Source organism: Eptatretus burgeri, chromosome 9, assembly GCF_056783735.1.
Source record: "Eptatretus burgeri isolate ZD-2024b chromosome 9, Ebu_testis_v1, whole genome shotgun sequence".
In the NCBI taxonomy this organism is placed as follows: domain Eukaryota; kingdom Metazoa; phylum Chordata; class Myxini; order Myxiniformes; family Myxinidae; genus Eptatretus; species Eptatretus burgeri.
In genome coordinates, this window is record NC_140969.1 from 54,352,090 (window position 1) to 54,496,268 (window position 144,179).

Sequence of the window (144,179 nt, forward strand, 5' to 3'; positions counted from 1 at the left end):
TGAGGTCAGAAAGATATTCTGTTAATCTCACTTCTGATGTGTGCTTGATGGATCAAAGCAGAAAGCAATTCATCCAGAAAAAGTATCAAATATGGCTTTTGGAGATGTATAGCACAGAATTAGACATTTAAATGCATTACTGTAGTAGACACTGGAAGTGGTCTCTTTTTAAAGTTTGCCATAACAAAGTCTGCCTGTGAATCTTCACTATTTTACACACTACATCTACATCAATTTGCTGTAAATGTGAACATGTAGCATGCCACAAACACATTTTACCTTATTGGAGATTTTAGAGGTAATCGTTATCAATACTAAGTCTTTCTTTATCCCTGTACTGAAGCCAAACAGACTTTTAATCTTCCTTCTGTTGCGTGGTCGACGCATCAGTGCAGAAAGAAGTTCTGAATACATTACTGTAGTACACACACAGTTCAGTCGGTGTATTTTGCACGATGAAGACATAATGAATGTTTACTATATCTACATTTTAAAAAGTATTTCTCTGCTGTTTAAGGCGTAGATCTGTGATTTATTTTAAATGTAGCAGTTTCCAGTGAAGAATCCATCCATCGGAACCATACTCTGCACAGAGCATCGGTGCTGCCAAAGCAGTGTCCTGTGCTATTTCGGCACAATCCTGGACAGGTCACCACTCCAAACACAGGATATGCAAATGGCTAAATCATCCCATCAAGCTGGTATTCATTCTGCTAACCACAGAAGGATCACAGGCTCAATCAACCCCACGTGGTATTAATTTAACAGCGGAGCAGGATTTGAACTTAGGACCCTAGGATCACAAGCTTGCCACCATAACAAATTAAGCCATCACCAGGCATAGTGAAGAATGGGTAAGGAATTAGTGGGCTATATCCTGTGGCAAATGGGACAGGAGTTCCATATCAGGTAAAATGTGACTTCAGGACCTCAACTCTGCCCCCTCCCCCTCAAACTCCCCCATGCTTATCCTCTCTCCTGCCACCCCCACTCTCCCCTCCTCTCTCCTCCTTCCCCTTTCTCTTCCCATGCACCCCACTCTCTCCTTTCCCCCTTCCACCCCCTTCCACCTTATCCTCTCTCCTCTCCCCTCTCCTTCCCCCACAGTCTGCCACTCTTCCTCCCGATCACTCTGTCCTTCTCCCTCCCGCTCACTTTGTCCCCTCTCCCTCCCCTAACTCTGACCCTTCTCCCTCCCCTCACTCTGTCCTCACTCCCTCCACTCACTCTGTCCCCTCTCACTCCCCTCACTCTGTCCTCACTCCCTCTCCTCACTCTGTCCTCACTCCCTCTCCTCACTCTGTCCCCTCTCACTCCCCTCACTCTGTCCTCACTCCCTCCCCTCACTCTGTCCTCACTCCCTCTCCTCACTCTGTCCTCACTCCCTCCCCTCACTCTGTCCCCTCTCACTCCTTGAACTCTGTCCCCTCTCACTCCCTGAACTCTGTCCCCTCTCACTCCCTGAACTCTGTCTCCTCTCACTCCCTGAACTCTGTACCCCTCACTTCCCTTCACTGTGTCTCTCCCTCTTCTCAGTCTGTGCCCCTTCCTCCTGCCCACTCTGTCCCCAAGCCTGGTATTAGCTTAATGGTTAAGGCAGCTGTCTTAAGATCTTAGGGTTTTGAGTTTGAACCCCTGGTGTGCTGTTGACATAACACCAGGTAGGTTAACTCTGCCTGTCATCCTTCTGAGATCTGCAAAATGAGGACCAGCTTACTGGTAACATGGGTATTGCATCTGCGGAACAGCTGTACTTCCAGAAAATTATGCAACTAGCAGCCAGGCTGCATACGAAACAACCTCTGTCCCCCCTCCCGCTCTCACTCTATTCCCCCTTCTTCTCTTCACTCTGTCCCCCCCTCCTTCCGTTCACTCTGCCCCCCCATCCCTCTCTTCACTCTGTTCCCCCCCTCACCTCCCTCCCTCCCTCCCCCAACCCCACCACTCCCTCTCACCCTCTTCCCCTCCCTGCATCGTGCCTGACCAGAAACATATTTAGATGCGTTTGCCTTTTGAAAATCCATGCGATTTTCTTCCCGCTTTTTTTTGCAACCGAGTGTTAACCCATCTTAGCTACGATGAAAATGAAATTAGATATTGAATTTGAGTTTATATAAAGCCATGAGAGAGTCAGAAAGTGTGAGCCTTACAAAAGAGGCCTATGAAACCTCAGGCCTACACGGAGTATCGAAATATAGCAGCGGTAGGATAGAAATTGTAAGTTCTGAGGGAGCCGGCATCATCCAAGAAATATGCGCTATATCAAATGGTCATGTAACATGTGGTAAACTTTCCCTTTTCTCTGTTAAACAGTTTTCGATGTGCGCTCTTAACACTGGAACTGCCACTTTATAACTGCTGGCAGTGATGACCGGGTACCAAGATGTCCCGCCTTGGATGCAACCCCACTTCGATCGGACACCTGACTCATTGTGTCCTTTTTATTCAGTTGAATTCAGAATGGGATTTGAAAAAATTAAATTAAAATCAAATGGAAGACCAAATAAAATAGTTACTGCATTGGAGTCATCAGAAGGAACACAAACAAGCAAAAAGCCAGGATGTAGTCATCAGGAGGAACCTTGTAGGACTTGGGTTTCAACTGCGACTCCTTGACCTTTACGAGGTCCTCCATCTATCTACACGACACTTGTGACTATCTTCGGTTGTATCTCAGCTATTTCAACGCTTTTACTTTTTCAGACAGAACTAACAAGTTCCGAAATTTTCTCTTGTGGGATTTCTGCCCAGGCTTCCTGCAAAATGTTTAGCAATTCTGCTCATGATGTTGGTTTTCTGAAATTTTTTCCACACAGCTCAATCCAATATGGCTCAGAGGCGCTCAATGGGATTCATGTCAGGAGACTGACTTGGCCATGGAAATCGCTTGATCCCATTTCTGTCCTGCAATTCTTTGGTATTTTTTGCACGATGGCATAGAGCTCCATCTTCAATGAACAGAATTGTTTTTGACCATCTGACCAGTGGAGAAGACAAAGAGAAGTCCATCCTCAAGGATAGAAATGTATATAGTCGAGTTGATGTTGCAAACACACTCCACAAGCTCTGACCAACCAGCGCTCCAGATTCCTCCCTACACCATCACTGAAAAACCGCCGTGTTTGACAGGTGGCTGCAATCAGTTCAAAGAAAACTTTTGACTGGGAAGTCTCCAGACCCAAACGCGTCCACTGTCAGAAAATTGAGTAAATTGGGACTCATCTGAAAAAATTACAGTTTGCCAAAACTCCAAGGATCTGTTGGCCATCTCATCAGCCCACTTCTTTCTCCTTTGAATGTCAGCTGGTCTAAGAAGAGGTTTTCTCCGAGCTGCTCTCCCATTGGAGCCCAGTTGATGAAGGTACCACACGGCAATTCTAGAGCTAACCTCGACCTCCTCTGCAACATCTGCTGCCTTGCAACGGGGAGTTTTCTCAATGGACTACTTGACTCCTCGAAGACATCTTTCTGAGGGCCCAGATCGACCAGAATGGGAAGCTGTGGATTCCTTGCCTTCGCTGGTGAATTGCACAATTACAAGATTGACCGTAGAAAGCGGAATGCCAAGGTTCTGAGCTCACTGATGCTGGCTGACTACACCCTCCGAATGGCCAACAATTCGTCCTCTTTGAAAATCAGAAAGTTTGTGTGCTCCCTGGGATCGAGTGATAGTTAATTGCCATACAAGACCCAGGAACTTGTTTCTGCAAATAAATAGTTGAATATTCGTATAAATCACTGAGTAAAACTGTGTCATACAGATGAAATGAACAAATTTAAGGTGTCTATTTACTTGTCATGTCTCTGTAGGTGCAGCCAAATGAGCCTTATTCAACAAAATAAAATTAAAAGAAACCCAGATTCAAAATATTAAATAATTTTGACTGCCAGATGATGTATTCGATCAGGTTGAAATTTAAAACATATATTCCCCATCACTATCAGATCATAATTATATAATTTAAATAATTTTATAATTTTTAAATCATAATTTTAAAATTTCACATCGATTGATGCAGTGGGCGGTTCAAGAGAGAATTTTTTTTTAATATTTTCCTTCAATCCAATATGGCTGCCAAACCATGTGACCTATCAATTATTTATGTATCCCCAAAGCTTTGGGAACATATTTATGAAGTTTTGCCTCGATCTGTCCAGCCGCTCTGGAGAAGAAGATTTTAAAAGGTTTTTTGGTAAATACAATATGGCTGCCAAACCATGTAGAATGTAGAATGCAGGACCTATGATGTCATAGGTGGGGAACTTTTTGTTCTTCATGGATAGGCTATGAGTGCCAGCATGGTTATATACTGTGTCGGAGTGGCGACCCATCCAGGATTGTGTCCAATAGCCAAGGAGACTGCTAAGGCAGCACCAACGCTCTGCACAGAGTATGGTCCCAAAAGATGGATGGATAGGTGGTCATATCTGTAAAGTTTCACCTCGATGTTCAGCTGTTTTGGAGGAGGCTTTTGAAGGTTTTTTGTCAGTGTTGTTTTTTTTTTTTTTAATATAGCTGTCGAACCACGTGACCGATGACATCATCAATTTTTTTTCTGCTGACTAAATTATCCCAAGATGACCCTCAACAATTTTCATACTGATCGGATGTAGCGTTCTTCGTGTGTGATTATGATGTCATAACGAAGGCAACTATGACATCATAAAAAATTACACTTATTCCTCATGGAACAGGAGCCAAGTTTCAATCTATGGCGGAAATTTTGTGTCAATCTGACCGGTTGCAGAGAAAAGGGAATAACAAAATGCAGACACGTACATTCCACGTACGAACACGACCGATTGCTTCACCCTGCTTTTCGTTTCACAAACATGGGCTAATAAATGAATTTCGAGAAGTTGTCACAAGACGATCGAGTAAAACTGAAAATGACGGCCCAAACACTATTTGGTCGAGCACCACGATCGCATTGTTTACTTGGAAATCGCCATGTTGTTAAGCAGTGATGAGCACTCCGTTCTGTTGAAATGCTTGCTTGAGCGCTTTGAAAGCCACTTGGCAAGTGATTGCAAGTTCCTTGCTGAGGGAACACACCCCTGCTGTCACTCAAGCAAACATTAAGCATGTTGACCAGATCCTTTTTGAAGAACGCCATATTACTCTTTGTGAAATAGCAGAATTGAATATCAGTGTTGGAAGTGTGTAAATGATCATTTATTCTCTGCAAGTTGGGTACAAACTCAAATCAACAGAGATAGGTTGGGAAGTTCCAAAAACCTCCCCCAAAGAGTTCACGGTTGTCACCTTAATTGTCATTTTCATATTTTTGGACCATTCGATGAGCAGTCTATGAATGATCAAGACAGCAAAGCACTTGTCCTGAAATGGCTGTGTAATGATCCCAAAGAGTTATACACAGATGGCATCAAGGCACTGCCACATTGGTGGGACAACTGTGCAGTGCATGTATCAGGGAAAGGCTGGTTTCCAACTTTCCTCTCAATTGATTTTCTGGAATACAAAATTCCACATCAATCTTTAACGACCCCCTGCTTGCTTTGTTTGATTGCCAGTGTAATGTGGAGCTCAAACAGCGGATTCTCAGAGATTTAGATAATTCTTAAGTCCTTCTCCGCATTAAAAGTCCTTTTCTGTTCGGCCACGATGCCTGGGACAAATGCACTGGGACATGGGTAAACGAGTAAATAATAAATGTGAAGTAGCGAGTACGCAGTCAAGAATTGGATATTGTATCCTGGAGGGCACTTTTTTTATCCCCACACTTAACAAAAAAAAATGGAGGGATATTGCAATCGGTTCTGTCTCTCTGTGTATGAGTCTGTCCTTCACACTGTCACCTCCTTAGCGGTTGTACAGAAATTCACCAAACTTGATAGTTATGATCACCTCATGGCAATAATTTTTGTCTCCATCCCTGGGGTCCTGGGGCAGGGTCAGAAGGAAAATACCAAAAAATTCAATTTCGAGCACATTTTAAAATATTTTTTTGAAATGAAACTTTGTATATGCAATCAACAATAGGGGACGCATGAAATATTTGACAATTTTTGGGATTTGACCCCCTGTTCATGTCCCAGGGGGTGCGGACTTTGGATCACAGGGGTTAAAACTGAAGATTTTATTATGAACTCAAAATTTGATTTTGGGTCATTACGGTGGAGCTTCTTGCCATCTTTCTCTCCCTCTATCGAGTGCAGCCTGTGGCTGCTGGTTGCATCATTGGTTGGGACGCAGCTATGCCGCTGATGCAGTGCCCCCCTTACCAGTACACTGGTGCTCATTTTGCCGACCTCGGAAGGATGACAGGCTGAGTCAACCTCCTGGTGTATTTTAATTCAGCGGCTAACGGGGCGTGAACTCAGGATCCTAGGATCCCAAGCCACCACCCTGACCACAAAGCCAACACCAGGCTTTGCTATCTTTCAACCTTGCTTTTTGTGGGAAGCATTGGTATTTGCGATGGCACGCCTTCGACTTCACACGAGTTTTTCTGTTTGCACATACAGAAATCGAGGCTCATGGAGGAGCAAAAAGATTGAGGGCAGCAGGTTGATGAAGATCGCAAAGTTTTTTTTTCACTTTGAGCCAATGCTTGTTCTGTATTATGAATACTTATGTTGAAAGGTTAGAGATATTGATGCCAATGGAAAGGAAATATTCCTCCACAAAAAGCCAGCTGTAAAGCAGATTCATGAGGAAATGGGACAATTCCTCCCACCCCCACCCACACCCCCATTTTTTCATCCAGCAAATGGCAAACAAAAAAAAATCCTATGAAAGGCATAAATCGAACTTGGCTGAGGCATACTATTTTCTAGCACACAGGAACACACACAATGCAAGTACACTTGATGTGCTGACAGCAGGTATATGGAAGAATGATCAATAGGTTAGACAAAGAACCATGGATGTGGCAATTCTGATGGCGTCAAAGCGCCAGCTTGAGTTAAGATTCTCTACGTTGTGACAGGCACGGTAATTGTACGTGCAGCAGGCGGTTATTATTCTGGTTGAAGCCGAGTGTTGATAAATGGCTTCTGTGCATGTCGTGCTGCCTTTGAGCTTCAAAGAAGTGAGCCAGTTCCCCCATGCACTTGGGCACGAGAGTGAAGTGTGGAATGGAACAGCCCCCATTTTCATGTCAGAATTGCACATCTGTGATGTGTGAGGCATTGTTTGGGTGGTACGACGTGAAGCAAAACGTTCGGACGCTTTGAATACGGTTTTCCGATGTTGTGACCAAGTGTAGTGCGCCTTTACAATTGACGTAAACCTCGGGAAATTGACGTTAAATATGCTGTGCAATTATTTTGTTAGTTGAGTGCATGCTTTGCATACGATCAAACCTTCCACCCAAGCTGTCTGTTTAACCCCGTTTATGAATATTGAGCACGTGAGGTGAAAGCCTTATTAACATTTTGATTCTACACCATAAAGGTTTTCTACGTAAACAGAGGAGGATTATGAAAATATCACGTATTGTATCAGCTGCACTGGTGGGATAACTCAGAGGTAAAGAGTGCTCTCCTTTTTAGCTCGCCTGTTCGAAGAACAGAGAGCTATAGCAATACCCCCGGCATAAGCGTGAGCGTGAAAATGTTAAAGTTTTTGGTGCAAGTTATTTCCTTTCTAATGTTTTTATCCACCACACTATTTTTTATTGATTACAATATACAAATACATATATTACTTTAAAATTATTTGGATCAGACTTCACTGCAATGCTTTATAAAAAATATATTATTAGACTAGTCTAGCGTCAGCGTGAGTGTGAATATGTTAAAGTTTTTGTTGCAAGTTATTTCCTTTCTCATGTTTTTATCTACCACACTATTTTTACTGATTACAATTAAATATACAAATACATATATTGCTTAAAATTATTTGGATCAGATTCACTGCAATGCTTTATTAAAAAAATATTATTAGACTAGTCTAGCGTCAGCGTGAGCGTGAAAATGTTAAAGTTTTTGGTGCAAGTTATTTCCTTTCTCATGTTTTTATCCACCACACTATTTTTTACTGATTACAATATGCAAATACATATATTGCTTTAAAATTATTTGGATCAGACTTCACTGCAATGCTTTATAAAAAATACTATTACACTAGTCTTTTAACCAGAGAGTTGGTGTCAAAGCCACCCAATGCTCGCCTGTTTATTCATTTATCGTTTTTGAAAGACTAGTCTAATAATATTTTTTATAAAGCATTGCAGTGAAGTCTGATCCAAATAATTTTAAAGCAATATATGTATTTGTATATTGTAATCAGTAAAAAAAATAGTGTGGTCGATTAAAACATTAGAAAGGAAATAACTTGCACCAAAAACTTTAAGATTTTCACGCTCACGCTGACACTCATGCTCACGCTCACGCCGGGGATATCGCGATAGCTCTCTGTTCTTCGAACAGGTGAGCTAAAAACGATAAATGCACAGATGCCAACCCTCCCGATTTCATCGGGAGGCTTCCGAAAATTCACCCAAACTCCCGCCCTTACGATCACTATCCTTATCCTCCCGAAATTTTGATATTTTTGCACTGTTCACTAATCAGAATGTACTAGTATGAGAATTGAATGAAAAGCATCGTCTGCTACGTATAGCATGTGGTAACTCCATAACGTTCGCTGCTACCAAATTGGACGTAAAAAATTGCAAATTCAAATGAGGAGCAGCGAAACATTGGGTCTGGATCTCGCTTATGCGATCATGCACTGAGATTTAGTGCATGCGGTATGTGTGCAATACAGTGCATGCGGTATGTATGCACAGTGTATATGCATGCGATACGCTCACTGCATGCAGCTGGGCCCCGTACCAGCCCGGCGGTCGCGACCACCGTGCGGTGTTTAACAGCCGCTAGAGTTCTACGAGTCGCGCTGCAGCTGTGGAACATCGACTTCGAAGTTACCGATGCTTCAAGCCCTGGATGTTGATTACGAAATGGCAGAAAAGAAGCTTACGAAGACCAAGAAATGGTCTCAGAAGTACAAGACCGAATACAGTCTCCAATACCCGTGTATTCGAAAGTCTGAAAGAGGAATTCATCATGCGTATTGTACAGTATGCAGCGTTGATATTTCAGTTGAGCACGGAGGTCGCGATGATATTCGGAAGCACGTTGGAAGCAAACGGCACACAGACATTGCAAAGGAGAGATCTTCGAGCACGAGTACCGGTACACTTCTGAATTATTTCACCAAACAAGGGACAAGCGAGGAAGAGGATGTTACCCGAGCGGAACTTCTCTTTAGTGGATTTATTGTGGAACATAACTTGCCCATATCAGTCTCAGATCATGCTGGACCTCTATTTCAAAAGATGTTTCCAGATTCAAAAGTTGCTTCAAAGTATGGATGTGCAAGAACAAAAACTTCAGCAATAATTGGTGAGTTGTCAAATGTTACTGCTTCATCTATTGCCGATATTGCTAGACTAGCTCCATTTAGCCTAGCTACAGACGGTAGCAATGACAGTGGTGAGGCCCAGCTATATCCTGTCCTGATTTCGTACTATGACAACAGTGCTGGGATTGTGAAGCAAGGTTTGCTAAGTTTGCCTGCGTGCAAACAAGATTCCACTGGAGAAAACATTTTCAAACTGCTTGATCATGAGTTCAGTGACAGGAAAATTCCGTGGGGAAATTGTGTTTCCTTTTGTGCTGATAATGCCTCTGTCATGGTGGGCAAGCACAAAGGAGTCGCTGCTTATATCCACAAACAAAATCCAGAATGCTACATCATGGGATGCCCTTGCCATATGATGCACAATACGGCCAAGAAGGCGGCTCAGGCCTTACCCATTGAATTAGATGACTTTCTCATCGATATTTACTACTACTTGGACAAAAGTAGTAAACGCGTCAAAGGAGTGAAAGCACTGCAAGAACTCTGTGATGCCCCGACACACAAGATTCTGAAGCATGTCGCAACAAGGTGGCTGTCCCTTGGTCAGTGCCTAGACAGGCTGATTGAACAGTGGGAGCCACTTCGCCTCTTCTTCAAAGAAGTACGAAGAAAAATGCAACCAACTGTAGCCAAGACTCTAACAACGAGCAAGAAGGACGGCACTGTATCTACTGCCAGTACTGGCACTGCAGGATCAAGCACTAGTGGAGCAGCATTCACCACTACCACTGCAGTATCTGCTGCGAAGAAGACAGCAGGGACAGCACCAAAACCAATGCTGAGAGCAGGTAGCATCACCGGCCCTTCATCACGTTCATCTACAAAGCAGATCCCTTCAGAGTCGAGAAAGACTGTGATAGTCCCATCTACAGGCAAAGAAGGACCCAAGTTAAGTTCTGCTTTTGCCAAATCACTTGATAGAAGCTCAGCAAAACCTTCGAATCAGAGGTCTTCTTCCTTGGCTGCACCTACCTCAAGCTCTCTCCTCAAACGTAAAATTGGATCTGGTACTACGAGTCTGACCTCTTCTGCTGGCAGTAAACGCAAGTGTGATCGCCCTGCGGCTAAGTGTACTACGAGTTCTACAACTAAAAGCGCATCTTCCTCAAACACTGTGCAGGAATCTAGAGAAAAACGTGTCAACAGGATGTTCTTGTCTCCACAAACAAAACTCTATTGTTTCTTCCTTCGATATGCTAACAAGCTTTTTGAGAAGGGGAATCTTCTGCTCCAAAGAGACGAACCCTGTATTCATCTCCTGCACGGAGAATTGAATGGTCTTCTGAAAGATATCTTCGTACGGTTTTTGAAACCATCGGTGTCATCGGTTGCTCTGGTAAATGTACCCTTCTCTGACAGAAATCATCAGAAGAATGATGAGGACCTCATGATTGGGAACGATGCCAAACTGTATATAAGGGAACAAAGGAGTCTCAAGAAATCCACCTTCACTCTGAGTGAGTCAGACATCCAAGGTTTCTTCAGTGCAGTTCGCTCATATTATGTGAAAGCCTGCAATTACATCTTCAAAACCTGGCCGCTAGATGATGAATTAGCCAAGCATGCTCAGGTGCTGGATGTTAAGCTACACCAAGAAGTGGGGTTTGACTGTGTGGAGTTTTTCATCAAGAAATTCCCCTGTCTGTTCAGTGGCGGTGATAGTGACATAGACAGTCTTGAGAGTGAATTCGCTCACTGCCAGGCAGACGCCTCCATAGCTACAATTGCTACTGAGACAGTGAGAGTGGATGAGCAGTGGCATCGGATTTCACAGCTCACAGATCCCTGCACTGGTGCCAAGAAGTATCCTAATTTGAGCAAAGTGATGAAGGGAATCTTGGTCATTCCTCATTCGAACGCATCATGTGAGCGGGCACTCAGTCTTGTACGGAAGAATCATACTGAATTTCGTCCCAATTTGAGTGTCAAAACCCTGGAAGCTCTCTTAATTGAAACACTAGCTCATAGCACCCCTTGCTACCAGAGAGAATACAGCAAAGACATAATCAGAAGGGCTAAAAGAGCCACACAGCTGTCACTCAGCAAAGCTGCCATGGAAAAAGCAAGCAGCAGTAGTACCAGCCAGTAAGGTAAGAAAAATATTGCTTCTTTTGTGCTTTTTGTTAATCTTTGATTGTCCCCTAACTTACTAATATTAACATACATGTAACATTAAAAAGTGCACAATTTTCCCCTTTTTTGTTCAAAAAGTGGGAATTCTTAACATGTTAAATGCTCCAAAATAGGGCTCAGAGGGCACTAGAGAGCGTCTAGAACCCCAGAGCTTCCAGGGCCCTAAGGCGGGCCCTGGATCCCGCCGCAAGGGTCGAGCGCTCCGCGCTCGAGATGTGCGCTGCGCGCACATTATTTGGTGTCGGTTGCAAATCCTCCCTAATTTTGATTTCCATAAGTTGGCATCTCTGTAGAAACAGAAGCTCCTGCAGCTGGTCTTCTGCTGCAGAATAGGTTCAGTGTGTTCGCTGAAAAGGGAGGAGACGTTTCCGTTCATTCCTCTCACGAACAAGGACCGAGCGCAACGCCCCAAGATGTGGTGGTCACCACCCCGGTCACTGACATTAAAATCAAGAACCACGAACATGCTCTCGTCACGCGCCCTGCTGAGGACGAAGTGTCTGAGGTGATGGAGGAGGAAGAAGTAACAGCCCCAGAGGGAGAGTGCGAAGCCTCCGATACAAAAACGGTAATCCCTGTTACGGTCTTTAAAACTCCCGCTGTGGAAACAGTTTCACCTTTAGCAGAAGACGATTTTCCCGTTGTGAGAGCATCGACTTCAGTGTGTGAAGAGAAAAATAAAAACCATTCGGATTACGACTCAGATGGGGCCTTGTTTGCCTCTTATGCTGGTAGCGAGGTCTGGAACGACCCAGCAATAGCCAAGGAACTGGAGGGTGATGATGATTTATCACCCATGGAAATTCTCCAGTTTCTTCAGGACACTTTTCGAAAGAAAAACGTTAAGATTATAACCTTCCCGAACCTGTCTGGCTTTATAACCTCTTCAAGACGTCTCCTTCTCAAGGCTGAACAACTTGGTGTGACTGAGTCACAAGTATTTTGCCTTAAGGCCCGGTCACACCTTGACGTTTCAGCCAATGTATGCCGATTTTTGAATTTTTTTTCTAAACGCTGGCACACGTTGAATACGTTATGGGTAAGTTTTGATAACATTGAGAGCACGCTGAAAAACACTGCCATACGTCGTTGTATGCTGGCTTTAAACGTTGTACTTTTCGGTTGTCCTCAAATTTTTTCATGCTTGAAATTTCACGACGTATGCCGGCGTATGACTCACACGTTCCGCTACGCTGGCCACAAGTTGTATGCACGGTCTGCGATCGTTGACAGACGTCAACACATGCTACTTGTAAGTTAATCATAAGTTGAGACATGCCGAGGTAATGTTTAGCGTACCCGAAACTTATTTCTAACCTATGATTAACGTGTTGTTGGCACGTTACGCGATCGTTGCCACACGTCGACAGACGTTACTTTTAAGTTACTCATAGGCTGAAAGACATCGGTATAATGGATCGTCCTTGCGTCAGCGTCCACGGCCAGGGCCAGGACACTTATTTGCAGCATTCTTCAAACTTTTCTTCGGCATGACGAGGATGTTCACACTTCGATGTCTAGCTTGGCTATGATTCCAATTGTCCATCGGCAGCGTCTATTTAAAATAGTCGAGTTTGAGCGTTTTAACACGTTCAGAAGAAACGCTTCAAATTTCCAAACCCCAGCGTCAAAAAACAAAGGCGAGTGACAGCAATTTAAATCGTTCATTGTAAACAATGAAAATTGTTGAGTGGTACCGTTTAAAAGTCGTTGAGTGTAAAAAAAATCCAATTGTTGAGCGCAAGCGTCTACTTTCAATAGTGGAGATGCAGCCATTTAAATCGTTGAGTGGCAGCCTATGAACCTACCCGTGGACACGCGGACGCAAGGACGATCCATCATAACCCACACCCTCCCCCTCACACTCACCTACTACTGCCAACATGAACAAACTACTACTGATACTGATACTGATACTGTTACTGCTGACATGGACATCGACTCAAAAAGGACTCGAAAACACTGTTGGGTTCCCCTTTTATGAACAGCATTTTTATATACCAATTCCCAAAACCGCTGGGAACACGTCTTTATATGGCAGTTGTAACCGAGAAACACGTTAATTTTTTTTTTTTTGTCGACCGGAAGACGTCATTGGAATACGTCTACATACGTCGATGTGTGTTGGGACTACGTAAAGAATTGGTTCAAAGCACGTCAGACATAAGTTAGAAATAAGTTTCGCGTAAAAAAGACATTACCACGACGTGTTTCGACTTATGAGTAGCTTATAAGTAGCCTTTGTGGACGTGTGTAAGCGTCCACATATCGTGTGTACAACCTATCCCCATCGCATGCGGAACGTGTGTCATACGCCGAGTATGTCGTAAAATTTTGAACATGTTTAAAATTTATTGACGTACTCTACTTACTACGACGTATGATAGCGTACTTTAGCGTTCTACTCACGTATACCAAACTTACTCATACCGTATTTGACGTGCCCCAACGTTTTAGACACATTTTTCTTAGGTCGGCATACGCTGGCAAGATCGCCAAGGTGTGACCGCGATGTTGACACTTCCATTTCTACGGCAGTTATGATTCGAATCGTTGTGCGTCAGCCTTTTAATAGGCTACGTCACGACATCGTCGGCGATGCGTGCAACGCGCTATGCCGAAGTTAGACTATCGTTGGGCATCGGTTGTGTAGGCCGACAACAGGTTCAGCATTCGTTGGTATAAGTTATCTATAACACAACGAAACGTTCTGTGTCCATTACTAATATGTTATGCATACGACCAACTCGTTATGAATACGTCCGAATCTTAAAAAAAAACATCAAAAGTTCAACGTAAACCAGCGTTTTACATACATTTTAATACGTTGCCATCGCTGGCTAAAACGTCAAGGTGTGACCGGGCCTTTAGGAAGTGTGTATTGAAAGCTCGGAAAGAGCTACAAGCACAACCCAACTTCCTTTTACCTGACAAACCCTCCCTACCTACACCATGACCTTCTCTATTGTAACCTTAAATATAAATGGGGGACATTCACCCCTGTGCAAAGCTCAGGTAAAGTTGCTTGTCGAGCAAAAACATTTTGATGTTCTTTTGCAAGAGACAAGATGTAGCTCTTCGTGCTCGAGCGAATGGACTCGCATCATGAAAGGACAGTGGTCTTTAGTCGCTTGACCTGTCCTCGTGCTGGAGTGGCTATTTATTTAAATCCCTCTTTCTGTCCTGAAAATGTCACTTTTAAGGAGATTATTAAAGGGCATTTAGTTTCAGTTAATTTCCTTTATAATGGTTGCGTCAGGAAGGGAATCCGGCGTAAAACATGTGCCAAATCACTATGCGGATCATATGGATGATCCGCTGTGGCGACCCCGAACAGGAGCAGCCAAAAGAAGAAGAAGAAGAAGAAGAAGAATTTCCTTTATAATGGTTATCAACACACTTTAATAAATGTATATTCACCCAGTACGAGCACTGAAAGACTAGTTTTCTTTACACAGTTAGAAATGTCCCTCACACACCTTGTTTTTGATGGTCTTGTTTGTCTGTGTGGGGACTTTGATTGCACATTGTATCCCACCCTTGATCGTAATGGAGAAGAGCCCCACCCACCAAGTACGGCACCTTAAAGAGGGCTTTGTCCAAATTCTCCCTTATGGATGTATGGAGACTCCAGAACCCATCTGCACGACAATACACGTGGTGCCGATGTGCAAATGGCCGGCTATCTCTTGCAAGGATAGACAGATTTTACATCAATAATGACTTTAAATGTTATCGACCATGTTGACATCACCCCAAGTGGCTTTTCGGACCATCACATGGTTGTTCTTCATATACTTTCCCCAGTTCGAAATCGTGGCACTGCCCATTGGACCTTCAATGCGAGTCTTCTGCAAGATGACGCTTTTCCTGTCGCCTTCCGAGCCTTTTGGGAAGTTTTACGACTACGGAAACCTTCCTACTCCTGCCTCGCACAATGGTGGGACAATGCGAAAACCCATATCAAGACCTTTTGCCAGCAATATAGCTCCTTTTGTACCAAGAATGAATCTGCGCTGCAATCTCTAATTGTTAAAGAAATATTGTCTCTCCAGTCAAGCCTTCAAACTCCCGGTGCTGAAAGGACTAGTTCTCTACTAACAACGAAGAAAGCCCTCCTCGCTCAACTCTGTACAAAACAAGCCAGAGGGGCTCTAATAAGGCTGCGAATGGAGAACTACAGCTTTATCGATACTCCTTCCAAGTTTTTTTTTGCGTTAGAAGCGCAAAAAAAGAGAAACCAGCAAATAACCTCGCTGCGGGCACCAGGAGGCCGAGCAATACACGATCCAAAAGGCATTAGGAGCTTGACCAAACAATACTTTTCTGACTTGTATTGTGCCAGAAACACTAAGGAAGACATGATTCGTTCCTTAACCACCTCTTTGCCCACCTTGTCTGAATCTGCATGTCAAAAACTTGACAAGGAAGTGCCTCTTGATGAACTTTCTATTGCTTTGCAAACTTTGCCCACAGGTAAAGCTTCTGGACTTGATGGAATCCCTGCAGAGTTTTACAAAGCCTTCCGGCATTTGTTGGGACCTGAGCTGCTTGACCTCCTGGCCTACGGTCAGGCTTGTTACCACTTAGCTGTCGCAGGGCCACACTCGCTCTCATACCTAAGAAAGGAGACCTCCGGCAACTTAAAAATTGGCGTCCCATTTCGCTCCTCTGCACGCACTACAAGATTTTCTCGAAAGTTCTTGCCAACCGCCTCAAACCTTTGATTGAGGAGATTGTACACCCCGATCAATCTTATTGCATTCCTAAAAGGGCAATACACGATAGTATTTTTATTGTCCGTGACATGATCGATATTTGTATTGCTGAACAGAGAAATGTTGGTCTGGTGTTTTTAGACCAAGAAAAAGCTTTTGACACAATTGATCATTCTTATCTCTTTGCTGTTTTATGGGGGTTTTATTGGTTTTAAGGAAAATTTTACTTGCTATATCAAACTATTGTATAATAATATTTTTAGTGTGCTCAAAGTAAATAACATCTTAAGCCAGCCCTCCCCTGTAACCAGAGATATCTGTCAAGGATGCCCCCTGTCTGGCCTTCTATACTCCCTATCAATTGAACCTTTACTACATCGTTTACGCACATGGCTACAAGGGTTTTATCCTCTACCGTTAGAAAATCCCGTAAAAGCCATTGCTTATGCGAATGATCTCTGTGCAATTGTGCACTCAGATGACAATGTTCGTGCTTTGGTTGAGTCTGTCAAGGAATTTAGCCTGGCGAGCTCGACTAAAGTTAATATTTAGAAGAGCAAAGGTTTTTATTTAGGTCCACAGAATGAGACTCCCCCTCCAACCCTGCCAGGGCAGCTTGAATGGACCAATGAAGGAATACACTACCTCGGTGTCTTTCTTGGAATTCCAGTTTTTATTTCAAAAAACTGGGAATCGCTGATTACCAAAACTTAGCAGTGGTTAACAAAATGGAGGGGACTATTGAAGCAGCTTTCCTACCGGGGTCGTACTCTAGTCATTAATAATGTTGCGGCATCAATGCTATGGCATGTTTTTAAGGCACTGCAGGCCCCAGCTTTTATCCGAAGAAAACTTCAAAGTCTTTTTGTGGACTTTTTCTGGGGGGGAAAGCACTGGCTCCGGCCAGGAATACTTAGCCTACCGACTCCAGAGGGTGGACAGGGGCTAATAGAGGTAACGAGCAAAGTGATGGCTTTCCGCCTCCTCTCAGCACGAAGGCTTCTATACTCCGACGTCCCATGAAAAGCCTTTGCCCATTGCTTGCTTAAGCAAGCTGGGAAACTTGGCTATGGTGACGAGCTCTTTCTTCTCAACACGAAGCACGTGCATATGACATCGGTCCCCCTTTTTACCGAAGCACGTGCATATGACATCGGTCCCCCTTTTTTACCGAAGCATGCTGGAAGCATGGCAGGCGTTTTCTTTTCGCCGTGATACCAGTGCTTACTCCCTTCAGATGTTTTTAAAGGAACCAATATTTTTAAATCCTTTTTTTAATGGGGTCTGTAGTGACAGATCTTTTATGCAAAAGTTTATTGATGTTGGCGTTACCAGAGTTGAACACCTCAGGAACCCCCTTGTACATATATGGAAGCCAGCTGCTGACATTGCCGTGGCCACCAGTGTGAGGTCCATCAGAGTTATTGGCAGAATTTTCTCTGTGATCCTACGGACCTTTAAGCAAACCTGGTTAAAATGGGACCCAGACATTGAAGATGCCCTCCATCTTTCCCAATGTCCTTTCCCAAATCTGTTAATTTTATTTCAAAGTTTTATGCCCTTTAACCAGATGGAGAAATCCTCAGTGTACAATCTATGTGTTCTCACCCTTTTTCCTGACAAACCTGCAGAGCCACAAGCTCATTGGCGAGCGCTGCTTCAAGCTAACCATTCCACTGCAATAAAATGGCAGGTGATGTACAGATAACCTATTGTCAAGCGCTCGGGCGATCTGCAGTGGCGGCTGGCGCACAGCATCCTGCCTTGCAACGTCCTGTCCCACCATATATGTCTTGAAAACTCGGAATTGTGCCCCTTTTGCGACACCCCGGAGACCATTTTTCACATTTTCATTGAATATTCAAGGATGGCCTCGCTTTTTGGAATCATGTCACGTGTGACCCGGGGGCTCGGTTTGTCTTTTACACATTGTGTTTTTAGGTCATCTCTACCGATATGACCCAATAAAGCCGGACCAAATGTCCGTACGTCCGTCAACAATTTTTCTTTCCGATCTTGATGAAACTTAGTATGTGGGTCGAGGTCGATGAGTGTTGCACAACAATTTAACTTTTGTTCGGGTTCAAGGTCAGGGTCAAGGTCACGAGGTCACGTAAGTTATAAAAATCGCCATTTTCAAAACCTATCTCGTCTGACATTCTACAAGATATTTGGCAACTGTTTATTGATTATGATAGTAAAAAATATTATCTTGTATCTAACCAGACAGATTTTTGAATTTCCTTCCCGTTTGATCGTCACGTGATCTGGAAGATGGCCAAAAACGCCGATGCGATTTGCAAAGAAGGAAGGAAGGAGAAATGAAATATAAATAATATGGAATAGGCAAAGCTGAGAAGCGAACGTAGAATTCTTCTTATATTCGCTTCTGACTTTACATAAAACTTGTTCACCACTGTATACTTGCCAACTATACCGTGGTACATGTAAGCGCCGCACAGCTGATGTTTTTGACGCAATTTCCGGTTACTTCGGCCTGGATTCGGGATCAGCGAACAAATAATCTAAATCACGATTAAAAAATATTTTTTGATGATGCGGGAGATATCCTTATTAAAATTAACTTTGGGGGAAAAACAATTGAATAAATAAATATACGATCACTTCTGGTCAAGAATAAAATAAATTTAAAGTTCCGGAAAGAGTTTCAAAATCACTCCCGGTAATGTTAAATACTAAATAAACACTTCCTGTCATGAAAAAATCACCTTCGGAAGTATCTATATATAATTCCAGCAGTGTGTGTGTGTGTGTGTGTGTGTGTGTGTGTGTGTGTGTGTGTGTGTGTGTGTGTGTGTGTGTGTGTGTGTGTGTGTGTGTGTGTGTGTGTGTGTGACCGCTGTTTCTCGACAACCTCTGGTCCGATCTAATTGAAACTTGCCAGATATATTGCTGGGACCTGAGGATGTGCCTTTTCAAGGTTTGATATTAATCGGACAAGTGCTTCCCAAGTTATGGCCATTTATTTCCCAAACCAATGGGAAGACGCGTTGCTGCGTGGGCGTGGCCAATAGGGAAGGTAAGCTCAGCCACGCTCCCCATTACAGGTTACAACGTACAGGCTTCCGGAGAGTGATGACTTCGTGTATTCTAATAATTTCTCGATTTCATATGCGCATTTATAGATAAACACAATGGCCCAAGTTATGATCGTTTTCAGATTAGACGGTGTATAAATTTTGGGAACATCAGAGTGCTGGTATGCTCCGAACCAGGAAGTATATTTTTTCTCTCTCTTCTCTTCTCTTTTTGTTTTTCCTTGCCACGACATTGCGAAAAGGTAAAATACGTTGGCGCTAATTGAATAATTGGATATTCAAAATAAATTGCGAATAATCGTAACTGCGAATAATATCGAACTTAAGGGTCACGCACGTACGGGCACGTGAGAGCGAAGAAACGGCCTGTGTGGTTTATTTATTTATTATTATTATTATTATTATTATTATTATTATATATATTTTTTTACGGACACGTACTAGTAAAATTAACTTTGGGAAAAAATAATTGAATAAATAAATAAACACTTCCGGTCATGATCTCCCAGCATGCATCATTCCCCATGAAAAAAAACCGGAAACAAAAAAAACCAGCAACAAAACAAAAAACGGAAACAAAATGGTCATTGCCAATGACATGGATTCAGAATTGCCAAGGTATTGTGTTGTTTTTGTTGTTTCCTATTCTCTCATGTGGACGCGTGAAGTAATATTCACAAGATAGAAATAAAACCCAATCGTGTTTATACACCGCACAGCGTTTAACAATAACCGGAAGCAAAAAGTCATAGCTCATGACATGGATTCAAAATAGCCAGGGCTATTGTGTTGTTGTTGTTGTTGTTGTTGTTGTTGTTGTTGTTGTTATTTCCTATTCTCTCACGTGCACGCGTTAAGTATTAAGTTCACTTTGTTCGCTATAAAACACATTTTTAGCCTTTTATATTTATACATTTTCCACCGAAGGTGCAAAAGTTTCAAAACCCGAAATGTAAACGTCGGCATTTATTTTCAAAATATAATTTTGTGCGCGTGTACCAAAATGCCGAGTCATCTTTAACCAAACTGCTCAGTTCGAGCTTCACAGTAGAACTGCGCAGTAGTCTTCGGTCATAACTGAACATTGAGAACTTGTGGTATTATAGAGATGACCGTCACCCCCACACGGGGGTAATTTTTATATTTGGTTTTATATTAATGTCTTGTATCAATGTAAAAATGAAAGTCTTTCAGCAAACTTTTTGTATTCTGAAGCAAAACTTGCCATTTATTTATCGAGGAAGCGAAAATTGCAGAACACTGATGTTTTAGCTGATGACGTCTTAACTATTTTAAAAGCATTGGTTACGTCGCGTGTTCTTATTGAGTTTGAAACTCAAGATCCTGCTTTATTTAAAAACCGGTGGTGTGTGAAACAATCCTTATGTAGCATGGTTGGTGGTGCTCCAAGAATCAATTTATAAATTTAATATTACCTCTTTGTTACCCCATCCTTTCCTGGTTATTTATTTTGATGCTTGTACTAACAACTTGAATTTTCTCGTAACAAAGGGGAGAAGTTGCTCTCTCTCTTGCTCTCGCTCTCTCTCGCTTGGCACGCACGTGCAAACGCAAGGGGCTGTTGCTCAGTCTCCGGCGGTACGTGTGGAGCCTGTGTTGCTTTCTCTCTTCTTATCATCTTCTTCTCCACTCTCTAATGTATTTTTGGGGGTGTTCCTTGTGTATAAACTGTTTCAATGCTTTATTGATTACTTGAAAATTGAATTGGTTTCTTCTCTTCTTTTTTTCCACTCTTGTATATAATCGTTTGCATTGTTTTATTGAATTTTTATCCTTTATACCTTTTTTAAAAAAAGGACATGAAAATGAAAGTCAAAGTCAGTCTCTCTCTCTCTCTCTCTCTCTCTCTCTCTCTCTCTCTCTCTCTCTCTCTCTCTCTCTCTCTCTCTCTCTCTCTCTCTCTCTCTCTCTCTCTTTTTCTCTATATCTCTCTCTTTTTTTCTCTTTTTTTCTCTCTCTCTTTTTCTCTTTTTCTCTTTCTCTTTTTCTCTTTTTCTCTTTCTCTTTTTCTCTTTCTCTTTTTCTCTTTCTCTTTTTCTCTTTCTCTTTCTCTTTCTCTTTCTCTTTCTCTCTTTTTCTCTTTCTCTCTTTTTCTCTTTTTCTCTTTCTCTTTTTCTCTTTCTCTTTTTCTCTTTTTCTCTTTCTCTTTCTCTTTCTCTTTCTCTTTCTCTCTCCTCATCAGGTGACAAAACCAATTTGATCTCTTCTTGGCTAGTTTCTTTGATGCTTCCACAACTTTCACTGACCCCTGATATACTGGTCCTTCATCTTGTCATTTATTGTCACTCCACATATCCTCTTCTCTGTGTCTCCACATATCATAGCATCCCCATCTCATTTGTATCCAGTTTCTATTCCTCTTTCTTTGCTGTTGCTCAAGTTTCCATACGATACTCTATAACAAAGCCAGTCTCACAGTGGTCTTGTAAATTCTTCTGTTCAGTTTCAGCAGTATTGTTTGTCAGGTCAAGTCATATTAGATCTTTGACTTGCTTTCGGTATCATGTAAACCTGTACTAACCTGTTTCATGGTTGGGTTGTCAACGACTAAACCATCTCCCCCAACAGGTTTTCTGGTGAGGAGGGTGTATAGATCTTGACACCTTGCAGGATGAAAAATAAACCTGTCAAAGGGTGGAGGAGCTCCTTGTGAGCCAATAGCCTTCCATTTCTCGTGCCCACCTGTCTGCGGACATCCTCCTGCAGTTGGGTTACCTTTTTTTTCGGAGGTTGGTGGCAGGATTTGCACTCTGGCCACCGAAAAACACTTCATTCTGCAAAACCCACAAATTAAAAGAAAACTGAAACCCCACTCTGTGGGAGTACCTTCTGTACTGCTGCCCTCTGCACCTTGATTTCATCCTCTTTCAAGAGAGCTACAGCATTTACATCTTTAATTGTATGGACACTGCCCACATCTTTTGTTCATTGATCCCTAGTAGCTGCTATTCTGAAGATGTCTTTTTGTCTCTCTTTAGGATGAAGACTTGTAGATATTTCTTCAAAGACACTCTCTCCTGACAAATCTCACACTCTTATACTCTCGATGTCTCTCTGAAAGGACCGTCTGGAACCCCCCCTCCCTCATCTACTTTCCCAACAATCCTCTTGAAGAAGTCCTTTCATTCATGCTTCTGGGTCTCACTATCTGCCATGATCATTCCTGGGAAAACCCCATTTCCAAGCTGGCCTCCAAGGCCAGTTGCCGACTGGGCATCCTCGGTCATGCAAAGTCCTTCCTTGGCACACCTGAGCTCCTGACCACATACAAAGCTTTCGTCTGCAGCCTGAGGAAGTACTACTCTCCCCTCTGGGCTGGTGCTCCCGCTTCTCACCTTTCTCAGCTTCATGTTATAGAAACCAAGGCATTTAGGATCATGAGTATCTCGTGTGATGAGGCTGTCTTTGGGTCTGTCCGCAGGGTCTTTGGGTCTTTCTCTCACTCTCCCTCTGCAGGCAGGTCAGTGCTCTTTCTGTCTTCTACCGTCTCCTCTCTGGCCTCACTCCCCTGCTCTGTCTGCATTATGTCCCCCTGATATTTCTGCAGGGTTCTCAAGGTCTACCAGCAACCCCCTTTTGGTAAAACTTCCAAAATCAAGAATCACTGCTTACCTTCACTCTTTCATTCCTCTTTTTTTCTGTCTTTGGAGCAAGCTCCCACACTCTCTTCAATCCCACTCTTACCTTAAGGTCTTCAAAACAGCCGTTCACCACCATCTTTTATCTTCCCCCATCCAAAACCATGATTTTTTTTAACCCCTGTTAATCCACCCCAAACCCACCTCCTTCAAATTCCCTGCTTTCCTTCCTGAAAGTCCTTGTGCTGTCCCATCTTATTTACCCTGTGCACAGATCTCATGTCTCTGTTCCCCACTGTTTTTTCCTTCCATCTGCTGCTCCTCTTGTCTCCTCCCCTTGTTGGACATTCTGTGTGTTAGCTGTCACACGAACCTCGACATTGAATTAAAAAATATGAAAAGGCCAGGGATCTTTCTCCAACAATCACTTTCTTCACATTCCTTTTTCCTTTTTGTTCTGTTCTTTATCATCTTCAAGCCCTGAAACTGAGGAATAGCATCATGTTAACTGGTACGAATGAACTTTGAGTATGAAAGGAACTTTATATGTTTGTGCTTTGTTATTTAACTCGATTATAGAGAACCATACTGATTCTTTATGTTGACCGTTGCAAAACAAACTTTCTTCAGCAATCATAAAATACATTTTGCACAAGATAAAACTTTATTGACAATCCAATTAATGTGTAAAATGTATTGTTTGTGAAATATTAAAGTAAGAAATAACTTGTTTTAATTGAACTCAGCAGTTTATTGTGGAGTCAAGGAGAGGTGTGCCTTTCTGGGATGAATCACCAACTGCATGAAGATGTTTGAAACTTTATATGGTGCAACAAGCTTCTTGTCGAGACAGACAAAAGGTAATGTTGTGGTTGTCGACGAGTTATCTCGTCTGGATTTTGTTCGCAAACTGACTCTTTGTAGATAATGTAATCCTCATGTTTCACAGCGAAGTGTTCGATGAATCTGCTCATGGATGTTCCCTGTCTGGAGTAGACCTGTCTATAAAATTGAGAATTTAATTCTCTTCCTGGCATTGGCTGCAGTACAATCCCATGGAGATGTATGGAGATAGAGCTCTGTTTGCTCATGTCCAATAAGTGGAGACTATGCAACTGGTTAAGGCCTCAGTCACATTTGCTCTACGGTGAGGATAAGGTGGCCGTACGCCCTCTGAACTGACAGAAACGTGCGGCAGCCGCAGAGAAACTGAGGTGGCCTCAGGGTGGCCCTACGCCATTTGGCTATATTTTACAGGCCGTAGGGTCGCCGTGGAATGAAATCGCGGAGTTATAACTTTTTTTCATTTCGACGCTCGCCATAGCAATTCGACAAGCCAAGCTACGACGTAGATGTGTTCCACGTCGACCGTACGTGGGGCGTACGGTGGGCTTGCGTTTTCCGTGCGGCTGCCGTAAGCTCTTCTCAATGAAAAATGAATTTTCCCAACCCCCAAAAAATTACGGCGGCCGCACTATTTCCACGGTCGCCGTATGGTGGCCTTGCGGTCTGTGTGACTACCTGTGGGCAACGCAAGGTCGACGCACGGTTCCCCTACGCCCGCCGTGCACCTACGTGCGGCCTCCGTGGCAGTCTGCGTCGACCGTGCGTCCACCGTGCGCTACCGCTAGAGATCGGAGTATAGGTGTTTGCCTATACAGCGGTGCCCCCAGAATCCCAATTTAATTCGTTCCAGGAGGCTGTTCGGATTGCAAAAACTTCGGATTCAAAAAATATTTTCCCAATAAGAAATAATGGAAAGTGAATTAATCCATTCGTGGACCCAAAGAAAACCCACTTTCAAGACACTTTAAACTGAAATTCCCCATGTTTAAGGTAAAATAGGATGAGTAAATGACCTTCGGTGGTGGTGGATTGTATGTTAACTGGTACAATCGCCACATCCAAAGGCCCACACAGGCTCGAGCTCCGGCCTGGGTTTCGATCGCTCGTGCACTCTGTGAGAACGCTGCCCCCAGGGCAGCTCATCAAACATGATGCCCCCAGAACCACAATCACTTTCATCAAACACATCGGGCTGACGTAATCATGGATATTAAAAATTACAACCGGTTTTGCTGTGAAATTCAATCCCTGCCCAACAGTCCGTCACACCACGTGATCGGATTGCTTTTTTTGTTAATTAAAACACACGATGATTAAAAGAAAAAATGAAGGTGAAAACATGAGGTAAGGCCTAAGTCACATTTGCTCGGCGCCCGGAGGGTCTACAAAATGTACGGACACTCACAATTATAAAGCGGCCGCAGTATTTCCACGGTCACACAATGTAGCAGTCACACATGTTTTTATTTTTCGGGTAGCCGCATGGCGTGTTTATAAATTGTGGAGACCGAAAACGTGGGGGTGCCGTTATTTTTTGGGGGTTGGGAAAATTCATTTTTCATTTAGAAGAGCTTACGGCAGCCGCACGGAAAACGCAAGCCCACCGTACGCCCTACATACGGTCAACGTGGAACACATCTACGTCATAGCTTGGCTTTGTCGAATTGCTACGGGGAGCGCATAAATGAAAAAAGTTATAACTCCGCAGTTATGATTCCACAGCGCCCCTCCGGCCTGTAAAATATAGCCAAACGGCGTAGGGCCACCCTAAGGCCACCTCATTTTCTCTGCGGCCACTGCACGTTTCTGTCAATTCAGAGGCCGTACGGCCGCCTTATCCTCGCCGTAGAGCAAATGTGACTGAGTACTTCCACCGACGAACTGAATGAACAAAGCGCGAAGATGTGGGTCGAACAGGTGGGGGAGACACGTGAACAAACATGAACGCCACGTTGTGTTCGGTTGTAAAAAATGTATTGGGTTTTTAGGGCCAAACTTTCTCGAAAAAATTGTTCGGATTCCAATTTGTTCAAACAGCTTGGCCGTTCGGATTCTGGGGGACCACGGTATATTATAGTTATAGTATATTCAGTTATATATATATATATATATATATATATATATATATAAATATATATATATATATATATATATATATATATATATATATATATATATATATATATATATATATATATACATATATATATATATATATATATATATATATATATATATATATATACATATATACATATATATATATATATATATATATATATATATATATATATATATATATATATATATATATATATATATATATATATATATACTGGTAGATTTTTATTTCAATAAAAAAGGACTAGTATATATACCCACTCGTTACCGTCCGTCTGGCCGCACGTTCGCATTTGGGTCGCCTTGCGGGCACCTTGAGGTCTCCTTGCATCTGCCTTGAAAATTATATTGCCGCCGTAGGGATGCCCTAAGGTCACCGTGCGACATCAAATCAAAGACCGTACGGCACCCCACGTTTTCGGTCTCCACAATTTATAAACATGCCTTGCGGCTACCCGAAAAATAAAAACATATGTGACTGCTACATTGTGTGACCGCGGAAATACTGCGGCCGCCGTAGAATTGCTAGTGGCTGCAGATTTTGGAGACCCCACGGCAAATGTGACCTAGGCCTAACCAGCAGAGCCTTGTATTTGGTGATGCTGATAAGCCATCCAGTCAGCACCACTGAAACTTTGAGAAAGGAAACTGGTTTGAGAGTTCAGTGTGTGTGTGTGTGTGTGTGTGTGTGTGTGTGTGTGTGTGTGTGTGTGTGTGTGTGTGTGTGTGTGTGTGTGTGTGTGTGTGTGTGTGTGTGTGTGTGTGTGTGTGTGTGTGTGTACACATATGTATTACAGTGTAAATCTCGAAAGTCTACACCCCCTTTCAACATTTTCACCTTTTGTTGCCTTATCGCCTGGAATTAAATTACATTAAATCAGACTTTTTTCCACCTTTATTTACACATTGTAACCCACAACTTCCAAGTGAAAAACAAATTCGACAAATTTCAGAAAATTAATTAAAAACACAAAACGAGAATATCTTTCGTTTTGGTTGGATAAGTGTCCACCCTCCCCCCCCGCCCCCAAGGGTAATACTTGGTGGAAGCACCTTTGACTGCAATTTGAGCTGTGATTCTGGTGAGATTGGTCTCTACTATCTTTTCACACCTTACCTGGGCAATATTTGCCCATTCTTCTTGACAAAACTGTTCAAGCTCAGTCAAGTTGTGTTGGGAGTGTTGATGGACAGCAATCTTCAAGTCAAGCCACAGATTTTTGATTAGATTTTTGTCGGGGCTCTGGTTTGGCCACTCAAGGACATTTATCTTTTTGTTCCTTAGCCACTCCAGTGTAACTTTGGCTGTGTGCTTCGGGTCATTGTCATGCTGAAAGGTGAACTTCGGTCCAAATTTCAACTTTCTTGCAAAGGGCAGCAGGTTTTCCTCTTGGATATTTCTGTAATTCGCTCCATTTTCCCCTCTATCCTGATGAAGAGAAACATCCCTGTAATGTGATGCAGCCACCACCATGCTTCACAGTAGGGATGGTGTTCTTTAGGTAATGTACTGTGTTGTATTTGTGCCAAACGTAACGTTTTGCATTTCAGGATTTTTTGAGTAATGGCTTCCTTCTTGCCAACCTACCATGTAGGCCAGCCTTGTGGAGTACTTAGGATATTGTTGTCCCATGCACACAGTGACCAGTCTTTGCCATAAAGGCTTGAAGCTCTTTCAAAGTTGCTATTGGCCTCTTGGTGGTCTCTCTGATCAGTCTCCTCCTTGCTTGGTCATCCAGTTTGGAGGGACGGCCTGATCTAGGCAGGGTCTTAGTGGTATCATATGCCTTCCACTTATTAATGATTGCCTTGACTATGCTCCAAGGGATATTCAATGCCTTTGAAATATTTTATACCCATCCACTGATCTGTGCCTTTCCACAACTTTATCCCCGAGCTCTTTTGAAAGCTCGTTGGGGCTCAGTGTTGAGTCTTTTCTGTGAAATGCTCTACCCAGCAGAGGAAACCTATAGGCGCAGCTGATTTTATTCTGAAAGAATCAGAATCGCTTCATTTTAACACAGGTGGAGGCCAATTAACTTGGTGTGTGATTTTCAAGGTGATTGATTCCACCTGCGCTAATTTATTAGAAGGGTGGAGACTTATCCAACCAAGATGTTCGAGTTTTGTATTATTCGTTAATTTTCTGAAATTTGTATAATTTGTTTTTCACTTGGTAGTTGTGGGTTACGATGTGTAAATACAGGTGGAAAAAGTGTGATTTAATTCCGGCTATAAGGTAAGAAAAGGTGAGAAATTTTTAAAGGGGGTGTGGACTGTATATATCTACACTGTACAGTATATGTCTGTATAAAGGGTGCAAAATTTAGGCTTATTGAAACTCGTGAAGACTCAGGGTAAAATGCCAACATACTGATTGATAGGCAAAGAAAATGAACGGAAAAAGACGATGGAAAGAAGCACAGCAACCTATATTTAACGGGGTTGTGTTCGGTGTGGTCATAGGGGTAGAAAAGATATTGGGTGGGAATGGGGGATGACATGAAGAGGTAGTGCACCACTTACTTGAAGTATTGGAGGTAAAAGTGAAATTGAACCATCTCTTAAATACAATGCCATATACAGATGAAACGAGGAAAAAAAGGCCTATATTTAGGTGTAAAGGCTAGATTTTTGGGAGGTTACCAGAAGAACGTGTCCATCCTGCTGGAGGAGCTTGGGAGGGTTGAAGGGATGAGAGAGCATAAGGAGCTGGACCAGTGGAGAGGCAGTAAAAAACAGAGAGGCTATTTCTGACAGCAAGAGGCCTTAGGCTTTGGCTCCGTCATGAGAAATTCCAGTGATATCAATTGAGAGCCGAGTTGAGTGCTTCTGCTCTGACTCAGGCAGAGTTGGAGGTAAGGCTGTTTGAAGTGAATGAGGGGATGGAGGGGGAGTAAACACCTGACGAGGCACTCCCAAGACTTTGAGAAAGGAGACTGGTTGGATCGTTCACACTTGAGATTAGCAAGCTAATGTTTTCTGGCTTTGTAATCACGTGACCTGTCTCTCTCACAGCAGTGTGCTGCAAGATGTGGTGGGTTTGATAGCTCCGGTAATCTGATTGCTGTGTTGAAGGGTGAGGCCCTGATTGATTGCTTTGCAGGTATGCTTTTTTTATTCTCAACAAAGCATAAATGAGGTGTTATCCAAAACCCCTCATGTATTCTATTGCATCTATCACTGCTGTACTTGGCTCTAAAATTTGCAGGAGTGTTTGACACAACGAGTTGTTGGATCACAGTTTAAAACTTGAGGTCACAATTTGAGATAACCTACAATGGAGTGGAGTGGACCGTACAGGCCACTGCAGTAAATTAAGAGGCCGACTGTAAACGAGTAACGAATATGTCTCGTGTGACAATAGGAATGAAAAACAGAAGAGGTCAGTGTTGTTTCAGCAGTGTTGATCACCATGCTGTTGAATAACAAGCAAAGAGCATGTTAAGTGTGGTGGTATAACCAGATCAGAGTGGTGCAATGTGCCACTCTCGTGTATTTTGATTTTGACATTTTTTCCAGGTGTGACATATCCCTCAGCCTGACCGCTGATTAAATATCACCAACCACCACTTGGTAATCTGCTTGTATATGAGAGGCATTAGAACAAGTGGCTTGGCCCATAAAAATGTATTCCGCCTGTGAGCGAAGAGATAAACAAGCGGGTTTAAAAGGGCTGTCTGGAATTGTTTTATAACTTTTTTTTCTCTCAACACCGGCACTTCTTGCCTCCTCAAGGTGTTGATTCAGACCTCAAACGATGTCTCGATGAGGCTTAAGTCTCTTGAGTCTTAGTTGGAGGAACATTCTCTTCATGAGTAAATTCTTTGTGCAAGCAGCTTTAAGTCCCAAAGCCATCAGTTAGCAAGTCTCAGGACGTCCTCAGCCATTTATTGTCATAAAACACATTCCAAGCACCATCCTTACAAAAGCAATGCAGTGGTTTGCTCGACGCGACAAGGGAGCCGAGGTTCTTTAATATATCAGTTTCGCAAAGCGTAACCATGCATATGGCTGTTGGAAGCATTATGTAGAACGCCGTGGCGTGAAACACTGGTGAAATAAATTTGATTCCATTGTGCAACCTTTGGACAGAAATAGCTTTTCAAGCAGTCCCTTTGTGTCGCAAACAGACTTTGGAATCAATCACACCTTCCACATCATTTGTGCTCAAGTGTTTTTCTTTTCTTTTCTAACTTTTATTGTTGTCAGACAAAGCAGGAAATGAAACCTTTTTGGTGTGACGTTCTAAAGGATGTCCACTTGTCCTTCAAATGCTGTTCGTCCTGCATGTTCTCCACAAATGAAAGGTTATTCGGCAGACTGGTGTGACTTTCAAACTGGTAATGGCACTACCTGAAGTTAGTGACTCATGCGCACTGTCTTACGTTAAGCCAATCATGTTGCTCATATTTGTGAATTTTTTTTTTTTTCTTGCTGGACTTCGGAAGAGTATTTGGTTTTCAGAATGGCAGCTTAAGGTTAAGGAAGATCATGCTTAGATCACTTAAAACCTTGGCCACTTGGCTTTCATTATTGGCAAATTCAGACTTGTAATGTATTATCTCTGCCACCAAAGGTGAAGGAAGTTATGTTTTCACCTGTTTGTGTCTGTCTTGTTGGCTTAATGGTTTGGGTGGTGGGCTTGGAATCTGAGGATCCTGAGCTCAAATCCCACTTGGCTGTTGAATAATACCAGGTGGGGTTGATTTTGCCTGTAATCCTGCTGAGGTCAGCAAAATGAGTGCCAGCTTGGTGGAATCCAGTGTTGGAGGGCTTTCCTTTTAGTTTGTCTGTTACTTGCAAAATCGAAGATTTTTCAAGTGTATTGGTCAGTCGATTTTGTTATTCTGTCTGTTTGTCGCCTCCAGGTCACAATTTTAAACCGATCTTCACGGAACTTCACCACATCGTAGAGTTTTTCATAAGGAAGAAACCTGTTGTTTTTGAGGTCAAAAGGTCAACATAGGCCAGAGGTCAACAACTTAGATGAGATTTCAAAAATCCTCAATTTTCATCTGATTGACTTGAAATTTGAAGATTATATATAGTTCACGTCACTGAATTCAACCAACCAATTATTTTTGAGGTCAACATTGACAAAAAGGTCAACATATGCCCAAGGTCAACAACTAAGGTGGTATTTCTAATATCCTCAATTTTCATTTGATTGACTTGGACGGATCTGGATGAAATTTCGTGGGCAGGTTGTGTGTGTGACAAGGCCGAACTGATTAGATTTTCGTGACGATCCGGATCCGAATTGGGCTACGAGAATTTTTAAAGTGATTCTTAACCATGAAGAGATCGGGCCAAAAATTATATATATCACGATATCTCAAAAAGTTGTGTACTGATTCAGACGAAACTTCGTGGACATGTTGGGTCTGTGACAAGGAAGACTTGATTGAACTTGTGTGAAGTTCCAAATCCGGATCCGGATCCGATAATTTTTTAAGCGATTCTTCACCGTTGAGAGATCGGGATAAACTGATATATAACACGATATCTCAAAAAGTTGTGTACGGATTCGGATTAAACTTGGTGGACAGGCTGTGTGTGTGACCATGACAAATTGATTCGATTTTGGTGAAGATCCGAATCCAGATCTGGATACGAGAATTATTTAATTTTTAACTTAATTATTCACCATTGAGAGATATCTTATCATATCGCCAAAAACGATGTCATACTGTATGATATTTCAAAAATGTGTTGGGCCTGATATGTTCTTGTGGATCAGGCATTACGTGGTGGAGGTATGCGCACCTCCGAGTGCCCTTCTCGTTTGTTAGAATTTATTTTCCTTTCTCAGAATTGCTCTCTCTCCCTTTTTTTTCTGTACACAGTGGCCTTGATGCATTTCATTTGTCAGTAGATTTGCAAGTTGTAGAAAAGAAAAAATCTGAATAATACAATTTCATTCCCAGAGGTTATTTTAATGGCTACTTATGTTTTATATGCCATGCTGTTTGATACCTGAAAGTTTCCACTTGATTGAATTCCTTATTTTACCTTTTAAGTTTCCTTATTTAAGAGCCTCACCCATTCCAAAAGGGACCAGGGAGGCAATTGTGATCGGTCTGCATCAGTGTGTATCTGCACATAGATCTACCTTCATACGGATCGTTCGTTCTCACATCTAATGTGATATACTGTATACACACAACAGAGGCACACTGCAGTTAAAAGCTCGTTCTACTTTTTTTTTCAATAATGAAAATGGAACAAAGCTGTCCAATTTAACCATTACAAGTGAATAAGGCACAGATTTCGTGCAGCATCTGCTGCCCCAGCAAATTGTATTTGCAAGACAACATTCTCAGCCTTCTCTCAGGTCTTACAGTGCACTTCAGGCCATGCACTTGATTAGCATGTCCAGGGGGTTTTTGCATTCAAGGTCAAGGCTCATGGAATAGCTACAACACAAAATGAACAAAGTTGAAAGCGGGGGAACACTTCGGCAGCAGGGTAGAGGATTCGAGACACTCGGAGGAAGAATGTGTGAGGAGAGGGATGGGGGCACAGGATGGTGACCAGTTTGGATACAAGCTCAAATACAGCAAGAAGGAGGCTGGAAGAAGAGGAATGGAAAACAAGAGGTGAAACGGTATTGGAATAAAAACAGAAAGGAAGGTAGAGGGAGAGGGTAGAAAACGCACCGAAAAGTATACATAAATGGAGGCTCGTGGAAGAGCTAGAACAGAATGGAAGGGAGCAAAATGGAAAAGAGCAAACACCGACAGCAGGGTCGAAGTGAAAGAGATCAAGGGGAGGATAGCAGTGGTATAATGGTGAAATATTATGTGGGTAAACGATACAAATGTCAGTTGAGGCTAGAAAGCAGCCAAACTTTAAGGCTGTCATTTTGAAGCATCTGTGGGTCGCAAGACCCAAGATGCGCAGTGCATGGGGAGGGGGTAGAGAAGGGTATCCATCTCTCTTTCTCGACATCTTTGCTTCTGTCTAAAGCTGTGTGGTCTTGGCTCGACACGGGTGGAAGTGTGGCGCCTCCATTGTGGGGGATCTTTGGAACTCTCCTGCAGGATCAATTGGCTGTCTCCATGCTGTGGGCAAGTTTGCGCAGAACTGACCGTGGTTATGATTCAACAACCACAACAACAACAACAACAACAACATTATGGAAGACTGTGTGGGCGTGTAGGCAAAAGCACAACATCGAAGATATGAGGGATCTCTGGGTCGCTCCTGCGAGATTGATCGGCTATCTCCGTGACACTTGTCTTTTCGAACAGAACTGATCAGGGGCAAAACAACAACAGTAACTCAATTAGGATACCAACAGTTATAATATTTTCCAAAGCGCTTCCTTGCCTTTCTGTTTGGAAACTACATGGCATGAATGTGTGCATGTGTGCATGTGTCTGTGGCTCCTCTGTGCTTATCAGCCAAGATTGGACATACTCATTGGGATCCCATTTCTGCAAAGGAGGACCATTAAGATTGACAAACATCAGGGATGATACGTTCGCTTGTGTTCGACTGCTCCTCAAGGGATTTATGATGCAGTTCGTCAGGTTTAATCCCCATTCACATTCAGCAAAACTCACAGGAATAATGTTCAGCATGTGAACAAGAGGCAGTCAGCCATGTGGTTCAACTCTATTATTTTCTTTATCACCCCTGAACCCCCCAGTTGCACTCCTAGAATGGAGGTAAAACTGTTGAGTAAGCGGATTGATTTAGCTTTTGCCATAGCACTCACCCATTCTTTCAGGCCAGTTAGCTGGATCAAGAATTGAAAACTTTTGAAGCAAGTCAGAATAATGGGCTGTGTTCTTAACTGCTGCTCCTTGGTTTCTGGTGGTAGTGGTGGTGGTGGTGGTGGTGGTGGTGGTGGATGTTGTTGTAAACGGTCTGCGCTCCATGTTTGCAAGAATGCTTGCAGGAAACTGTTCAACCTTGATGTGTTGAATTTTTGGGTTTGATTGCAATGGAATGAAATTGAAATCCAGTTCCTCTGCAGCATTCAGGGCTTCTTCCAACTTGTCTCCTGGCTGTCCTTCATGTCAGAGAGCTGTCAGATGGTACAGTTGGAATAAAAGTATAAAATAAAATGGGTAGGCCAAAAACTATCCAAGCCTGAGATGCACAATCAAAATATATAGGATGAGCTCAAAAATACACAGGAGTGAGCACTCAATACGAATAACAATCGACACACATTGAGGACATAAAATCGACAGCAGCACAGATGAATCCCAAATGATTACTTAGTTTTTTGGAAGCTGATCATTTGGAGGACTAAGAGAAACAACCATGACCCCAGGAAAACCCAATAATCTGGAAAGGAATGCATGGGCTTGAGAGGGTTATTGAGGGTAGAAAATATCAGAAGTATGGATTGAGCGGGTGTGGGAGGGGTGACCTGAGGTGGAGGTGAACCGTCATCTTTAAGCTTTGGAGGGAAGAATGAGATTGAACAGATGAAAAGGATGGTTGTTCCACAGAGAAACAAATGAGTGAAGGTAAGCAGTGGGCCTGTTTTTTGGGAGTTTCACTGGAAGTGGATTTACTTGCAGACTCTAGAAAAATGTGGTGGGGGGGGGGAGGGAGGGTGTAGAAGACACAGCACAAAAACGGCAGAGGGTGCAAGATCAGAATGGATGTTGTAGAAGACAGAGAGGCCATCAACCCCTCTGTAATTCTGGAGTAATTGGCCCAGAGATTCAGCTTAACCTTGGGAGATTTAAATTATTTTAAGGGCCTTTGTCAATGACATCAAAATGTGAAAGATGTGAGGCAGTGGCACTCGTCCAAAGAGGATAGCAGCACTCCATTGAGCTCTGAGTGAAGACCTTGCAAGTTGAAAAAAGTTTAAATTTGCAAAGGGAAGATTTTGCATCATAGGGATGAGAGGATGCCTAGTTGGTGGCTGGCTTTAGAGGCCAACCTGGACACATAGTTTACCCAAGAGGGATCGTGGCTGATGGTGTGTCCCAAACGTTTGAATGACAGCATCTTCAAAAAGTATGTGAAGTCGTAGCAGCATGTCTCATGTAAATGACCGGGTCTGAAGCTGAACTGTTGGTCTGAAATCAGGCCATTGGAGAAAGGGAATGATTTCATGTCAATTGCGATGATGGATTCTATGACTGCTGATAATTGTAAGTGAGTTAAAAGGCTTGGCATGAAGAGGATCTGTTTTTCTAACCTTTTAATGTAATGCACTGACCTCTGACTTCCGAGCAGACGGGCAGCAGCAAAAGGATGGCAGGCTTAGGCTGAAGTCACATTTGCTCTACGGTGAGGATACGGCGGCCGTACGCCCTCTGAATTGACAAACGTGCGGCGGCTGCAGAGTTTCTGCGGTGGCCTCAGGGTGGCCCAACGCCGTTTGGCTATATTTTACAGGTCGTAAGGTCGCCGTGGAATTATAACGCGGAGTTATAACTTTTTTCATTTCTACGTTCACCGTAGCAATTCGACAAGCCGAAACAAACAAACTGGTAAAAAAATAAAATAAAATTAACCCACTCGTTACCGTCCGTCTGGCTGCACGTTCGCCTTAGGGCCCCCCTGCGGTCCCCTTGCAGGCACCTTGAGGCTACCTTGCATCTGTCTTGAAAATTCTATGGCCGCCGCAGGGCCCCCTTCAGGTCACCGTGCGACATCAAATCAAAGACCGTACGGCAACCCCACGTTTTCGGTCTCTACAATCTCTAAGACCTAAGGCCCATGTCACATTTGCTCTTCGGCGAGGATACGGCGGCCGTATGCCCTCTGAATTGACAGAAAGGTGCGGCGGCCGCAGGGTTTCTGCGGTGGCCTCAGGGTGGCCCTACGCCGTTTCACTATATTTTACAGGTCGTCAGGTCGCCGTGGAATTATAACTCGGAGTTATAACTTTTTTCATTTCTACGCTTGCCGTAGCAATTCGACAAGCCGAAAAAAAAAAAAAAAACTGGTAAAATTTTTTTTTTAAAACCCACTCGTTACCGTCCGTCTGGCCGCACATTCGCCTTAGGGCCCCCCTGCGGTCGCCTTGGGGGCACCTTGTGGCTGCCTTGAAAATTCGATGGCCGCCGCAGGGACGCCCTAAGGTCACCGTGCGACATCAAATCAAAGACCGTACGGCACCCCCACTTTTTCGGTCTCCACAATTTATAAATATGCCGTGCGGCTCCCCGAAAAATAAAAACATATGTGACTGCTACATTGTGTGACCACGGAAATACTGCGGCGCCATATAATTGCTAGTGGCCGTAGATTTTGAAGACCCCATGGCCTCCGTGACAAATGTGACTTCGGCCTTAACACGGCAGACAGTGGAAAAGCAAGAGCAGAGCAGGATTTGAGAATATGGGCACTGAGGCTATCTGGCCCTATTACCAAAGATGGGTTAAGGCTGAAAGTTTTTTTTTTTAACCTTTTTAAGTGAAAATGATGCAGGATCCAGTGTGTCTTGAAGGAGACTGGTTGAAGAGGTCAGTATTGAAATGTCAAAGGTGACTTTTTCTGGCTTGTCCCATGATGGACATACACTTGTTATGAGCAAGACCTACAGTTGAGTTTGATCTCCATTTATAAAATGCAAGTTGCTTGACCGTAACTGCCTCCCCACAAAATTCAGTGCACTCGGACCGAGAGTATATATACTATAGCCGCAGGCGTCAGGGGATAAGCCGGTGCACGAGAGAAAGTATCCTTTTGTGAAAGTACTCCCTGGATAATTTTTTTATTTTTATTTTAGATCCTATAGAGATGGTAGCCCAATAATTTTGTGAGAGGGCAGATTGCAGTACTTTCCAGTTGCTTTGTGCAAACAGTCCTATTCCTGCTTTGTTGAGGTAAATGTCTCATTATAGCCAGAGAGATATGGTCTTTGGCAACGACATCTTCAGAGAAGGCAAGAGGGAAGAGCAGAGCAGGAACGGAAGAAATTGGATGGAATGTTAGTTATTACCAAGTCCACGAGAGAGGATGTACCAGTTGCATAAATCTGGGTTGGGTAGTTTACAGTTTTGGTCAGACCCACAGAGTTGCAAAAGGCCTTCGTTCAAATGCCATGGCTGGCTTGTTGCGGAAGTGACACCCAGTCAGCTGGCATGGCAGCATCACCACAGCAGAGTAATTGAGAGGTGGCATGGATTTTTATGAGTTGGTCCACTATCGAGGAACGATATACCACACAGACAAAAAATAGGTGGGTGTGGAGAGATATGCAGTCAGAGATATTGCAGAGGGGCTTGAAGGGGTTAGTGAGGACAATTGACAATGAGGAATGGAAGTCATTCATATTCCTTAGCCGTTTGCTTTACTTTTTCTTCAACACATGTAACAAATTGATTGTTAGTTTTCTGTAGAATTACATCCCTTTCCATCCTTACAATGTTTCCTTACAATGCTGCCTCCCCTCCCATTTTATTTCCTCGATCTCTCGTTCCACTTACATAATCTGTGCTTTTGTAATTCGCCTCAGGAAGAGCTTCAAAATAAACCATTGAATGAAAGTTTCAGTGTTATACATGAAAAAAAAAAACTAGAAAGAGCAATCAGAGATTGCAGAATCTCACCAAGATTTGTTTTGTGTGGTTATTTTGTGGCAAATAAATGAAAGGTTACGCCGATACAAAATGAAAGGTCGTTGATTACAAATGAACGGCCTAAATAGTCCAGTTGTAAATGTATAACTTAAAAACAAAGGTCTGAAAAGTTGTGAAGGCCAAATGGTCTGAAGGTCAAAGGGTCAAAATGGTCTCGTGTCTAAAGGGTCTCAAGGCTCCAAATAGTCTTAAAAGGTCAAATGAGTCTAAAGCGTGTAATTTAAGGTCGAAAGGGTCCGAATTGTCTGAAGGGGTCGAAAGGGTCTTAAAACATCCAGAAAGGGTCTCAAAACATCTAGAAAGGGTCTCAAGGTCAAAGGGGTCGACTGGCTATTAAAAGGTCTGAAAGGTGTAAAGGTCTCAATGTCGAAAATGGTCTAAAGGGTCGTAAGGATTCTAAGGGTCTTTGGAGCTCCACAAGGTCGAAGAGGATCTAAAGGGTCTTAGAGTTCTAAAGGATCTTTGGGGTATTAAAGGGTCTTCAGGTTCTAAAGGGTACTAAAGGGTCTAAAATATATTTGTGGTATTAAAGGGTCTAAGGGGTCTTAAGGGTCTTAAAAGGTGTAAGGGGTATTATAGTGTCATAATGGTATTAAAGGGTCTAAAAGGGTGTTGTTGGTCTTAAGTGTCTTTGGTTATGGGGGGTATTAGGGGTCTCAAAGGCTCTTTGGGTTAAAGGGTATAAAGGTGATTAGGGGTATTATGTAATTGATACACATACTCATGTTCTGTGTGGACAGACAGACATACAAACAGGTCAGGTCAGGTATGGGAGCATGTGCCAGAACAGCGCGTCGCTGCGTCCACTTTCCTCCGGTACTCGAGGGGCCTCCGTCTGGCCATCCCCCAGGCAGATGCCAGGCCCATCCCCATCTCCTTGAGATGATGGTCAACCTGCTGCAACCATGAGGCACGTGGTCGGCCCACTGGCCTCCTCCACTCATGAGACTCCCTCGCTGAGAGAATCTGGTGAGCAGGATCAGCGTCAGGAAAACGAGCCACATGTCCATACAGCCGCAGCTGACGCTCACGGACTATGCAGGTAACAAATCTCATCCGAGTCTCTCTCAGCAACCGCTCGTTGGACACAAAATCCGACCAGCGATAGCCAAGGATTCTCCGAAGAGACCTGGTACCAAAGGAATTAAGTCTCCGTCTCAGATCCTTGGTCAAAGTCCAAGTCTCGCACCCATAGAGCAAGACTGGAAGTACCAAGGACCTGAAGACTCGGACTTTCATCCTCCTGCACAGGTACCGGCAGCGCCACACCCCATGATCCAGTGAATCCATGACTCCCCAGGCCCGACCCAGACGTCTATTGACCTCCGGCTCACAACCTGCAGAGACATGAATATCACTGCCAAGGTAAGTGAATCTATCCATGACCTCAACATCCTCACCACAAACAGACACAGACAGGACAGCTGCATCCAAGATGTCACCGAAAGCCTGGATCTTAGTTTTGACCCAAGAAATCCGTAATCCCAACGGCTCCGACTCCTCATTCAGCACCTCGAGGGCCCCCAAGAGGATGTCTAAAGTCTCCGCAAAGATGACTGTATCATCTGCAAAATCAAGGTCCGAGATCTTGACATTGCCAAACGATGCACCGCAACTTGATCTCTCCGACATCCTCCCAAAAATCCAGTCCATACAAGTGCTGAAAAGTGTGGGGGCAAGTACACATCCCTGACGAACTCCAGTAACAACTGGAAATAAGTCAGAGATGGTACCACCACACTTCACAGCACTCTCAGTACCAGAGTAGAGTTCAGACATCAGATCGATCAGTTTCGGTGGCACCCCACGAAGACCAAGAATCCTCCAGAGGACATCCCGATTCACTGAATCGAACGCTTTACAGAGATCAACATAGGCTGCAAGCAGCCCCTGCCGAAACTCTCGACTGCGTTCGGTGAGGACACGAAGTGCAAGGATACGGTCAATCGTTGACCTCTTTGGTGTAAAGCCTGACTGCTCTGGACGCTGGTGCTCAAGCAGATGGTGGCGAACCCTATCGAGAATTATCCGAGCAAAGACCTTGCCCGGCACTGAGAGCAGCGTCACCCCTCGGTAGTTGTTGCAGTCTTGGCGATCACCCTTCCCTTTCCAGAGAGGAACAAGGCCCCTCTTCCAGTCAGTTGGGATGATGCCTGTGTTCCAGGCAGAGCACAAAACTGCATGCAACGACACGAGTGCAGCATTTCCACCAGCCTTGAGAAGTTCAGCATGGATGCCACAGATCCCTGGAGCTTTGCCCCGTTTCAACTGGTTCACCGCAGCCCGTGTTTCCACAAGCGATGGTGGACCACAGTTGATTCGAGGGTCAGCAACAGGGATTGTAACACCCTTGACGTCCAACTCGACAGTTGGGGGATCAGCCTGGTACAACCGCTCAAAGTAACCGGCCCAGCGGGCCTTCACTTCAGACTCCTCTGTCAAGAGCCTACCACTCTCTGCTCGAACTGCAGTGCTCCGAGGGATGGGCTTGGATGAACGTAATGCGCGAATTCCCCTGTAAGCGGGACGAGAATCACCTGTCCACAGGTGATGCTCTACCCCCTCACAGATTCCTCGCACATAGGCCTCCTTGTCCACCCTCAGTGCACGTACAGTTTTACGCCTCAGCTCCCTGAACAGCTCAGCTCTGCCATTCAGCCTGGCCCTGCGACTCTGGTCAATGGTATCCAGTGTCCCTTGAGAGACAAAATTCTTCTTTGCCCTGCGGTGAGCTCCAAGGCATCCACCGGCAACATCAAGGACGGTGGTCTTGAAGGTGCTCCACAACTCTTCAGGACCCCCAAAGCACCCAGCCCCCCAAGTGTCCACTCAGCCTGTTCGCAAACTCCTCAGCTACTCTCTCATCCCTGAGCTTGGCAACATCCAGCCTAGGCTGGGATGGTACCATTCTCCAGGATTTAAGGTGCAGCTTTAGAGTTGCTACAACAAGCCTGTGGTCAGTATTGAGGAACTGAGCACTCCGGTAGACCCTGCAGTTCTGGATCATCCTCCAACGACCGTCAATGAGGACATGGTCAATCTCCTTTGCCACACCGCCAGCGTTGGAATACCAAGTTCAGCGATGAGCTTGTGGGCGCTGAAACCATGAACCAGCCACCCTAAGTCCATGACTTCTTGCAAAGTCAAGGAACTTAGTGCTATTCTGGTTCATAGTTCCTGACCCATGGGGACCAACACACACCTCATAACCATCCCTATCAGTTCCAGTCGATGCATTGAAATCCCCCAAGACTAGAAGTGTATCTCGTCTGGGGCACTGATCAACCACAGACTCGAGTGTGGCGTAGAATGCATCCTTCACGGTGAGATCACTCGCCTCAGTCGGAGCATAAATAGAGATCAGGGAAATGACACCTAAGGAGTGACGAATCCTTAATCTCATAATACGCTCGTTGACCGGTGTTACCTCAATTATCATTGGGGTCAGCTTATTGGACACAGCTACAGCAACTCCTTGGGTATGGTAACCATCAGAACGACCAGACCAATAGTAGGTGTAACCACCCACCATTATCTCGCCGCAATCCGGTCTCCGAACCTCAGAGAGAGCTGCAATCCCGATGTCCAAACGCTTGAGCTCAGATGATAACAGAGACAGGTGATCATCCTCTCTTAGGGAGAGGACATTCCAGGCACCCACCCGAAGGGACCGCCTCAGGTTAACCCAAGGAGACCGCCGTCTGGTGGACGACACCTCAGCACCACTCCGACACACTCTCCCGCAATCTGACCCAGGGATGTTACCCCGTGGTTTCCCTCCTATCAAAGATTGGGGGTCCCGAAGGCTTTGCCCCAATCCTGTCATCCGGTGAGCTGCCCTGCGAAGGGAAGCTGCACAGGAGGTACTCCCACGGAGTGGGTTTTCAGATTTTTTTGCGTTTTTGCGTTTTGCGGAATGAAGCGTTTTACGGTGGCCGGAGTGCAAATCCTGCCACCAACCTCCTAATAAGAAGTAGCCCAACTGCAGGAGGACGTCCGCAGACACAGTTGGGCACTAGATATGGATGGCCGTTGGCTCACAAGGAGCTCCTCCGCCCTTTGACAGGTTTTGTTTTTAATCCTGCTGGGTGTCTATATCCAAACACCCTCCTCACCAGAAAACCTGGTGGGGGAGATGGTTTAGTCGCCGACAACCCGACATGTGTGGACAGACAGACATACAAACAAACAGATCCAAATGCAATACACTCTCCTCTGGCGAGGGTAATCATCAAATTTTTATGAAGACCTGTCAACTTTAGCTTGAGAAGCATGACCGTAAAAGGCAGGTTTATTATTTTCAGTTTTTTGTTTACATAGTCGAGGCTCGTAGAACAGCTAGTACACCTTTTATATGTTCTATTTTTAAAAATACAATGTCAAGGCTCGTATGAGAGCCAATACAGAACATATAACAACGGGAGCAGGAGGCAAGAGGGGTGGGAGAGGGAAGCACAAAACAGTGCAGAACAGAGACTTTAGGAGATGTGTGGAAGGGAGAGGGTTGGGGCAGGGTACACGGGGTAAACAAGATGGACAGTCCAGGGACTTTCAGGAAGGAAAGCAGGGAATTTGAAGGAGGTGCGTTTGGGGTGGATTAACGGGGGTAGAAAAGATCATGGTTTTGGATGGGGAAGGTAAGAGATGGTGGTGAACAGCTGTTTTGAAGACCTAGGGGGAGAGTGGGATTGTAGAGAGTGTGGGAGTTACCTCCAGAGGTGGGGAAAAAGAGGAATGAAAGAGTGAAGGTGAGCAGTGATTCTTGATTTTGGTAGTTTTACCAGAAGGGGGTTGCTGGTGGACCTTAAGCTCCCTGTAGAAATAATGGTTGGGACAGATAGCAGACAGAGAAGGGGAGGGGGGGTAGTGGCCAGTGAGGAGACGGTAGAAAACAAAGACAACCAACTTGCCTGCGGTGAGAGAGTGAGAAACCCATAGACTCAGCTTCATCATGGGAGATGCCAATGATCCCAAATGCCTTGGTTTCCACAGCGTGAAGCCAAGAAAGGTGAGAGGCGGGAGCACCAATCCAGAGGGAAGAGCAGTACTCCATCAGGCTGTGGATGAAAGCTTTGTACATGGTCAGGGGCTCAGGTGTGTCAAGGAAGGACTTTGCACGATGGAGGATACCCAGTCAGCAATTGGCTTTGGAGGCCAACCTGTAAATGTGGCTTTCCAAGGAAAGAGAGTGTGAGATTTGTCAGCATTGAAAGACATGCTCCAAATGTTGGACCATCTTGTGATTTTATCTGGATCTGCAGAAAGTGAAGAGGCTGCTGCTTGCCAATCTGAGGGATGACAGATAGTATGGCAGAGGGTAGAGTCATCAGCAAAGAGATAAAGAGGATTTTCCAGAGAGTCAGAGTGATCATTGCTAAAAATGAGAAATAGCACAGGGCCCAGAATGCTGCCTTGAGGAACTCCAGCCTGGACAGGAAGAAGGGATGAGACAATTCCATTGAGGGCCACACATTGACTGCGACAGGAGAGGAAGTCTGCAAGCCATGAGTGGAGATTGCCTTGGATACCATAATAAGATAGTTTGGTGAGCAGGGCAGGGTGCCAGACTGTATTGAAAGCACGCGATATGTCGAGAGGGATAGCTCTGATCTCATGTCTGGTATTGAGAACCTCCATCCATTGTTGGGAAAGCAGGAGCAGCAAGTCCAGGGTAGAGTGACCTGGTCTGAATCTCAATTGATGATCGGAAATCAGGTTATTGGAGAAGAGGAAGGATTTAATGTCAGAAGCAATTGTGGATTCCATAACCCTGCTGATGATTGGGAGAAGGCCGATTGGTCTGAAGTTGCAAGGATCTGTTTTTGCACCTTTTTTAATACAGAGTGGCGATGTTTGCTGATTTCCAAGCAGATGGCAGATGACCTTGAGCAAATGAGAGGGTAAATAGTTCTGTGACAGGATGAGCAAGGCTGCAGATCAGTTTTTTAGGACACGTGGGCTGATGCCGTTGCAGAATCAGAGTCGAGGTTTGACAACAAAATATCCACCTTGTCAGTAGAAAAGGACACATAGTCGAGGAACAGCTGGGTGCAACTGGGTAAGGTGGGTACAGAAAGCGATGGGTTTAGGACTCAAGATTTCGAAGCAAACATGGAGTTTAGGTATTCAGCCTTTTCACGTGCAGTGTCAGCTTTGTGACATTTAGGGAAGGGAGAGGATGGAGGGGGAACATACACGAGAAAGACGTAACTCGACGTCACCAGTATTTGGAGGAGGGAGACAGGTTTCAGAGTTCATACTTGAGTTTATAAAGATGTTTTTTTCCAAGCTCCTCAAGGAAAACACACACTTGTTCCAAGGTTTGTGGAAGGAACTGAGATTTCCTTCAGGAAGGATTTGCCCTCCATGAGGTGAAGGTAAGTTGTTTCAGGACAACTGCTTCACCACAAGCTTCAGTGTTCCATGGGTGGGAGGAAGGGCAGGACAACTGAAGACGAGATGGGATAAATCTGTGTATGAGGGAGAGCAAGTTTCTTTTCAAGAATTCCCAGGATGAGTTGATGTTGGATAACATGTAGATGGGAGACCAGTCTGGAAATTTGATGGCTGCTTGAAGTCCTTGCCAGTCAGCCTGAGTGAAATGCCAGACTCAACGAAGCTGAGGTGCTTCTCTAATAACAGCTAGAGAGATGTTTACTTTGATAAGCATGTGGTCAGATGAACCGACTGGAGCAGAGGAAGAACAGCAGATATTGTTAGGGGAATTTATCAAATTCGGATTCAGAAGAGATGGAGTAACATTGGTTGAGATCCGGGTCGGGAAGTTGACTGATTGTTTCAGTCCCAATGAGTCGCAGAAATATTTTGCAGACGAGCCATGTCAGGTGAGGGATGTACCCACACCCAGCCAACTGGCATGATGACAATGGAAGTCACCACATAGGAGGAAGAGAGAGTTCAGATGAGAGTATAGAAGTTGGTCCATGTTTTTGGCGAGCGAGGTGAAAATGGAGTCATCACTGTATGGTGGACGGTACAGTACACATGTAAACATGAGGTGGGAGTGGAGGGGAAGCCAGAGCCAGAGGTATTCCTGGGGGTGTGGGGGTGTGGGGGAGTGAGGGCAGTGCATGGAGAGTGAGGAACAGAGTCTTTGATGAAGAGAGCAACACCTCCACCAGGACGAGGCTCAGGTCCGTCATACCGGAGGAGGGAGTAACCAGGGAGAGATACTTTGGAGACAGAGATGTCTTGAGGGAGGAAAGTTTCTGTTCGGCAGATTATGTCTGGTTTGTCAGTGGCAATTTGTTTGGTAAGATAATATGTCAGATTTCAACAAAGGTCTCAGATGTTTGAGGTCCACACTTTTAAGGATGCGGGAGGGGAGGAGGTTTTGGGGGGAGGGGAGGGTATGATGAGGGAGGAAGTTGTTGACACTGTGTGGAGGATGGAAGAAGAGTTTGGGGAGAGGGCTGGATGAGAAGGAGAAAAGGTTAGTGGTGATGGGATGAGGCACAGTGGGAACTAATAAGAGAGGGGGAAGATGGAAGCTGAAGATTGGAGGAGGTGGAGGGATGAGATGAAAAAGAGAGGGCAGGGGAAGGAGGCAGATTTGTGGATGTGAGGGGGAGGGGCAACTTTTGTGAGGGGGAAGAATGGAAGGAGAAGGGTGAGAGGGGAGAGTTGAGGGAGAAGGGTGAGGGGGGAGTTTTGTGAGAGGTGAAAGGAAAGCTTGGAATAGGAAGAGTGTGAAGGTTGTTTTTAGAGGGAGGGTAGATGATGAGAGCAGGCGTGGCCAAGGGACAGGAGGGTGATGCGAGAGGAGGTTGAGAGGGGAAGCATGAGACTTGGTATTGGTATGGTGAAAAAGGGAGCGGGCAGGGGGAGGTACAATATTTGAGGGTTTGGGGGGGGGGAGGTGAGAGGAAAGAAACAGCATGTTTGAGATGTTGAGGAGTCTACTGATTGAGAGAGTGAGATATCTGTTCAGTTAGAAAGGAGCCCACAGATGTTGGAACACCGCACAGTTTGGGACACCAGAGGAGGAGCTGCTACTAAAACAGAAGACAGTGAAGAGGTGCTAAGAGTGGAGGTAGGATGATGAGGATTATGGGAGGTGTAAGGAGGTGTATAACAGGTGAGTGGTTTTTGAGGATGTAGATGTAACGAGGTGGGGTGAATTTGCACTGAAGTTGCACCAAAAGGACGATTGATGGAACACGAGCATGCATTGCAAACTGGGATTTAAATATATATTTTTTAACTCAGAGATGTGATTAAAGACACTGCATGAGGGATGCAATAAGTAGAATTCAGAGAATGGAGTAAAGAAATGTAACAGTTGGAATTTTTAGACACGGGATGAAGGAAAGGTTGAATTGAAAGAGTCGTGAATTGTGATGCAATGCAGAGAGTGTCACATGTAAAAGAGGAAGTTTAAACATTTTGAGAGACTTGTGGAAGGTGAGAAATGAAAAGAAGAAAGATAATTTTTTTATGTTTGTTTTTTTAAGATGAGGTAAAGTTGAAGAAGGAATCGTGAAGGTGTATGGTGAATGTGGGTCAGCAAATATAGAAGGGAGGTGGTAGGTCTGCAGAAGGTGAAGGAGGAAGAAGAGTCGGTACAGGAAGTCATGTGGTTGTTTGGTGTAGGAGGAAAAAGGTGGTTTTTTTTGGTTATGTTTTTGTATTTTAAGTCGTGAAACAGACTGGGTAGTTGGGAGGGATAGCAGGGAGGTGGAGGGAAAGGTGGAGAAAATAAAAACTGATGGTAATAATGAGAAAATACAAATCAACATGATCACAGACATAGAAGGGAAGACGGGTAGGCCTCAGGGAAACCCAATGTGACAAACAGATGAATACACACTAAATTAGCGCAAGTTTTGAAACGAAACCGAACGAAGAACACACAGTAAATATGGGGGCAACAAAATGTCGAGTAAACACGCGACAAACAATGACCGGAAACTTATCTTTGAGAAAGTCGGCAGAGGTCCCTGGAAAGAACCAACCGTCGCTCAAAAGCTGGAACCGGAAGCCGACTATCACTCAAAAACCGGAGCACAGCAGATCAACACGAAATAGTACAAAATGAACATCAGAGAGAGAGATAGAGAGAGACTGAGATTGAGACACAGACACAGACACAGAGACACTAACAGCAGGGTTGAAGGCCAAGATGGTGGGACACTTAGACAAACAATGGGGATGTGGGGAGGAATGGTGGGGGGGGGCAGGAAAAGACAAGATGGATGCAGAAGCAACTCTGAGGAGGGAAAAACTGGAAAATTGGAAGGAGAATGACAGAGGAACGAAGGAGTAGAGTGATCCTAGATTTAGGTAGTTTCACCAGAAGTTGGTTGATGCTGGACCGTGTGCATGTGCACCCAGCATAAACCTGGGGGTGGGGGAGGGGGGGTAATAATCACAGAAAGAGCAGAGGGTTTCAAACCAAACCAGTACAATGTTTAACTCAATGTCATGAAATATTTTTCATTCATGGAAGAGTGAAGTTATAGAGGGTGGAAGGGTCACGTCCTGACAGATATGCAGTTAACCAGAGGGACAATGGCTTGAGAATGGGACTGCGATAATGTTGACCACACAAACCATGAACAAAATAGTTATCCACTGCAAATTGCGAAAATCCAGCGGAAAGAGAGGGGGAATGGTGGGGGGGGGGTATTTTAGCTCTTTTCTCACACAGCTGCAACTGCTACCATTATTTAGTTGTTGAACCAGGACTGTTTGATGTCAACTATTTGGCCAGCTCTTCTACAGTTCAGCTATGTTGGCAGGCCAGGGCCTGGCAGCTTGGCCGAGAGATATGCACACTCACCTCGAAGCTGTCTAGTCTGGGTTTGACTCCCTACCCAGCTATAAACTGTCATCCTGGGGTTTCGCAGGCAGGTTGAATCATCAATGTGTGTGTGCCATCCTTCGGATGTACATTAAACTGGGTGTCCCATCTACCAGCATTAGTTGGTGGATGTTAAAGATCTCATGGTGTCCTTCCCAAAGGGTCAGTGAGTTATCGTCAGCACCATGAACAAATTCCAACTCCAACCTACAGAGGGCATCGCGTCAACAGCACAGCCACGCCATCAGCAAATGATCCAACCCCGCAGCATCATGCTGCATATGAAAGAAGAAGTTTTTCCAGGAAAGGTCATGAGTAATGGTCGTGAGGCGTACAATTAACTCTTCTGGTGTTTGATAATGGAAATCTAGGTAGGTTTGTTTGATGATCTTTCAAGAGAGATAGTGTGAGAATGTGACATGTACCAGTGTTGAAGCAAGTGTAAGACTACCATCTGATAATTTTGAGGTTAACACAGAGGGAAGGATGGACTGGCAGGGTGAATCACCAGTGTTTAACTGGTCTGTCTGTGTGATGTGGTATATCGTGTCATGCGACTTGGTGTGATAAGTTAATTGCTGCAGCTTGGTGCAAAAGTACTGGCAATTATTTCTCAAGCCAGTGACGCCGAGGGTTATTAAAGGACCTTTTCACACCGTGCTGACAAAATCAAATTTGCAGTGTTCTCTGGGGTTTTTGGTGAAAAGATGAGAAAATCTTGCACGCAGTTCTGCTTCAAAAATGTCTATCTATCCATTGAGATGCGATATGCAAAAACATACAAAACAGGTTCAGAAAACACTTAATTTTGGAAGAAAACAATGCTGAAGTTGTTGAAAATTTGACTGGGACTTTTGTTTGTACTCGGCCGGCCACCGTCGCTTGCTGACGGATTAAATCAAAGGACAGCATTTTGTACTTCACAAACATGTTTCAATGACTGTATCTGTGAATCCCAAGGAGTGTGTGAAATTAAGTGAAACGCACGAAAATGGATCTTTCATAACGCGTAGTAGTTTTTGCCGCGACAGTGCTTCTCAGGTGTACTGATAAAGGGATGCTGCTCTGTCGATGTTACCGTTGGAACCACCACATTAAAGCTGAAGGCCCCGCTCCTTCTTCGTCATTACCAGAACAGGCTTTTAAAACAGGCATCCTGATGGTTGAACGGACACAAATTTTTGTTCCAAGTCAATTGATTATTATCAACGTTCCAATGGTACTTGTTTAATAGGAACTCTTAGGAATGAAGCATCACACACATTGATACTTTGAGACCTGGTAGGTCTCTGTTACAAATCCTGAAACCCACCCAAGTGTGGAGATAGCAGCCAACAAGAGCGACTTTCACACATATGTCCGTCTGTCCGTCCGTCCATCGCGTTGTTGCTGCCGAAGCAGACTCCTTGGTTAATGGGCACAATCCTGGACGGGTCTCCACTCCGACACCGTGTACCAGCATGCTGGTACTCATTTTGCCGACCAGCGACCACGGAAGGATGACAGGCAGAGTCAACCCCACCTGGTATGAATTCAACAGTGAGTGGGGTTTTAACTCAGGATTACAAGATCCCAAGCGCACCACGTTAACCATTGAGCCAACCCCAGGCATACGTGTATAACACACACACACACACACACACACACACACACACACACACACACACACACACACACACACACACACACACACACACACACACACACACACACACTGGATTATTTGATTACAACCAGTGGTTGGCGAGAAACAGCGGTCACACACACACACACACACACACACACACACACACACACACACACACACACACACACACACACACACACACACACACACACACACACACACACACACACACACACACACCTTACAGCTTATGTCTAAATCAACCATTTTTTTTGGGGGGGGGGGAATTGGAAGGTTGGAGTCAGTGTGATAACCGGCGACAGTACGTACTGCACACAAACCAAAAACCTTGTGCAGCTTTCACCGAAAACCAACAGTAAATTTATGTCGACGTTTCAGTGAGCTGTTCACAAACATTAATCTTTATAAACAGCTGCATGTGACAGGTGGAAAAACAAAAAAATGGACTCAGTAATTTAGAAAACATGTAAATATGGCAAATGGCTTGGAAATTGGGTGTTATTTCACAGCAACTCACTCAGAATGACAGAGCACGAACCACTCGTTAAGGATGACAGGGCATGAACCACTCACTCAGGACAATGGGGCACAAACCACTCGCTCAGGAGCACGGGGCACAAACCACTCACTCATGATGATGGAGCACGAACCACTCGCTCAGTGCCAAAATGATATATACCACGATATCTCAAAAAGTTATGGACGGATTCGGACAAAACTTTGCGGACACGTTGCGTCTGTGGCAAGGACTAATTTAATCGATTTTGGTGAAGATCTGAATCTGGATATGAGAATTACTTTATTTTTAAAGTGATTTTTCACCATCAAGAGATTGGGCCAAAAACGATATATAGCATGGTATTTCAAAAATGTGTTTGGCCTGATATGCTCTCATAGATCAGGTATCGCGTGGCGAAGGTATGCGCTCCACTGAGTGCCCCTCTCGTCCGCACCATGCAGTAAAGTCGGAAACTAGTGATTCGGGTTATTTCTTACCAACAATAAAAATACAAATACCATCGAATTCTCCTTTAATCACCAAAAGTAAAAGTCACTTTTGGACCACCCTCGGATAACCTTTACATGTTATAACTTAAAAGAGCAATCAGATTGCAGACCCTGATCAGAACTTGTTTTGTGTGGAAAATAAATGGAAGGATGTACTAAATGAAAGGTCATTGCAAATTAAAGTTTGAAATGGTCAAGTTGTAAAGATAAAAGTTCTGAAAAGTTGTGAAGGTCAAATGGTCTCAAGGTACAAAGTTCTAAATGGGTGTTGTGGGTTGAAATGGTCCAACCTCTGAAGTGTCCTAAATGGTTGAAGGGGCTAAAAAGTGTAATTTAAAGTCTAAAGGGTTGTCTAAAATGAAGGTCTAAAGGGTAGAAAGGACTATTGGGGGTGTTGAGGGGGTTTGGGGTTTAAATGGTCTGAAGGAGTCTCATGGTTCTAAAGGGTTTTAATGGTCTTAAGGGGTCTAAAGGTGTATAGGGGTCTCATGTAATTAATATACATACTTGCGCTTTTTGTGGACAAACAACAAACAAACAAACAGACAGACAAATGGACTCAAATGCAATACCCTCTCCTCTGGTGAGGGGAATGAATGCTTCAGGTACAAATCATGCCGAGAGCTCTCTGATAATTCACTGTTTGGCATTGCTGGGCTGCGGGTGCAGAGTGCCCCCTGTAGGTTAGGACAGGTATTTGTAATTTGTTTGGGATGCTGGCAATAACTCCGACTCTTCACAACAAACACCGTGGTAGACCACCAACTAATACTAGCAGACCGTCCCCAGTTTTACTTTATATTTCACGGACAAAATATAACTGTTTTTTTTTAATCTCATCGATCTCACCATTCATCGAGTCCCACATGGCCAATTCTACTACAGTTATTAACCAGGAATGATGTGAATGGGGCATTGGGGCTTAATTGCATGCTTGATCCATATATAGTTTAAAAAGTTGGCCAAAGTACTGGTCCAAAAGTTCAGTTTTTTGAAATATACAATGAGATATCATTGTTTGTGTATGTCATACGACCTGCTTGTAATCACCCAATATAACAGGCTTCCATGATGTAGTTAGTGTCAGAAGAAGGACAAAGCAGGTGCATTCAAAGAAGTCACATTTTCTGTCCACATTAATTTGTTGTGGTCTTCATTATCAAAAGTACAAAGTTCCTGGTGATTTTTTGGCTGAGGCCTGAACTTCTCTATTGATGGAGACATCAGCAAAAATCCATTACATCAATCAATTATATGCAGTTCAGAATCCACTCCTGTTTTTTCCCCTGGTGGGCTGAACCACAAGATGAATTTGCCATTGTGGGAAGCAGCAGGAACCCAATCAGACTGTCAATCGAAGCTGCCAAAGCCTAATTTGAAAAAGACAAGGTCAACCAATGGTGTTCACAAAGGGATAACCCTGTGTGCTAACAAATTCAGATACAATTCACAAGGCAGATTTAGATCGAATACATAGCTGAACATAAATATGCTTAACAGAAAGATGCTGAATGTACAAAATGCCAATGCTGTCTTTCACATCGCGAAAGCAAGGGCAAAGTCTTTGGCTTGCTTTAACTCTCAATATATGCATGGCATGAAGCCTCAGCATAACTGCAGGCAACACCCAACATAATGATTCGAGCACATTCGGAATGTTTCTGTGGTGTCTTGCAAGAGCTTCAGTGAAGCTCCTTAAATAAAACCTTTTGTACCTAGAGCGTCACTCCGTAGAGCGCAAACCTCCACCAGGCTGAACAGTTTACATTTTGTATCCCACTGATAGGCCAGATCCCAATCCAGATCTTCACCTAAATTGAATCAATTTGTCCTTGTCACACAGCCAGTGTCCACCAGGTTTTGTCTGAATCAGTCCACAACGTTTTGAAGTATCATGCTATATCTCGTTTTTAGCCCTATCTCTCAATGGTGAATAATCACTTCTCCTTCTCCTTCTCCTTCTCCTTCTCTTTATAAGGGATGATGTCCAATGGTACCAAGCTTCTGTCCTTCCTCGACTACAACACTCCTCCACTTCCCCCTGTCCTCAACCAACTCTTTCCACCCTCCAACCACACCACCTTATTAATATCCCTCCTCACACAATCTTCCCTTCTCAAACTCGGCCTACCTCTTTTCCTCCTCCCTTTCACCCTCAACCTATCCGCTCTCTTTGCCATTTTCTCTTCCTCCATCCGCACAAGTGTCCAGCCTACTTCAGCCGGCTTTTTACCTATCTCCCCGTCAAACTCATCTGCACACCAATCTTCTTCCTAAGTTCATCCATCCTCTTTCTATCCACTCTCTTCACTCCTGCAATCCTCCTGACCCAGTTGTTCTCACAGGCCTGCAATCTCTGTTGTTGTCTCTCCACCGATTTGAGTGCTACTGTTTTGAGACCGTAAAGGTAGGCCGGCGTCACACAAGTCGTGGTAACTTTCCCTTTCAATTATCTTGATATCTTACTGTCTGCTAATTTTATTCTATTACAACAGATTGAAAATCAGTGCAACAGTCCCCCAACAAGCATCACCCCCACAATACCCACCACCGTCCCACCACCCCACCTCCACCATTTTCGATCCCCCACAAACCCCATCAACCATCAGCCCTACAATACCCACCACAATCGCACACCCTCCACCATCCACCATCCCCCCACAACCATCACCCTCACAATACTCACACTCCTCTCCAACATCACCCCAACAATACCCACCACCATCCCACTTCCCCCTTCACTGGGGTGGGACATTGGCACCTCATGGACATGATGGTGAGACACGACACAGACACAAATGGCACCCAGGGAAAGTATGAAATGGGACGATCCCATAACATACAAGACACCTGGTCAGCCTGCGATGATGAGACAAATAATTCATCACCCATTTTGTCTCCGGTGTCTGAGTGTGCATGGCAGTGACGGCTGTCAGGCGATGATGGCTGCTCAAGTAATATGACTAATTTATCAATTAATACAAAATCCTTCCCTTATATATTGTTAATTGAACGGAAAAACAAAACCTACCAATCTGTCGTGAACATGCGAACGGCGTTTTCGTCTTCATTAACACTTTCGCCATCTTCGTCCGAATTGCTCGCACAAGGCTCGAAACGATACGGCTCCACAATTCCCCCGAAAGCATTTCCATCACTAATTGTGTCTCCAATAGTTTCTTCGAAATCCCATTGATAAGTTTCAGCATACTGAGAACCTTCAGAGCTGCTAATGACGCGGAGGAATCGGTATCGGAATCCGAGCTCGAAATACACTGTTTCTCTATGTAACACTACTATTTGGATCAAGGTGGGTTCATAATGTGACGTCACTGGCAAAATCAAAACTCGACAAACTCTTGGCCTTCTTTTGACACTTTGTGATTGGTAAAAAAAAAAATCAATAAAATTTTTTCCCTTCAAATTAAACCCTGATTATTGATTTTCAATGGTTTTCAGAAAATAAAAAAAATGTTTGGGTTCCCTTTTAAAAATGGCGTGTGCTACTTCCTTGCATGATGCTCAGCTTTTAAAAGGATAGAGCATGGACAAACACCACTAAGAAGGTGATAGCAAATCACCCAGTATAATCCTTGCCAAGATACTGTTTTGTCTGCTGATGCTTTCATTGAGGGTCACAGGAGGTCAACCAGGTTATTAAAAAGAGCATTCTAAAGTCACATTTCCATATACCATATGCGTACTATTCAAGCAAGTCATGTGGTACCTTCTCTTTATGTAAATAGATGTGGTCACGCGACCCCTTTGTAAGGCATCTATTTATTATGCTTACACAGTGTAGGGAGGGGTAGGGAGGGAAGAAATTGTAAGTGCCAACATTGAGTAAAGGAACAGAAGGGAAGAGGCGAGGAATGGAGGTATCTCGTTATTGCCCAGGGAAAATAGCATTCCTTTCCTGTAGTAATTCTCTGCAGACGACTGTAGTTAGGACCTGTTACTAACTGTAGTATATGAAAGCACTACTCTCATATACTATAGCTCTAACTGTAGCATTTTTGCCTGTGTGTGTATGTATAGGTAGGGAGTACATTGAGGAAAGGAAGAGAATATATGATGGTAGGAGAAGGAAAGGAGCTGAATGGAGTTTGGGAAAGAAGAGGAAGAAGGTTGGGAGGATATATGAGTATGGGGGTATAATAGAAGGGAAGGAGCAGAGAAAGGAGAGAGGGTAAAGAAACAAATCTGCCATTTTGACATACAAAAAATACCCCAGATGACTCCAAAAGTTAATGGGGTAGCAGGGTATCTGAGTGGAGAAAGAATGGACAGGAATATTGGACGGATCTTAAGGGAAATAGGGAAGAGACGAGGATGAGTTATATCGCTGAGTAGGTGTGGGTCGAGGTGTTCCCCATGTAGACGATGAGGTGTTCCCCGTGTTGACAGCCCTCAAAATAATTTACTGGATGATGACATGGTTGGCATCCAGATTGGGAAAAAAAATATAGAGTTAAAGAAGTTGGAAAAAAACATTTTATAAAAATTAAAAAGCATGTTGGGATGGAATCCCACAAAAAAACCCAAACAAGGAATGAAGGAATGACGATGGAGGAATGACACCACAATGATCACCACAATCCTTTTATGGGTTGCCATCACGACATATTGTGAGATTTTTCTGTCTCAATGCCACAACAAATAAAATACACAATTACCCCAACCCACATGACAAATCCACAACTACCTCTAACATTGCCGAGTGTTGGCTTAGCGGTTAGGGTGGTGGTTTGGGATCCTAGGGTCCTGAGTTTGAGCCCTGTTTCCACTGAATTAACACCAGGGGGGTTGACTCAGCCTGTCATCCTTCCGAGGTCGGCGAAATAAGTACCGGTGCACTGGTAAGGGGGGCACTGCATCAGCGGCATAGCCACACCCCCTGACCAATAATGCAACCAGCAGCCAAAAAAAAAAAGGCAGTACATAATGGGAACCTATAACATCGACATCTTCATACAATTGTGACTATTGCCACCTATAACTAAAAATGTGTTTAGCAATGATTGTTGTAAAAGTGAAACAAATTACAGTTTTGTCATTCTCAATTAAATCATAGTTTTGCCAGAACTCTGGCTTGCTTTATCATAACCAACACATTTTGACAGGAAGTTGAGGAAAGGGCCTATTCAAAGGGGTTTCACCAACCAGGCTGGTTGGAGAAACCCCTTTGCCTTCAACTGGATCTCATTTAGTTTTGCAGAGACTGTTCCGTTCTTAAATTGCCAATCTCTAACCGCATAAGGTCACGTGCATTCATCAACCGCTCACCCCTTAGTTGCCCATCTGTGCTGTCTGCTGTCCCCGAAAGTCTTCCATTTGCCAATGCACAATCTGTAGAAAAATCATCTATTACATGATCTATTACCATGAGCCTTTTTTGTATGTTATGATATGCCTGATATGTAATATTACATATTACATATCAGCATTCTCATTTGTATTTCTGATGCATATGTTACTGGGATCCCAGGTTCAAATCCCTTGTGCCGTATAAATTTGGCTAATACATACAAATGTCATTGTAATTCATTTATATGTGTACTAGTTAGTGTCTTTGTTCCACGTTATTTCCATGGCTTAGAGGTAGGCACACTCACCTCTAAGCTGTCTTACCTGAGTTTGAATCCCAACCCAACTATAATTATAGCTGTCATCCAGGTGTTTATAATCTGTCATCCAGGTGTTTCACAGGCAGGGTGATCAATCGATGTGCGTGCCGTCCCTCGGATGGATGTTAAACAGGTGTCCTGTCTCCCAGCATTCGTTTCTGGATGTTAAGTAACCCACATAACAGTGTCCTTCGCAAAGAGTTGGCGAGCTATTGCTGGCACATGGGTCAAATTCCAAATTCCTACCCTAACCAGCAGAGGGCATTGCATTAGTGGCTCAGCCATGCTCAGCTTCGCCAATGATGCTACCCCACAGCTTGGTGCTGCTTATAAATGATGACGGTGACATGATTTCTGTGCAAATTCATTTGTTCGCCTTAGATGATTGAAGAAATATATTTACTGGCATTTCCTGCCTTTAGGACGAAAGGTTACCATTAGCGTGGACCCCACAGCTATCCCAATTGTTTTACCTTTTCCAGGTATGTTTATTAATCAGTCTCATATCTGTCTATTACATATCAGATAAATTTTTTTGTTTTATTTGAGTAGTGGTCACAGTTTAACCCTTGCAGCAGTCGTAGCATTGTGGTGCTTCCGCGGTGATGCTTCCACTAACTTCTGCGGTGATACTAACCATAACAGTCAGGAGATGTGTCTGATGTTTTTACGATGAATGTGGTCATCATTGGTTATGTATTTATCGGTATACTATCCTGATGAAGGCAAATAAACCTGAAATCTGGATCACTGGTTCTGTTTGATGTTGCACTGATGATGACTATATATATATATATATATATATATATATATATATATATATATATATATATATATATATATATATATATAGTGTTACGAATCTACCGCCCGCCCAGCGTGCGATCAGCCGCTTTAGCCAATGGCGGCCGTCTCGCCCACCGGACGGATAATTCAGTCACGACTTTTCGGAACAACGCCAAAAACCAGTCACGGGTGTGCTCCAAGCGCACACCACGGCCTAGTCAATATTCTACCCACGCGAGACAGGGTCAATCGCCGAATTAATTGATATACCTAAGTATTCGCGTGGGCAGCCTACCGAGAGACCGTACCTCAGCGAGGCCTGCTCAGACACGAACCGCTTAAGCGGTTCTTTCCGTTCTGCGATAACCGAGCGGTGTATTATCGCAAGACCTCGCTGGACCCAATTATTTTATCGGCTATTAAAAAAAGCCCGCTATTATTCCGAGAGCAATACGGCGGTTCGATGGGGAAAGAGGACACAACGAACGGGTTAACATTCACACAAGGACATATATTTATAATGCACACGTAAACAAACAATCATGCAATGGATGCAAAACACGCATGCAGTGATTCAATGGATGCGGGTAGGGACGAGACATGAACAAGGCAAAGCACTACAACCGTCTATTATTATTATTATTATTATTATTATTTACAAGCACTTAAAAGTTCTACTTGCAGGACATGGCGCTACAACATTCACACAAATAAATCAAGAAAAGATCCCCTCAGAGACAAGGGGGTCAGACTGGACCCGTAGGCCTTTATTACGTTGGACTTGTCAGACCGAAGGAGTCCCACGAGACCGTTGCAGGCTACCTCCACCCTCGTGGTGCCTCGATGGGGCGACCCGCGACGCTCTTTCCCCACGGCAGCTAGCGTAGCCGCGGTTGCGCCCAGGCCTTTCCAGGCGGCCGGTTGTCGGGCCTCAGCCGGCGACACGCTGAGAAGAACGAACGGGTTTGGATGCTCTTTCAAAGTTGATGCTCTTTGTAAGAACCCGTCCGTTCCTCAGCGACGCTCGGACTGTCCCAAAGCCCGATCACCTCCAACCGTTTGGCGCTGGCTGGCGAGCTCTCTCCGGCTCTCCCCACATGATCGCGCATGTTTTCCCGGCATTGCAGGCCCAGCCACGCTCTCTGCCTCGTGCGTCCTCCGCTCCCCTGGACTTCACCCCGCCTGTGCTCCTTCGGCTCCAGACTTCTCCGACCGCCTCCAGACTCCACCGATGACTACGACCTCGAACTGGCGCTCCGTTTGGCCTTTTATAGGGTTGGCGAGACGAGATCTGACCTCCGCTCTCTGACCTCTGACCTCCACAGGCCCTTCCCCTTTTTCTCCTGTGATCCGATTTCCGAGGCGAAGCTTTTACAGAGCGGACGTACGTGAAATCACCAAACCTGCACTAACAACGAAACCCCCTGCGTCGGTTTGCAGCGATGCTGTTCGCTGGGGACTCTCCACGGCTGGTGCAAAGATGGCGTCGCTTCGGGGATGAAGGTGAGGCGATGTTATTTGGGTGGGGGAGATGCGGTTTAGGAGATGGTGGGGAGATGTCGTCATTATGAAGGTGGTGTGGAGAGGGTGGTTGGTGGTTGACGTGGTGGTTGGTGGGTGGTGTGGAGAAGGTGGGTGGTTGGTGGGTGGTGTGGAGAAGGTGGTTGGTGGGTGGTGTGGAGAAGGTGGTTGGTGGGTGGCGTGGTGAAGGTGGTTGGTGGGTGGCGTGGAGAAGGTGGTTGGTGGATGGCGTGGTGGAGAAGGTGGTGGTCGTTGGCATTGTGGTTGGTCCAACATAACGATAGCGAAAGAAAAACGGCTAACTCAAAGATCACAGCCCGGGTGACACGAATAATTTCCATTAAACAACGGTGGGGAAATCTAACTGAACACGGACTTATCGGCATAACTGAACTAAGGACCTCTATGGTGTTCTGCGAATTTCCACAGCCGTAACAACATATATATATATATATATATATATATATATATATATATATATATATTTATATATATATATATATATATATATATATATATACATACACACATCTATATATATATGTGTATGTGCATGTATTTCTTAAAATCATAGAAAATATACAAGGCTAGCTCAATGTCCACCCAATTTTGCATACGTATTGTTATTACGCAAGGTTAGGTCGTTGGCACAAAATCACCCCCCTGCCCCCTTTTTGGGGGGGGGGAGTGAAACGACTTGCCAATGCTTCCGAAGGGAGCGTGTGTTTCTCGTGGATGGAATACAGCATTCTTTAACATGTCAATGGCAGTTAAACGAGATCTTAACTCCTCCCTTTCCACGTCTTTCAGCTTCTAACTACTTCATTATAGGGGGATAACAGGATTGCTCTGAGGTAGCGCACTCGCTTTCAAGTTGTCTAATCTCAATACAATTCCCGACCCGGCTATGATCCTTGTGGTGCTTCACAGACAAGAGGATGCTTCATTTCTCCCATAGAAATGATGCAACCAGCAGCTGCACCTTCAGGGTATATATATATAAAGGGTAAAGTTATATATATAAAGGGTAAAGTTCGTTGTTAAATGGATATATATATATATATATATATATATATATATATATATATATATATATATATATATATATATATATATATATATATATATATATATATATATATATATATATATATATATATATATATATATATATATATATATATATATATATATATATATATATATATATATATATATATATATATATATATATATATATATATATATATATATATATATATATATATATATATATATATATATATATATATATATATATATATATATATATATATATATATATATATATATATATATATATATATATATATATATATATATATATATATATATATATATATATATATATATATATATATCCATATATATATATATATATATATATATATATATATATATATATATATATATATATATATATATATATATATATATATATATATATATATATATATATATATATATATATATATATATATATATATATATATATATATATATATATATATATATATATATATATATATATATATATATATATATATATATATATATATATATATATATATATATATATATATATATATATATATATATATATATATATATATATATATATATATATATATATATATATATATATATATATATATATATATATATATATATATATATATATATATATATATATATATATATATATATATATATATATATATATATATATATATATATATATATATATATATATATATATATATATATATATATATATATATATATATATATATATATATATATATATATATATATATATATATATATATATATATATATATATATATATATATATATATATATATATATATATATATATATATATATATATATATATATATATATATATATATATATATATATATATATATATATATATATATATATATATATATATATATATATATATATATATATATATATATATATATATATATATATATATATATATATATATATATATATATATATATATATATATATATATATATATATATATATATATATATATATATATATATATATATATATATATATATATCCATATATATATATATATATATATATATATATATATATATATATATATATATATATATATATATATATATATATATATATATATATATATATATATATATATATATATATATATATATATATATATATATATATATATATATATATATATATATATATATATATATATATATATATATATATATATATATATATATATATATATATATATATATATCCATATATATATATATATATCCATATATATATATATATATCCATATATATATATATATATATATATCCATATATATATATATATCCATATATATATATATCCATATATATATATATATCTATCCATATATATATATATATATATCCATATATATATATATATATATATATCTTAATTGAATTATATTCTTGTTCGGATTGATAGAATGCAATTGAAATACAAATTTGGATATTTCCATCAGCTCTTAATATGACGCATTAATGAAGCATTTTGCTTGCATTGTTAACCCCAAAGGCAGTTATGCTTTATCTGGCTCCTCTCATCAAGCTGCACATTGTACATTTTCGTGCTACCTATTGAACTGCTTTCAAAATGACTTTTTTTTTCTTGGACAGCCCATTAATGTTCAATCGAGACCCCTGCCCACAGATGGAACACCCTATTTCCCATAATGTTTCTCTCTCCGGCTCGAGCCAATGGTACATTACCGCTAATTGTACTGTCACACAGACTGAGAAGATAAATGTTTTTTGAGCAGTAGGAGTACCTGATATGCTGAAGGGACCTCCCTCTGAATGGTGTGTAATCAGATGAAATGCGTCAATGTTACAGTTGTGCTTTGGGGGTGCGCATGGTTGCACATCTCGAGCGCTCTAACTTTTACGGTGACGAGTAAGTTTTCACCTTGGGTAAATGGCTTGATGTACAAGAATCGCAATTTTATGGATTGTTTTCTCTTTGTAGATAACTGGCCATGCCCATACCATCATGATGTTGGGGTGAGAATTTGGAAATTGAATGGTGGGGTTAGTGATGGTAGGGTGTGGTTAGCGGGTATGATATTTTGGTTTTGGAATCGGAGAGGAGGGGATATCTCAGGAAAATGATGATGGGAGAAGAGAGAAGATGTAATTAGAATGTATAAGCTGTGCCGACCCGTTGCTTCACTGACGGCTTTAATCAAAAGACAGCATGCTGTACTTAACAAACATAGGATGTAAGATGGAGTGAAACACATGAAAAACGGATTAATTATTTATTTATTTTTACAACATGCAGTTGTTGTGGCTTCTCAATAGCCTGGTGTTGGCGCAGTGGTTAGGGCAGTGGCTTGGGATCCAAAAGGTCCTGAGTTCAAGCCCCGTTGGGCCACTGAATTAATACACCAGGGGGTTGACTCAGCCTGTCATCCTTCTGAGGTCGGCGAAATGAGTGCCAGTGTACTGGGCTGGTGTATACCCCGGTTAAAATAGGTGTACCAGATCCCTGTGTCGCAAGAGGCGACCAGGGTTGCGTCAGGAAGGGCATCCGGTGTAAAACGTGCCAAATCACTATGCGGATCATATGGATGATCCGCTGTGGCGACCCCTAATGGGAGCAGCTGAAAGAAGAAGAGTTGTTGTGGCTTCTGTTGTTGTTTGTGTTCTCCTTCCATGTACTTTTAAATATTTTTCGATTGCTTCGATGAGTACAGTATTACTATATTTAATCTTGTGTGCTTCTTCTGTGTCCTTCTAAAGTGTTCCTGCTGTCGTAGAATAATAAATGTTATTGTTGAAACCACTGCATTTGGCTCCTATTCCCGCATCTTCTTCAAGTCCTGAAAAAAGTGCTTTTATAACAGGGGTGTACTCTGTTGGCAAGCGGCTTGCGATAGCTTACCAAGCCAGAAATTCCGTGTCAACCGCTTGGCAAGCGGAGTAAGCGATTAATTGAGGTGCTTGGCGAACAGTAAGTGAATTGCTTCTGAACGGATCAACTCCACATGTTAGCCAAAATGGCCGCCATGGTCCAATTCAAAACGATTGGTGGCTGTGTCTTTAATTGTGCTGTCATAGAGGATAATATTGAAACAGCATTTCATATTTTTATTGTTGCTTTTACTTTTCATCCTATTTCTTGAAAAATATACAAAAATGAAAAAACCCCTCCCCCCAAAATGCACAGTGTAAAATCCAGAGATAAGCTTAACTGGGGGGCTCCTTTTTCAAACTCCCCATTTATTTATGTTTATTTTCCTCATCCGAATACACTCTGTAGTTGCTACTAACACATTAAATTGATTTGAGGAGGTTGGTCTCACAAAAGGATCGAGTAATACTGAAAACTATGCCGAGACAGCATTTGTTGAAGTACCACGCGATAGCATTGTTTATATTGGATACCACCATGTTGTTAAGCGGTGCCGAGCACTCCATTCTGTTGGAGTGCTTGCTTGAGCACTTTTAATCAAGCAAGCCGCTTGGCAAGCAGGAAGCAAGAGACTTGCGAACGGAACATACCCCAGGCATCCTTAAAATTAAACGGAAAAAACAATTTTTTTTTTCAGGTGCATTGATTCTTAGCTTTCCAACCAAGTAAATCGATTACTAACTAGAGAGTTTCTAGAACACATTACCCTACACTGTATTGAGAAAACAATGACATGGGTGGGGTCTATAAGTGCAAAATTTGATTGCTTGTAATGATGTAAAATGCTGGAATATTTTGTCCAATTACTGCTGAACCGAGGGTTTTGAAAGTGCTAAAAGGCAATTTGTTTTCTCCAGTGTTCAAGTATATTATTCAATTGAAATAAAATTAATATTTTGAAGGTCATAGAAAAAGAAATTCCATGAGTTTACCACTATTGTTGCAGCATTATTTACACCATCTTATTTAACTACGACATTAGTTTTTACAATAATTATTACATTAGTTATTCGTGCCTGTTTTTTGTGTCATTTTTGCCATCAATAAAACAGTAAGTTTCCTGTTTGGAATGATTTTAAATTTTGTTTAACTGCCAGACAGAGTAAAAAAAAAGAAAAAAATCACTCCTCTGCGCATCTGCAATCAGGACAAATTCAGAGCCAAAGTACTGCTAAACTTCACGTTCGTTTTCCAATTCATATTCCTATTTGTGTTCAAAATATAATATTCAATTGAAATTAAGTTGTTTCTTGATCATAAACTGACGTTTGTAGACTGAAAGACAGACAGACAAGGTGAACCAATTGCTTAACCCTGTTTTTCTCTTTGTGTGCGTTGGGAAACCAACTTTCCAATGGGCTCATTTTTTTTATTCTACGACAGCAGGAACCGCTAAAGCTCGAGATCATGCTGCTTATTCTTCTTCTTTGCATAACACACACACACACACACACACACACACACACACACACACACACACACACACACACACACACACACACACACACACACACACACACACACACACACACACACCATAGCTTTCCATTTTGGTATTTCTCACAGCATTTCATTCTAGTTTCCCATTTCATATCTGAAGATCAGTCATTTCAGTTTCACTTTCCAGCATCAGTTTTTCTTTGTGATATCACTTTTGATTGAATGTAACTTGTGATACGAATGGTGCACACAAAAAAGTCATCAAACAAGATTTTCTGGGGGACTTTTTTCGATTTTCTAATGGTTCTAAATATCTTAATGCTCTTAAAAGGTCTTAACACAAATTCTACCAACAGGTGTCTTTTTGGACACCAGGCCTACATTTTAATGTTATTTCTCTTTTATGTTAACAATGTATTTCATGTTTTATTTGTTTGTTTACTTATATGTGCTCGTAATAAATATATATATATGATGTTTTAAGATCAAACATTGCTGCAGAAAGTTGCAAGCAAATCCTTTCGGGGGTCCAAAAAGACCCCAGTTATTTTTGTTGAATTTTTTTTTTCATACATGATTACTTCACATGGTATTTGTATCGAACAAGTCCTCCAATTTTTTTATGCTTATATTTGTTTACTCTATCGCAAAAACATCATCCAATCAAATTTCCTCATCATCCAATCAAGTTTCCTCATCGATGTGAATCTTTGGCAGATTGAATGAAATTTAGTATTTCTCAGCTGGGGTCTGAAAAGACCCCAGCTGGTAAGATTAGGTCGGAAAATATGTTGGTGGGATTTGGGTTAAAAGGGTCTAAAAAGGGTCTGAGGGTGCATTGAGTCTAAAGGGTGTAAAGGTCTAATGGATCAAAAATGTCTTCAGGGTTTTTCCTCAACGGTGTCTAAAGGGTCTAAACTCTAAAGGGTTCTCAGGGTGAAAGAGCAAATGGGGTCTAAAATGTCCAAAGGGTCTTAAATTTTAGGGTCCAAAGGGTCCAATGTCTGAAAGATTAAATAATATGTCAAGATCTGAAAGATCAGATCAAAATCAAAAATTAAATAAATAAAATATGGGTCGATAAAGGATCTCAATGGGTATTAAGAGGTCGAAAGGTTTAAGAAGGCTAAATGGTATAAATGGTTATGAAGCAGTCTAAAGGGTGCAAAGATCTAAGGGGTATAAAGGGTCTAAGTGGTGTCAGGGGTCTGAGGGGCCAGGTCAGGTCAGGTATGGGAGCATGCGCTGGAACAGCGCGTCGATGTGCCCACTTTCTGCCGGTACTCCAGGGGGCTGTGTCTGGCCACCCCCCCCCAGACAGATGCCTGGCCCATCCCATATCCTTGAGATGCTGATCAACCTGCTTCAACGATAAGGCAAGTGGCCGGCCCGTTCGCCTCCTCCACTCACGAAGCTTCCTCTATGAGAGAATCTGGTGAGTAGGGTCAGCGTCAGGAAATGAGCCACATGTCCATTCAGCCGCAACTGATGTTCACGGACTATACAGGTAACAAATCTCATCTGAGTCTCTCTCCACAACCACTCGTTGGAATTAAAGTCTGACCAGCGATAGCCAAGGATTCTCCAAAGAGACGGAACCGAAGTAGTTAAGTTTCCATCTCAGGTCCCTGGTCAGCATCCAAGTCTCACATCTGTACAGCAAGAATGGAAGCACGAAAGACTTAAGGACTCTGACTTTCATCCTCCTGTATACTAAAAACCATGCAATTAGTTGTTGTATGTCCTGACAACGCCACCCCATGATCCAGTGAATCCATGACTCCCCAGGCCTGACAGACATCTATCGACCTCTAGCTCACAACATGCAGAGACATAAATATCACTGTCAAGGAAAGTGAATCTCTTCATGACCTCAACATCCTCGCCACAGACACGTACAGACACAAGATGTCATTCAAATTCTGGATCTTAGTTTTGACTCAGGAAATTTGTAATCCAAGCAACTATGACTCATGATTCAGCACCTCGAGGGCCACCAAAAGGATATTTCTCTGCAAAGATAACTGCATCATCTGTGAAATTAAGGTCAGATATCTTGGCACTCCCAAACGATGCACTGCAGCTTGATTTCTCCGACATCCTCCCAATAATCCAATCCATAAAAAAACTGAAAAGTGTGGGAACCAATACACACCCTGACAAACCCCAGCAACAACTGGAAATAAATAAGGGATGGAACAACTACACCTCACAGCACTCTCAGTACCAGAGTATGGTTCAGAATTTAGATTGATCGGTTTTGGTGGCACCCCACGAAGACCGATAATCCTCCAGAGGGCATTCCGATTCACTGAAGTGAATGCTTTGCAGAGAACAACGTGGGCTATGAGTAGTGAAGACCCCAAGAGAAAGGGTACGGTCAATCATTGACCTCTTTGGTGTAAATCCCGACTGCTCTGGGCACTAGTGCTGAAGCAGTTGGTGGTGAACCCTATTAATAATTATCAGAGCAAATACCTTGCCTGGCACTGAGAGCAACGTCGCCTCTCACTACTCTTTTGTAGTTCTGGCAATTACACTTTCATTTTTGAAGGGTCTGTGGTGTCTCGAGGTCTGATAGTTGCATTCAAACAGTATATAACGGAGCTCATAGACATATGCAGGGTATAGTAATCCATAATTAATAGATGTGGTCACGGTTCAAGTCACGCTCAAACAGTACATAATTAGTAGACATACCCACATGGGTCCATCGAGGCTTCATCGCTTTCCCTTCTCCCCCTCCCCCGTCGAGGTTGGTTGGATTTTTATGCACTTAAGATTGGTCTAAACTCTAAAAGGTCTTTAGGAGTGTAAAGGGTCGAAAGGGTGTATAGTGTCTATAGGGTGCAAAAATGTTCCAAAGGTCTAAGAAGTAGGTTTCAATAGAATAGTATGTAATTAATCTCGACAGAATTGATCGACGTACTCATGGTCAAAATCAGTTCAAACATTACATAATTAAAATAGACATATTCACATGGGTCGATCGAAGCTTCAATTTGACTGAGGCTTCATCCCACCCCACACCCCACACCTTCCACCCTGAGGGTGGGTTGAGTTTGCATGTTAAAGGTATAAAGGGGTCTGAAAAGGTCTAAAACAGGTCCAAAGGGTGAAAACGTCCATAAGATATTTTTCAATAGTACGTAATTAATGGACTTTCGATTCCCCCATTGCATCTTGAGATGCGACACGAATGGTGAACGGAAATTGTCATGAAAAACGATTTCTGGTGAGTTGTTTTTTTTGTTAATTGAAGTTGCCAAAAAACGTGGGCCAAACCATGAACGACACCATCTTTCCAAGGATAACTCTCTCCTTGCGGTTATAGTTGAGATTACCCGTGACAAACATTGACCCTCTGTCACTTTATATGTAGTATAGTATAGATATCTAGATACTGCTGATAGATAGATGGAGAAAGGAGTAGGGTTTTTGTTTTGTTTAATTCCTGTCTGAAGTGTTATTTGTCCAAATGATTAATTGGATCTGTGATTTCACAAAGCTATTCATCCATTACAAATATTTAATAAATTATTAATCAAATGGCTCTGTATGGCCTAATTTATCATTTAAGACCAAGGCAAGAGTCAATTTTAAATCAAAGTAACAACCATAATTATGTGAATCCTTATTCGTTCACACCGACTGCATTTTGTGATACTTTTCCAATCGAGTAAGTGGACATGTCCATTTCAGAATTACTTTACATTCTTACTTCCCATGTCCATCTCAGTTATTAAGCCCACATTGGACTTAGTCCGAAACGGGGGCTTATGGATTCGTTCTCGTCCGTCCATGTGTCTGTCCACACCCATATCTCGGACATGTATGGACCTATTTTGTTCAAACTTAGCAGAAAGACAATATGTGATGGTGTACATGTGCACTTCATTTTGTTTTGCGATTGGATCAGAGTTGGCTGACTGGCAGACATTTTATTAGTAAAAACTCGATGTTGAACACGTCCTCAACCATTTCTCGGACATGCATTTACCGATCTTGTTCAAATTTAGCGCACAGATAACGAATGATTGCTTACATGTGCACGTCATCCCCCCCCCACCCCCCGAGATCAGATACAAGATGGCCGACTGGTGGCCATTTTGTTCCTTGAACATGTCTCCAACCATTTCTCGAACATGCATGGTCAGATTTTGTTCAAACTTGGCAAAAAAAGTACATGTGCGCCTGACTTTATTTTGTGATTTCATCAAAGATGGCCGACTGGTAGACTGGCAGCCATTTTGTTGCAAACAAATACGGGTTAGCCCTTTAACTCTGTACAGCAGAATTACTCAAACCACAGGGACTATGACATTTTATGTCTTTTTTTTTTCCTTGTTTACAATGTATTTTTATGCCATATAGATTCTCTATAATTTTGATTTCATTTGCTGAATCTAAAAGGCTTATTGTTTAAAAATAATAAATGGGAATGTTTTGCATCCAAATTGCATACGAGACGGCCAGCGAAACATGAACAATACAGTGTATTCTTGGATGTGGCATTACTGGCAAGCAAACCCTTAATCAAACTGCTTTTACTCGGCTACCCGTCAGTCCTATAATTCACAAATTTCAGTAATTTGATACATTTTTGAATTATTTTTATTTTGTCTGTTGATGCCCTTTTTTTTGAATTGATTCTCCCTGAATTTGCACCACTGAAGAAGAACTATAAAGTTCAAGGGGTGTTCAAAATGTTCTATGAATGAGATATTCACAATCATCCATGAAACAGTGACCTTTAAAAAAATAATTTAAAATTCTGTGTCCCTCACAGCTGTGTCTGCCATAACATATAAGCTTTCAGATTACTCATTGGGCCAAGTCTTGGGTGCTTCATTCCTTATCATCCTTGTCATCGGCGACAGCGCAGGTGGGGCTTCAAATGTCAAAACGGGTAATAGTCACTGGTGGTCTATGGAAGTACCATGCATTTGCAGATAGGTTGCATTTGCCATCTATCCTGACCTTTGGTCATCTTCAAGGGACTCATGTCCATGCTTAAATTCAACCGCTCATTTGGATAGTGCGGAATATGAGGGCATACCTTCATCATACACGACCACCATGCATTCACAGATTTATGGATTTGGAGCTGGCACCTTCTTTGAATAAAAATTTAATGACACCTCATCGCTCAATTGTTGTACGATCCACCACTAACAGGTTGGTGTGATGCAGAAAACCTCTGAATTATACTCTGAAGCAATAAACTTTTTTTTTGTACATATAGCCGAGGCTCATGGAATAGCTTGTATGAGTACACTGAATGGATCAAGATGCAACAAAATTAACAGTAGAGAGAAAGTGAGGGGGGACCAATGGCAGATTTTAAGGCCAAGATAGAGGAAAACCTGGACAAACAATGGGTGTGGAGAAGAATGGGTGGCAGGAGAGGATGCATGTGGTGGACAAGATGGATACAGAAGGAAATTCTCAAGAGGGAAAACTAGAAATTTGGAAGGAGAAGAGATTGGTGTGCTCTGGGGAGGGGGTCATTTATCATGAGTAGAAAAGATCATTGTTTTGAATTGGGGATGATCTGAAATGGTGGTGAACAGCTGTCTTGAAGACCTGGAGGGAAGGATGCAATTGAAGAGGATATTGAAGTTATTTCCACAGGTACAAAAAATAAGGAACAAATGAGTGGAGATGAGCATTGATCCTGGATTTAGGTTGTTTCACCAGAAGGGAGTTGATGATGTACCATGTGTGCCTTGCACAGAAAAATAAACTGGGGGGGGGAGGGAGGGGGGAAGACTGGAAAGAGCAGAGAATGCAAGACTAAAAAGGAGTGGTAGAAGTCAGAGAAACCACTGACCTGTCTGTGATGACAAAGTCATAGACCTGCAGACAGCTTCATCATGGGAAATTCAAATAATATTGAAGTCCTTGGTTTCCATAGTGTCAAGCTGAGCAAGATGTGAGGCAGGGGAGACAGCTCAGAGAGGAGAACAGTACTCCGTCAAGCTGCAGATGAAAGCCTTGTCGTTGGATCGGAGCTCAGGTGTGCCAAGGAGGGACTTTGTTCTCTGGAGGATGCCCAGTCGGTGGCTGGCTTTGGAGGCCAACTTTGAAACGTGGTTTGTCCAATAAAGATCATGGCTGATAGTGAGTCCCAAGAGTTTGAATGACTAAACTTCCTCAAGAGGATTGTTAAGAAAGTGGATCGGAGGGTTTGTGAGTCCTTTGAACCATGTGGTTAATACAACTAATGACAGAAAGCAAACATGCATACAAGTTCTTAATGAGCTTCAAGTGTGGCTCTATCGTGCTAAAGAATACCACTAAAACATTTTTGAATGCCCCTACTAGCAGAGTTATGTCCACAACTCAGCTTACATGACTCCTATTTGTAAAGTTTGGCTTTTGGGAAATAGAAAAACTCCGCATTTCTAACAGGACTTAACCAGGAGTTTGGTGAGGTTTTGGAAAGGAGTCTGGTTTTTTTGTCAGAATGCTCACTTTATCCAGTGTGGTGTAAGTTTTATCACTCGTGTAAAGAGCATCCAGTTTTAAACCACCAGTTTTTGCTGCATGTGGAACGCTGTGTGTTGTAATCATCTTGAGGTGTTGTCAAGCAGATGGCATGGGGGGACTCGTGGGTCACGGTTACAGCTGACTTCAACAGACGGATTGGTCAAGCAGTTTCATTTTCTGGTGCCAAAGGAGGTGGGAATGGGCTGAGCCGGGAGGTGAATAATGTTGTCATGGAATTAATGACCTCAATTAACTCCACGAGATCAATGGTGCAGTGTGACCACAGCGAGCGGACGGCTAAAGTAAACGCAAACATGAAATGTAGCCGTCTTCAAGGGCACAGTATCAGGGAAGCCATTCCACACCGCATGTCATGTCGGATTCATGCCTGTCACAGGCAAAGAAAAGCAAGTAGACCAACAACTGAAAAAAAGAACGCATTGCACTTGCATTGTCAGTTATGTTATCCCAAAACAAATCCATATTCTTCTTGTTTTCCCACAGTTTCCGTCGATTTTAGGAGATTGCGAAATACGCACACATTGTCCTCATGCAAATATGTCAAAGAAAATCGATTCCCCTTGGATCATATTGTACTAATAGCATTAAAAATGGTCTTGAAAGGGAAATAATTCAAATTGCAAGGCTCCAGGTGAAATAATGGCTTCGCTTAAGCCAATTTCAATTTTAAGCACACACTTTAGAGGGATGTCATATCCAGCACATAAAGAGCTTGTCGCAAATGATACGGAATATGATTAATAATTTGCATGGACCATTTTGTTCTGCAGAGCAATGATTGAAAGTACAGTGATGTCTTATTTTATTTTTGTTTATTTATTTATTTATTGCTTTTCTTTTTTTTTTATCAGCAAAACGTATGCTGCAAAGAGATGATCCAGAACTTTGCTGAAATCCCACCTTGGCCATGACCCAATTTCAGGATTTCCAAAAAGGTGAGTGGAACAGGCTATGGTGTGAGATCCTCCATCTCATGGGAGCTTATACAGCAGGCAGATGAAGACTGTTGAAATATCTCCAACCTTGAGAGCACTAAAATGAACGAATTACAAAGTGCTCCCTGTGGTAGCTTTGCTGTGTCCTGAATTGAATACATTGCCTTATATAGGCCATTAATGCTGGGGTAGCTCCTAAAGGGGTTTCTAGGTTTCAGAATGGTACAAACGATTTTGTATTCTAAGTGGCAGTTGCACAATGACTTTGCAAAGCAGCTTTTCCTTGTGCAGCAAGCAGGCCATTGCATCACACCAATTGTACATCATATTACCACTATGCTGTAAGATGTTAAAAGAGTAAATGACATTTAGTGCTTGTGTTGATAATAATCCAAACTGGCGATTCGCTCTGAGTTAATGGAAACCAGTGAGAAATGCTCATGGTGTGATATAAATGTTCATGAACGTTGTAATGAGAATCTAAACATATCAGAAAACATAATCAAATGGTCTCAGCATAGAGGAGTTATTGAATTTTTTTGTGGCACGTAAACCAATGCTATAAAAAAAAATCGTGGTTTTATTTATTTATTTATTTATTTACAAATTCTAAGCCTTCGGAAGTAGCTGTCACACAAATCGCACACACTAATGCATGCAGACATTGAACAACACCAGACTTCACTTCAATCACAGCTGGTGACCTTAGGAAAAGTTACTTAACTTCCTGGTATACTCGATGCCAGCTGAGCCATCTAGGGCAAACCCCTGGGGTTCATCTGCCCTCTATTCTTCAAATGCTGAGCGTCAAGTGAGGAAGCAGCACACGCCAGTTGAAAGGCTATTGTATAACACCGCCTGGTTGTGTCGAATTGCCGGCCTACCAACCTCAGAACTCATGATCCAACCACAATACGCAACTTTCAAAATGATGTCATCGTGCACAACAACCCCAGGAAACGGGTCATCAAGGCATCCAAACGTATATGTGTGTGCGAGATAAGGATTGTAACAAAAATGGCTCACAAAACTTCTAAAAGAAGCGGAAAATACTTGGAAACGTACCTGCGAGAAAGGGATGTACCTCTGCATAATGAAAGATTTGGAGAACTTTCTGATCAACTAGCTCAAACAGTTGATATCCTGCAGCCCATACTACAGAATCTCCCAATGATATGGGCCTGTGCAGGCCGGAATGTTTGTAGACTGGTGCATTCTACCCAAACCTTTGTGTTTCTTAACACTGATGGGAAGGTCATACCTGGGGCTTGTCAATTTACAGGGTAAGTTTAAAATGATGATATTTACTATTAATCATGTTTTGGAGGGGGGGGGTGGGAGTTGTATGGGCTGTGAGGGCCGTTATAAATAATTATATTGTTGTGGTTACCAAATTCGCAAACCACCATTCAGGTCCCTTAGGTGAGATATCTCGGTAAGTACATGTGTAGTTAGGCCCGAACCCGTTGTCTAGTGGGAATACATGTCACTTATGCGTGCTGCGACTCTTCAGGATAGCCGTTTTTCTTTTACTATCTTTAATTTGGACCAACCGCCATTGTTACAACCACAACGCCGCTTCACCACAACCGCCACGACCTTCCCGTCACACCTCGCAACCGTCGCATCGCCACCGTTCTTGCGCCGCTTGTGGGTACCGGTGTTGGACTCGTGCAGGGCGCGCGCCGAACAGCGTGTACAAAATCACGGATTTTGTGCTTCAAAAACGGATCAAAAACGACACACGCCCACTTTTTGCCGTCCAATCGGTGAGCGAGGGGCGATTTGGCCCCGCCTCCAGGGCCTTGGAGGGCGATCGATATATGCAAATTTATGGATCAAAAAGCATTCACGCCCACTTTTTCTCGGGCCAATGGGGAGCGAGGTGAAAGGTCGAAGGGAGGGGGTCAAAGATGAGAGAGCGAAGCCACGGGGCTTATATAAGCGACCGCGTTCGTCAGTCAAGGGAACAGAGAGTTAAGACTTCGTGGGCGGTGGAGTTGGCAAGAAGGAGCTGGTCGTCGTCGTGTGCGTTGGAGTCGGAGCAGAGGGGACGGAGCTGTGGAGAGGCGGCGAGGGCAGACGAGGGGGTGCTCGCGTCGTGCAGGGAGCTGCACCCCAGGGAGGCCGACAGCGCGACCTGGCCGAGGTGGAGACGCTCGTCGCGGGACTCGAGGCAGAGTAGGAATCCTCTATACCCCGAGCATCAGCAACCCCCTCCTGTTTCCCCCCGCGCTGAGATAGTGCGACCAAGGGGGCCCCTTTCCCACCCCCTACCAGACACTGCCCGCGAGGCCCGCGGAGTTGAGGCACCATCGCCGCTCCGCGTCTCATCACCAGACGGGTAGGCCCGACCCGGTCTCGGCCTCAGGCCCGCCTCATCTTTGAGGGTGTTCTTTTCCTTGGTTTTGGGTATGTGTTGTCGGCGCCGTCTGTGAAGTAAAATTGTATAAGTGTTGCCGTGTGCTCGCGTAATCGGTATTAGATCTGCATTGTCGCATTTGCTTTTTGTGTAAATTGCATTGTGTTTTTCTTTTCTATGTGCTTTTGGTGGAATTGAATATGTGTGCTTTCCGTTCATCGCGAATAAATGTGCTTTGTGTTGAACTGTTTCCCGCTTCGCTTCGTCGTTTCTTTCATTGAATCCTCATCTTGCTTCACGTAAAGGGTTGGTAGTGGGCTGAATACGCCCGATAATTAATCGAACCGTCGAGGTCGACGAATAACACCGCTCGGTTATCCCGATAGTACGGAACGGGTCGCTTAAGTGGCCCGTGTCCGAAGTCGACCTGCGGCGAGGTGCGATCGCCCGGTCTACCCTCCGCGTGGGTACTTAGGTAGGTCGAATTTGGCGAGCAACCCTATCCCACGCGGGGGCTGATTGGCTCGATCGCGGTGAGACCGAAAGGTCCACCCGTGACTGGTTCCCGGCGTTAGTCCGAGAGGGTCACGACTGGATTGTCCGTCCGGTGGGCGACGTGCCGCGATTCGAGTTACGTGGCCGTCAGCACGCCGGCGGGCGCGAATCCGCAACACTGGTGTCAGGTCGTGCGATACAAATCCATCGCCCTCCTCGCGGCACTGGTATCGGAGAACAGGAAAACGGGCTCTCCTGTCTCCGGCTAAATTCACGGGAATCGGTCCAGGGGTGAGAGAAGCGACCCCCGATTCCCTCCAAATTACGAGCGAGCTAAATTAACCCTTCACGAGAAGCAAGATGGCGTCTCAAGGCGAGCGGGAGCCGGGGGTATTAGAAATGGATGTAGAATGTGTAGAATCCATGGTCCAGGATGGAATCCCCGAGCAGGAAATGTTGATTGTGCAGGAACACGGACTCGCCCAACTGAACCCAGAGCCCGAAATGGGTGCGGCAGCGGCTGCGGTGTATGACACCTCCCTCCCCCCTCTCCACCAAAACCCTTCCCCAACCCTTGCCGAAACGGCTCAGCTGAGCGCACCCGACATGGCCCAGCTATGCGCCATGCTGGCGGCAATGACAGCAAGGATGGATGCAAATACAAACGAAATGAAAGGCATGAACGAAAAGATGAATGCGAACATGAACAAGCAAATGAATGAAGTGAAAACGACGATGGATGCGAATACACAGCAAATAAACGGAATGGAAGCAAACATGAAGGAGGAAATGAAAAAGCTACGGGGTGAGACGCAGAACATGGGCCGATGCCTGCAGGCGGGCATGAAGGCCGTGACCAGGGAGATAGAAATGGCGACTCCACGTGTAGGAGCAAACGAGCTGGAAGGGGGTGCAACGGCTGACAGGCCCGCGGTGGAGGCGGGTAAAAAAATAATTCGGGGGGCGTGTTGGGCGAGGGTCGTGACAGAGGAATCGACGGTGACCAAAAGGGAAAAATTAAATGGGGAGACCAAAACGTGTGAGACGAGACACGAAATGACGACAACGGAAATAATAGTTGAGACAAGAGAGGTAAAGGGTGAAGAGTTGGCAGAGACACGGGAGATGGGAACGATAGAGGGAAGACTACACGATGAAGACGGGGTAAGTGACGCACACACACACACGGAGGTAGTGGAGGATAATGGGGGTGAGCTGGCGGACTGGGTAGAGACCCAGTGCGAGCACCTGGATGGCCTCCTCGAGGAACGAGGGGAGGGAGTATTCCCCCTTGAGGCGAGTCACGACCAGGTGAGTTCGGTCGTGCTTTGCGAGGTTGAGGGAAGGAGTGCGGCGAACGGGTGCTTGGAGAGCTTGGGGGGTATAGAGGCCCCGGAGACCCTTGTGGGGACACGAATCCCCAGTGTGGTTGTCCCTGTGTGTGTGGTGCAAGGTGTGAGTGCGTCCCCGTGTGTGGAAGCGACCCCGTGTGTGAGTGGTGTGGTGGCGATGGTGCCGGAGTACGTGCTTCCCAGCACGCCGTGTGTGGATGAAACGGCCAGTGTGGATGAGGCACCGCGGTTGAGTGCCCCCGCGTGTGTGAGTGAGGGACGGTGTGTGGATGAAACACCGCGGTTGAGTGCCCCCGCGTGTGTGAGTGAGGCACGGTGTATGAGTGAGGCGCGAGTGAATGGAGCACCACGTGTGAGTGGTATGGTTTATGCAAGGGAGACCGTGTGTGTGAGAGAGCGGTATGTGAGGGAGATGTCGGTTGGCATGCGGGAGCACGCAGCCGCGTCTCCCGGTGTGAATGTAATGGTGTGGAGTGTGAGCGTCGTAACACGCAGGTGTGCGTGGGTGGAATGGAGACGACGACAGAGACATGTGAAGAAAGAAAGCCGGGTAGCGGCTGTAGTTGTTTCGGGGACCGTGCCGGGTTCACCCAGCAGTGAGCACGAGGTCCGTGCTGTGCAACGCACGAGACCCCCACGTGCTCGCTTGCGAGAGTGAAGTTCTGGTCCGGAAACGCACGCGGTGGATTTGCCGATCCCGCGGACGGACAAAGTTTAGGCAGGATGTCGGATTTGGACCGGACGGGTTCTCCACGCGGGCGTGTGTGTTAAGCTCCAACGGGCAAAGCACATGTGTTCGCGTGGGGAACCCCTCGAGACGTGGGGCTTGTGTTTTTTTTTTTACGCACGGTGACGTCATGGCTGCACGCGGGGTTGGAATCCGGCAGGAGGGGTATCCCTGCCGGATGGTACCGTCCAAGGAGGGACGAGGTACACGTGCAGCTGCATGACGTCACGGGCAGGTGCAAAGTGCGCGAGTTGCCGCGCTGGTGCTGCGCATGTAAAGAAAAAAAAAAAAAGAAAAAGCAAGCCTCACTTTCGGGTGCACAGGATTCCTGGGCAAGGGGTGGAAGACCCCCTTGACCCTGGGCACAGGATGGAAACTAGTTAGGGGGAAGGGTTAGCTTAGTTAGACCGACTTCATGGGGCAGGGGTAAGTCCTCATGGAGTCCGTGGAATGGATTAGGTAGAGGGATTTAGTGAGCTTTAGGTGGGGAAATAAAATAATTCATGGGATTATTTGAGGACATGGACAGACTTGTGAATGTGTAGAGGGGACGTAGCTTAGCTACGTAGTGTTAAAAGGAACGTGCTATAGTGTAAGGGACGACGTGGGAGCACGAGTTAGTTAGGGGAGGTAGTTAGAAGGATGGCAGAGTTCAGCGGTGTGTGTGTTGAAGAGTTGGTGAGTGAGGTGGAGGCATGTGCTTGGTGAGTGAGTGAGGCCAGCGGGTCTGTGTGTATGGAGTGAATGGGGAATGCATGGTGCGATGAGTGATTGGGGGGAGGAGTGACTCCCGCCCAAGGGACCCCGGGGTCAGTATAAAGTGAGTTAGGGGGTTAGTCAAATTGAAATATGGAGGTCGTTTTGTTGTTGGTGGGAAAGTAGGCTCGAGACCCATTTGGAGGGGTGCAGGAGCCCTGTTGACGGGCTTGGGAGCGTGGCTGCGAAAGGTGAGTATCGCTGAGTGGGTACCCCGGGCACCAGGCTAGTCGGCCGCGGTAGGCCATGGGCCCATGGGGGGCCGGGATAGCGTAGTGGGCACGGGTGCGTCTGCTTGGTGCGGGGGCCCGGGGCACCATTAGCCGCGTGGGCAGTGTTGTGGGCACGGGTGACCCTCGGAAAGGGGCCCGGGAGGCCGGCCTGCCACGTGTGCGTTTCAGGGGAGGTGCCATGGGGGGCACTCCCCGGTGTTAGGGAGCTGGTAGGCTCGGAGGCAGTGTAGTGCCCGGGGGTGCCATAGCGGGAGATTCGGCAGAGGGTCGTGCCTGCCAAAGGGAGCCACGTGTCCCAGCCAGGAGACCGTGTGAGGGCACGGAGAGAAAATTGGGGGGTGAGGCCCGAAATTGTGAGGACACCAACACAGGCGACGGGAATCTGGGTTGTTAGAACCAATAGTTTAAGCGAGAGGCGCTTGTTGAAAGCCCCGGGGTAGTTTAACAGTTAAATGGTTAGGGTAGATTAGGAGATGTACCCCTCCGCACCATCCATCCCCTCGCTCTCGTTGTGGGCCGCTGGACCCACTTTGGGTTAGATCGCCGAACTCTGGGGAGGCCATTCTGAGGCTTGAGTTGGGCCTCGGCACAGGACGTTAGCTCTCCCTTATTCCCCTCCGGGAAGGGAACGTAGGGGTTGGGAGTAGGCTAGGTGACAGGATAGGTTAGCCGAACAAAGACGATAAAGGGGGTTAGGGGACGATTTATAGTGGGGAAGTAAAAATAAAAATAACAAGAAAAATAAGTTGGGGCTAAATTGGTTTTTCACAAATTAAGGGAGTGGGTATGTACAGTGACAGGCAAAGGCGATAGGTGGGAGGGAGACAGGTAGGTAGGTCCGAGCCCGCCTTCCAAGTGGCCAGCACTACCGCACTCCCTCCACCAACTTCCACTGACGGCAAAAGCTGGCCAGCTTCATCTGCTGGCTGTGTGCTGCAAGGCCTGTGCCGGCCAGTTCATCTGCGGGCTGTGTTTGCCTGCAGCGGCCTTATTCTGCGGGCTGAGTTTGCCTGCTGCCTTTGCCATGCCATGCCCACTGCCCATGTTCACCAGCCCCGTTCAATTTTTGCTTTGCCCCCCCTGTTCATTTCCATGTGCGCCAGGATCAAGGCAACAGTTTGCAAGCTGCGAGAACTGCCCTGTTGGCAGCCTGCAGTGGCGGCCCGTGCACCGTGTTTGTGTTCATGCATCCATTCGTTGTGTTCATTGCGGGTGCCACTTGAGCTGGCACGGAGACTGCGTTTGTGCAGCCCATGCACCGTTGTGGTTCACTGCGTTCAGTTCAAAAGGGAAGGCCTTGGACTGCGTGTGAGCAGCCAGCCACGTTCCCTGTCACCTGCATTGTTTTGAGCCAGAGACTGCATGCGGGCAGCCTGGCTCCCTGCTAACTGCTTTCTTTTTGCAGAGTTCAATGATCCTGGGCCATGGTTTAGTGTAAAATTTGTAAGTTAAGGTTAAGATGTACTGTAAATATGAGTGCGCCCCCGGCATGTCTGTCTAGCGCCGGCAATTTTATTTAAGTCGTCCGTGTGAGTGAGTTTGTTTAGGTAGTTACGCAGCCCTCAGGTTATTTATTTTGGGGACACGAATACCATGAATGTCGCACTCAGGGATCCGTAGGTAAAATGTACTAGGGGAAAACTACACATGATGGCACACGAAAATTTGACGACTCGGGACGAGTCTGTAAAAAGGGGAGGGGGTAGTGTTGTGGTTACCAAATTCGCAAACCACCATTCAGGTCCCTTAGGTGAGATATCTCGGTAAGTACATGTGTAGTTAGGCCCGAACCCGTTGTCTAGTGGGAATACATGTCACTTATGCGTGCTGCGACTCTTCAGGATAGCCGTTTTTATTTTACTATCTTTAATTTGGACCAACCGCCATTGTTACAACCACAACGCCGCTTCACCACAACCGCCACGACCTTCCCGTCACACCTCGCAACCGTCGCATCGCCACCGTTCTTGCGCCGCTTGTGGGTACCGGTGTTGGACTCGTGCAGGGCGCGCGCCGAACAGCGTGTACAAAATCACGGATTTTGTGCTTCAAAAACGGATCAAAAACGACACACGCCCACTTTTTGCCGTCCAATCGGTGAGCGAGGGGCGATTTGGCCCCGCCTCCAGGGCGTTGGAGGGCGATCGATATATGCAAATTTATGGATCAAAAAGCATTCACGCCCACTTTTTCTCGGGCCAATGGGGAGCGAGGTGAAAGGTCGAAGGGAGGGGGTCAAAGATGAGAGAGCGAAGCCACGGGGCTTATATAAGCGACCGCGTTCGTCAGTCAAGGGAACAGAGAGTTAAGACTTCGCGGGCGGTGGAGTTGGCAAGAAGAGCTGGTCGTCGTCGTGTGCGTTGGAGTCGGAGCGGAGGGGACGGAGCTGTGGAGAGGCGGCGAGGGCAGACGAGGGGGTGCTCGCGTCGTGCAGGGAGCTGCACCCCAGGGAGGCCGACAGCGCGACCTGGCCGAGGTGGAGACGCTCGTCGCGGGACTCAAGGCAGAGTAGGAATCCTCTATACCCCGAGCATCAGCAACCCCCTCCTGTTTCCCCCCGCGCTGAGATAGTGCGACCAAGGGGGCCCCTTTCCCACCCCCTACCAGACACTGCCCGCGAGGCCCGCGGAGTTGAGGCACCATCGCCGCTCCGCGTCTCATCACCAGACGGGTAGGCCCGACCCGGTCTCGGCCTCAGGCCCGCCTCATCTTTGAGGGTGTTCTTTTCCTTGGTTTTGGGTATGTGTTGTCGGCGCCGTCTGTGAAGTAAAATTGTATAAGTGTTGCCGTGTGCTCGCGTAATCGGTATTGGATCTGCATTGTCGCATTTGCTTTTTGTGTAAATTGCATTGTGTTTTTCTTTTCTATGTGCTTTTGGTGGAATTGAATATGTGTGCTTTCCGTTCATCGCGAATAAATGTGCTTTGTGTTGAACTGTTTCCCGCTTCGCTTCGTCGTTTCTTTCATTGAATCCTCATCTTGCTTCACGTAAAGGGTTGGTAGTGGGCTGAATACGCCCGATAATTAATCGAACCGTCGAGGTCGACGAATAACACCGCTCGGTTATCCCGATAGTACGGAACGGGTCGCTTAAGTGGCCCGTGTCCGAAGTCGACCTGCGGCGAGGTGCGATCGCCCGGTCTACCCTCCGCGTGGGTACTTAGGTAGGTCGAATTTGGCGAGCAACCCTATCCCACGCGGGGGCTGATTGGCTCGATCGCGGTGAGACCGAAAGGTCCACCCGTGACTGGTTCCCGGCGTTAGTCCGAGAGGGTCACGACTGGATTGTCCGTCCGGTGGGCGACGTGCCGCGATTCGAGTTACGTGGCCGTCAGCATGCCGGCGGGCGCGAATCCGTAACAATATATTTTTGTTTGGTCCCAGGGCTGACAGAGAAATTATACTCCTGATTTTTGCTTCCATTGGTAAAAGGAGAATTTTTGCTTCAATTCGTAAAAGGAGAAGTGTGTGTGTGTGTGTGTGTGTGTGTGTGTGTGTGTGTGTGTGTGTGTGTGTGTGTGTGTGTACTTCCTCTGTTAGCTTGTATTACCAGGAGATGGTAACAACCCGACTTCTCTAATCTCTGGATATTTCTCGTTTTCCTATATCGTCCTGAGTCCAATTTGCATTCAGGAACAAAACAATTGTGGTTCACAATTTTGAAATTTCCACTCTTTCGTCTAAATGCTGAAAATTTGGTTAAAAGACTTTGAATAACACATTTCGCACTAACAATGGCCCATCAAAAGTCCCTAGCCAGTGGAAGTGTCATTGTAAACACACACACACACACACACACACACACACACACACACACACACACACACACACACACACACACCGCATGCACAAAAGTAGCATTCATATGTCATTGTGAAAGTCACCTACAACATAAGTCTGGCGTTACAGGATTTAAAAGGTTGTTGGGGAGATGTTCTGCTGAAAGCTATTGATGGATGTTATCCTTTGATTTTTTTTTTTTACCCCACACCATTCGAAGCAAAAATCCGGGTTAATGAATCGGTTCATTTCTGTCTGTTGGTCCATCCATCTACGAACGTCAGTTTATGATCGAGGAACAATTTGATTTTGATTGAATGTTATATTTTGAACATGAATCGGAACATGAAATGGAAACACCTGCAGTTTAGCAGTACTTTGGCTCTGAATTCGTCCAGTCGCGCATGCGCCGAGAGGAGTAAGATAATATTTTAGTCTGTCTGTCTCTGGCAGTTAAACAAGATTGAAAATCATTCCAGACAGGAAATCTACTGTTTTTAAGGATGTCATAAAGGACACGAACAAAAGGAATGAAGAACTAATGCAATGTGTTAGAAAGGGTGGTGTTAAAAAACAAACGCACTGCGTCAATGGTGGTAAACTTCCAGAATAAATTTTTTGTACGACCTTTAAATTCGTTATTTTATTTCAATTGAATTTTATATTTTAACACTGAAGAACACAAATCACCTTCTCCATAAACCTCCAGCTTTGCAGTGCTTGCACATTTTAAATAAGGTGGTGTTTAAGACACTGCAACAACACTGGTAAACTTCTGGATTTTTTTTTTATGACCATTAAAATCATTGTTTTATTTCGATTGAATTGTATATACTTGAACATTGCGTGGGGTATGGTGTTCCATGATCTCTCTCGTATTGTCATTGCATTTGGAACAAGGTGTGTTTTAACACACACGATTGCCCGACTGATAACGTGTCTGACTCTAATCTAAGATTTATGGTCCTGTGTTCGATTCCATTCATGATTAAAACCTTGATAAAGTTGCATTTAGTGAGATACCACCATGGCAAACCGATTTCCTTAGCATTGGATTGCAATCCAAATATCTTGTCTGCAACCATTGCATCTTTCATAAGAACAAGCCTTTAGCGCCAATCCACGGGCTACGCAGACTCTGCCAATTGAATGGGGTTGTCAATGTTAACTGTCTCAGGGATGCCGATCTATTAAATAATGTAAGGTAAGTAAATGTGCAGATTAAGTCAATATCATATGATGAGCACAAGTTTAATGAAATGTGAAAACACTCCAAGCATGATAGAACAAATTCCCTTTCTCCAAGCATCCATGTATAATATTGATATCTCTGTACTATAATGCAAGTGTCAGATGTACTGCACTTCCATGAGAGTAAATGTTTATTTTTCTAATAGGAATACACAGCTCGGATGCTCCACAGAGGGATTTTTGTTTGTTTGTTTGTTTGTCGTTCCATGGAGCACAATGAGTGGGAGGGAGGGGTGGGCAGGAACATGGAGGAGGTAGGTGGGGATGGGGGGGGGAGGGTGTTTCATAACTCAGAGCCAATTAATGCATTATTCAGAAAAATATGCTTGTGCTACAATTTCATCATAAGTTTGAAATGTGCAGCATGGGAAGCAAACTGCAGAATTTCATTTATCACTCAGCCATCGTTATGAATATCCCATTTTTTTCTCTTAATCTGGCTCTGCCGATAAGCATAACGCTCATGATTGAGAAACCCCAAAACTCGAAGGTATGAAATATTCATTTGAGAAGTCTTCAAAATCATCACAGCTGTATCTCCTGAATTGTTCGGTGATACATTAGAGATATTTTAACTTCGTCTTAGGCTATAAATGTTTTCCATCAGCCCATGGGTTGAATGTTCTACATTTGAGGAGAGGCAGAGTTGAAATTTTTTTTTTTTTTTTCCAAAAAAGTTTCAGAGTCCAAAAACATAGCTCCAGTCATGCTTGGGAAACTCATCCCACCCACTCAACCTCTCCCTCTCCACTTCCCGCTGGGAATAATGTGTGACATGGCTGGAAACGACATAAAGAAGGACTTTGGCACAATGTCACAAATGTTTGAGGAAAATATTTATGACTCCCCCTTGAAATCTTAAATGCCACAGGGCCTTCCAGGATAGCCTCAGAGGTATGTGCACTTGCCTTTGAGCTATGTACTTCAGTGGTGGATCGAGAGGGGGGGTTGGTGGGGTTGCAGCCCCCCCTTCAGCTGCTGAGTACCCCTCACTCAACCCCTCCTTCCATCAACCATCCCTGAGGGATGTTAGGGTGAGGGATGGTTGATGGAAGAACCATCCCTGAGGGATGGTTGATGGAAGGAGGAGTTGAGTGAGGGGTACTCAGCAGCTGAAGGGGGAGTTGCAACCCCCACAACCCCCACCTCCAGATCTGCCACTGTACTTTGGGTTTAAATCTTGACCCATCTACGAAATGTCACCCTGGTCTTTTTCAGGCAGGGTGATGCATCAGTGTATGCACCATCCATTGGAAGGACGTTAAGGCACAGGATCCATCTGCCAGCACCAGCCATTGGTGGACGTTAAATATACCACAGGTGTCTTTCTTGGAGAGTAACCAAGTTATCACCGGCACCCTGAACCAATTACAAATTCCTGTCTTGACTGACTGCTGGGAAGATAATGGCAAGCCACACAGCATAGCACTTTCCAAGAGACGACTTCAACAGCACGAACACTTTTGGTCCATTGATGATGATGACGATGATGATAATGATGATTATGAAAGGCCACAAATGTTATACTTCAAGCTACAAATATTTTACAATTAACTTTAAACAAAAGGCTCTTCATTACATGATAATTAAAATGCTATAAATTATTCCACATATAAATTGTTTTAAATTTCGCCAAAAAAGTTATACTTTGTCGGCCATAATGGAAATGTTTTGCTGAGGAACAAGTGGTACACTTTGATGTCGAGGAGAAAAGAGCATATCCATGTATTTTGACATGCTCAACATTTTTGAAATTGCACAGTCAGAGGGCACTGTAAACATTCCATGGATAATGTAATCGAAAAGCAATTCAAGATAATCTTGAGTCCCAGATATTACTGCCAAATGCCCATCTGAAAGATCTTGCCTGTATTTTATGATGTCAATGGCGTCATAAAGCCAATGAAAAGTAAACAGCAAGTTAATACGAACACGATGCTCATCTTGTAAAAAGCCTCAATTTTTTTCAGGCTGATATATACTTGGGAATCTCAACTTATAGACAAGGGAGGCTTCGGTGACATAATGCCATATGTACTTAGAAATGAAGACCCTCGCAAGAGCCGGCCCAAGCTGCTCCGATGGTTGGCAGCAAGTGCCCCGGAAGCAGTGGGGGAAAGAAAGTGGCACTTGTATATGTGGAAGAATTGCGTGATTCAACAAGTAGGTTGCCCAGACAGCTCAAATAGCAGAGCACTGCGATCGTTTTCCAGATGACCTTGGCTTGATTCCTGGTTCGGGCCTGTAATTTTTCCACGTATATTTATAATGTCATATGTCAGACAATTGTGATTTTCGTTCTAGTTGATGTCAGGTTGACTGATCAAAAAGGTCTCCTGGGATAGTGAGGAGGTAGCACACTTCCTTTTGAGCTGTCAAGTCTGGGTTTGAATCCTGACCCACCTATTAACTGTCGGATTGGTGCTTCACAGATACAGAATTGCCACACCAAGGCACCGTCACAACAAGGTGCTGTCCCTCGAATGGATGTTAAGGATTGTGTGCTGTCTGCTCTTTTTAGTTGGTGGACAGTAAAGATCTCACGTTGTCTTTTAGAGTTGGCAAGATATATATATATATATATATATATATATATATATATATATATATATATATATATATATATATATATATATATATATATATATATATATATATATATATATCCCTAAATGTCGTCGCAGTCGCAGCAGCATTATTGAATTGAATGATCACAACGGAAGCAGTTTTATTTTTCTTCAAAAGTATCAAACCTCTTCATTTATAACATTGTGATCTATTAAGTACCCCGTCCAATTATCTTGTTATTTAATTTACACATCTTGGGCTGCCTTATGGTAATGTAGGTGCAGTAAGTTTAAAGTAGGCTTTAAAGAGTAACAACCTATCAGAAAGAAACTTTGGCTAAAGAAAACCAAGCAGAAAAGTTGCTGAGGCAATGCAGAATTGAAAAATGATTTTAAAATTCTGTCCTGGTCACGCTGGATGACCATAAATTTGGAAAAATATTGTTACAAGTCCGGGGTCTGGGGTTATCACGAGGTAGCTCCACGGACCTTTACCCAACCTCAGGGCCGGGTCCTGTGGCCACCGGCCACAGATAACTCTGCGGTCCAACCGGTTGCTAGGCAACTGTGGCTGCCGATTACAACCGCCGAGCCTTGTAGGGTTTTTGCTCCTTATTTACACATTACCGTTGCGTTGGCACGGCAACCCTAATTAGAGGTCACGCCCTCAACACCCTCCCGTCTATTTATTATGTATGGCCAAGCGAACCATGGATGGCTGTTCGCTAATTCCGGAGCCAATCAGTGGGGAAAAACTTTCCATCTAACTAAACTTGCACAGGATGTCAGACCAATGAAGGAAAGGACAGAAGCAAGCAGGTTAGAAATGTTTAACTGTTTAACAAGCACATTTATTCAACTAACATAACAAGGTTTATTCAATCAGCAATGGCAGGTATTTACGATAGCATTCATGAGCATGTGCCGTATTTGCAATGTATGGATAGAAATCGCAATGTAAAGAAAGGCACAAGAGAACAGTAAATATTCTTAACGTTTACGGAGCCCACTTACATGGTCTTATCCTCGTTTAAACACAGAACATGGCATACCATCAATCATTGCAGGGAAACTTAGACAGATAGAAAGTAGATAGAGTACAGAGCGGAGCATGGGTACAGCTCCCACCTCACCTTACACATATTTGTGTCAGCTCGTGCAGCGTGCAAACCCATGTAGCCCATGTCACGTGCAGATCCGCACAGCCTGCACTGTGTGCAGACTCACGCAGCTCGTGCAGCATGCAAGCCCCCCTTGGTGGCTCTCCTGGTCAGAACAGCCAGATGTGAGCGCCCACTTGGCCAAACGACTCGTGGTGAGGAGAGATTGATGAGCGAGACAAATCAAAAGTCCTGGCACACGAGACGAGTGGAGAACAGAGTCAAAACCTCCCGGCAAATGAGATGTGAGACGTGTGGTGAATCGAAGTGCATGGTAAATCGAAACGTGTGACCGATAGATCAGCGTTGAGTCAAGACCTCTTGACAGATGAGTCGAGTGGAGTATCGAGCATCAATATCTACATGGAAAAGCTGCTTGGTCCACAAGAGCACTTGCCGATCTCTGTGAAAAGCCGTCTAGAAGGTACTTGCTGATCTCTGTGAAAAGATGCCTGGAATCCATTGAGCGTGAAGAGCTCTCGCCTATCACCACTGCTGAGAGGGGATGTGGTTCCGGCCCCTGTCACTGCTCGTCTTCCAAACTATCTCACCTTCTCATTGGCCTCTGTCTGGCCAGGGCATTGGAGGGTTGGTCCTGTTAGCAAATCGCACCCCCCCTTGCGAGCAGCTGTTGTTGTTGTCTCTGATGTAGCAACGTCAGCGTGACAAATGTAGCGTGAATGATCCCCTCCATTGTGCTTTAAATGGGAGTTTCGCCAGCAATGAAAATGAAGATATATTTAATTCCCCGGTGATTTTCACACGATTAAGAAACATTTCTTCCGACCAAGTTGGAGTAATTCGGGTTCATTGTGTTGAACTAATCAGGCAATCTGTGATGTGCGTGCATGGGAGAGTGGATGTCTGGATGTGGAATGAAAAGTCAGGAGAGAAGGCTTGAAGGGGTAGTGTAAAGTGGAAGTTTTGAGGTGAAAGGACGAGGTTGAGGGGTTTGAGATGGAAGAACAAAAGGGTGGATTCAGGTGAAGCGAAGGAGGTTTCCCGTGGGGGCTACGGGGTTTGAAAGGCAAAGAGCGAGGGACTGGCAATGGATGGATAGTTCGAGTGAAAGAAGGGTCAAAAGATGGATTGATAGATGGAGGGATTAAAGAGGGATTGAACATGCTAAACTGACAATGCATCTCCCTCCCAAAATCCCTCTCTACAAAAGGTAGGAAATCTATCTAAGTACTCACTAAATAAATATCTGTATGGGGAAAATCGTACATGTCTGAATGCATGGGGGGTCTTTTCTATAACCGCAACACTATGGAGGTTCACAACATGGAACACGTGTCATGTGAGCTATTGGTGGCCTTTGGTTACTGATATCTCATCCTGTCATACTTTGATGGACCTTTGCTAAAGTATTGGAATTAAAACGCCTGTTGATGATGGAAAAAAGCATTACAGTTCTGAGGTCGTTTGCAGTATGAAATTGTGGTGGTTCTGTAGAATTACTTGCAGAATACCCAAAAGCCAAAATTTTCTGAATTACAAACAACATTCTTCTCACATCTGGTTTCCTTCACTAATTCCAAGCTGAACGCTTACCTCCATTCTTTAGTCCTTCCATTATCTTGTCTGCAGCACTGACGCTCTGTGTCTGTCTCGGCTCATGTCCTCCAGTCCTTCAAGGGTGCTGCCCACGGTCACCTCATGTTTTTTTACTGATACCCACTGTCATTTCGTTCCTGCATTACACCGGATTTCTGAACATAAAAAGAATAGCAATCTCTTGTGGTGCCTAAGGATCAAATTCCTTTGCCAAACTTTTCCACGGGTTATATTGATGGGGCACCAACTGCATAAATCTCAGTAGTTCGTCATTATCATCCGCACACGAATAATAGAACAGTAACCGTTTCCATTCCATTCTCTTGTCTCCATCGTTCTCTGACTTGATACTCGACTCATAGCATCATCATTTGTGCCGGAATGCTCTGAACGGATGATTTTTTCAATTGACAAGCAAAGTGATGCAGACATGGGCGCGGAGGCGTGTTATTTAATATTCCTCTCACACTCAGTCTTGAGAGAGATCAATATCTGATATAATTTGAGCTGTTTTTCTGTGCACCGTCACTAACAAAACTTAATGTTGTTTACTGCAGGAACCTTGAAAATAGTTAAACCTTGAGATACGACGAGGGTTGCTCGAAACCTTCACGGAATGCCTGTGAGATGAGCCGTGCTTGTTGCATACAAAAAAACAACAACTCAGATTTATTACCCTATAAGAGTTTGCACAAATGACCCTGACGTTTATACAAAGGTTGCTCAGAAAGTAAAACCCTCATATTACAGACACTGTAGTAAGCACAGACAACAATGAATAGCGACACGTGATACTGCAAGTATGTCTATATATCATACCTGAAGGGTGTTTCATGCACGTCAGTGTCATTGTTCGTCATTCACTGGTGGTATGCAATGTGGTGTCTGCAGTAAATACGTTCATCTTTGTATCACCGTTGACGTTCGTCGTATCACAAATAGAATTACAACTGGCACAACAAATTTCAGTGTGTGTAGAAACGCAATTTTTAAACCCATTATCGAATTCGATTCAAATGGCTGGAATCACTCAGCATTAACCATATTCACAACAACAATGCTTTCCTTACAACTGCCACTCCCGCATTCGTACTCACTGTGGCTCAGGTAGGTGTCACCGATTGGAAAGATGTAATGAGCAACCCCACAGACTTTAATTTTTGTCATGGCTTTCACTCCAAAAATGAGATAAATTTCCTTTGCTGAACTTTGAGACATCCAGAGTTTTCATCAATAATAATATGAGTTCCCTTACCAGGAACTTTGATGCACGAGGAGGCCTTGAAGGCCCTTAAAACCAACATTATTATTACCAACGTATGGTTGTTTGTCCATGCTTTATCCTTTAAATGCTGAGTTTCAAGCAAGGAAGCAGCAAATACCATTTTAAAGCAACAAGTAACAAGTACGACTTGGCCAGGATTTGAAGCACTGACTTTCCACTCAGAAGGAATGCTTTAACCATTATGCCACTGAATCAGGTAGTTGTTGCAAAAATGCATATTCACAGTTCTTCCATTTCCATGATGGTTGACTAATTTCTCAACATGAGAATGCAGAGAATTATGATTTTAAAAATTTATTAATAAAACACTCATTAGTTTTGTTTAATACACAAGGCTGACGCTCATGAAAGAGCGACGTGACGAAGGATACCACGTGGCAAACTAAAATTGGGGGCAGTGGGGGAAACAGTTAAATACAACAAGCAACGGAATGAAGGAAAAGGGGAGGGGAGGAAACAGTCACCAGCAAGTAAAAGAGTTGGGATAGGTAGGGTTAATGGGGGTAGAACAGAATGTGGGTAAGGATGGGGAGGTGGGGGGTGACATAAGATGGTGGTGCATCATTAACTTGATGTTCCGGAGGGAAGAGTGGGATTAGAACAGCTTCAGTAAGTTACACAAACTCAAACCTCAGGAATGTGGTTCATGGCCCCCCTCTAAACACAAAAACCTGATTTTGGCCTCCGATGGGTAGGCAATTCAACAACAGCAGTTTGAGAAGTCTGAGTTGTTAAGAAACTACTGATCTTATGCATGGTCGGCAAGAAATGAAAAAAACTTAATATATTTATGAAATTGAATTTTCATGTTCAAATTTGATTCGCTTCAAACTTATTTTCACCACTCTTAATTTATTCATTAATGAGGGAGTAATTCGGGAGAATAAAATTATTGGAAGTTTACTTCGAACAAGAAATAATTTTCGACTTTTATTTAAATTTGGCCTGCTGACCCGTCACTCTCTGACGAGTTTAATTAAAAGGCAGCTTGTTGGACTACTTTACAAACATATTGCATGTCTATCTGTGAGTCTCAATGAGGATGGAAAATGAAGTGAAACACCCGAAAAATGAATCTTTTATAACACATAGTTGTTCTTTCTGCTGTCATTGTGGCTGTAATTATTGTTGTTTGTGTGCTCATTCCATGTCCGTCATGCTTTATTCTAAAGGGAGCCTGCTGTCGTAGAATAATTAAAATGTTACCACTGAAACCAACACTTTACGCTCCAAATCCCGCTGCTTCTTCTTCTTCTTCTTCTTCTTCTTCTTCTTCTTCTTCTTCTTCTTCTTCTTCTTCTTCTTCTTCTTCTTCTTCATCTTCATCTTCTTCTTCTTCTTCTTCTTCTTCTTCTTCTTCTTCTTCTTCTTCTTCTTCTTCTTCTTCTTCTTCTTCTTCATCTTCATCTTCATCTTCTTCATCTTCTTCATCTTCTTCATCTTCATCTTCATCTTCATCTTCATCTTCATCTTCTTCTTCATCTTCTTCTTCATCTTCTTCTTCATCTTCTTCTTCATCTTCTTCTTCATCTTCTTCTTCATCTTCATCTTCTTCTTCCATACGATAAGATGGGCTTTAAAAACAGACGTCTTTGTGATTAAACGGACACAAGTTTTTGTTCCAAGTATATTGATTATTAGCATTCTAATGGTACCATTTTTATTATTCTACGACAACAGGAACCCTTCAGAATAAAGCAGGATGGACACGGATGCTGCTCCTTTTCGTCAAATACTTGCAAATACCACCTGTTGCTTCGTTGATGGGGAAACAAAGGTGGGGGAGAGGGGGGAATAGAGAGACAGAGAGGGGATGGGGTCGAGAGAGGGGGGGGGAGTGAAGAGGTGGAGGGGAAATGAGGAAGGGAGAATGAGGAGGGGAAGGGAAGACAGTGTGAGGTGAGAGGAAGAGAAAGCAGACCTGTAGTGTAGCATTAATTACGATTCATACTGTCTAATCAAAATGCTTCTGCATAGAATAACAGTGAGGATTTAAACAAAATAATGTCTGAAATCTATTTTCTACTGGTCATTCTATAAACACGCCCCAGAAACAAAACCCGCCAGATGCACCCCAAAAAAAACTCCCGTCCAGACATAAATATCACCCGGACGCATCCGGAGCCAAGCTGTCCGGAGAAAAACACCACCCCAGCACATCCAAAGACAAACACTGCCCGGACACGTCCAGAGAAAAACTCCGGTCCAGACATGAATACCGCCTGGACATGTTTGGAAACAAACACCGCCCGGATGCGTCCGGCGTAAAGCTGTCTCGAGACAAACTCCTGCCCAGACATGTCCAAAGACAAACACCACCTGGACGTGTCCGGAGACAAATACCACTCAGACGCATCTGGAGACAAACACCACCCGGACGCGTCCGGAGACAAGCGCTTCCCGGACGCGTCCAGAGACAAACACCGCCCAGACGCGTCTGGAGACATACACTAACCAGATGTGTCCGGAGACAAAAACCGCCTTGGCGCATCCAGAGACAAACACCACCCAGATGCGTCCAGAGACAAATACTGTGCAAATGTGTCGGGAGACAAACTTCCGTCCAGACATAAATACCACCCAGAAACGTTCGGAAACGAGCATCACCCGACGCATCTGGAGAAAACTATCCAAAGACATATTCCCCTATGGACAAGTCCGGAGATAAACTCCCGTCCAGACGTGTCCGGAGACAAACTCTGCCCAGACGCATCTGCACCCAGGCTGTCTGGTGACAAACACTGTTCAGACAGGTCTGGAGACAAACACTGTCCAGACATAACCAATGCCTGGATTGGTCCAGAAATAGAGACAGAAAGAGATAAGGGGTGAGTGAGAGATGTGTGGGAGGCAGGTGCTGCACTGTGTTGGGAGGGGGCAGAGCAAGGATGGGATAAAAAGAGAGATGGGTGGGGGTAGGGGAGTTATCCGAGATAATGTTATACTTTATGAACACACACACACACACACACACACACACACACACACACACACACACACACACACACACACACACACACACACACACACACACACACACACACACACACACACACACACACACACACACACACACACTTTAGTGCTTGGCCAATATTGGGTAATTTTTTCGGGAATCGGCAGCTTGGAGTCAGTGTGATTACAGACGACAGTATGTATTCTGTACAACCCAAAAACCTTGAGTAGCTCGCACCGAAAAACAATGTCACATTTACATAGACATTTCAGGGATATGTTCAAAACCATTTATCTGCATAAACAGCTGCATGTGACAGGTGGAAAAACAAAAAAATGGGCTCAGTAAATTAGAAAACACGTAAATATGGCAAATGGCACGGAAATTGGGTGTTATTTCACAACTCCCTTAGAATGATAGAGCATGAACCACTCACTCTGAATAACGTGGTGCCGCAAATGCGTCCGCAGTGAGCGAACGATTCGCTCAGAATGGCGTAGCGTGGTACCGCTATCGACTACAGGGTGCTCGGCAAGTTGTTTAAGCACTCAAGCAAACACTCCAATTCAATGGTTAATAAGAAATCCCTGGACTGTGGCTGTGGCTGCATACCATTGAGGATCACTTTAACTTTAATGCGGCCTTCACCGCGCTCGCAGCAGTTAAAGACCTAAAATGAATTCGTTCAAATAATGACGTTATCCACAAAAGAGTTGCTGTTTAATGTAGAACAACCTTGGAGACATCGCAAAGTTTAATCTCCCATGAAATAAACATTTTGAGATAATGTGCCATGTTTCCTGCTCGTCTGTGCACGTGTCACGTGGTACATAGTTCGCGGTCCGCGCAAACATTATAACTTTATTTTAAAACGGCCGTTTTTCACGAGATTTCTTTTGATTCCCTGTAGAGCACCTCGTGAAACCTATGAAAATATAAACACAGATCTGGCAGATGCTATGGATAAGCAGTCCCTCTGGGGGACAAGGAATGAGGTCAAGCAGTGATTGCTTTAAGTCATACAGCTCAATGAAGCTGGTTAATTTTGGCGCATTCTTAACTATTTTGTTCACTCAATGTAATTATCCAAACAGACGAAAATGATAAGTTAAATGCTTTGAAAATTTCACATTTTCTTGTGTATATATGGAGAAGGGAGGAACTTAGCCTTGCTTGCTTAAAGGAAATAGGTACATCGGCTTAGTTGTAAGACTCGTTATTTCTTTAAATTATCAGATTTCACTCCTGATTTCGACACTTCTTTTGTCCGGATGATAACTCGTCATCAAAACTGAAATATTATTTCGATGATGTTCTGTAATTAGTTCCGTGAGAGTAGATTGTTGAAAATCGTATCGTATAATGCATTAAATCGCTCCAAGCTCCTAATTTGAAAACTATAGCACTTACAAAAGCGATGTATACAGCATTTTGTAGCTGATGAACAGTCATTCGATAAGATGTGTGAGGAAAGTGAAAAATACAATTATTGTTCAGAAATCGTTGTGGCCTGTTGGCATGGTTGTTGGCATGGTTGTCGGCATGGCATGGTTGAGCAGGCCAAAAAACATGGTGGCTTCAGACCCCAGCTAAGTTACTGATGATACGCCTTAAGACCCCATAGAGAGTGGTGACTGAGGATGCGCCTGACAAAGGATATAATTAAATAATGCCGTTAATTATCCTCAAAAGGGTTCTTTTAATGAACGCAAACACCTAATTTTCAGTCATGCACTTCCTTGGAGTTTTCTTTGTCTGCTTGCAAAGTTTCAGGCTGATAGGTTTTATGGTTTTGGAGATATGGAGGAGACACACACTGAAACACACACTGAAACACACACTGAGATACACACTGCCGTGCGCGCGCACACACAACGCACACACACACACACACACACACACACAACGCACACACACACGCACACACACACCGTACACACACACACACACACACACACACACACAACATACACACACACACAACATACACACCCACACACGCACACATGCACACACACACACACACACACACACACACACACACACACACACACACACACACACACACATATACACACACACACACACACACACACAACGTACACACCTACACACACACACACACACACACACAACGTACACACCCACACACACAACGTACACACCCACACACACACACACACTGCCATATATTTATATAGATTATTTCTCTGTCATGTTATGCACTTCAGCCAGTCCAAGCAGGTTGGCACAACAGAGTCCAATTCTCACTTATTCTCTTAAAACAGATACTAAACATTACCTGTTGAGGAACAACGTCAGATGAAGTCGAGCAAACCTTGGGTTATTCTTGCACATTGAAGCCTAAGTCATGTTTACTTTGTATTGTGTTGAAACCTTGCCTGGTCAGGTAGTTTATTGGTCAAACCCAGGCCGTTTGGGGCGTAATGCAGACTAAAACTTGCACATTCAGGGTGCGACGTGTCAAATCTTGTCCATTTGGTGCACGATGCCTGCCAAACTTTATCCATTCGGGGAGTGACGCAGACCAAACCTTACCCATTTTGGGAGCGGCACTAGCCAAACCTTGCTGTTTTGGGTGTGGCATGGGCCAAACCTTGCTGCCCGTTTTGGGTGTGATGCAGGCCAAACTTTGCCCATGTTGTGTGCGACGCGGGTCAAAGCTTGCCCATGTTGTGTGTGACGTGGGTCAAAGCTTGCCCATTTTGGGTGTGACGCGGGCCAATCTTTGCCCATTTTGGGCGTGACGCGGGCCAAACCTTGCCCATTTTGGGCGCGACGTGGGCCAAACCTTGCCCATTTTGGGTGTGATGTGTACCAAACCTTGCCCGCTTTGGTTGTGATGCGGACCAAACCTTGCCCATTTTGGGCGCGACGTGGGCCAAACCTTGCCCATTTTGGGTGTGATGCGGACCAATCCTTGCTTGCTTTGGGTGTATTGCGGACCAAACCTTGCTCGCTTTGGGTGTGATGCGGACCAAACCTTGCCCATTTTGGGTGTGATGCGGACCAAACCTTGCCCATTTTGGGTGTGATGCGGACCAAACCTTGCTCGCTTTGGGTGTATTGCGGACCAAACCTTGCCCATTTTGGGTGTGATGCGGACCAAACCTTGCCCATTTTGGGTGTGATGCGGACCAAACATTGCCCGTTTTCAGCGCAACACAGGCCAAACTTTGCCCGTTTTGGACGCAAAGCGGGCCAAACCTTGACCATTTGGGGTGCGATGCAGGCCAAACCTTGACCGTATTGGGCATGACGTGGGCCAAACCTTGATCGTTTTGGGCATGACGCGGGCCAAACCTTGCCCTTTAGCAATATTTTCCAATCCCTTTATTCTGACTTGTTTACCTTGTTATATATTCTGCATTGTATTGATGTGCATTGATTGTTTGTTCAAAAATATAAGAAGCAGTTGTAAAACTTGCATCTCATGAGCTCTGGTTTTATCCAAGGTGAGATCTCAACAGTGGTCATCTGTTATTATTTTGTACTTTTACCAGCTCATTATGATGATTACGTAAGAAAACTCAGTCATTGACAATAGCCATTCAGCCAGCATGAATTTATTATCCCACTTGACGAACAGTTTTGTGAACAGGTGTCATGCATTAAAATAATGGGGTGGGGGGGATCCCGAAATAATAATCGTTAATTTTTCAATCATCAGAAGATGTGAAGGCTGATGTAGCATCTATAAATAATGGAGCAAGTGTATGTATGTATGTATGTATGTATGTATGTATGTATGTATGTATGTATATATGTATATATGTATATATGTATATATGTATATATGTATAGTCATTCTTCACCCAGTAGTTTGACAGCTGACCTGATGTCACCCACAATTGTAACCTGAAATACTTAACCTAAAGTTCCCAGAAGACCCAAAAGATCCTCCCCCCCAAACCGAGGACCCAAATGACCCTGAGGACTTAAGTGACCCCGACGATTCGAAAGACCCAAAATACCCCAAAAGACATAAAAGACCCCGAGGACCCAAAAGACTGAAAAGACCCTGAAAACCCAATGAACCCTGAAGACCCAAAATTACTCAAAGACCCAAATGACCTCGAAGACCCTTGAAGATCCAAATGATCCCGAAGACCCCAAAACACCACAAAGACCCCAAAATACCCCAAAGAACCCCAAAAACCCCAAAGACCCACAAGACAATGAAGACCATGGAGACCCAAAGACCTCAAAAGACCCAGTGCATCCAAAAAGACCTGAGGACCTAAAAGACCACGAGAACCAAAAATACCTACAGGACCCAAAAGACACAACGGGACTATCAATGAACCATGGAAATTCTGCGTAATGTAAAATGTGACGTCAGGCCCCTAACCCCACCCACACCCACACACAATCCCATGCTCTTAACTCCCCTTCCACCACACCCAAACTCTGTGCTCCCCTCCACCTTTCTTCAAATCTTCAAACTCCCTCCCAACCCAATATCCTCAACTCCCTCTCCCCTACCCCCTCAAAAGCCTCAAACCCCTCAATCCCAGTTCTGTTCACTCTCTGCCCTCCCTCCCCCAAGCCAACTCTGCCATGCCCTCCCCATTTCCTTGTTCTTACCAACGTTACACAAATATACACAGGAAACATGTCAGGGTAGAAGATGGAGTGATCAGCAAATAGATAAAGGGGATTTTCCAGAGATTCAGAGAGATCGTTTTTGAAGATCAGGAATAGCAGTTGGCCCAGAACACAGCCTTTGGGCACTCCAGCCTTGATAGGGAGAGGAGATAAATGGAATCTGTTGAGAGCCACAAGTTTGCTTCGAGAGTAGAGGAAGTCAGTAAGCCACGTGTAGAGTTAGCCCTGGATGCCATAGGCAGACAGTTTAGATAGTAAGGCAGGATTCCAGACTGTATCAAAAGCATGAAAAATGTCTCGAGGGATGGTCCTGATCTCTTGTCTGACATTGGTGGGTGAGTAGAAGCAGCATGTCCAAGATGGAGTGACCTGGTCTGAAGCCAAATTGTTGATCTGAGATGACGCTGTTGGAGAAAAGGAAGGGTTTCATACCAATGGCGATGATGGATTCCGTGATGGTTTCTGATTAATTGTGCCTTGTGATTAAACGTCAAGTCATCAGACTGGACCACTCTATAGCAATCCTCAAAAACACATCATGCAGTGTCTTGAAGCTGAAAACTTTTGCTATTATTCATAATGAGAAAGCAATGACTTAAAAAACTTTTGCTAAATGGATGTTCCATGCTTGATGCACAACTCGAATGAGGATAACAGAGGTTTGTTGGATAGGAAATTCATTTACAGCAAAATGCTTCTCATGTTTTTGGCTCGAAGTAACTTGTTTCTTTCTTTTTTTTAGCGAGATAACCTCCAATAATTGCTGGTAAATGCAACAAACAAACCAGGCTATTATGAAGTCCATGACGTGTTTTATTTACCCCTTGTGAAGCAAATGATATGACTGCATTTGATTGGGTTTTTAATAAAAAAAAAGTTTGATGCAAAAGAACTAGATAGATGCAGTAAAACTGCAATTAACTTGTCTTCCATAAGGTCACATTGCATTATTATCAGAATTTTGTGCAGTCTTCGTTCATATGCAAGGTTGCGGGGTAGCGTCATTGGCTGAGGTTACGGCTGTGACGCTGATGCAATTCCCTCTTCTCGTAAAGGGCAGGAATTTGTAATTTGCCCATGGTGCCAACAATAGCCTTCCTACTCTTCATGAAGGACACCATGGGACCTTTAATGACCAACAACAAATTCTGGTAGATTGAATGCCAATTTTACATCCATCCGAGGGACGTCACACACATTGATGAATCGCCCTTTCTGTGAAACACCGGGATGACAGTTTATAGCTGGGTCAGGATTCAAACCCAGGCTAGACAGCTTAGAGGTGAGTGTGCATATCTTTAGATCATCCTGTCAGCCCCATTTCATGCAGTTACCAAGAGGAAAACTAAAACGGACAAGTCAATACGAGTATGAGTGTTGGATGCCTTGGCAATAATAAAACAATAGGTATGGTTGATTTAGACATAAGCTGTAAGGTGTGTGTGTGTGTGTGTGTGTGTGTGTGTGTGTGTGTGTGTGTGTGTTTGTGTGTGTGTGTGTGTGTGTGTGTGTGTGTGTGTGTGTGTGTGTGTGTGTGTGTGTGTGTGTGTGTGTGTGTGTGTGTGTGTGTGTGTGTGTGTGTGTGTGTGTACGTACAGCTGCCTTTGGTTGTGCAAAGTACACAAGTGCATAATTTATTTTTTTCCTTTTTGATGTTTGGTAAAGTGCAGACATGCCAAACTCTCCAAAATCATCGGTGCAATGCATATGAGAAACAACATTGTGAAACAAAATGCTGGCTGTATACCACCAAAGAATAGCTAGCTCTCTAGTTTTCTGCTGGATTCTTCAGTGTATGTCTGAAAGACTCCTTGACTGGCAGGATGGCTGAGGCCCTCGAGGTACGTTTACTCACTTCTGAGTTGTCTAGCCTGGGTTTGAATCTCAGCCCAACTGCAAGCTGTCATCCTGGTGTCTCGCAGGCATCAATGGGTGTGCTCTTCCTCAGATGGACATTAAACTGGGCGTTCTATCTGCCGGCATTAGTTGGCGGATATTAGAGGCCACGGTGTCTTTTGCGGAAAGTATGCAGTGCTATCGCCGGCACCCTGAACAAATTTCAAATTTCTGCTCCAACCTACAGGGAGCGTTGCATCAGTCGCACAGCCGTGCTCTCAGCCAATGATGCTACTCGCATGCTGCATTTGAAAGAAGAAGATAAAAGACTCTGAATTGAGGGCATTTTAACCACAGCCAAGAAACAATCTTTGGCGCTCATATGCTCATTGAATATTTGGAGGCTATGAAAATGAAGTGATGTAGCATAAATGTTTCCAGCTTCGTCGATGAGAACATCACATTTTCAGGTTGTTCACTGTTGTGAGTATACAATGCAAAATGAGTTTGGACTTTGGAAGCTGAGTTTTTGAATCGACAACAGATTAAATATGGCACACCTGCATTGTCCTCAAATGCGTTCTTGTTGACTTTATCCATGACATTCATTGATGACATGCTCGTCAAAGTAGACAACTCTCTGGATGTTATTACAGAACCACCTCAGTGCCATCGAGTCTGGCATTTTACTCAGGCCGACTGGCAGGGACATCAAGCAGCCATCAAACTTCTAGACTGGTCTCCCATCTCTACTTTCTCCGACATCAACTCATTCTGGTAATTCTTTCAAAGGAATTTACTCTCTATCATGCAAAGTTTTATCCCATCTCGTCTTCATTTGTCCTACCCTTCCTCCCACCCATGGTACACTAAATCTTGTGGTGAGGCAGTTGTCCTGAAACAACTTGCCTTCGCCTCATGGAAGGCAAATCCAACTAAAGGCAATCTCAATTCCTTCCACAAAGCTCAGGACAAGTATGTCTACCCTCAGGAGAGCCAGGAAACAACATATTTCTAATCTCAAGTCTGAACTCTCAAATCTGTCCACCCATCCTCCCTCCCCACTCCAAATCCTGGTGGCATCTACTTAAGTCTGTTTCTGCTGTATGTTCCCCGCTCCATCTCCGTTCTTACCTCAAATTCCGTCCCTGCTCTTACCTCAAATGGCCTCAGTCCAGCTACAAGGGCTGTTGCCCTTCTATCCCTGACCTCAGCCCAGCTGTCTACCCTGAGGAGAGCCAGGAAACAGCATCTTTATAATTAAAAGGCTGAACTCTCAAATCTGTCTTCCCCCTCCAAATCCTGGTGGAATCTATTAAGTCTCTTTCTGGTGTATGTTCCTCCTCCGTACCCTCCCTTACCTCAAGTGGCCACACAGCTGAACTCTGTGTTTGCTTTTAAATCTTGTGTCCAAAACCCATCGCTTTGTGTCCCCACCTTACCCAGTTGCACCCAGCTGTCCCTGGACTCTGTGTCCTTTTCTCCCGACAAGGTGGAGATTTTTCTATCAAACCTCAACTCTGATTCTGCAACCAGTCCAGACAGCATCAGCCCATGTGTCCTAAAAACCTGCGCTGCTACTCTTGCTCACCTATATGTTCTACTCACTCTTTGATTTGCTCAACATCATCTGCCATCTGCTTGTAAATCAGCAAACATTACTGCTCTGCCTAAAAAGGTGCAAAATCAGATCCCTGCAACAACAGACCAATCAGCCTTCTCCCAATCATCAGCAAGGTTATGGAATCCATTATCTCTTCAGACATTAAATCCTTCCTCTTCTCCAATGGCTTGATTTCCGATCATCCATTTGGATTCAGACCAGGTCACTCTACCCTGGATATGCTGCTTCTGCTTTCCCAACAATGGATGGAGGTCCTCAACGCCAGACATGAGATCAGAGCCATCCCCCTCGACATATCACGTGCTTTTGATATGGTCTGACACCCTACCCTACTCACCAATCACTCTTCCTATGGTATCCAAGGCCATCTCCACCCATGACTCTCAGACTTCCTCTCCTGTTGCAGCCAACATGTGGCCCTTAATGGAGTTCTCTCATCCCCTGTTCCTGCCCTGGCTGGAGTTCCTCAAGGCAGTGTTCTGGCCCTGTGCTTTTTCTGGTTTTCATCTATGAGCTCTCCAACTCTCTGGAAAATCATATTTATCTCTTTGCTGGTGACTCCACCCCCTGCCACACCATCTGTCATCCCTCAAATCGGCAAATCGCAGTCCCTTCACTCGCTGCAGATCGAGGTAAAATCACAAGCTGGTCCAACACATGGAACATGTCTTTCAATCCTGACACATCTCACACTCCTACTATGTCTCTCCGAAAGGAACATCTTGAACCCCCCCCCTGCACCCCCCATCTACTTTCTCAACAATCCTCTTGAAGAATCTTCGTTCAAGCTTCTGTGTCTCACTATCTGCCATTATCTTTCCTGGGAAAGCCACATTTCCAAGCTGGCCTCCAAAGCTGGTCGCCAACTGGGCATCCTCCATCCTGCAATGTCCTTCCTTGGCACACCTGAGTTCCTGACCACATACAAAGCTTTTATCTGCAGTCTGACGGAGTAATGCTCTCCCCTTTGGGCTGGTGCTCCTGCCTCTCACCCTTATCACTTGCGGCTGTGGAAAGTGGTGCCAACACCTGTAAGTTTTCCCTTGCATTCCAAAAAGGAGAGAAAAAAGACAGTGAAAGAGAGACCTCGACCTGAAATAAGGAGATGTGAGAGAGGCATAAACCTGAGCAGCAATGAAACGACCTCAACTTGAGTCAGGCATGTGCGGGTGGTATGACATGGCCATGATGGACGAGATTGCCTTTATCCTGTTATTGAAATCACAGTATCCTTCCGTAATTAGTTGCAATTCCTTGTAAATATTGAAATTGATAGGTTAGTTAACACCATTTGGAAATAGATACTCATGCTGATAAAAGGCCCTAGTGTGACTTTTTGTAATGCATGTAGGTTGAATAATTAATGTGGGTCTTTCGGTACTAATGAGTGCAGTTCATGTGCAGTCATTACAGCAAACTATGCATTCATGGCGATTCAACATTGGCATTCTACTTGAATTGGCAAGTTTGTGGAGCACTCTGCGGGGCTTATTTACGGGTCATTCCACGTGGTGCTCCAAATGAGTCAATTCATCTGAACGACCTGATCGAATAATATTTCTCTCTTCCCCATGCCGGGTACAAACCACACCTTGGGTCATCGTTTTGTATTCCACCCCACAATTTGATTGTGGCAGCACCAATTGGTTTTGTGTTTACACAAACTATTATGTTAATATAAAGTAAGTTAAGAGGGTAATTTGTACAAACTTTATTTTGGGTTGACGTGCAAGCACTTTGCAACCGTTTTGGCATTATGGCCAGCATCGGTGGTGTAATGGTTAGGGTATCCATTTTGAGTCTGGGAGGTTGGCTGTTAGAACCCTGGCCAAGTCATAGCAAAGAGTTTAAAAGTGGTACATGCTGCTTCCTTGCTTGACACTCATAATTTAAACAGAATAGAGCACGGATAAACAACCATAGGTTTGGTAATAATTAAATTGCAGAGACCTTGATGGGCCTTATGGCCTCCTCCTTTGTCAAAGCTCCCTGTAAGGGAGCTCATTATTACCCTCGCCGAAGGAGAGGGTATTGCGTTTGGGTCCGTTCGTTTGTTTGTCTGTCTGTCTGTTTGTTTCTCCGCCTACATGTTTCATGTTTTTCTCTGCAACCGCTTGTCGGATTGAAACGAATTTTTCACCAGAGGTGCGACTACTCATGGAGAATGATTGTCATAATTATGATGTCATATGTCACGTGGTACAGCAGCAATAATTGGAAAATCGAAAAACTTTGGACCTCTGTTTGTCTGAAACTGCACAAAGGAAAAAATTGAAACTTGGAATACAGCAAGTACTTCTTATGGGGAATAAGTGTGATTTTTTTAATGACATCATAGGTGCCTTCATTATGACGTCATAATTGCATTTGTAGAATGGTCTGCTCAGAGTGAAAAATCTGCTCAGAGTGAAAAATTTTGAGGGTCATCTCGGGATAAAAGGGTCAACGGAATTTTTTTTGATCATGTCATCAGTCACGTGATTTGGCAGCCATATATATATATATATATATATATATATATATATATATATATATATATATATATATATATATATATATATATATATATATATATAGATATACTGTATATATTTGTTTTAAACCTTCAAAAATCCTCTTCTCTGAAGTGGCTGAACAGACCAAGGCGAAACTTCACATGTATTACCGCCTATCCATGAGGAACAAAAGACACGCATATGACATCATCAGTCAGTCACATGGTTTGGCAGACATATTGGATTTACACAAAAACGTATAAAAAATATTCTTCTCCAGAACAATTGGATAGATCAAGGGGAAACTTCACAAAAATGTTCCCCAACCCTTGGTTGTACAAGTTTGTTAAGGAATAATTGATAGTTCACATGGTTTGACAGCCATATTGGACTGAAGAAAATATTAAATAATGTTTTTTTCTGGAACCTCTTAATTAATCTACATGGAACTTCACAATTATGATCTATTCGTGATGGGGAATGCATGTTTTAAATTTCAACTTGATGGGACACATGCTCCGGCAGCCAGAATTATTTGATTTTTAAAATCTGAGTTCCTTTTGATGTTTGATTTATTTTTTTTTGAATAAGGCTCACTTGGCTGTGGCTGGATGAGTTTGAGGGTCGAAGAGTAGCACCTGAAATGCGGTTCCTATCCAGGTTCCATCTGATGACTTCATCTTTGCTTTTTGCTTATTTGGATTCCTTCTGATGACTCCAATGCAGGACTGCACCTATTTGGTCTTCCATTTGATATGAATTTAATATATTTTAATCCCATTCAAAATTAAATTGAACAATATATAAAACGTCATGGGTCATGGTCAGGTTTCCATTCAAAGCAGGGTTGCATCAAAGCGGAACGTCTTGGTACCAGGACATCACTGCCAGCACTTATAAAGTGGCAGTTCTAATTGTCTCTTATTAATTATGTAACACACCAGTACATAAACACCACACAAGATACATCACACAAAACTACACAAGCACCACACAACACTCCACACAAAAGCCCTGGCGAGGGTCTGCAATCTCAGATTGCTCATATTCTTGTTATTTTTGCGCAACTCAAAGTGATGATGCCTTGGGAAAGATCAACAAAATTAAAGATCACAAGGGATGTTCAATGGCAGATGCATCGTTTCAATGGGATATCTATTTGTTATGCATGTATGGGGGAGGGTTGGTGCTAAATTCTTTAATATTATGATAGGACAATAGGAGAGAAAATGAAGGGTGGGAGTAGAAAGGGAAGGGGAAGGAAGGAGAGGGAAGGCACAAGTGCATGTATCTCCGTACGGTTAGGAAAAGGGGTGGGTTAGAGGGATTGAATGGTCTTAATGATTTTGCCATATTTTCCTGTGTCATAAATAGATGAGAAAATAGGACAACTATCCAGCGGGGGAGTGACTCACCAACAGATACAAACATATTATCTTTTTGTAAAGCTTTCTGCACCATTTTTAAAACTCCAATAAACAGTAAAGTACCATATCACATTATAACAACGCCAGTGATATATTTTATGATGTGCGCATGGTGTCAGGGCGGGCACTTGGATATAAATCAAAGAATGGAGTGTCACCAGTCTAACCAAGGCCCGTCGTATACCATCGCTTCAAAGTATGTGCCGCTGCGTTGTGTGAAAGCGAAAATTATTTTTTTTCTTCTTCTGTGGGTAGTCATGCATGTCTCATGTAGGTTGTTAAGTGATTGTGAGTGAGGCGGTACGACTAAAACCGTCGTTACACAAACCACAATTAAATAGCCAGTCACATCCGATTTGCAGTTGCGGTCAACTATGCTGTTATGTCTTTGCCGCCTTCTGTATTAAACAATTTCCACTTAGTGACAGTGCATATTGTGGTTTTTCAGGGAGTAAGGCTGTCTGTCACAATTTTTTTTTTACATTAAAAAGCTAATTTGCCATTGTTATACAATCCACCATTGAATGATTTGAAAATCCAAATTTAATGCTTGCTGTTGTGGTATGGTAGAAGCACCAACAAACGTAATATGATGTCATAAAATCAAACCAAAGAAGAGGTAATTGAATATGAACAAATTGCAAACCACCATTACAAAATAAAGTTCTTGTATCTCCCTAATAAAGTCCTTTCTGAGTTCAAAGTTGAACTTTTATTTTATGATGCATTTAATACATGAAGTCTTGAAGACTGCCAGGATAGCTTAGAGATGTGTGCACTCACCTTTGAGCTGTACAGCCTCAAGACAGCTATAAACTGTCACCCTGGTGTTTCCCCTGCAGGGACATTCGGCAATGTTTGCACAGTCCCTCGGATGGACGTTAAGCCAGAGGATCTGTCTGTCAGCACTGGTCGTTGTCTTTCAAGAAGAGTAGTTCAGTTATTTCCGGTGAGTAATCAAGAGCCTTGCTCCTGGAAAATAAATTTTAAAAAGCATTGAGCAAAGGACGAATTTCTGCCCAATTCACCTTCAGTTGAATGTCAGGACTGGCCAGTCAGTTCGTAAAAGACAAAGACCAAAACGTTCCTTGGCTGACTCAAAAGGTGGGATGAATGGGGTGATTAAAAAAGGTAGAGATGAGTGAGCTGTCTATGTGCTTTAGAGCTTCCCAATACTGTGTCAGGTTGTAGTTCATTGTGGGTGTTGTTTTGTAACATCATGGCAGTCACGAAGTAAACCTAACGCAGTCATTTAACAGAGACATTGTCAACAGCCAGCCTGAGGTCCATCGTCTGTGAGTTCTCTCTCTATCTCATTATTCTTTGTTTCTTTTGAATCACCACTCGACTCTGTGGCTGGGTATTGCCCAGTTTTTAGTCCACAATTTGAAAACGGGGGTTGGGGGAGGATTTGGTCCATGGGTCGGCGGGGAGGCGTTAATTATTCAACTTTGAATTATATTTTAATTTTTTGACTTTGAACTCTTTGAATTTAACTTTGGAATTACATGCTTTACCATCTACACTACCATCATACCACTGAATTCTTTATTGATATGCACTACAGTACACTTTACCATAAATGAGCAACAATCTATGTTGAATTATTTATTTATTTATATGCACTTTACCTTCTCCACTTCCTATAGACTACCTTGAATTCTGTATTTATTTATTTGTATATTAACCGTTCTATCTTCATCTCATCCTGAATGATTTCTTTATTTACACTTTACCATCACAGCTACTAACATTCCACATTGAATTGTTTTTTTATGTACAATACCATCTCCACTACCTGCACACAACTTTGAATTATATTCTTGTTTGTTTATTATTGTAACTCAAAGGAGCCGTTCGATGTTTATAAGATGCCTAAACGTTGCTTGTGGGACAGGTATGACATATGGGCATGTAATTGATTAAATAATGTTGAAGTCCTGTTTGTCATTCCTTCCTGAATCCACAGTTTATGATGTTGAGATGATATACCAGGTTCAAATCCCCCATATGCTGTCTTGATTTGTCCATTGCCTCTGAATGCCCTTGCAAGTCACACAAAAGCACATTGTTTCCTATTTAGTCCTGCAGCGTAGTCTGATATTTCAGATCAATTGTTCAACTTTGCATAAAAGCACCAAAATTAGTCACATGTAGAATAATGTATTCCGAACAATTCTAGATATGGAGCCACCCGAGATTGTGCCTTGGTCAGCTTCGGCGACCATTTTCCAAAATGGCCGCCATTCTACTTTAGCGAAATTGGCTATATGCTCTTATTTTCTTATTGTATTGGTGGTAGATATAAGGAAAGTGTAAAATTCAGTAAATTGACCATGAAAAGGCATATTCAAATATTATGAGCCAGTATTTTTGGTAAAAAAGCCATTATTTGATTTGTAAATTGCTGCTCTCCTGAAACTTTTCGCTGAAAAGTACCCATTATTGCCTGGAGAACAAGTCAAATGATATTCATCACATTCAATGGGTTTGGAATCAACAAAAATTGCATTATAGATTACATACTTTACTCTATTTTGAAAAGAGAATTGATAATCGTGATAATGACAAACTCAGAAAATGTAGTCAAATTATTGCACACTTCACTTTGAAGTGGCTACGGTTTACTGTCTACTACCATTCTACCAGGACACATGGTACACGCATACATCAGTCTCGTACAATATGAGTTTCTGAGCTCAAGTGTACTGGCTCTGGATCAAGAAGTCAACACTTTCACAAGCAATGCGACTTTGCATTTGCACATTCTAAGCTAGGCCGATATCTCAGTCTGTGTCTACTGAGTCTGTCTACTGGCATTCTCCTTCACAAGCACACAGTCCAGTGCATTGCACATTAGCCTTCTTGCATTTGCAGCAGTTTTTACAGCCTTTTTTGCAGCCGCATGACACCAGCTCGAAGCAGCTTTTTGAAGCCTCAGGGAGTGTGGTCCAGAGCGGTTCGTAGGACCCATCCTCTGTTTGCCGCCAGCCCCAGCTTGTTGGTGATGGAAGCACGGATTGAGGGACCAAGACCTGCCCCCAGACATAGCCACCCTGGAAGACTGATCTCTTCACATGCTGTTCCAAAGCATCGTAGGTCGGTGGGATGCGCTGGACGGAGTTCCTCTTGGCGAAGAGTTTCTTTCTGGCCTCGTTGACGTCCGTATATGGACTGGTGCGCTCATAGAGGAGCACCACAAACCTTTCAATGCAGTGCATTGTGTCATCCTGGATGTTGACTGGCGTGGTGGTGAGGGTCACAAGATAATCTGTCAGTTCTGGAAACGAGTTCCATGTGGCCCAGGCAGATTTCTTCCCATGCCCCACGAATGCTGATACCATGTCACATCCGGTCATGGCGTGGAAGACAGGGAGGGCACGTGCCTTCTGTGGACCGAGGGAGGCAGCTATTTCATGGGCAGGGATGTCGCGATAGTTCTTGCCCATCCCAAAGGCAATCCAGAGTTCATCCACGCATGGTCGTGCCTGGGCTACCATCACCGCAAAAACGACGACGTCGGTGTCTACGGTTCGAACTTGAATCCAACGGTGGTCATGTTCTGCAGCATGGGCCACATGTAGCCAATATTAGCAATTACAACAACACTTCCACCACTACCACCACCACAACAAAATACTTCTGAACCTGTCACTGATGCTGTGTGTGAAAATGGATTTTCCCATAAAAATGACAATTTTTCCCCGATGCAATGGTTGGAAATATAATAAATCAACACAAATGACATTTGTATTGTTTTCCTTTGTAAATGCACATCACATGGAGTATTTATCACCTCTGAGAAACCTACAAAGAGAATAACAATGACAGATATCCCATGTTGTTAAAGTATAATGGCGGCCATTTTGGAAAATGGTTGTCAAAGCTGACCAAGGCAAAATCTCGAGTGGCTCCATATCCAGAATTGTTCAGAATACATTATTCAACATATGTACCAATTTTGGTGCTTTTATGAAAAGTCGAACAATTGGTTTGCTATGCTGCAGTACTAATTGTCCTTGCATGTCTTACGTGTGATAGATGTTCTCAAAGATCTTCCATGACTTTTTGAGCACTGTGAAGAAAGAATGTTGATTTGGCTGAAAACGTACACTGAAAACCTGGTCATATATGCCAAGGCTAAGGTGAATTGTCTTTAAACTAATATTGATCAGAAAATTTCGTCAAAACCTGTAAATAAGGTTATAATAATTACTTCAGGATATTTAAGTAATATTTTAACATAATTTGCGATGAACCATCGGAGATGTACCCCATAGTTGCGATGTCAAAATTATCTGTTTTGGACCAAACTACATGCTCTTGTCATTTACTGACATCACATTCAAAAGTATGTGCAGCAGTATCATTTTGCCTTTGTTTTCGTAATATGTGAATATACTTTAGTTTTGGTTTAACGGGGTTTGTTAGCATGAGTTTTGAGAGTTTTGACCATTGCGGTTTGATTTAGAATTTACTCGGAGTCCGAACGTCTCCGACGTCTTTTCTTCTGGCTAAATAGGTGACCTCAACATGATCCAAATGGATGGACAAGGAGTTGCAAGCACGCAACCATTCACTGGGAATGACCAAGCAGCTGTGCCCTTCCCAGATACTCGACCAACTTCATTGGTGGCAGCGGTTTCGATAAAGCTGCTGCCATTCCGGCCAAATGACCCACCGCTGTGGTTTATGCCAGTCGATGCCCAATTAGACACCAAAACATTGCTACAGAGTTGACGTGATTCAAATGCAGTCTCCTTGTCAGCAATACAGGACAGAGGTAAGAGATATTTTACTATAACCTCCAACGAACACTCAGTACACCACTTTGAAAACTGTGCTCATAAAGCGTATGACTCCCTCTGAGCACTACCCCCTCAACAACTCCTTACAACCAAGGATGTAAGAGATTGAAGACCCACACAAGTACTGTGTCATATGCAGCAGCTTCTTGGTGATGGCCACGTCACCTTCGACTAGTTGCTCCTTCTTGATTTGTTTTTGCAACGTTTACTACACATGTCCACATGATACTTGCAGCTAATGCAGAGTTGGCACTACCTGCTGCTGCGGATCTGGATGATCATCTCATTGACAGTATTACATTGACTGTGGCTAATGTGACATCTTCATGCTGCACAACACCAGTCATGCCCATCCTTGTGTACTCCTTGCAGGGACAGAGAGAAACACCGTACCTCCTGCTCCCATTCGCCTTCACCTTCCATGAATACTCCAGATTGGTGTTGGTACCATGTGACCTTCAGTGCTAATACTCAGAAGGGTGGAGCACTATGCTCATACCGACTGCAGGCGCAGGGAAACGGAGACCCACAACTAATAACGACGAGTTCACCTGGACCATACGTCAGTCACCTTCTCTTCCTTGTGGATCATATCAGCATACTTCGTTTTCCTGTGGATACAGGGACAGAGGTGATCATTGTGCCACCACCTGCTGCTGAACAGAAAAAATTGACAGGAATATTCATCACATACCGATACCAACCATGCTATTGCTACTTTTGGAGAATGTCTCTTCCAGCCTGATTTGGGTTTTCCTTGCTCATTTTCGTGGGTGTTTTCTATTGATGACACCAGATACTCCATCCTAAGTGTGGATTTTTGCATCATTTCAATCTCCTCATAAATGTCAAACATCACCATCTATGGGATGCCTCAACACAGCTTCGGGTTCTTGGTAAAGCGTCCACCATTTTGTTGCTGAATATCAGGTGTCTTCCATCCATGCCCACGTGCCCTTTTCAGAAAGTACTTTATGACTTCCCGTCCATAACATGCCGATTGGTGACAATCCAGTTTATCAAACACCAGATCATGCATCACATCAAAACCATGGGACCCCACCCCCCCCTGTTCTCATGCGTGCTAACCAACTTGCACCCAATAAATTATGTATCACTTGCCAGGAGCTTGACTACATGTTACAACATGGGATCATCAGACCATCATCCAGCAGTTGGGCTTCACATGGTACCCAAAAACACCTGGAAATTGGCATCCTTGTGGGGATTACCGGTCCTTAAACACTGCAACTGTTCCAGGCTGTTATCTGATTCCACACATTCAGAATTTTACCGTGATATTTCATGGTGATACAATCTTCTCCAAGGTCCACCTCATTTGTGAGTACCATCGAATTCCTGTGGATCCAGATGACATCCCGAAAACAGCAGTCACACCATGCCTTTGGGGCTGTTCAAATTCATTCGGACGTCTACACAATGCAGCACAAGCTGTCAACATTTTACAATCAGGTTCTTCGGGGGATGACACTTCTCTTAAGTTTATATAGATGATATTCTCATCACCAGCACACCTGCAGGAAAACATGCATCTCCTCTTCACCCATTTGCAGTACTTTGGCATTGTCATCAATTCAACAAAGTGTCTTTTTGGCATACTACAGTTGAATTCACTCGACCATTGGGTTAACCACTCGGGCATCTCTCCACTCGATGAGAAGGTGCAGATTAATTGGGATTTCCCATTCCACTCATCTCAGCACAAACCGTGAGGATTTTTGGTTTTATCATGAATTTATTCTGAATGCAGCCACAGCACTGCAGCCACAGAACAGGTTACCCACAACTGGTAAGCACGTTGAAGTGTTCCACTGGTCGGAGAGAACCTTGTTATCCTTCCACACCATCAAAGACACACTGGCCAATTCCTCACTCCTGATCAATCCGAAGCCAGATGCGCCAACAAGCCTGATAGTGGACGCATCTGAGGTCACTGTGTGTGTGACCCTTCACCAGTTCATCGATGCCACCCAGCGTCCTTTAAACCTTCTCTAAAATGCTGAATCCAACAGAGTGCAAGTACAGCTGATATCACAGCACCTACCATCGCCAGGGCAATTTTCCACAACTGGTGTTCCATGAACCATCACTACGGATCATGGTAGCCAGTTTGAAATGGCCTATTTCGCAAGCTGACAACTCCTGGGTACTAACCACATGCGAACCACCGCTTTCCATCTATGAGCGAATTGCAGTTGGATCTAGCAGCGAATCCATCTCGCAGTTGGAGCGTTTCCATTTCCAACTCAAATCTTCCCTGAAAGCACATGACAACTCCACGCACTGGTCGGGCATCATACTGATGGTCCTGCTTGGTAAGCGAGCTGCTCTACAAAACGACATTGGATGCTCCACGGCAGAGCCGGTCAGTGCAGCACTTCGTTTCACAGGAGAATTTTTTTCTCACCATCCGATGAAGCCGTGCTTGACGCCACCAACTATGCCAACCAACTTTGGCTGTGCAGGGCCTCCAGGTGACACCCACATGTACGCCTTCAACACACCAGGTTTTTTATGCAGCAACTTTATGACGGACTGTACAAAGTTATACAATGCTTCGATAAGACCTTCATACACGACATTAATGGTGGTCGTGATACAGTCTCCATGGATTGCTTGAAGACAGCTTTTCTTGACACAGGAGCAGAGCCAACCCTCCCACTGACTAACAGGTTGACACCTACTACAACAATACCCTTACCGTCGTATACGACTCACTCTAGGTGTCATGTACACTTCCCAGCATGATATTTATGAGAGAACATTTTGCTTGTTGACCATTTCTCTTTGCTGTCACTTTTTTTTTTCAGGAAGTCTACATCTCTTCTCCAACACCATATTATGTTTTGTTTGTACCTTTTGTTTGATTAATCCACGTGGAGGGGGAGTAGTGTCATTGCATCATTTTGCCTTTGGTTTCATAACATGTGAATACGCTTTAGCCTTGGTTTAACGGGGTTTCCAGGCAGGGGTTTTGAGATATTTGACTGTTGCAGTTTGATAAAGAATGGACTCGGAATCCAAACGTCTCGGATATCTTTTCTTCCATGCTAAACACATTACTTTTATTTGTTGAATTTGTATTTAGATCTTGCATGTTTCATCGGATCATGTTTACAGCGTTGGTACAAGCTTGTATTGATTTCAATGAAACAGAAAATTTATTTGGGTGATCCACATCTTATGTATGAAAAATGGCAATTTTTGATGCCCCTCCTTCCTTCCCATGCCCCAGACATTCACTCTCCCTCCCGCCTCTGACAACCCACCTTCCATTATTCCTCCATACTACTCATTTTCTCAAAACAAATTACCCTGATTTACTCACCTCCCAGGAAAAACAAATGGATTGACAATAATATGCTGATGGGATATATGAGCATCAGAGCAACAAAATACAAATAAACTGAAGGATCCATTCCTGAAAATACATTTTGGTGTATGTCCTTATACATACAAGTATCATTGTGGCATGCGAAAAAGGGTTATCTTCATCATTTGTTGCATCCTCAATAAATGTCTGACAAAGTCTTTGAGAGAAGAGTGGCGTTTCAAGAAAAGAGTTATGAAGCAGATGAAGTGCAGTGCAGAAGCTGTGTTGAGAGGAACAAATAGGTTTCAGCGAAGTCCAGGTAAAGGAACCAAAAGCAATTTCTCTCAAGGCCAAATTGAAATCCAAACCCCAAAAATATTCAAATACTCACTTTGGGCTTGAACATTTTAGTATCCTGCTTTGTATTGGATATAAACCTTTTAGTTTCCTGCTTTGTATTGGATATAATTATTGGTAAGAGTCTAATGAAGGCAGCAGGGCTTGAAAATTCCAAGAGCACTTGGGAATCTTGCAAGTCTAAACCCACAAGTCCCTATCATTAATAAATCCTCCAAACACCACTCACTCAATTGGGAAAATACTGCAGCAATTCCCTTTCATTCAGAAAACCCCCCCAAAGCACCAGGCATTCAATCTGGAATCTTCCAGCATGGCCCCTTCACCCAGAACCCCAACAAAACCCTTCAAGTGCTTGGAAATCCTCTAAGACGACCTCTTCGTTCAGGAATCCTCCTGCACATTTAATCACTCCGGAATATGCTAACACAACTGCACAAGGCTCATGGTATTTTTACGCAAGAGGCCAATCAAACCATTTTACACTGAAAACAATACATCATATAAATGATGATGCCAGATCTGTTGCTCTTTCATGAATGACACATCTTGCACCATTTATGTAAATTAAATGGATTTTTCAAACTTTAAAACTTGATGATCTCTACATCGACCATTCGCTTTTTAACAATGTATCACCCCTCCTCATGCACGCAAATTATTTAAAGCACTTCAAAGCAAAAGATGATTAATATGACATTACACTTCAAACCAACTGTGAAGTTCAAAACAAGCTGGCTTTCTGTCGTTCAGAACAAGAACAACGAGAAGAACAACAAGAACAACAAGAACAACGTGATAATGATAAGGGAAATGATAATATTCCTTCATTTCATTTAAAATTGAATCAAAGATAAGATTTTGTGAGGTTTATTATTATGGAAAAAAAAAAGATTCAGTGAAAACCTCATTTTGAAGCATTGAAGACGGTTAAAGTTTTGGAAGTTTTTCACTTTATAAAACTGAGGAAATATTCACATATATATTTATTTATTTTTTAACCTAAAATAGTGGAATAGGAAATGAGAGAGAGTTGCAAGTCTGACTGGTGTTATTCCAGAAGGGGTGGAATGATTGAGTTTTGTCTGGAAAGGGGTTGGTGTTGGATCATGGTGGTTGTTGAGGAGGTGGGTGTGGGCCAGTTGAAGAAACAGAAAATATTTTTTCCCTGTTGTCATGTTTTATTCATTGTGCCACGAATGTCTCATGAATATATCATTTTTATATCTGTCGGCCAACAAGCAGGGAAAACAAACTTTTGTACCGATGTTTGTACTTGTACCATTGTGTGTTGCATTGTCTTGCTTTTCTGTAATTGTGTTCAATGTTGATTCCCTTATTGGTGGGCTGTTGTGCAGTTTACAAGACTTACTGTTCCTGGTAGGACTTTGATTATTTTCGACTGCGAAACCATATATAATAAGACACAATGAAAAACGCATACCAAATTAAAATTGACATTTATTTCATAGCATGTGAAAAAGGATCAAAATAGTAAGTCATAAAACATGCATGATGGACGTCTGTTATGGGTGTTTGTTTGTGTTTGAGTCCAGTTTGGTGCTTGTGTTTGGACGTTTGAGTCTGACGCAACCATATGAAAAATCTTGGAAATGATGAGCAGTGGTTAAAAAAAAACATGCTGCATGTGCACCATGTGTATCCATGTCATATAATTGCACAGGATGCCTTAGTTGTGAGACTGTCAATTAAAATGCCACACGGAACGAATGATCAGATGAACCAAGCCATTGGTATGCTGAATAGTGGAATCATTCAGGAAAGAGTTTCTTGACATTTTCCTGTCCACCAGTCAACAGTTTCTCAGCCACAGAACCACAGGAAGGGCAAACGACCATCCTTGTCCTGGTGCACATCATGTGATGTCATCAAGACAAGACCGACACATCATCGTCGGTCACCTCCGTAACTGCTTCAGGACAGCATGAGAAATGGCCAGAACTACCTTTGGAACAAGGGGACGACTCATCAGTGACAAATCTTTATACATCAACACTGACTTGCATGACAACAATGGGCAGCAGCTGGTGGTAACTTGGGTGGGAGACGGTGGGCAAATGTAATCTTTTCCAACGAATCAAGGTTCAACATCAGTTTTTCAGATGGGTGTATTCGCGTGTTCCGTTGGCAAGGACACCGTTTCACTCAGGGCTGCCTTATTGAGAGAGACCATTTTTGAGGTGGCGGTTTTATGGTTTGGGGAGCAATCGTCAAATGAACCCTCCACGCAATGGTGCAAAGCTTACTGCAGCCTTACAGTTCCATTGGACAGCAATATCACAAGCTCTGATTTGCCGCCTGTTTATCCATGGTCCGTAGACTTCAAGCGTGCATCGCCACCCAAGGTGGTCACACTCAATATTGACTAAACAAACCCCTGCATCATTTGACGTTTTTGTGACGTCACGTGCACATCACAATTTTCTCGTCTCTGTGCAGATTCTGTAGGACTCTCCATGACAAATCTCATGTGATTGCATACATTGATCTTTTTTTCACATGCGGTGAAATACATGTCTTTTAATTTGGTACGCGTTTTCATTTCCTGTCAGTATATATTGTTTCGGGGAATGGTGTGGGGAGATCAATGGATGCGTTGTGGTAAGAATAGCATGGACCATGTGAGCATGTAGGTTAGTTTACTCTTGTGTCAGGGAACCGTGGTTCTTTAAGATAAAGCAGAGCTGTGTGCTACCATGGCGCTTCCCCAGGTTGCGGATAAGGGAATGGTCCACAGATATGTGGGTTACCAGTGTTTACCGGATCAGACAATCAGCGGAATGTGTCCCAGCTGGAGGTGGGGTAGTACCTGGCAGCTCTGCCTAATTGAAAAGCCTACATGAAGTGATGATGGAATGTGTGTCCAGTGGTTTTGGGTTGCCGTAAAAACCCTTTTGCCCCCAGTTATAGCTTAAAGATATAGTTGGATTCTGGTCAACGGATGCGGTCCTGCTCGAGGTCATTGTGTGCTCAGTTTCTGGGATCCGGTGGCAGATCTTGCAGGAAAGAGAGAGTGGTGATGGGCCTGCACTAGCCATCACAACTGTAATAGTAGTGCAGGCTGTCCTGCATCCAAAATCGCACCAAGTCCTGTGGCGAGAGGAAGTGGCATCGGAAGCAGGACAGATCTGTCGACTACGACGGCTGAACCGACATGTCTCGGGGAAATTGTCAGAGTAAGTCATCCTGGTAAACATGTGCTGATGAAGTGGTGAGTATTAACTTTAAGAAAGTATGGAGTAAGTTTGGTATGTAAAACCTCCTGTCAAGTGAGACCGGGTGAGGACTTGTGAGCAGAAAGGCACTGGAAAGTGCATAGTGTGCTTTAAAGGACAACATCATGAGTTGTTTGACCAGTGCGCCATAAGTCATGGTGGCGAAGTCGGCTGCGGAGCCCTGGATTGGGGCAGTAGACATTTTATTATGGGGCAGGACAGCCCAGAAGATGGCACACCCACATCAGCAGGCAGCCAATGAAAGGAAACCGCCACGCATGAAGGATGGCCCAGAGATTACGAGTATCATGAACGTGCTGCGTACCGGCAGTTGGAGTTCAATCCGAGAGGGAGAAACCTCCTTCCTTCTGCTTGACCACCACCTTCTCCTCTCCTGGCCTTCTCATTGTGGAAGCAATTTTAGCCACCTCAAGACAGAAAAACTTCAGTTCAATACAAGCTGTTTATTCAGTGAAATAAAAGACACTTGTGCACAAGAGGAAGACTCCGACTCTCAACATTGTTGCGAGCCGAATACTTGACTCCACATAGAATATTGTGCCTATCTATGCAATTTTACCAGGGTGTGTCTAGATAACAGATGGAACTTTGTGGACTTCAAAATTGCGAAATAGAAGGATGATTGGTCTGTCTTGGAGCTTGCTTATAGCCCCGGGAGTGTGTGTGTGTGTGTGTGTGTGTGTGTGTGTGTGTGTGTGTGTGTGTGTGTGTGTGTGTGTGTGTGTGTGTGTGTGTGTGTGTGTGTGTGTGTGTGTGTGTGTGTGTGTGTGTGTGTGTGTGTGTGTGTGTGTGTGTGGAGATGTTAATTTCTTATTGCTGATTCAGATGGTCATTAGACTGATAAGGTTTTGCAAGGTTGTTTATGACTACAGAGGAATGTGCGTATTCTGCCCTCTCCTAGTTTTCCCAGCATATATTTATTAAATTCTTTCTCAAAGCACTAAACGAAGTGAATTTGCATTTTTATATCTATCTATAATACAGCAATCTCTGTGTGTGTCTGTATGTGTGTGTGTGTCTGCGACCGCCGTTTCTCGACAACCACTGGTCCGATCTAATTGAAACTTGCCAGGAATATTGTCGGCGACCCTAGGATGTGCCTTTTCAAGGTTTGATATTAATCGGACAAGCGGTTCCCAAGTTATGGCCATTTATCAGTCAACCAATGACAGGATACGGTGCTATGATGTCACAATCACAATTCTTTTTTTTTGATATGATGTCACAATTGAAGCTGGGGACCTGAGTATGTGCCTTTTCAAGGTTTGATATCGTTCTTCTTCATCCGTTACAGCTGTTTCTCAAGTGTTTCCCAAGTTATGGCCATTTATTTATCAACCAATGACAGGACACGGTGCTATGATGTCACAACTGTTCTATTTTTTTTTTTTTGCACGATGGACGTCACAATTCTTCTTCTTCTTCATTTGATATGACGTCACAATTGACTCTGGGGACCTGAGTATGTTCCTTTTCAAGGTTTGATATCATTCTTCATCAGTTTCAGCTGTTTCCCAAATGTTTCCCAAGGTTTGAAAGCTGTTTTTTTCCCAAGCTTTGAATTAATTGTTCAAATTATGAATTAATCCTAAGGTTTGAATTTTCCCAAGGGAAACAGCTGTTTCCCAAGGGTTTGAAAGCTGTTTTTCCCCAAAGTTTGAATTCATTGTAGAAATTATTAATTAATCCCAAGGTTTGAATTTTCCCAAGGGAAACAGCTGTTTGAATTATTTTTTTTTTTGCATGTACAGCCACACACGAACGGGCACGCACGGACGGGTCTGTGTGTCTGTGTGTCTGTCTGCGACTGCTGTTTCTCGACAACCACTGGTCCGATATAATTGAAACTTGCCACGTATATTGCTGGGGACCTGTGGATGTGCTTTTTCAAGGTTTGATATGAATCGGACAAGTGGTTCCCAAGTTACGGCCATTTATTTGCCAACCAATGACAGGAAACGGTGCTATGACGTCACAAATCCTCTTTTTTTGCACGATTGACGTCACAATTCTTCTTCTTCGTTTGATATGACATCACAATTGACACTGGGGACCTGAGTATGTGCCTTTTCAAGGTTTGATATCGTTCTTCTTCATCCGTTTCAGCTGTTTCCCAAGTGTTTCCCAAGTTATGGCCATTTATGATACGATTGGTCCGATCTAATTGAAACAATGCCCCAATCCAGCCGTCGTTTACGAGAGCGAAGGAATGAAGCTGCACGAACGGGCACGCACGTATAGGCATGCGAGAGCGAAGGAACGGCCTGTGCGGTTGTTGTCTCTGGCATGCGGTTTGAAAGTTTTTTTTTTATTTTTATTTTTGCACGTACAGCCACACACATATGGCCACGCATGTACGGGCACGCACCTATGGGCATGCACTTGCGGACACGCACGTACGGGCATGCGAGAGCAAAGGAACGGCCTGTGTGTTTGTTGTTTCTGGCACAAAGTTTGAAAGTTTTTTTTTCAGTGACAGTACACGGTTCTATGACGTCACAATTCTTCTTTTTTACACGTACGGCCACACACGTATGGGCACGCACGTACGGGCATGCACGTACGGGCCCGCATGTACGGGCACGCACGTACGGGCCCGCATGTAGGGGCACGCACGTACGGGCCCGCATGTACGGGCACGCACGTACGGGCCTGCAGGTACAGGCACGCATCTACGGGCTCGCACGTACGGGCCCTCACCTACGGGTACGCACCTACGGGCCCGCACTAGTCTATCTATAATTCCAGCAATCTCTGTGTGTCTGTCTGTATGTGTGTCTGCGACCGCCGTTTCTCGACAACCACTGGTCCGATTGAATTGAGACTTGCCAGGAATATTGCCGGGGACCTGAGTATCTGCCTTTTCAAGGTTTGATATTAATCGGACAAGTAGTTCCCAAGTTACAGCCATTTATCTGTCAACCAATGACAGGACTCAGTGCTATGATATTCGTCACAATGCTTCCTCTTTTTTTTTTTTGATATGATGTCACAATTGATGCTGGGACCTGAGTATGTGCCTTTTCAAAGTTTGATATCGTTCTTCTTCAACCGTTTCAGCTGCTTCCCAAGTGTTTCCCAAGTTATGGCCATTTATGATACGGTTGGTCCGATATACTTGAAACAATGCCATGTAGGGCACGCACCCACGGGCACACACGTACGGGCACGCGAGAGCGAAGGAACGGCCTGTGTGGTTGTTGTTTCTGGCATGTGGTTTGAAAGTTTTCTTTTTTTTTCTTCTTTTTTTCGCACACACGGCCACACACCTACGGGCCCGCAGCTATGGGCCCGCACTAGTGATTATAAATTCAATTAATAATCCAGATTCCACAGTCACACGTTTTGTTAATACAGAACAACCTAAGGGTTTGTTCTGTAAGAACAAGCCTCCTGAAAAATCGAAATTTCTCATCAGCTAGTGCAGGCTCGTTTCCAGCGCATCACCCAGACTTGTGCTCTGTGGTAGGTTAACACCCCAGCAAGTGGATGCAACCCTCGGGGGCCACCACCTCCCCATCCCCACAGAGTTTGGGCGCCCAGGCAATCTGGAAGAAACGAACCCTGTGCACACCGAACATATACATCCAATAGGCCTTTTTCAATTATACTAATCAGTTTTTATTTGAGCAAGCCGCTCAAATTCTTTTTCCCATTCAGTTTTAAAGATATCTCTATTACCCCACATCTCTTCATCACAATCGTCCATCTGTTTTTGGTTCTTTAGCAACAATTGTTGAATTCTTTCAAAAGGGTGTTTGTCAGTTCCAAAGGCATGAGTGTCTGCACTTTCATATTTTCCATAAAATCCCACCGACATGGTGTCTCGACTCAATTTTACACTCGGTTCTTCATTTTCTGGGTTTTCTGGTCTTCTAGATCTTCAGGGTCGAGATGGTTGGTCCAGGGAAACTTCATGCGCCACCATCGTTGTCACTGTGGCAAATTTTCTCACACACACACACACACACACACACACACACACACACACACACACACACACACACACACACACACACACACACACACACACACACACACACACACCGATTATTGCTATTATGCACGCTATAATGACAACAATAGCAATGAATATCACAAGTCCAATGAACAATATGTGGAGTATCCATGCTCCCCATCCACCAAACATCTTTTCCAACCATGACCCGAAGTTCCATCCCCTTTTTTATAATCATGATATTTAGCACCTTCTGCTTTAATTTTTCCAGCCAGATCGTCAATCTCCTCTGAGTTATCGGGGATATAGTGCAACATTCTGACCCTACTACTGCACATGTGTCTCCCTGTGCAGCCAATAGGACATCAAGGGCGATAAGATTCTGCATCGCTACTGTCCGTATGGCAACCGTTTCAGCATTTACTTTGGTAAAACCCTCAGCAATTTCATTCACAAGCTTCTCCAAAGAAGATGCCAGGTTAATGATTTCTCTATCAACTTTCCCAATGCCATAAAAGGGAAAGGCTATCATGAAAAATCGTTCAGTTTCTGGAATAGATCTTTTTTATTTATTCTGTTTCATGAAAGGTGATTGGTCAAGAATACGAATTTGGGGTATTGCATATCCTAAATGACAAGATCCCGTCCACCCAGCTGGTAACCACGAATATTCCCTATGCCCACATACGGAATATGTACCGTTTAATTGTGCCTGGGGTTCCATGAGATTATTCATTTGTATCCTTATATCTATCCTTGTTCCAGTAATTCGTCCCTCAATGGTTACTTTTTCTTCCTCATCTTTCGCATTGTATTGGCATGTTGAGTTACCCAAGTAAGATCCATTTCGTTTTCTACTTACTCGGCAAACTATTCCGACTTCTCTATTCATCACCTCAAAATGCGGTGGGTATTTCTCCAATCCTTCCCCCTTAGATAGTGAGGCAAAATCCATCCTATATCGGGGAGTGTGGTCATCTTTTTCCCCTGTATATCGGAAGTTACGTTTCACCTGATACTTAGGATAGTACCAGTGCCAATAGTCAGTACATTTGTACCTCCCCCCACCCCCCCCCCCATTTTTTCCAGTTGCTTGTTATCTCTTGTACTCTCACAATTTCTTCCCCTGCAGTCCCTTCTATTCTGGATCGGACTGTGTAAACCTGTCTACGAACCAGGTACCACATACATATTCCCCTGAAAATGGGACTGCCGAGAGGGGCAGTTCATGATTGGATGAGTGAGTTGAGCTGTGAGCAAACCCAACACTTGCTCCTGTTCATACTGTTACTGTTACATACTGTTACCCCTGTTCATACTGTTAGCATCTGGCTGATTCGTTTGAAGTTGCCGTTTTGAATTGGTTCGTGCCGCGTCGAGGAATGATCTGCTCCATTTGGATATAAAAACGAAAATGGTTACAGACTGGTAGACTCTGCTCGGTCTCTGACAAAACCAGTCTGTAACCGAGGTCTATTCCCCCAGCTGGCAAGGTACAGGTGTATTTTGGTACCGTGATTCGAGACGCGCAACCCGAGAACTGTGCCGAACCAGCCGGCGTTATAACCCCAGAGACGGCCGGAGTGGGTTGAGAATCCCTCCGTCGCTGAATCCTCAACACTGGTGTCAGGGGTGGGATATTTGGACCTGTGGTGCATTTCGCACCCCGAACATTGGTTACGAGAAAGCCTGGTGTTGGTGCAGTGGTTAGGGCAGCAGCTTGGGATCCAAAAAGGTCCTGAGTTCAAGCCCCGTTGGGCCACTGAATTAATACACCAGGGGGTTGATTCAGCCTGTCATCCTTCCGAGGTTGGCGAAATGAGTATCAGTATACTGGGCCAGTGTATACCCCGGTTAAAATAGGTGTACCATATCCCTGTGTCGTAAGAGGCGACCAGGGTTGCGTCAGGAAGGGCATCCGGCGTAAAACATGTGCCAAATCACTATGCGGATCATACGGATGATCCGCTGTGGCGACCCCTAACGGGAACAGCCGGAAGAAGAAGAAGAAGAAGAAGAAGAAGAACATTGGTTACGAGAGGCGCGAGAGATTAAAATAAATAATATAAAAAAACGACGCTCGCAAATTTGATTTTATTTTGCGCGGATCGGGTGTAAAACTTGGAAATTATATAGAAAATGGAGTCGCAAAATGGCGGCGCGGCTCCATATCGGCGCGACACGAAGCGGGAGAGGGGTAATTATAGCGCAACGAGCCGCACGGCACGGGGGAAGCGCTCCCGCCCACCGGTTCAAACCACGTGGTCATGGCAGGCGAAGCAGGACTACGACGCGTACATTAACGAGATTCATACATGAATGTCGGATGCCTTGGAGCAGTGGAGGTGTGGTGATAACTATAAAGAGGAATTGCAGATTGAATTGGATGAGACACAACGGCACGCAGACGAGGTTCGGGAGGATTATGTGCACAGGGAGTCACAACAATTGGCCGATGCACAGGAACGAATTTGGGGGCTGGAAAAGGACTTAGCCAGCACAGGCGTGGAACTACGTGGAGAAATGATTAAAGTAGAGTGTTTTACCCATCAAGTGGTGGAAAAATCAAGACATTTCAAGGAACTACAGGGAGAAATGAGGAAAGTAGAGTGGAGTACCCATAAGTTGGAACAAGAGAAGAGCGAACTGAACAAAAGAATAGAGGAAGAGCAAACTAGTAACTCCCAGGATAGGAAGAGCTTGGAGGAAGAATGGGAAACAAAGCTAGAAAAGGAAAAACGAGAACACGATTTGTAATTGAAACATCTGAAGAAAGAGGTAAGATCAGGCAATCCAGATAAGAGAAAGCCTAGAACCGAAGATAAAAAGAGGAGAGGAACATCTGGAGGAAAGGAAAGAATTGTTGGAAAAGTCAAAACAGTTCGAAGAACTACAGGGAGAAATGAGGAAAGTAGAGTGGAGTACCCATGAGTTGGAACAAGAGAAGAGCGAACTGAACGAAAGAATGGAGGAAGAGCAAATTCGTAACTCCCGGGATAGAGAGAACTTGGAAGAAGAATGGAAAACAAAGCTGAAAAAGGAAAAACGGAAACACGATTTGAAATTGCAACAACTGAAGAAAAAGGTAAGATCAGGCGATCAGATAAGAGGAAGCTTGGAACAGAAGATAAAAAGAGGAGAGAAATATCTAAAAAAAAACCTAAAGGAATACGGTAAGACAATGGACGAAATGAGGAAGGAAGACTGCAAAAGAGGTGCGGAGATAAGATAGGAATTATGGGAAGAAGCGGATAGGAAACAAAAAGAACACGAATTGGAAATTGACCAACTAAAGGAGATGAGCAAGAGAATGGATGAAATGAGGAAGGAAGAACGTGAAAGAGGTGTGGAGATGAGAAACAAATTAGAAAAAAAAGCTTCTGAGTTACGGAAACACCAAAACAGAGAGAGGGGGAATTACAAAATGAGCTGAGGATGTTCAGAGAGGAAAGAAAGAGAACGGAAAATAAAACGTTAAGGAACCACACTGTGCAGATCGAACAGCTAGAAGCTATAGCAAGATTAAAGGAGAGTGCAAGGTTGGAGTATGCGCAGATGGTGAAAGAACAACGAATGAAACAGGAAAGGGAGATCAACCAATTGAAGGAAACGATGACATTGGAGAAGGAAGAACATGAGAGACAGTGGGAGAGGAAACGAAAAGAAGGACAAGAACAACTAAAGGAGAAAGCAAGGTTGGAGTACGCGGAGATAGTGAAAGAACAACGAATGAAACAGGAAAAGGAAGTCAACCAATTGAAAGAAACGATGACATTGGAGAATGAAGAACATGAGAGACGGGAGAGAAAACAAAAATAAAACGAATTTGAAATTGACCAAATAAACGAGAGAGCAAAGTTGGAGTACACGGAGATGGAAAAACTCTGGAAAGATAACGAACAATTGGAAAGAAAAATGGAGCCAGGAAGTAGAACAGCACAATAATATGGGATGTGTGACGTCGCCACAGGGAGTAATGTTAGTGGTGCGGAACTTGATTGACATCACTTGTCGGATGACACCACAATTAGAGCAAACCCTGGTGAAGGAGACATTGAGGGAGCATGCGGGGTTGTTGACAAATGAAATACATTTTGAGCAGGTCCAGCATGTGGAGCTGGCAGCCCCAGAGGAGTGTGGTGAAACGATGATGAGCAACCTGCTGGAGAGAAGCGACCGGACAAAGGTGACTCTGGAATGAAGCAGGTACGTGGGCACATGCATACATGGTGTGGATGATGAGCGGATGATGATGAGTAGAAATTGAATTTTATGTTAATGAAGAGACTCTGTCTGAGGGGGTGCACGTATGCGTGACCCCTGAATGTGTGTGTGGAGTGCCTGTGAATGAATGCTGTGAGCCCACACTCCAGATTACAGCACTGGTGTGTGCTGCCAAGGTCGAAACGTGTGTGGGTACTCACCTGGTGGTCGAGAATGTAACCCTGGAGTGCGAGGCGGTTGGTCAGTGCGCCGGCAATGTTGAAGGTGTGGAATGTGAACACATAGCCTTGGAATGTGTGCAGCCTGCTGTGTGTGGGAGTCCTGAGCATGGAATGAGTGGTGACATAGGAAATAGGTTTGAGGTGCAAGGGGAAATAGAAATGCCACCAGGACAGGACTTGAGCCAGGGGACGGAAACCATAATGGACAGCTCCGCATGGGTTCTTACAGAGTTAGAGGTGCTGCATCCAGGAGCCGTTTTAGATTGGATTTTAGAAATCCAATTTAGAAATTGGATTTTAATTTCTCTATCAGCCTCACAGGAACTTTTGGGTAGAGCGCAGATGAGTAGCAAGTGGCACTGGCATGTGTCACTTGGTCTTCAGACCTTTCTGAGCACACGAGGGGTTTGGCCAGCTGAGTGGGGTTTATCTGTCTTCAGGGAGTTATGGAGAAGAGGGGGAGGCCATTCCACCGGTTGGGGTTTACCTGATTTCCGTGAACACTGGAGAAGAGGGGGAGGCCATTCCACCGATTGGGGTTTACCTGATTTTGTGAACCCTGGAGAAGAGGGGGAGGCCATTCCACCGATTGGGGTTTAACTAATTTCCGCAAACCCTGGAGAAAAGGAGGGGGTGGACCACAACCCCAATTGAGACGTGACCCCTTTGAGCTGTGGTGGAAAGGCTGCGGAATCAAATGTAATGGTCATGTAATGGGTAATGAGGGATTTGTTTCCTCACTCCCCTTCCAATGAGCCAAAGAAGCAGGCCATATTGGGATGTAAGAAATTTTGATTGAAAATTGTACCGGAAGTGATTGCAAATTGAGAGATGACAGAAGGCATAAGAGTGGCATAAGTGGATTTGGTTGATTATTGAAAAAAGAGTGGCTGAGACATTGCAGGCAAAGCGTTAAACGCACCTGAAACAAGTGGATGACAAAGGGTGGCTTGTTTGAGGGAAGACTGAAATGGCTGGTTGGAATCATGCAGAGGTTCCATGGGGCTGGTGAAGAGATTTTGATGTTTTGTTTAAATTGTTGGAAATAACAATTGGGGCAGTATGGAGGAGGCCAATGGACGACGGACATAGAGACAAATTAATTGTGGTTTGATGAAAAGTGTACCAGTTAAATTTGATGACCAAGTGGGATCCGAATGACTGGTGTGTTTTTGTTTTCACATAAAAGTGAAAGGTGTCGGATGGTGTTGTGGGCTGGGTGTGTGGCACTGTGGAATGAATGACCAAAGTGTTTGGGTGAATGGCGTGATTGTGCAGATGAGGAGAGTGAGTGCGAACAACGTACCCTGTCGGTAGGAGTCTCTTAACCAAGTTCGTGTAGGTTAGGGGGGACTTAGAGGATTTGACATGGATTCTGGCTGCTGTTCCATTGTGCAGGTGGACTGCGAGGGGTAGGTGCAGGCCAAGGTTTGGGGGTACTTGCTGGTGGTGTGACATTGTATTGGAAGTTGGTGAGTCGGGAAATAGGGCACTAGGGCTTTGGGGTTCCTGGCAGGTGAAGGCTGTCAGAGGTGCCAGGAGAGCACGGTAGGGTTCAGTGCCAGGAGAGCACGGTAGGTTTTAGTGCCAGGAGAGCACAGTGTAGGTGCTATGAGAGCACAGTATGGGTGCTATGAGAGCACAGTGTGTGTGCTAGGAGAGCACATTATGGGGGCTAGAGAGAGCCACTCCTTAGTTAAAAGCGCCAGAAGCACGCTCAGGTGAACCCCGAGGTCGCTGGGTGTCCTCCACCCCCGATTGGAAGCAGGCAAAGAGGCCTAGTAGTAGTCAGACCTCCCCCCCCGCCCCCAAGCCAGCGAGTTATGCCGAGCACCACCAAATGGAAAAAGACAAATAAGGGCCTTGCCCAGGTTTAATAGAATGGAACAGTGTGCCAGGTCGGGAAAAATGTGTCATTAGGATCATTCGAGCCATAGCAGGGTTTGGTTCATTGTTTAGAGCTAAAAGTAAATGGTTAGGTTCGATGGACTCTCCTCCGCACCATTCATGTGTGACACCTGGTACGAGTAGTGTTGATGGGAAAATTTGTTGGCAAGGGCCAGGCTAGGTCACCCTCTCCAAGTGCCAGAGAGGCCACCAGTATGTCATGAGCACACACCCACGAAGATAACGTTGAGTAAGAAACACACCATCCTGTCTGTAAAAGGAAAAAAAGAGAACTTAATCAAAACAAGTCCTGCCATAGCAAGTCAGGCAAGGAAGGTTAAGGGTACACTCCATCTCACCTGGTCTGAGGTCATCACACCCATTTGTGTCCTCAAGAACACCTCCAAACTGCATTTGCTTACCATCGATATCACCGTGCTACCATTGCTGTGTCACCTGCTGTCCAATGTAGGGCTTGTTGCCTGCTGTTGCTTGTGAGTAGGCCATATGGGCCGAAGCATTTTTGTGGGCCATTGAGGCCAAAGTACTTTTGTGGGCCGTTGCGGCCGAAGAGTCATGCCATTTTGTTGGCCGTTGCGGCCAAAGACTCATGCCGTTTTGTGGGCTCAGTGGGCCGAAGAACTCTTTGTGAGATTAGGCCACTGGGCCGAATGAACTCACCTGGTGAGAGGCCAATAAGGCCACGAAGTGAGGAAACCCTCAGGGGTGAATGGACAATACTGCCGGGAGGGGGCACGAAGGCGCGAACACGTGAAAGAACTTTGAACCTTTGAATGTCCTGCTCCTATGCAAATATTGGTGTTAAAAGTAAAATTGAATGCCCTCCCGTTCAAATCCATAATTAGAATGTTAAGTAGTGTGCATAGAGTGTGAATTGGTTTGTTAGATTGGTGACCCGACACACTAGGATCAGGACATGCCAATCTTACTGTGACACTTTGGTTTTTGGAGTTCAGTGCTTCCCATGTTGTGGGTTAGAGTAAATGGGAGATCTGTGCTGTACGTTAGACAGGGCCATTACCGTGGGCTGCCCCAGATGGAGGCTCGGGAGAGCCTCGGGAGAAAGGTGGAGGTAGTGTTGCGGAAATGGCCCTTAGTATGCTACTAAATATAGAATTAGCCCAGATCCCCCATTAAATGCATGTTTAGCCAGGTTGTTCGGTAATTTGACGTTACATGCGTGTCGGGAGGTGTCACAGGCTGTTATTTGTTTGTGCAGTGGTGGTGTGCCGAGGGCTTCTTCTTCTTCCTTCCCCACTCCGGAAGAGGCCCCGCCCAGTCGGCTGAGAGGGAGTGGCCTAAAGAAGGAAGTGAAACTAAGGGGAGGAGCCAGTGGCTTGGAGGCGAGCAGAAGAAGGAAAGACAGTGGTGATTCTGGAGAGAAGTACAAAAACTGCAGTCAGCTTTGAGGCCACGAGCGCCGAAAAGAGGAAGTGAAACGAGAGAAGTACAAAAACTGCAGTCGGTTTTGAGGCGCGCTCGGGCTTTGAGGCAAGCAGAAAAAGGAAAGCAAGTGGTGATTCTGCCGGGAGAGAAACAGGACCTGGGCGTGCCGTGCCTGCCTTCTGTAGCCTGGAGAAGCGAGCCAGGGCCGAAGGAAAGGCAGGGAAAGGACTGCATGAGGTCTGTCTGCCATCGGCTGGATGAGAGATGGCTGGTGGGAGTCGTGATCTGCTGTGTAGGGGACGGCTGTGTCTGTCTGTGATCTGATTCGTGAAGGAGGCCTGGTGAACAGGCCAGGCCTGCACTTGTATGCTGGACCTTGTGCGAAACCAGCTGAAACCTATCAGCGATCTGACGGTCTTGTGCCGTCGATATTGCGCGGGGCCAGAACGCGCTGAGGAGGGCGTGCGCAAGCGGTGCCTTGAGACGAAAGAGTACGGCGCCGCCATCTTGCCACGCGGCGTGCTCGAGCTTGGGCTCGAATCCGTGGACATCCGCTTGTCACGAGCCACATTAGTGCTTTTGACACTTTCCTCTCGTCCATGAAACATCACCAAGTACTCTGTCTTGTCTGCATGCTGTCCATGTTTTGTTTGCATGTCGTTTAAGGCTTATCTCGTTAGGGACCCCTTCGAAACCCGTAATCCGTATCCCCGTAGTTAAGACTGGGTCATAGATTAATTAAAACATTGTTGTGAATGTTTTGCTTGTGTCGTGTTCCCCGATGTCCCCAATAAATCTGGCTGATTCGTATTAAGTTGCTGCTTTGAATTGGTTTGTGCCGCGTCGAGGAACGATCCGGCCGATTTGGATATAAAAACGAAAATGGTGACAGACTGGTAGACTCCGCTCAGTCTCTGACAAGACCAGTCTGTAACCGGGGTCTATTCCCAGCTATTCCCATTCTGTAACCATCTGGCAAGGTACAGGTGTATTTTGGTACCGTGATTCGAGACGCGCAACGCGAGAATTGTGCCGAACCAGCCGGCGTTATAACCCCGGAGACGGCCAGAGTGGGTTGAGAATCCCTCCGTCGCTGAATCCTCAACAATATATATATATATATATATATATATATATATATATATATATATATATATATATATATATATATATATATATATATATATATATATATCTCTTAGGGATAGGACATTCCAGGCACCCACCTGAAGGGACCGCCTCAGGTTAACCCAAGTCTGTGTCTGTTTGTGGTGAGGATGTTGAGGTCGTGGAGAGATTCACTTACCTTGGCACTGATATTCATGTCTCTGCTGGCTGCGAGTCAGAGGTCAATAGACGTCTGGGTCGGGCCTGGGGAGTCATGGATTCACTGGATCATGGGGTGTGGCGCTGCCGGTACCTGTGCGGGAGGACGAAAGTCCGAGTCTTCAGGTCCTTGGTACTTCCAGTCTTGCTCTATGGGTGCGAGACTTGGACTCTGACCAAGGATCTGAGACGGAGACTTAATTCCTTTGGTACCATGTCTCTTCGGAGAATCCTTGGCTATCGCTGGTCAGATTTTGTATCCAACGAGCGGTTGCTGAGAGAGACTCGGATGAGATTTGTTACCTGCATAGTCCGTGAGCGTCAGTTGCGGCTGTATGGACATGTGGCTCGTTTTCCTGACGCTGATCCTGCTCACCAGATTCTCTCAGCAAGGGAGTCTCATGAGTGGAGGAGGCCAGTGGGCCGACCACGTGCCTCATGGTTGCAGCAGGTTGACCATCATCTCAAGGAGATGGGGATGGGCCTGGCATCTGCCTGGGGGATGGCCAGACGGAGGCCCCTTGAGTACCGGCGGAAAGTGGACGCAGCGACGCGCTGTTCTGGCACATGCTCCCATACCTGACCTGATATATATATATATATATATATATATATATATATATATATATATATATATATATATATATATATATATATATATATATAAAAGCCTGGTGTGTTGGCGCAGTGGTTAGGGCAGCGGCTTGGGATCCAAAAGGTCCTGAGTTCAAGCCCCGTTGGGCCACTGAATTAATACACCAGAGGGTTGACTCAGCCTGTCATCCTTCTGAGGTCGGCGAAATGAGTACCAGTATACTGGGCCGGTGTATACCCCGGTTAAAATAGGTGTACCATATCCCTGTGTCGTAAGAGGCGACCAGGGTTGCGTCAGGAAGGGCATCCGGCGTAAAACATGTGCCAAATCACTATGCGGATCGGATGATCCGCTGTGGCGACCCCTAACGGGAGCAGCCGAAAGGAGAAGAAGAAGATATATATATATATATATATATATATATATATATATATATATATATATATATATATATATATATATATATATATATATATATATATATATATATATATATATATATATATATATCTTTGGCTCGTGCCGTCCCTCTTTCTGTGTGCCCCCACCCTGAAACACAGAAACGCTCCTTGGAGAGAAAATAATAATAATTCTGCAAAATTTCCTTCAAATTTATCCAAACCTATGGGAAAATTGTAATTTTTTTCTATTCGAACCAAAATTTTGAACCTGGGCAATGTAGAAGGGCACAGAATGCTGCTTGATCGCTCACAATTTTTTTTTATTGTTTTCACTCACCTGAACTTTTGTCCGGTGAGCTTTATTTGATCCACTCATGTTCGTAGGTACGTCAGTGAGTCAGTAAACACTTCAGTTGTTATCGCTTGAACTAAACACACAATTTTGATGACGCTTAGCTAGGAGCTTCATATATGATGCCTAACGAAGGTGCATTGACCAAATCTGGACTCATTAAGGGTGTCTAAGGGTGGGGGGGGGAGGGATTTGAACACCCAAAATAGGTATTTGCTCTCTCCTCCGAAACTACACACACAATTTCGAACCAAACTTGACCACAATCTTTATCACCCATGATGTACCAAAGTTTGTTCACAGCATTAAAAACAAATCGGGTGTCGGTGGTGTTGCGGGTGGGGAGGGGGGGGGTTAAGACCCCCAATAAAGTATTTGCTCTCTTCTCTGAAACTACACACATGATTTCAATGAAGCTTGACCACAACCTTCATCTTCCATGATGCACCAAAATTTGTTCACGGCATTAAAAAATTTAGGGTCTTGGGGTTTTGTGGGAGGGTTGACTCCCCAAAATAGGTATTTGCTCTCTACTCTGAAGCTACACACACAATTTTGATGATACTTGACCACAACCTTCATCACTCGTGATGCATCAAAGTTTGTTGACGGCATAATAAAAATCAGTCGGAGAGGGGTCTTCGGGGGGTTTGTGTGACTATTGCTCCTGATGCAGGAGAATTTCAGGACCCACGGTCATAATTTTTTTTTTTGCTGTTAAGAAATATGCCGCAATATATTTGCGATTGAGAATGAGCTTGGTGTGGCTCAGTGGTTAAGGTGCTCCTTGGGGTCATGAGTTCGTGCCCCGCTGGCCGCTGAGTTAGCATCAGGGGGGTTGACTCAGCCTTTCATCCTTCTGAAGGTCGGTGAAATGAGCACCAGTATACTGGTAATTATCCCTGCAGGGTCGAATACGACTTAAGGGTTGGCGTCAGGAAGGGCATCCGGCTGTAAAAACATTGCCACAAGAAAGGGTACCATGATTGGAGCCCCCAAAAAGCTGACCCCTGCTCAGGGATAAAGGCTTTCAAATGGTGTGATGATGATATTTGCTATTGAGAAATATGATGATTTTGGAATTTCACAATACTCTATGCAGTATATTTAATAGGCTAATGTTGTCTGTCTGTTCCCCCCCCCCCCCACAAAAAAATAATAATAATAAAAACACGGGAATGATCCTTGGAGACTATAAATTGTGAAAACGTTGCATGAAATTAATCCACACCAAGAGGAATTTGTAATTATTTAGTTAAAGTTGCTTCAAATTAATCCAAACCGATGGGAAAATAATAATACTGCCTCAATTTAGCTCTTTCAACCAGCGCAATAATAAAAGGCTTCCTTTTATTTTTATTTTTCTCTTTTTACTACGGGCTTCCAGCTTGTATTCCCTACTATATATAAAGAGACAGAGGGTCTACGTTTGTCACGGGTAATCTCAGCTATCGACACGAGTCGGGAGTTATTCTTGACAAGATGGCGTAGTTCATGGTTTGGTCCATGTTTTTATCAACTTGAATGAAGACAAAAACTCACCAGAAATCGTTTTTGACGACCTTTTTCGTGCACCATTTTCGGATGCATCCCAAGGTGCAATGAGGGAATCGAAACTGTATATCAATCACTTACTATTGAAATGTACCTTTCGGTGTTTACACCCTTTCAACCTTTGGATCTGTGTTTGACTTTTTCAGACCCCTTTTAAACCGCTTTGACCCTTAAGACGTCGAGACCCCTTTTAGACCCTTTTCAGGCCTTTAGACTTTCAATGCACAAACTAATTTACACTCTATCCCTAAATGTTTAAGTGCAAGGTCATATGGCCGTCCGAAGAAAATATGCCACCAGTGAATTGTGGGCCAAGGGTAAGATGGGGGAGGCTTACCCTTGGCGATTTGTGATCACAGATATCTAGTTATGTTTGCTTTTGAAGCTGACTAACTTCATGATCACTTGTAATCTCATGATAGGTGATCTGTATATCTTTTCCAGGGTATTTGAGCAAGACGCAAGATGGCAATTTTTCCCATTTAATCTACAGGCAAGAAATTTCGCCTGACTGTTGGCACACAATGTCATGCTGTTTTCAAGAGAGATTGTTGGATGTTTTAGCTTGCAAAACCAAAATGCAAACCGGACAATATGGCTTGGTTGTAAATGCGGCATTTTCTAATTCACAACATAATGGCAGTTTTTAATAATGAACGCTAACAGACAGGCTCAATGGCGAATTCCCCACAACCTGATCACTTCTGCTGTCCCTGATAAGTTATCTCTTGACAAAGCATGTAACAGACACGGTGATCGCCAACCTTCTTGCAGTGAGACAGACCTTGTGATGTGTCCTGTGGGCAGGATGGTATTCATTCCAAAACCCTGTGCTCCATTTGCAAGAAGATGAAACGATGATTCAGATCGGTGATACCTCGTATCAGTCAGTTATTTGATGGTGCCACACACAAAGCCCTCATGTACTATGAAGTGTTCGGGATTACACTTTGTGATGATTAATGGTGAGTGATCTGATAATATTGCATTATACATTGTGAAACCATCTTTGAGAGATCTGCAGGACTTGACATGTCATGTACGCTGCACAAGGTACTAATTGCTTCTTCTTCTTGCCCATGGAAGCTTTGCTGCTGGGTAGTTGTCATTTTGTTGGGGCGCGACGATGCTTACACGGCAAGTGACCCGTATTTTGCGGGTTTGACCCGTTTTCTTTCTTTAAACCCGCAGGCCCGTCTTAGTACGGTTAAAACCCGAATTGTATGAAAAGTACGAACAATTTCAAAAACGCAATGTTGAGCTTCCATTCCACTCGTGTGGATTCACATACACAGTGACAGATCTGCAGCGATCTTTCTCCGATATGCAAGATACCGCTCTAATCTGACTCCGTTGGCTGGGCCTAGACCAGCATACCAGGCACTAGTCCTCATTTTGCTGACCTCAGAAGGACGTCAGGCTAAGTCAACCCCACTGAGTGTTAATTCAGCAGCCAACAGTGCTGCACTCAAACTCAGGACCCGAAGATCCCTAGTCAGCCACCCTAACCACGAAGCCAACAACAAGCTTGAGGTACGAAGTGAGACATGCAAAACGAACCGAAAACAGTGCTTTCTCTGTGTGCACCATCTGTGTGTGTGTGCGTTCCTTTTGCGAGTTCCAAGATGGCCGTGCAACGGCTGAACAGTTGTTTGCACGTTCATGGGCCGACACTCCATCCAGTCAGTATCATCGAGATCAGTGTTGGAGACTGCAGACGTCGGTTGTCGCACCTCCAGTTCACCAATTATGGACAGGATTTGAATATTTTCTGCATTTACCATGAACACAATTTAATTTTCCACATTTAAAGAAAGAAGATGCGATGACAAAAACCAAAATCGAAGGTATTTTCTATTTTAATAATTCGGGAACTCTCTGCGACCCTCCCATTGGTTGTGTTGTCGTTAAGGACGCGGAGACTCCCTGGAAGCTGATAAGCCGTGCCCCTCGCTCAGGTTGTGTTTCTCCTGACGTGAAATCGATGAACAAATGTAACTTATAAACGTCTGAGTGGTTCCATATGAACTGTGTCGTCATTTAAAACGAGGAACGTGTCCTACTGGCATTTGTAAACATAGGTGGTTTGATCGAGAGGAAGGAACGAGGTTAGAATACCTTCGATGGATTAAACTACTAATTTGAGTTGTGATTTTAAGAGATTTTGAGGCCGTTTGAAGATGATTAAAGGAAAGTTATTCAAATGTTTCCTTTCGGAAGATTTCTCAAGGAATTCCGCCATGGGGGCAACTCACCTGAGCTCGATGGGATGCTGAAAGGAGGGAAGACGAGAGTCGAGAGAGAAAGAAACACAAACGGTTGGATACCAAGGGGATGTCTTCAACGACGTCCGCGTTTACGGTTTGTAAAGCATGCAGTTCAGTTTGCTGAATCGAGTTGCGAACAGTCACGACCATCTTGTAAAAACTGTATAAATGCTCCCACCCTTCTGTGATTGAACCTTTTCCCACATTTTTCCATGAAGGCTCGGGAATGATCTCCTCCCTCCTTGGTTCTTCAATGTGGGGTCAGAACACCTTCCTCAAAAATCCAATGGAGACAGATAAGTGTTTTACCCCTTATCATTATCGTGGCCTTACCCCCCTCCCCCCATTCCCCTCCTTACCCCCCCCCCCCACATTATCTGCCCCCTCCTTGGTTCTTCAGTGTGGGGTCAGAACACCTTCCTCAATAATCCAATGGAGACAGATAAGTGTTTTACCCCTTATCATTACCGTGGCCTTACCCACACCCCCCTGTTCCCTTCCTTACCCCCCCCCCCCAATCATTCAAAAAAACCCCCAACAAAACAGATAAATGAAGCCTCATGGATGTGCTCAGGATGAAATTACTTGAAGATGGAGTCTCAGCACCATGAGCCCTGCATTGAGATGGATCTCGGCATCATGAGCCCTGCATTGAGATGGATCTCAATCTCGGCTTCATGAGCCCTGCGTTGAGATGGATCTCAATCTTGGCAACATGAGCCCTGCATTGAGATGGATCTCCGTTTCGGCACCATGAACCCTGCAATGAGATGGATCTCAGTCTCGGCACCATGAGCCCTGCGTTGAGATGGATCTCAGTCTCGGCACCATGAGCTCTGCATTGAGATGTATCTCAGTCTCGGCACCATGAGCCCTGCATTGAGATGGATCTCCGTCTCGGTAACATGAGCCCTGCATTGAGATGGATCTCCGTCTCGGTAACATGAGCCCTGCATTGAGATGGGTCTCGGTCTCGACACCATGAGCCCTGCATTGAGATGGGTCTCGGTCTCAGCAAAATGAGCCCTGCATTGATTTGGATTTTGGTCACTGCACCATGAGTCCTGCATTGAGATTGATCTCAATCTTGGAATCATGAGCGTGCATTGAGATGGATCTCAGTCTTGGCAACATGAGGCCTGCATTGAGATGGATCTCCGTCTCGGCACCATGAGCCCTGCATTGACATGGATCTCAGTCTTGGCACCGCGAGCCCTGCATTGAGATGGATCTCCGTCTCGGCACCATGAACCCTGCATTGAGATGGATCTCAGTCTCAGCACCATGAGCCCTGCGTTGAGATGGATCTCCATCTCGGCACCATGAACCCCGCGTTGAGATGGATCTCAGTCTCGGCACCATGAGCCCTGCATTGAGGTGGATCTCCGTCTCGGCACCATGAGCCCTGCATTGATTTGGATCTTGGTCACTGCACCATGAGCCCTGCATTGAGATTGATCTCAATCTTGGCAACATGAGCCCTGAATTGTGATTGCTCTCAATCTTGGCAACATGAGCCCTGAATTGTGATTGCTCTCAATCTTGGCAACATGAGCCCTGAATTGTGATTGCTCTCAATCTTGGCAACATGAGTCTGCATCGAGACGGATCTCAGTTACAGAGTTACAGCACCATGAGCTCAGCATTGAGATGTATCTCGGTCTCGGCACCATGAGCCTTCCATTGAGATGTTTCTCGGTTTCAGCACCATGAGCCCTCAATTGAGATGGATCTTAGATCTCAGTCTCGGCACCAAGAGCCCTCCATTGAGATGGATTTCATTGTCAGCACTATGAGCCCTGCATGGAGATGTATCTCAGTCTCGGCACCAGGAGCCCTGAATTGAGATGGATCTTAGATCTCAGTCTTGGCACCGTGAGCCTTGCATTGAGTTGTATCTCGGTTTCAGTACCATGAGCCCTCCATTGAGATGGATCTTAGATCTCAGTCTCGGCACCATGAGCCCTGCATTGAGATGGATTTCATTGTCAGCACTATGAGCCCTGCATGGAGATGTATCTCAGTCTCGGCACCATGAGCCCTCCATTGAGATGGATCTTTGATCTCAGTCTCGGCAGCATGAGCCTTGCATTGAGATGTATCTTGGTTTGAGCACCATGAGCCCTCCATTGAGATGGATCTTAGATCTCGGTCTCGGCACCAGGAGCCCTGCATTGAGATGGATTTCATTGTCGGCACTATGAGCCTTGCATGGAGATGTATCTCAGTCTCGGCACCAGGAGCCCTGCATTGCCATGGATCTCGGTCTCCACACCATGAGCCCTGCGTTGAGATGGATCTCAATCTTGGCAACATGAGCCCTGCATTGAGATGGATCTCCGTCTTGGCACCATGAACCCTGCATTAAGATGGATCTCAGTCTTGGCACCATGAGCCCTGCGATGAGATGGATCTCCGTCTCGGCACCATGAACCCTGCATTGAGATGGATCTCAGTCTTGGCAACATGAGCCCTGCATTGAGATGGATCTCCGTCTCGGCACCATGAACCCTGCATTAAGATGGATCTCAGTCTCGGCACCATGAGCCCTGTGTTGAGATGGATCTCCGTTTCGGCACCATGAACCCTGCAATGAGATGGATCTCAGTCTTGGCACCATGAGCCCTGCATTGAGATGGATCTCCGTCTCGGCACCATGAACCCTGCGTTGAGATGGATCTCAGTCTCGGCACCATGAGCTCTGCATTGAGATGTATCTCCGTCTCGGTAACATGAGCCCTGCATTGAGATGGGTCTCGGTCTCGGCACCATGAGCATGGAGATGTTCATGAGATGGATCATATGGCCTGACGCCTTGCATTGAGATGGATCTCAGTCTCAGCACCATGAGCCCTGCATTGAGATGGATCTAAGTCTCAGCAAAATGAGCCCTGCATTGATTTGGATTTTGGTCACTGCACCATGAGTCCTGCATTGAGATTGATCTCAATCTTGGCATCATGAGCCTGCATTGAGATGGATCTCAGTCTTGGCAACATGAGGCCTGCATTGAGATGGATCACCGTCTCGGCACCATGAGCCCTGCATTGACATGGATCTCAGTCTTGGCACCGCGAGCCCTGCATTGAGATGGATCTCCGTCTCGGAACCATGAACCCTGCATTGAGATGGATCTCAGTCTTAGCACCATGAGCCCTGCGTTGAGATGGATCTCCGTCTCGGCACCATGAACCCTGCGTTGAGATGGATCTCCGTCTCGGCACCATGAGCCCTGCATTGAGATGGATCTCCGTCTCGGTAACATAAGCCCTGCATTGAGATGGATCTCTGTCTCGGTAACATGAGCCCTGCATTGAGATGGGTCTCGGTCTCGGCACCATGAGCCCTGCATTGAGATGGATCTCTGTCTCGGCACCATGCGCCTTGCATTGAGATGGATCTCAGTCTCGGCAAAATGAGCCCTGCATTGATTTGGATCTTGGTTACTGCACCATGAGCCCTGAATTGTGATTGCTCTCAATCTTGGCAACATGAGTCTGTATCGAGATGGATCTCAGTTACAGAGTTACAGCACCATGAGCTTTGCATTGAGATGTATCTCGGTCTCGGCACCATGAGCCTTCCATTGAGATGTTTCTCGGTCTCGGCACCATGAGCCTTCCATTGAGATGTTTCTCGGTTTCAGCACCATGAGCCCTCCATTGAGATGGATCTTAGATCTCAGTCTCGGCACCATGAGCCCTGCATTGAGATGGATCTAAGTCTCAGCAAAATGAGCCCTGCATTGATTTGGATTTTGGTCACTGCACCATGAGTCCTGCATTGAGATTGATCTCAATCTTGGCATCATGAGCCTGCATTGAGATGGATCTCCGTCTCGGAACCATGAGCCCTGCATTGAGATGGATCTCAGTCTCAGCACCATGAGCCCTGCGTTGAGATGGATCTCCGTCTCGGCACCATGAGCCCTCCATTGAGATGGATCTTTGATCTCAGTCTCGGCAGCATGAGCCTTGCATTGAGATGTATCTCGGTTTCAGCACCAGGAGCCCTGCATTGAGATGGATCTTAGATCTCAGTCTCGGCACCAGGAGCCCTGCATTGAGATGGATCTCGGTCTCGGCACCATGAGTCTTGCGTTGAGATGGATCTCGGCACCATGAGCCCTGCATGGAGATGTATCTCAGTCTCGGCACCATGAACCCCACAGTAATTACCCTGCGCTCACGAAGCGAAAAGCGGTGTTAAGCGATTGGTAGCGTATGTACGTATGTGTGTGTATTTTGTGAAATGCGTATATCGAAAAACGTTCAACAGAGGAAATTTAAACTTTGCCACATGTTACATCACCATTATAGAGCACATATTACTTGGATGATGCACGCCCCCTCAGAACTTACATGGTGAATTAAACAAAGCCAAATGTCCAGAGATAACGAAAAAAAATGAAGAGTTGGCTCGCACCAAATCCTTCTCAATACTGTGCGGGGACGGTATTCCATGAATATACCATCTCATTGATGAAGTATTTACATGTGTCGACTGTAAGTGTAAATTTAAACAAAGCCTGTTTACCATTTCATTTTCTGACAAAATACTTCTTAAAATACATTATTTTATCAGCCAAGCCTGATGTTGGCTTAGCCGTGAAGGTCTGCCGAAAGATTACAGGATCTTGAGGTTGAGACCCTGTCATTCCGTCAGGTGGGTTTGACTCAACCTGTCATCCTTCTGAGGTCGGTAAAATGATTACCAGCTTACTGGATACAGGGGGCACTGCATCAGCGTCAAAGCCACGCTCACAGCAGTGACACAACCAGCAACCAGAGGCTGCATCCGAAAAATAGGACCGCCGATTCTGAAGCTCACTTGGATCAGGAGCAACAGTCAATGACGTCATATCATATCGACATTTCGTTCATGCGCAGGATCTGGTCTCGTGATTGATTGAATGGAAGCCCTCTCGATGCTGATCACAGTGATACCTTTGGCTCGACGATACATGCAAACGGACAAGAGAGGTGCCTTTGATGTTTTGGGGGCTTTGACATCACAACTTTGAAACCGCCATTGGAATACATTTGAGAAAGTGTATCACCAGGACGAGGACAAATGGGTAGCACATGCACGTTTATTTATGTGAACTTTAAAGTTATCGCAGGTGAACAAATGTGTACGTGACGGGTCATCACGTACACGCGTGAGAAAGGTAAGAAATTTACATCCCCACTTTGAGTTTATGGTCCTGTAAGCAGAACACAAAGAAAGTTTCAACACCAATATGTTGGTTGGTTATGCTTCAGTCACATTTGGCTCGGCGGCCGTAGGGTCTAAAAAATCTACGGCCACTAGCAATTATAGGGCGGCCGCAGCATTTCCACGGTCACACAATGTAGCAGTCACATATGTTTTTATTTTTCGGGGAGCCGCACGGGGTATTTCGAAATTGTGGAGACCGAAAACGTGGGGGTGCCGTACGGTCTTTGATTTGATGTCGCACGGTGACCTTGTGGCGTCCCTGCAGCGGCCATATAATTTTCAAGGTAGACGCAAGGCGACCGCAGCGGGGCCCTAAGGCGAACGTGCGGCCGCCGTAATTTTTTGGGGGTTGGCAAAATTCATTTGTCATTGATAAGAGCCAACGGAAAACGCACGAATATCGCAAGCCCACCGTACGCCCTACGTACGGTCGACGTGGAACACATCTGCGTCATGGCTACAGCTTGTCGAATTGCTACGGCGAACCTAGAAATGAAAAAAGTTATAACTCCGCGCTTTAATTCCACGGAGACCCCTATGGCCTGTAAAAGATAGCCATACGGCGTAGGGCCACCCTGAGGCCACCTCAGAAACTCTGCAGCCGCCGCACGTTTCTGTCAATTCAGGGGGGGGGGGGTACGGCCGCCGTATCCTAGCCGTAGAGCAAATGTGACTCATGCTTTAACGTCCAGTCATGGGAAGACACACACATTGATGAACCACCCTTCTTGTGAAACACCAGGATAAGAGTTTATAGCTGGGACAATATTTGAACCCAGGCTAGCCAGCTCAGAAACAAGTGTGTGTACCAAGAAGCCATCACGTCAACTCTATTTTGTTCTTAAGATGCAAAGTTAAAAGCCCAACAAGTACATCGCGCAAATATGCTTTTGCAATTTGTGTTTTGTTTCCTTTTAAACGTTTCTCCAACAACTGTAGGGCATTCGCCTGTATTCACTGACTGTAAATGCTCATTATTGTGGACCCTTTCTCCATTTTCCCATAAATTCCCCGTAGAGGAGGTGGAATGTGGGGTGGGACCAAACCTGAGAAAATATTTTTTTTACACTGAACTTCATACCCTATTATCCACTTTACTGTAATGCCACCAGCCATACCCAATAAATGATGAATTCGTTGCACGCCGTGAGATGAGGCGGTACAAAGAGCGTAGGCTGTGCAAGCAAAAATCAAATGAAATTAAAAAAAAAACGAGCAGATTGCACAAACACTTTCTTTAATACCCAAAGCATGAGCCATTGATAGCTGCATGGACACACGGTGAAGGAAACCTCGTTGTTTAATGCATCTGCACGACCTTTGACATCACAGTTGTTGACTTAGTCTTGGAGAGCAAAGGGCTGGGACTCGTTGGGTTAACTCGGCAGCTTGTTGGCAATAATGAAGCAAATCTAAAACTTTGTAGAATGAAATGTGCTGTTTTTTTTTCTCCAAAATAATGTTTCTGCTTTCTCTACTACAGAACTCTTTCCCTTTCACAAGCCCCCAACTATTCCCACTTTATGGGGTCGGCTGAGGGAAAAGATTTTGGACCAATCACTTTTCAAACCGGCTGGTCACACCTGATGTTTGACTATGGCAGGCATTTGTAATTTGTTTCTGGTGCTGGTAATAACTAGCCGAATCGTTGCAAAAAGATAGTGGGATCTTAAACATCCACCAATGCCCCCGGTGAGGTCAGATGGCTCCTCGGACTTCTCCTTTCGATGGACAGCTCACACATTGATGCATCACTTTGCATGTGAAATGCCATGGTGACAGTTTATAGCTGGATTCAGAGTGAAACCCAGTCGAGACAGCTCAAAGGTGAGAGCACATACCTCCAAGCTATCCTGCCATTCCTCATTCTTCAATAAGAAATGGATCATGTCAATTGTAAATAAATCAAATGTGAAACTGGAGAGCATAGGTATACATGGATTTCTGAATATTCAAAAACTGTACACACATCAAAGGAAACGTAAGAATTTTCATGAGGTCTGATAATCGGTTAAATTAATTATTGATCATATTTCATCAGGATTTTTTTTTTTTTTTATAAAGGCAGGTCTGTACTCAATAGTTTGATTTTAGAGGGAAAAACATTTGCAAGCATTAATAAGGTGTTTATAAATGTGAAACTTGGTGGTAGCTTTCGCGAGGCCGATGCTGCACCGAGTCACTTTGGCAACATTAACAGATCAGATGTTGTGACGTTTCGTCGCTGCGAGAGGCCGTGTTAATGCCTCATTTTTCATACCACCTGCCACCACCCCGTCGAGATGACAAACACCCACATCCTACTCGCCCACACAGCTGAGTCCCAGAGCATGGCCCCCCTCAAGGGTCCTGCCTGACCATGGAGGCCCCAGGCATGGAGGCAGGGCTGCTGTAATTTTCTACCAAACAGATTCGACGGATGCAAGCTCATTACTCGCCAATATTGAGACAATGAAAATGCATCGCACCCTATTTCGGGCAGAGTGTCACTGGTTATTTCCTCAGCACCTGGCATACAATCCAGGCCAAAGCTCCAACATCCATCTACAATTGCAACCACAACCCTCCACCCCACTCCAAAACCCCAAAGTATTAGGATTGCGGACACGGATATTTGCGAAGGAGGATGAAAGCCTTTCAAAATGCAAGATGTCAGGTCGTATCTAGGGACCACAGCATGCAGCGATGGAGCAAAGACCTTGGACAGAGTGAATGTACTCCAAGGAAAAGCGATAGTCTGGAATAAGAAACAGCTGAAGCTGTGACTTGCAAATTAAATAATCACACTCGTCCTTCAATTGAACGAAGAATAGTAAACAGAGATGGATACATTGAATAGTGTGAACGTGAGTCTTTTGAAAGACTGAAGATTTTCTTTCATTGCCTCAGGAAATCAGGACCGTGGTGAAATTCTACTTCTTTTCACTTGACATTCGGGCAAGGGAAGCGATGGGAGACAAGATGGACATTCAAAATAAATTACTCGTCCACACTTTTTAGCACTTGGCTTCCAGCCTGGGATTCCTTGCGCCAAATCAGACCTCAGAAAATCTACAGTGATGTATTTGAGAGACGGATCGATCGTACGGGAGATAATTCTGTGGAACACCAGCGAGGCTGCAGGTTTTTCAGCAACTAAGGAATCTTCCGTTCCAGTTGGAGCAGTTTGATGAAGTCCTGCCAGGAATTATAGGGTCTTACATATTCACTTGGATTTAGAGTACTGCTCCTTTGCTGGCTATTAGCATGTAATTGCAAACAAGTCGCTTTATCTCAACGTCACTAAGTCTGAATGCTTCACATTTGAAACCAACAAAAAATGCCAATTATAGTTTTGGGACCAGATGGCAATACTGGTAAATCCTCTCGAGAAATATTCCCAGAGAAATATGAAGAAACTTTCACCATAATGAACAATAAAGGCTTTAAGTGAAAAGCCTCTGCCAAAAATACCTTTAAATCTCCATTGACCAGACATAATCCCAACAGTAAAAGACTTCAATATTTGCCATATGGCAGAATTGCACTGACACCTGCTGTCACAGCCACTCCCACTGAAGAATGCAAAGCTGGCAGCACCCAATGCCACCCCATGAGCATATTATATGACACAAGGGTAGAATGAAATTCACCAAAATTTCTCCATTACCTTCATACTTACCAATCGCGATGCACCGATGCTTGCTTCACTGCTGTCATCGACATTGATCACTTCACACAAATTCCAAGGGATGTGACATTGACTGCATGTAGATCTCCATTAATTGGAGAATTCTCTGTAATGCTTCTCAGAGTTAATATCGGAATATGAATGTGCTTTTTCTTTTTACGGGGTCCAGCAATCATGAGAGGAGCTGTCGCACAAAGCACATACACATGCAGATTGTAGACAGCAACCGTTGTGGATTTTAGATTTTAGGAAGTAGATTGTAGACAGCAACCACCCAGGGTGGTACTACCATTCTGACTTCGTAGCGTTAAAGTGGTGCCCGGAACCATCTTATCCTCTCCGTGTCAGGATTGCAGGTCTTACTTTCTGTCTCACTCAAACCATAGCGACTGGGCTAGCTTTAATCTCTCTTTCTTGCAAACAAACATCATATACTTTTCTTACTCTCTCATTTTCACTCCTCACTTTACGTTCTCTCTTTTATTTTTATTTATTTAAGACCTGGCCTCGATGAGGACTATTTAGTCCGTGACTGGTACCTTCAATATATATACATATATATATATATATATATATATATATATATATATATATATATATATATATGTATATATAGAAATGCAGACAGAGACAATATAAAACACTAGTCTTAACTTCAGACAGACACAGCTGTTGATATTACAGGAAGTGACCAGAATTTCCAGAGTCGGCCGCACCATATTGTCACATCACTTTGCTCTCCACAGTCAGCTGGCCTGGGCAGTCAAGGAGTCACATTGTGTGTTATCTCTCATCTTCCAAAGATGTATAAAATGACTGCATCTGCCATGCAAAGTTCTCGGAAACATTCGATCCAGACCATTGTTCGCAGAGTAGATCATCCTTGGGATGTGAATATGATCAAACACCAACATGCAGGGGGTATGCTCGATGAACAAAATAAATCTCCTACAAACGATATATTCAGTAAAGTCCAAAAAAGTACAAGGATCGATTACGCATATATATATATATATATATATATATATATATATATATATATATATATATATATATATATATATATATATATATATATATATATATATATATATATATATATATATACTTGTACATCAGAAAAAAGAAACCTTGGGTTATATTAGACTATTGTATCTGGTTTGTCGGATTTGGTAAATGCTCCTCGTAGCATGATCTGACAATTCTTTCCACTGTCTCAGGATTCAATGAGAGCACTTGAAGTGCACTCGCCCACAGTCAAAAAGGCTTAAGAGATTTAAGTTGTGTCTTTGCAAGGTTCTTGAAATCCTTAAGAATTGAAAATTCAAGTTTGCCAATGTTCGATTATACCCGTGAGCTGTACGTGTGTCCCTCCGGCTTTTTGGCAGCAATACATATGCCAAAGTGGTAAACCATTGAACGGCTGTGGATTTTAATGTTCCAGTTATAATTCTTATTGCGACATTAAGCTGCACATCCAAAGATTTGGTATGCAAGCTGCCTGCAAACTGACTGGTGCACAATAACTCAAGCGGTCGAGTATACTTGTGCTAAAGTCTGTTCAAAGTCCATCCACATCAACATCCCACATTGCACAAATGAGTTTTCAGACAATACTGTATCAGGCCTGCTTTCATCATTGTGCATGTCTTTTCCAAATGAGATGTAAAAGTGAAGATTCTGGCCAAAATTAGATCCTAGTACTTTGGATGGGGCTCATTTTGATTGAGTTGAGTGCAAAAAGTGAAGTTAACTTGTTCCTTTGCTTAGATGTACTGCTTAGGTGAAAGGTCATTACCAAATTTGTTGACACATTGGGGTGAAGCTTTCAATGTTGAGAGTATTCCACCATACTTTTTAGGTCTGTTGAGGATTTGTCACATGATGGATTATTAGGTGAAGATAAAAAAAGAATGCCTTTCTCCATTCACATGGATATCAAGAGAGCCAGATCTGTGTAGTTCCTACAAATAGATACTTTGTGCTTTCATCTCATTTGGTATGAAGATATATTTGATTTCTTAAACCTGAAAACAAACAAGAGGATAATGAGCAAGAATAAA

The 144,179-nt window shown here is 44.0% G+C and overlaps 1 long non-coding RNA gene across 3 annotated transcripts; it reads left to right on the forward strand.

Annotated features, from left to right (window-relative positions):
• The first annotated feature begins 11,823 nt into the window (after window positions 1–11,823).
• Window positions 11,824–111,514, forward strand: LOC147020151 (uncharacterized). Of its 3 annotated transcripts, XR_015061660.1 has the most exons (6): window positions 11,824–12,095; window positions 23,650–23,763; window positions 28,889–28,976; window positions 70,703–70,786; window positions 107,801–108,061; window positions 108,459–111,514. It is a non-coding gene; the product is annotated as an uncharacterized LOC147020151 (long non-coding RNA). The 3 variants fall into 3 exon arrangements; XR_015061658.1 differs by having other exon boundaries at window positions 107,801–111,514; XR_015061659.1 differs by having other exon boundaries at window positions 23,653–23,763; window positions 107,801–111,514.
• Window positions 111,515–144,179: the final 32,665 nt, after the last annotated feature.